The 140511-nt window shown below is 36.4% G+C and overlaps 16 protein-coding genes, 2 non-coding genes and 3 pseudogenes across 22 annotated transcripts in view; 4 read left to right on the top strand and 17 right to left on the bottom strand.

The window, feature by feature from the left end:
• Positions 1-531, bottom strand: part of LOC132171619 (ferritin-like catalase Nec2) — a 1682-nt gene extending 1151 nt beyond the window's left edge. Inside the window, exon 1 of the mRNA XM_059582989.2 lies at positions 221-531. Coding sequence (XP_059438972.1) covers positions 221-528 — 308 coding nt within the window. The 5' untranslated portion in view covers positions 529-531. The remainder of the gene's footprint in view (positions 1-220) is intronic.
• A 6238-nt stretch (positions 532-6769) lies between these two features.
• Positions 6770-9697, bottom strand: LOC132170622 (Amino acid dehydrogenase family protein). The gene is made up of 5 exons (XM_059581665.2): positions 9413-9697; positions 8885-9068; positions 8175-8332; positions 7798-8010; positions 6770-7172 (listed from the first exon to the last, which is right to left on the bottom strand). The coding sequence occupies exons 1-5, from the start codon at positions 9524-9526 to the stop codon at positions 6942-6944; spliced, it is 900 nt and encodes a 299-aa protein (XP_059437648.2). The 5' UTR covers positions 9527-9697; the 3' UTR covers positions 6770-6941.
• An 8095-nt stretch (positions 9698-17792) lies between these two features.
• On the bottom strand, positions 17793-19138 carry LOC132171885 (uncharacterized). Its single transcript, XM_059583297.2, has 3 exons — positions 19022-19138; positions 18813-18888; positions 17793-18692 (listed from the first exon to the last, which is right to left on the bottom strand). The coding sequence occupies exons 1-3, from the start codon at positions 19067-19069 to the stop codon at positions 17983-17985; spliced, it is 834 nt and encodes a 277-aa protein (XP_059439280.2). The 5' UTR covers positions 19070-19138; the 3' UTR covers positions 17793-17982.
• A 3722-nt stretch (positions 19139-22860) lies between these two features.
• ATCOAE (dephospho-CoA kinase family) lies at positions 22861-28427 on the bottom strand. Of its 3 annotated transcripts, none has more exons than XM_059584259.2 (5): positions 28334-28427; positions 27827-27979; positions 25363-25566; positions 24486-24631; positions 22861-23569 (listed from the first exon to the last, which is right to left on the bottom strand). In XM_059584259.2, exons 3-5 carry the CDS (start codon positions 25468-25470, stop codon positions 23110-23112), a joined length of 714 nt encoding a protein of 237 aa, XP_059440242.2. In that variant the 5' UTR covers positions 25471-25566; positions 27827-27979; positions 28334-28427; the 3' UTR covers positions 22861-23109. The 3 variants fall into 3 exon arrangements, with proteins under 3 accessions (XP_059440242.2, XP_059440241.2, XP_088375132.1); XM_059584258.2 differs by lacking the exon at positions 28334-28427 and adding an exon at positions 28062-28240; XM_088519006.1 differs by lacking the exon at positions 28334-28427 and having other exon boundaries at positions 27827-28001.
• A 375-nt stretch (positions 28428-28802) lies between these two features.
• TRNAG-CCC (transfer RNA glycine (anticodon CCC)) lies at positions 28803-28873 on the top strand. The gene has a single exon. It is a non-coding gene; the product is annotated as a tRNA-Gly (tRNA).
• Positions 28874-30171: 1298 nt separating this feature from the next.
• On the top strand, positions 30172-37744 carry LOC132170260 (pentatricopeptide repeat-containing protein At5g66520). Of its 3 annotated transcripts, none has more exons than XM_059581174.2 (4): positions 30172-30335; positions 30418-32100; positions 32218-32391; positions 37692-37744. In XM_059581174.2, the coding sequence occupies exon 2, from the start codon at positions 30653-30655 to the stop codon at positions 32027-32029; it is 1377 nt and encodes a 458-aa protein (XP_059437157.2). In that variant the 5' UTR covers positions 30172-30335; positions 30418-30652; the 3' UTR covers positions 32030-32100; positions 32218-32391; positions 37692-37744. The 3 variants fall into 3 exon arrangements, with proteins under 3 accessions (XP_059437157.2, XP_059437156.2, XP_088368610.1); XM_059581173.2 differs by having other exon boundaries at positions 30418-32114; XM_088512484.1 differs by having other exon boundaries at positions 30418-32391.
• Positions 32570-33764, bottom strand: LOC132170263 (glutathione S-transferase). The gene is made up of 3 exons (XM_059581176.2): positions 33477-33764; positions 33342-33390; positions 32570-33248 (listed from the first exon to the last, which is right to left on the bottom strand). The coding sequence occupies exons 1-3, from the start codon at positions 33624-33626 to the stop codon at positions 32803-32805; spliced, it is 645 nt and encodes a 214-aa protein (XP_059437159.2). The 5' UTR covers positions 33627-33764; the 3' UTR covers positions 32570-32802.
• On the bottom strand, positions 36946-37788 carry LOC148587955 (glutathione S-transferase-like). The gene is made up of 3 exons (XM_088512485.1): positions 37636-37788; positions 37497-37545; positions 36946-37409 (listed from the first exon to the last, which is right to left on the bottom strand). Exons 1-3 carry the CDS (start codon positions 37786-37788, stop codon positions 36946-36948), a joined length of 666 nt encoding a protein of 221 aa, XP_088368611.1.
• Positions 37789-46773: 8985 nt separating this feature from the next.
• Positions 46774-47247, top strand: LOC148587954 (pentatricopeptide repeat-containing protein At4g02750 pseudogene; annotated as a pseudogene).
• Positions 47248-66938: 19691 nt separating this feature from the next.
• On the bottom strand, positions 66939-68004 carry LOC148587953 (glutathione S-transferase-like). Its single transcript, XM_088516802.1, has 3 exons — positions 67821-68004; positions 67686-67734; positions 66939-67586 (listed from the first exon to the last, which is right to left on the bottom strand). Exons 1-3 carry the CDS (start codon positions 67968-67970, stop codon positions 67141-67143), a joined length of 645 nt encoding a protein of 214 aa, XP_088372928.1. The 5' UTR covers positions 67971-68004; the 3' UTR covers positions 66939-67140.
• A 3451-nt stretch (positions 68005-71455) lies between these two features.
• LOC132170261 (glutathione S-transferase APIC-like) lies at positions 71456-73556 on the bottom strand. Its single transcript, XM_088516969.1, has 4 exons — positions 73404-73556; positions 73265-73313; positions 72879-73177; positions 71456-71614 (listed from the first exon to the last, which is right to left on the bottom strand). Exons 1-4 carry the CDS (start codon positions 73554-73556, stop codon positions 71456-71458), a joined length of 660 nt encoding a protein of 219 aa, XP_088373095.1.
• An 8848-nt stretch (positions 73557-82404) lies between these two features.
• Positions 82405-86033, bottom strand: LOC132171737 (glutathione S-transferase-like). Its single transcript, XM_059583128.2, has 4 exons — positions 85852-86033; positions 83245-83387; positions 83108-83156; positions 82405-83023 (listed from the first exon to the last, which is right to left on the bottom strand). Exons 1-4 carry the CDS (start codon positions 86000-86002, stop codon positions 82575-82577), a joined length of 792 nt encoding a protein of 263 aa, XP_059439111.2. The 5' UTR covers positions 86003-86033; the 3' UTR covers positions 82405-82574.
• Positions 86034-93619: 7586 nt separating this feature from the next.
• On the top strand, positions 93620-95092 carry LOC132169121 (3-ketoacyl-CoA synthase 5 pseudogene; annotated as a pseudogene).
• Positions 95093-96701: 1609 nt separating this feature from the next.
• On the bottom strand, positions 96702-97760 carry LOC132172722 (glutathione S-transferase). Its single transcript, XM_059584278.2, has 3 exons — positions 97555-97760; positions 97415-97463; positions 96702-97320 (listed from the first exon to the last, which is right to left on the bottom strand). Exons 1-3 carry the CDS (start codon positions 97702-97704, stop codon positions 96866-96868), a joined length of 654 nt encoding a protein of 217 aa, XP_059440261.2. The 5' UTR covers positions 97705-97760; the 3' UTR covers positions 96702-96865.
• Positions 97761-101840: 4080 nt separating this feature from the next.
• Positions 101841-102918, bottom strand: LOC132172517 (glutathione S-transferase). Its single transcript, XM_059584030.2, has 3 exons — positions 102705-102918; positions 102532-102580; positions 101841-102396 (listed from the first exon to the last, which is right to left on the bottom strand). The coding sequence occupies exons 1-3, from the start codon at positions 102852-102854 to the stop codon at positions 101942-101944; spliced, it is 654 nt and encodes a 217-aa protein (XP_059440013.2). The 5' UTR covers positions 102855-102918; the 3' UTR covers positions 101841-101941.
• Positions 102919-109433: 6515 nt separating this feature from the next.
• On the bottom strand, positions 109434-110919 carry LOC132172378 (glutathione S-transferase-like; annotated as a pseudogene).
• Positions 110920-111994: 1075 nt separating this feature from the next.
• Positions 111995-113858, bottom strand: ATGSTF13 (Glutathione S-transferase family protein). Its single transcript, XM_059583864.2, has 3 exons — positions 113658-113858; positions 113471-113519; positions 111995-112542 (listed from the first exon to the last, which is right to left on the bottom strand). The coding sequence occupies exons 1-3, from the start codon at positions 113802-113804 to the stop codon at positions 112082-112084; spliced, it is 657 nt and encodes a 218-aa protein (XP_059439847.2). The 5' UTR covers positions 113805-113858; the 3' UTR covers positions 111995-112081.
• A 5366-nt stretch (positions 113859-119224) lies between these two features.
• ATATG18A (Transducin/WD40 repeat-like superfamily protein) lies at positions 119225-123138 on the bottom strand. Its single transcript, XM_059579815.2, has 4 exons — positions 122139-123138; positions 120490-120697; positions 119939-120065; positions 119225-119550 (listed from the first exon to the last, which is right to left on the bottom strand). The coding sequence occupies exons 1-4, from the start codon at positions 122976-122978 to the stop codon at positions 119460-119462; spliced, it is 1266 nt and encodes a 421-aa protein (XP_059435798.2). The 5' UTR covers positions 122979-123138; the 3' UTR covers positions 119225-119459.
• A 1214-nt stretch (positions 123139-124352) lies between these two features.
• LOC132168780 (autophagy-related protein 18a-like) lies at positions 124353-127058 on the bottom strand. Its single transcript, XM_059579814.2, has 4 exons — positions 126239-127058; positions 125220-125427; positions 124885-125011; positions 124353-124669 (listed from the first exon to the last, which is right to left on the bottom strand). Exons 1-4 carry the CDS (start codon positions 126941-126943, stop codon positions 124579-124581), a joined length of 1131 nt encoding a protein of 376 aa, XP_059435797.1. The 5' UTR covers positions 126944-127058; the 3' UTR covers positions 124353-124578.
• A 162-nt stretch (positions 127059-127220) lies between these two features.
• On the bottom strand, positions 127221-127292 carry TRNAD-GUC (transfer RNA aspartic acid (anticodon GUC)). Its single transcript has one exon. It is a non-coding gene; the product is annotated as a tRNA-Asp (tRNA).
• Positions 127293-130602: 3310 nt separating this feature from the next.
• Positions 130603-135348, bottom strand: LOC132171589 (kinetochore protein). Its single transcript, XM_088512394.1, is given in 15 exon segments — positions 130603-130818; positions 130892-130994; positions 131219-131337; positions 131950-132041; positions 132195-132292; positions 132425-132572; positions 132575-132776; positions 132863-133191; positions 133945-134155; positions 134324-134452; positions 134544-134593; positions 134671-134710; positions 135005-135051; positions 135137-135167; positions 135263-135348. Coding segments are annotated over 14 exon segments (1590 nt in total). The 5' UTR covers positions 135287-135348; the 3' UTR covers positions 130603-130818; positions 130892-130924.
• Positions 135349-140511: the final 5163 nt, after the last annotated feature.

Here is a 140511-nt window from a genome sequence, read left to right as displayed (position 1 = left end):
CTAATCATTTTATATATATATATATATATATATACATTTGGAATTTTTTGCTCAAATTGCTTCAGACAAAGTACAGGGCGAATCTGGGTGCTCGGGAAGTGAACCCCGTATGCACCTCGAGCATCGCATTCTCCTCTCTTATCTCTTGCCAGAATACAAGTAAGAATTCCAAAGAATCTCAACAAAAAATGGAGGTGATTATAAAGTAAATGAAAGTCACCTGATGTGACCAACTTCTTGATATCCGAATTCCTCAATGATCCGGCCAACTAGAGGGTCAAGATTGGCCTTCCTAGCACCGACGGGAGGTGGACCACCACGAGCAAAAGTTGGAGCGAAGCTGTCGAGCCCTTTACCAAGTGCACCACGCAAGAAAAACTCAGCTTCAAGGAATTCAAGGTTAAGAGCAAATTGAATCTGGTCAGTATCATTTGCTACAATTGGCCTACAGTAATTGACAGCACCAATCACTTGGCTAACTTCCAATGTAACAAGAAAGAGAACGATGGCGGAGAAAGCTTTGGCCATTGCTTCTTGCTAGCTTTGTACGTTGCATGACTGAGGCATTTCCAACTTATATAGACACAACTCTTGTAAGAGAGAATATACTCTGCCCAAACTTTATGCTCAATAGACCTCACATCCAATCTGACACGTGTCCATTACAATATTAATTAAATTATTAAATTATATTTATTTAACTATTTCATGTGTTAGTAGTTCTCTCTTATTACACATCAAATAGAGTGTTAAAATATTGAGTAATTTTAAATACTCATCTCTCATACCACTAGTTAATGTGGTAGTGCTCAGCCAATAGCCACAACAACCCAGTGTAGCATTACTCTAAAATATTAATTAAATTATTTAATTAACTCATTTTTCTTAGCTTAAATTTTATAAATTAATAGTGGTTTAACGATATGACATTGAAGCCTACAGCTGGCCTAGCTTAATTTGTTAAATCATCAACTACTTGCATATAAGTAGCTGTAAAAGTAGTTGTATCAACTTAATACCGAAAAATATCATGTGGCACAGATTTGTTATAATTGTACATATATTAATATGATAATGATATTACACTGAATTGTCAAAACACAACTTATGTAAGCAATCGTCTCAACCTATACGATCAACTTATCCATGAAAATTTTCCAACTTTCTAAGTTTAGGACATGGTCGATCATGATTGGATAAGCCTAATGTCGTGAAAATGTCCCACTAACAAACCATTCGATGTACAAATATATGATTGGAAATAAAAATAAATAAAAAGAGAGAGAGAGAGAGAGAGGGGACGGGGATAGCCTAGCTACATCTTTAATGTATTCAAGTACTATTGAATTAATGTGCTACAATAGTCTCTATAAATAGAGAACCTAACTAGGAGTAATGAATAAGAAACTGTAGACTAAATAAGATAAGAAGTATACTTCAAAAAAAATATTGACATAAAAAATAAAATAAAAATAAACATAAAAAGATAAGAAGTAAACCTTAAAAGAAAACTTAGTACTAGAGAATATAAGATAGGACACAAATTTCCTCTAAATTGGTTTGGAAGAAATTTCCTTCAACTTGTTCTAATAAGTGTCATGTGTCATCTACATGTTTGAATGAATTTCTCAAAAATCAATGTTTGGTTTTCTAGGTTAGTAGAATGACAAGAATTAGAATCCTCCCCAGTTCAAATCCAGTTAGTTATATTGAAAATGTATTTTTGTCCTATTCAAAAGTGAAAAGACAAAAATTCCCTACAAATATAACTAACTGGATATTCATCAGCTTATTTGAACTGGAAATGATCATGTTCTGAATGACAATAAATGACTCTGAAGAATATTAAAGAAAGGAAAATTTGTAAAATCAGTCTCTGCGGTTTACCTGATTTGCAATTAACTCCATGTGATATTAAAAAGAACTCACATGTCCTAAGGTATGCCAAAAAAATAATATAGTCCCTACAATCAAATTTTGTTCACTGACTTAACAAATTCTGATAGCGTGAAACGATAAAGCCAATAAAATTGTTATATTTATCCTATTTAAGTCAGTATCACACTAACCGACAAAATCTGTTAAATTAGTGAAAGGAATTTGACTGAATGGACTAAGTTTTTTTTTTTTTTGGCATACCTCAGGGATCTTTGAATTCATTTTGATATCACATGTAGCAAATTATAAATTATGTAAATCACAAGGACTAATTTTGCATTTTTTTTTTCCTTAAAGAAAACATGTGAAAGATGACACTTGACACTTTTTTTTTTTTTTTCCTAATTGAATAAGGAAATGGTTACAGGGAATGACCATTTCCACTTCTAATCTAAAAGGAAGAAGAAGTGGATGATCCTTAAAACAAAAAACGGGAGGGCTCCCCAACAATAGACTCAAAACAAACTAAAACAGTGCGAAAATAATTACAAAGGGTAAGAAATGGGTCAAAAAAGTAACTCGGTCCTCTCAAGGGGCCGCGCAAGGCAGTTACAGAAGCAAAAGGGGAACAAATTAAGGCAAGTCTATCTAAACCCCCACTTGAAAACAGCAACAACCACTAGGAAGAAGCTGAGGTGTTAGAAGCACTGTTCGAGTCCAAATCCAAAACTGTTGAAGAGAGAGGCACCAATACCAAATCAGTTATAAAATTCTCCACTAAATGTTCAAACCAATATAAATCAGGGAGACAATAACCCACAAAACGCAAAAACAAAAAAATACAAATAAAACTGCGAAAATACAACAAGAAAATAGTAGCAATAGCCGGGAAACAGAGTGGGCAGTCACTGGCCAGCGCGTCTGAAATTCACACGGCGGTGAATGAGATCCACTTTTCGGCCCGTGGTGGTCGAATCGGGCCGTAGAAGGCGGCGTTGGGAAGTTGAGAGGCCAGCAATCACGATGGACTGGCGGGTGTAGGGGGAAACTGACCGGAGAGAGTAGATCTAGTTTTGAAAAAACTAGATCTAAAAAACCAACAAGGTTTGTAGTGACGACGAGTCGCGTAGCACAGAGGTGGACGGACAGTAGCGGAATGAAGGTTGAGCAGAGAGAATGAAGGAGGCCGGAGCTCTTGGTCTGGTCGGAGAGCAGCACAAAAAAAAAAAAGGGGGGGGGAGGAGAATGGAGAAGGACTCCATATCTCCTCCCCGAAGAAACCTCACTAAGGAGGTGGCTACTCTCACCAGGGAGATGGAAGGAAAAACCTAGGTTTTAAGAATATAAATTATAGAGAAAGGCCTCTCTCACTTGACCCTTGGCACTTATTATAATAGGTTTGAGAAAATTTCCTCCAAATTGGTTCCTATAAAATATTCAACTATGAATTGATTCATAGTTGTGTATATGTCATAACCAGGCTCCGTTTATGAAATACTACGGCGCCCGTTCGAATCGAACATATCCCTGTCCGGACGGTCACTCACAAAAACCCTAAAACCCATAAATAAACATAGGGGTCCGGACAATCTCTAGACGAGTACTTCAGACGAGGCTCTCTGGTTGAGGTTCGTCTGTACGGTTGTAGACGAGGCTCCTGATCTGCGTCAAGAAATAAACCTTAAAAGAAAACTTAGTAATAGAGAATATAAAATAGGATACAAATTTCCTCTAAATTGGTTTAAAAGAAATTTCCTTCAACATGTTCTAATAAGTGACATGTGTCATCTAACATGGTTGAATGAATTTCTCAAAAATAAATGTTTGGTTTTCTAGGTTAGTAGAATGACAAGAATTAGGATCCTCCTCAGTTCAAATCCAGTTAGTTATATTTGAATGGTATTTTTGTCCCATTAAAAAGTGAAAAGACAATAATAGCCTTTAAATATAACTAACTGGATATTCATGAGTTCATTTGAATGGGAGAGGATCCTGTTCCGAATGACAATAAATGACTGTTAAGAATATTAAAGAAAAGAAAAATTACAAAATCAATCCTTGTGGTTTACCTAATTTGCAATTAACTTCATGCGATATTAAAATGAACTCACATGTCCCTAAGGTATGCCAAAAAAATAATCTAGTCCCTAGAGTCAAATTCCATTCACTAACTTAACAAATTCTGATAGTGTGAAATGTTAAAGTCAATAAAATTGTTATACTTGTCCTATTTAAGTCAATATCACACTAACCGACGGAATCTGTTAAATTAGTTAACGAAATTTGACTGTAGGGACTAAGTTTTTTTTTTTTTTTTTTGACATACCTCAAGAATCTTTGAATTCATTTTGATACCACATGTAGCTAATTGTAAATCAGGTAAATCAAGAGGGAAGTGTAGCACTTTTCTTATTATATTGAACTATATACACACACCCTAAATCACAAAAATCATGGTCAATTACAAATAGGAACCCAAGGATTAGCTAGAATATCTTTGAATTATTTCAAAGATAATACTAAATTAATTAAACATTTTGAATTTTTTTTGTCTTCAGCTAAAGTACACCAAGTAATGGGTTTTGGTTTAGATAGGTCGAAAGATGCTTTGCCTTGATTATCAGTCAATTTTATTGCTTTGAACCAATTCCGTACCCAAAGGCTAAAGCCTAAAGCTAAGAGCAAGGGCTCTCTTAGCTTTGATCCCCACTAGGTAGGAATTCTTTTGAACCGAAGCGGATTTGATTCCTCATGGTATGACTTAAGAGGATCTTAATTTATTTGGTTAGAAAAATGAAAGAAGCAGGGGTAGGTTGTCGTCTATGCACTACAAACAAGCTGGCAAAATAAGTACCTAGCAAATAAATAAGTACATGTTTATTCTATGCATGTAACTATTCTTTATGACGCATAAATGAATCTTATTATAAAAAAACATGCATAGAATAAATAGGTCGTAAACAGGTCATAACATGTACCTATTTTGCCAGCCCTTTGTCATACTTATAGGATCAAATCCCTTATAATTATTAAAATCATAATTGTTCATTTAAAAAAGGGAAAAGTTCACGTACTTTTTTTAAACTACCACCCAATTGATAATGTATTTTTCAAACTTTTAATTAGGACAATATCCTTTCCAAATTACAACAAATTGTCAATATTTCCCCAATAATGAAAATATCCTCAATAAAAATACTAAAAAATTATATTTAAAAAAAAAAAAAAAAACATAAAAACCAGGGTGGCCAAATTTATTTATTTTTTAATTAAAATTTTTTTTTCTTTTTTTTAGATTTTATAATGATATTTTTATAATCTTTTTGGTAGACTTAGGGGGACATTGACAATTTTTTGATAGTTTGGGGGAGACACTGTCCCAATTCAAAATTTGGAGAGTACATTGCCAATTCAGTGATAGTTTGAGGGAAGTATGTGAACTTTAAAAAATGGACAGAGTTTTCCTTCAAACTGGATTAGAAGAATTTCCTCCAAAATAATCTATAATAATGACATGTTAAGAAATACATGTCATTATTATAAATTAGGTTGGAGAAAATTCTTCAAACCTAATTTGGAGAAAAGCTGTGTCCTTAAAAAATAATAGTCAAGATTTGACCATTTCATTTATTTCAAAATTAATGAAATATTGAAAGAAATGACTTCTTCAACCAATCACTCAGAAAGGGCATATGGAACCCCCCCCCCCCCCCCCCCTTAAAAAATTTTAGAGTGATTGACCACCGCACAAAGTGGTCGGTCCCCCAAAAAGCCACCTCTTTAAAATGGTTAGCTAAAGAAACCCTTTACTACAAGTCTAATTATGTTAAAGTAGATGTGGCAAATCTTAATTGTTCATTTTAACTAAACGGTCATCTTTTTAATAATTACATACCTATGTAATTCTTAATAGTTGCAACAAATATTGACAACTTAGGCAGCCTCCATTCTCTTTCACATACAGGGCATGTTAGTACAAGTTATCCATCAAAATATCTCCCCACTCTAATAGGGTGAGGGGGATTAAACCACCACATAAGGATTAGTGGCAGAGCCATGATTTTCAAATTACAGAGGGTAAGATTTAAGGGTCTGTTTGAATTTGTAATTTTAAAAAGTATCATTAAAAAATAACGATTTTAAAACGTGTAATTTGAAAATATAATTTTTAAAAACATAGATATGTGTTTGATAAAAATTATGATTTGGCCTTTGAAATCGTAGCTTAGCTTTTAAAATAATTTGTTCTTAAAAATGCATCCCCATACATGCTATTTAAAAACCCAGTTTTTTTCTACATTTCTTAAATTACAATTTTTTTTTTTGAAACACACTTCCAAGCAATATGTTTTCTATAATTTGGGTGAAAATTGCATTATTTAGCTTGCAAAAAATCGTATGGTCAAATGCACTAAAAGATATATTGAATTAGAAGCTAGGATGCCCATTTTGTAGACAAATTTTAATACATTGAATTAGAAGAAATTACATAAAAACAAAACAAAACAAAAAAATACAAAGAAGCTATATGTTAATATTAAATAATCAACTTTGAAGACGCAAAAGGCTAGTCAAAGAAGGACAAAAACACGCCATAGTAAAAATCCAAGCCAGCTTTCACAAACTTTAATGAAAGGAGCAGTTTTTTATTGTTCAATTATATTTGCTTCTGAGCTTAACCAAACTTTCTAAATATCTCTCAAACTGAAACCCTAAAATGCCTGAACTTTGAAATTGTGAAACGTTGTTTGTTGATTGCCACCGCTGGTAATGTTTATACTAGGACATCTGATAAAATTTTATAGGGTGTAAGAAAAAATTTTGGGGGTTGAGAGCGGCCCAATAATGTCTATGCCCCCACTCGACCCCGTTCCCTCCGCCCCGATCAGGATTGCTGTTGAAATAGAGTTCCTTAATGACTAACATTCATACAAGCAGAAGCAAAATACAACAATATGATTGTAACAAGAAAAACAAAATATAGATCAAGTGATGAATAAAATGTCCTTCAAAACAGCATCTCATGAGCAGCATCTAATTTTGACGTGAATAAAGGCATGGCTTCAATGTTCCATCACACGCTTAGCACCATCCAAAGTATTCTTGAGTAGCATTGCAACAGTCATTGGGCCAACACCACCAGGAACAGGAGTTATCCATCCAGCTACCTTGCAGGCATCCTGGAAATCAACATCTCCAACTAGCCTATAACCTGACTTCTTACTCGGATCGTCAATAGCATTTGTCCCAACATCAATAACTGCAGCACCAGGTTTGATCCAACTACCCTTGATCTGAAATTAAGTAATTAAAACATATCCCCAGCAGGGCCAACAAGTAATTAGATCCTACAGAATGAACTGTTACAAATCAAAAACTGGGTTTGTTCCACAGGCAAATTGATTTTAATCCAATGAAGTAATTATATATGGCTTCTTACTTCTTACAACTAAGCTTGTTAAAATATAGATCACACAAATTTACCAACCAAGTAGAATTTTATATGCTATTGTCTTGTAACTTACAACTAATGCACAAAAGAAGGTCCCCATGAAGGAATTCCTATTTTTGTTTTCATTTCCTAGTGGCTAATCCTGATTTATTCTTTTTGATATTTTCTGATTTGTAACATCTGTAATCTGAGAAAACTCCAGTTGTGTTTCCTTTGACCAGTAGATGTTATCATTTTAAGATGTTTGAAGCACATGAACAAGCTTAAGTCTAGATATTCAATATTATGTTGGTACTCTGAGATTTATGACGGTGTCTACAGGGCTATTTCCTTGCCTTATGGCATATTTTACCAAGAACCAACCTGAAGCACTAGATATTCCAAGCAAAGCCATGGAGCAAACGCATAAATGAGATGATGTTATTTGTAAACGAAGAAAAACAAATCTATGAACTGTCTCTATTTACCATCATTGCCTGTCCTGCTGCGGCAATAATAATGTCCGCTTCACGAATGATACTTTCAGGGTCATGAGAATGTGAATGGACTATGGTAACGGTAGCATCTGCTTTCAGAAGCAGTAATGAAACTGGCAATCCAACTATGTTACTTCGGCCCACCACTACCGCTTTCTTTCCCTTAATAGTTATACCACTCCGTGACAGAAGTTCGACACATCCCTGCTCAGAAAATAAAACCACTACTTACAAGGTTGAGGATTTCTTCAGCTGACATTCATATGTATAATTTCTGAACAACAAGAGTTGCTTGTTTTGTAGAACACAGAGAAAAATATTAAGTTTGAAGTAAACATATCTGTAACTTCTCAAATTAAGTGCCTTGCCTTGGGGGTGCAAGGAAGGAACACAGGTTCTCTGCCTTTCATTGCGAGCTTGCCAATGTTCAGCGGATGAAAGCCATCTACATCCTTCTCAATGCTGATTTCAGTCAGAACTTTCTCTTCATTTATATGCTTTGGCAATGGGAGCTGCACCAATATGCCTGTCAATGTAAGAAACCAGGGTTTTAGGCTGATTACGCAGATTTTAAGAAGCAAAGGGCCCAAATACATAAAATTTGATTCTCACCTGGTTTCATAGTTGTTAGGTTGAAACAACTAATGCATTCTGATGTTTGTGGGAAAAAAGAACTAATCTAATGATAATTTAAAAGTCAAACGAGTTTTAGTAAATCTAGCTGGAACGCAAAGATAACGCCATTGATCATATTTTTAGTTCAAATACAGCAACTTCTTTTTAATGTATGTTACAAATTCATTCTCTGTGAGTGTTATAATAAAAACATAAAGCAGAGAAAACACAGGGGTTTCCTATCCTTGGTTTGCATATTCGTATGTTATCATCCGAAACGGTCCAAATCTAATCTCTCAGTCAAGTGCATTCTCCTCTGATTTAGCAATTCGCTAATTAACAGAAAACATAAATTTAAAATATGAACAAACCCATTAATAATCAACATAAACCCTCTCAAAACATAAAAATGATCTAGCATCAAATTCATGTATATATATATACACATTAAGAACTGACCAACCATGTACATCAGGATTTGTATTTAACTCGTGAACCTTGCTGACCACCTCAGCTTCAGACACTTGCTCCGGAAGGTCTATGTCAAAGGACTTGATCCCAACCTCGGCACATGCCTTTCTCTTCATACCCACATAGCTCTGAGAATCTTTCCTGTTGCCCACAATCACCACAGCCAGTCCCGGGACCTAAGTGAACCAAGCAAGAAATATATCACAATCCCAATTCACAATCTCTCTCATAAAACACTACATTACAATTTTACAAGAACATAAGTCCACTCTCTCTACTCTTACTCTCCCAATACATAGCTTATATATTGGGGGTTCTCAAAACCTTTTAGAAACTATAAAAGACAGCCCTTTTGGGTTCACAAATCAGTTGCTTTAGGGCCTAATTGGTTGACCCATAAATTCAAATGCACCATTATTATCTTCTGCATGATCTACCGCAATAATTCATCACTTCTAGCAGGAAAACAAGGCATCTCACACATAATTTTGATCAACGAAATACTGGGTTTGGTTTGTACCTTGTTGTATTTCTGGGAGAGATGGTGGACTTCGGAGGCGATTTCATTGCGGATGGTTTGGGCGATGGCTTTGCCATCGATTATGGTGGCCTTGTGCTCTGACGGTGACGCCATTTTGTCGAAGAGATCAGATGGGTGGAACTTGCTGGAGTGGTCTCTAATGAGTCTATGACTCTATGTGGTCTCTAACCATAGTGGATCACGATTCCGAGTTGGAAACTGAGACAGCCAACGACCGAACGGTTCAGGGGAGTGTGGTTTAGCGGACGGGTCGAACGGTCTCGGGCAAAATGAATGGACCGGCTCACCTCCGATTTATTTATTTTATTTTTATTTTTACATGTCTACGTAAAGAAAGGAGGTGAGAAATTCAAACTAGTGACCACCACTTCATAAAGCATTATTCATAGTTGATTGAATTATCCCTTAAAAGACGCTCACCTCCAATTTAACGGTACATATTGAAGACACATTTTTTACTCTCATTTTTACCTTCACTCTTACACTCTGCACCTTTTTTGTTTTTTTTTTGGCGTCATACTTGAAAAAGAAAAAAAAAAATTGAAATCAAAATTTAATATTTATTTATTCAAAATTTAATAATTTTTTAATACCACATTAAAAAAATGTGTACACGAGAGTATGGATAATATTTCTCTCTTTTATATATATATATATATATATATATATATATATATTTTAATCTCAAATCACCGTTACACAACCCCATCAAACCACATATGACTAACAAAGATCATTTTCATTTCAAATGAAACGAGTAGTATCCCTTTCATTATCAAAATGTAAAGTTAATACATTTAGAACATGTTTATATGTGCGTTTGAAAAGTCTAAAAGCGCGTTTAACACTTAAAAAGTCTGTTTGAATAAAAAAAATATTCATTTAGTAAAAAGAATTGAAAGAGTTCTTAAGGGTTCAAAAAGCCAAAAAAAATGATAAAAACGCATTTTTTGCAAAAACTTCATTTAAAAGCTCTATTTTTCCAACACAATTCCAAACATGCTCTTAATGGTAATCATGATGTATTATTTTAAATTTTTTTAAAGACGTACCAACATTAACAGTATATACTATTAGATGCAACAACTTTAAATCTTAATATGAGATACATAACTATATACTAGTTCATAAATGTTTAACAAGCTTTTTTTTTTTTTTTTTTTTCGACAATATTGTTTTATGTGAGATTGCATTCATCAAGTGGGCTTATGGTCGTACAACAACAACAAATACTAGGCCCTCCTTTTGTCGGCTGGTTGATATGAGCTTGAGGGGCCCTTTTAGCATCGGCCCTTCCTTGTTCTTGGACTCAGCTTGGGCCCTCCCTCCTCTTGGGTCCTAAAATATAGTGCTCAATCACCTCTTTTATAACATCAAAAATGTCTTCATCGCTTTAAATATCTTGAAATTTGGACTTGAGATCTATTTATTTCTTTTGATAATTCAATTCTTTTTTTCTTATATATATATATATATATATATATATATATATATCACTAGCTTGGTAATTCCAATTGTATTAGTTAAATTATTATTATTATTATCCGGGCGGGGGAGGGGGAAGAGGTTTGGGCAACTAATAAAAATTTTGCAAAACATGCAAATTTCAGAAATACATACCTTTATTTTCTCATATCCTGTAAATGAAATCCTAGCCAAATCATCCTCACACGTACGTACATGACACATACAAGAACATACATCTAAGCTTCTCTTCGATTTACAATACAACTTTCTTCATTGAATTTGATTAATACATATCAATTTCTTTTTATTTATTCCCGTAAATCGCCAACAAAGACCATGAAACCACCATCATACCTATTGTTGACATTTTCTCATATATTTTCGTTTCATTTTCTCAAGTGTGGCTCCAAGACCCCAAGAACATCATAGTTCTAATGGGGTCTTCTGCATGGTAGCTCCTCCTTCGTCTCTCAATTTCTTTCGAAATTGGAAGACTACAACCCTCCCAAACCCTATTCTCGGCCACGGCTATCCTAGCCACCTCATAAGCCTGCCGGAGCTTTTCTCCGACCGTTCTCTTTGAGTCTTGATTCAGAGAACCATCGCCGGAGATGTGTTGAGGTTTCATCCTTAACACTTCTTGTGTACTTGTCTTTTAGGCTAAGATATTAGAATTGGAGAGGGTGCTTGCGAGGCTATTTATAGAAATAATAAAAAGGAGCTCTTTAGTAGTGGGGTTGTATAGGCATGATGATGTGGCAAAATGACAGTGGGTGTTGGGGCCCACGTGTTCTGTTGAGATTGGTTTGATTCCTCTTTGTTGTGGATGACAGCTCAGCTAAATAGTTGATGCATTGAACCAAGTTGTGTAAACTATTCCCAGGTCTTGTCTTTTCATTATTATTTTTGGCCTCCATTTGTCCCTTTCCTTTTATATTTACTTTAAAAAAAAAAAAAAAAATTGTTTATATTTGTTCTATTCTTAATTATACTGCAAGTTCTAATTAGCTTTTGCAAATGGGCTTGGATTTTAATGAATTATGATAATAAATAATAAGGAAAATTTCATTGAAGACTTTCGAACTTCTACCATTTTTGAAATACCACTTAGAAACTTTAAAATTTTTCAATTTAGTCCTCTAAACTTTCATTTGCTCTCAATTTGAATATCTCCGTCAATTTTAGCCGTTAAAAATACAAAAAAAAAAAAAAAAACCAAAATATCCCTGACTTTTGTTTTTTTAAAAATAAAAAAACATTTTGAAAGTTGAAATTTTATACAAAAATCAGGGGTATAAACATCATGTAACGTTTAAAATTTGACGGAGGGGTCCAAATTGAGAGCAATTTAAAGTTCAGGAGACTAAATTAAGAGATTTTCAAGTTTAGGGGGGGGTATTTCAAAATGGGTGAAAGTTCAGGGGTCTTCAGTGAAGTTTTCCCTAATATCACGGTCCCTCATTGTGATCGTCCCTCATTGTGATCCAAATAAAAATCGATGGCTGCAAAATTTCAAACTGAATTCAAATTTCCCATGCCCAAAATTTGATGCAATTTTGTATTTTGCCTATTTCTGATTTCAGCCGAATATGTGTAGAAATTCCTCTGATGTGCTTGGAATAATTTTCTAAGATGCCCACTAAAATATTCGAATTTACTTTTAAGGCGACTCAGATTCGAAATATATCAACATGAGCAAAAAATGTCGACAACATTCACAAACATAGGCACATCACTTTTTATAATCCGTATAACACAAGATGCTGACAAGTGAGAACAAATTCGCACACGTGGATCAATCTAGCCAATGGGTTAAAGCCCATTGGGTCTGGATTTTGATCGTCTGTTGCGTGCAATTACTTGGACTAGGCCTACTGATGGGCCAGGCCTAGCACACAGTAAAGTCCTCTTCTAGGCCCGTTCATGTTCTTTACCGTTTGTTGTTGTCGTACGTTTAATCGTTCCTGTTGCTGCCACTCTAGCCCCCAACAGGAAAAAAAATCCTCTCAACTGTCCATTTCATTTGAAATAGAGAGGATTCCTGGCCTATTCCCCCAACAGGGCCAACATGCACCAAGGATGACGAGAATGATCCATAATTTTTTTTTTTAAAATCCATATAATAGTTAACCACAAGATTATCGTGTAGTTAATACAAAGATAAACCCAAGTAACAATATAAAGATCATGCATATTTACATATTGAAGTGATGTCATGGCACAATATGTGGGAAGACATGCTAATTAATTAGTATAGATTTATGGAATTTCAAAAAAATAAAATAAACACTTGCAGAAACTTTTGGTAAAAAAAAGCAAATCCATAAGTAAATTTCCTTTTGAAGAACTTAAAACCAATTTCTTCTTAATTTGGACTTCATTCTTTCTAATTTTGAAAGGAAAAAAACCCCAAAAGGTCTTCTACTTTAGAATCATTTGAGGACAGATATATATGGTAAATACTTCATTATTCTTTTCTTCTGTCTCCAAGATTTTTATTACAAACAACTTTCAGCACAAGTTTGGTGGCATTTGAGTGGAAACCCTAAAAGATCTTCCAAGCAAAATTCAGTGAGAGAACAAAATTTTATTGACATGGACACATGTGGATGGAGTATAAGGAAAGAGAATATGGATTATGTGGGGGGGTTTGCATACTTCTACTTGTATAGCAAGGGTTTGAGTCAATTGATGCACTTTATGGGCGGTGGTTCATTGAAGATCCATTGCTCAAGTTGTGCAAAAGTACTTGCTTGAGACCATCTATGACAAACCCCAATGGTCCCCCACTAATGGGACATGTCTTTTAACATCAAAACTTATAACCATGAATGAAACACAATGAGTTTGGTGCACTGATTAAGTGCTTATAATGCTAATAACTATCACCTCCTAAACTATAGCAAAATTTATCTACCAAGTGCGCCACCTTTTGCTCCTGATGTAAATGTTCTTCTTTCATTATCTTATCTTTAGTTTTCACCAACCACTATCATTATTACACAAAAGATATTGATGGTTTTTTTTCTCTCTCTCTCTCTCTCAAAGTAAGCATTAATTGGCCTTGGTGAAAAGATGTCACAAGAGGGAAACTTTTTCGTTCCAAAATGGACCGCATTGTACGTGGCGTCCCACATTGTTCGGCTATGGAGATGGAGATGAGCTTATATGTATATTAGCTTACACCCTTCATGACAATAATACGTTAAAAAGCCGTGATAATCATGATCACATCAAAACTCCGCAATTAAGCGAGCTTATGCGAGAGTAATACTATGATGGATGACTTCTTGGAAAATTTGGTTTGGAGGAGCCAAAAGCAGACAGTATTATATGTCATTGGGGTGGGACGATACAAATGGTATCAGAGTCATTGCCCAACATAAGATGGAGGAAGCTTGCATAAGCCCATGAAGATTGTTAGCGGGTACTCATTGGGAACCCAATAATGGGTTGATCCTATGAGGGTCGCCAGCAAGGACACTAAGTTCAAAGATGGGTTGATTGTGGCGTCAAACATCGCATAAGTATGGAGATGGAAATATGTTTATATGTATACTTACACATTTCATGACAAAAACATGTTTTTAAAGCTGCTCTGCAGGCTTATGCAATAGTAGTACCAAAGTAGGTGACATTCCGAAAAGTTTGGTTTGGGAGAGCAAAAAATAGATAATATTGTGTGTTATTGGAGTGGGGCATTACAATATTCCTTTCTGAAAGAGTTGAGGGACCTTCCAAAGTTCATACCTATTTCGGTTAATTAACATACAAACACATTAAGCAGCAACAACAGAGAATCACACTACATCTCATACAGCAACATCAACTGACAATCACGCTACATCTCATACAGCTGGTGAGACCAATCAATCCGCAAATCACGCAACAAATATTTGAAGCTATAATCAATTAGCGGATCATGACGTCAAGCTAATCAAAAGTTAGTCTGCCCAAGCTTTTGCTTGGCTCAACAAATAAGTGCAAGATTTCGGACTTTTCTGCAAGGTCTACAAGTGCCATTTTCAGATAGGATATTCTGGAACGAGATTGGCTAGCAAATTAAACAGGCTATTTGCATTGAGTGTGGATTTATAGAAAAAATTTAATGTAGTTATATCTTTAAAATGCGTAATTTTCATGGACGAATTATACCCACAAATATAAATTTATTATAATACTGACACATATAAAATATATTTCATTCATCGATGATGAGGCACTGATCTTTCAGTCTAACCATCACTATTGTTTTCCCCCCGAGTTGCAATTATAGTAAAGGCAATAAAAGGGTTTATGTGTGCCCTTACCGAGACAGTCTAGGAACCACATGCTAGGGTATATATCATTCTTTCTAGAAGCTAGCATTGACCAAAAAATCCCAGTAGAATGATCAGCAGCACCAAGAATTGTACATGAATAAATAAATAAATAAATAAGAATATCTATCACAATAATTTGATAGGCCACGGTCTTAGCAGATCATATGAGATGCATATTTTGCTTTTGGACTAAGATTCTCTTCTCAGTCGATCTTTTCATTATCATGAATACTACAACATATACCGTCCCAATTCGTTTCACCTGAATATCAAAAAAATATCCTAAGTTTTTGTACCCTTTTGACCAATTATTTTGCCAAATTAATAATCTCTCTCTCTCTCTCTCTCTCTCTATATATATATATATATATATATATGAAGTTAAGAAAAATAGCGCAAGAAGTAATGGTGTCAATAGTTGTGGTCTCAGGCTCATCTCAGCATTACGTTGGAGCCTAGCTACTGTCTTGTTTAGTTTGGTAACATTTTCTTTTGGTTATAATAGCTTGCAAGACGAAGCCATCTAATCCACTCAAAGCCAAGCCCTTCAATAATTTCTGAATGCTAACAACAAAGAAAAGTTGCACTCCAGGTGTACTGCAAAAGCAATGCTGCCTGTGTACTCATGATTAGCAAACATGAAGGACATCGCAGTCCGCATTTTTTATAATTTTTTTAAACCGGGATATCCGGAGCTTTATTTCGACTAAATTTTGGAGACACTGTACAAAACACTCCTTTTATCTGTCTAATCTTAAACCTCATATTTCACGAGGCACGGGAGGAGAATTTTGCATAATATTGGAACAACTTTTAATGAACAAAGATTGGAAGGACTTTGATGTAGAAAAAAGGTGGGTTTTTCTTTCACTAGATTCTATAAATCCAAACCCCATCAAGAGGGACCCAAGAAATCACATCATTCAACCTTTGCATCTAAAGGGCGTACGTGAGGGCATCTTTTAATTATTATGTTTCGGTGTTATAATTAATTACTTCAGATAAGTTAATCAATCTATGCTAATCTTGCACATACCCCTCAAATTAATGATTACAATATCTATAGCTAAAGCTATGTTCTATATAAAACAATCAAATTCTTGACCGTACGTGCTTGAATAAAAATCAATATATATATATATATATATATATATATATATATATATATATATATATATATATATAGAGCTTTCAAGAATTCGAAAAGGATTATCTATATATATATATATATGCTCGATCTTGGCTGCGTTCATGCAATCATGCACCCGTTTGTGAGCTTGGAAGTGGGTAATTTTTGAGGACACATAGGGTTTCTATTTTTGTTCAAGAATATATGACAGGATAAAGCATACCAAATGCTCTCTTTCATGGTAGAAAAGAGGTATAATCCATTGTGAATATTCTAATCCGGATAAAAAGTGAGAGGTTGAGGGTCGAAAGTCCGTTTGGTTCCATTAAAATGATTGAGATTCCAGGGCTCTTTTCTTGTTTGAAGCAGCTTCATTTTTACGTACGTAGTTGCTAAATTAAAGCTGCTTTCAACTTGCTGCATAGCTCTTAAAGAGATGTTGTATTGTTCGAACGGGTCGTATTTTGTGACTCATCACTATCCGCAAGAATCGAGTATCGGTTAAGTAAAGATTCGAATAGTTCATCTCATGATATATTAATCAAATGAGTTGACCATTCGAACTCACCTTCAACTAATTAATCTCAAAAACTTAATTTGGTAAAATGATAATTGATATCAGCAGGGCTTAAGAGACTAATTAAACTATATTAACATCGCTGAATGCAACTTCTCGCCCAACCCCATGCCACCAGATTTTCCACCAAAAAATTCGACCCAAGTATTTTTTTTTTTTTTTAAAAAAAAAAAAAAATAGAAAACTTAAATAAAAAAGTAAGCATTTCTCCCCGTGCATGATTGGTCCCCATACCCAGTACAGAGATTTAGTTAAAAGGGAAAGAAAAAGGCTAGACACAACCACCCCACAAGCTAGCGTAAGTTTCAATGCAGAGTAAGACACTATACTACTATATGTTTCTCACATTGAAAGCAAAAGACGCCCACAACCATCTTTTAGTTTGCTTTCTCACGGAGAATAGGAACCTAATTAGTTCTTATAAAGTGAATAGTTTATAAAAATATTTATAAGTACAAGAAGTTTACATTGCCGGGTCCTTTTAATTGCAAAATGGTATATTATTAGCACTTTTTCTCAAGAAAATGTCAATTTTAATGAAAAAAAAATGAGATATGGTAAAATCTAATAAAATCTCTACATTTTTCTCATCAAAATCTTAAGTAGCAAGTGTCATTTGCCATCAACTTGGACCATGTGCCCTTTTTTTCGACCATTATTATGCATATTGGTTAATATAATTGAGAGATGTACGTGATGGGATATTAAATATAGAAAGATTGGAAAGTAGAAACATAGGAGCTTGGCATTAATTTGACTGAGAGTTGTAATATGGCATTACTCTTTAGTCCTTTTCCTAAAGCTAGCCAGAGAGAAAAAGAGATTGTCATAAACAAAAAGATCTACTTTACACAACACAAGAAGTGGGAGGCCAAAAAGGAGATTTACATTAACCAAAGATTACAAACTAATTGGCTTGTTTAAGATAGCAGTTAATAAAGCTAAATAAAGACAATCCACTAAACGCCCTCCAACCCCTCTTTAACAACTCCTCCCTTATTTTCTTTACAAAATTTAATAAATTCGGCTCTCTCGATGATATCCATGATGATGATCACATGATTGAGCATCCACTTTCATCATCGTCTTCGTTGAAGGGATGATGATCGATCGGATGAGATGACGCCGCCGCCGGCGTCGGGTAGAACTCCGGGCGAGAGTACGTATTAGCGTGCATGGGAAGGACATAATATGAAGAAGTGCTAGTGGTAGGGTACGCCGTGTTGTAACTCATTCCGTATGGAGGAGGAGTGGGGTAATTGATCATTGGTGGTGGATATTGGTACACGTGCTGACGTGGAGGGCTGAGATTCATCGCCGCCATAGGTGGGGCCAGGTCATGGGGATCCCCCGGGATGAAATTTCCACCTGGTGCATCGCCGGGATGCTCACCGCCGGCATTGGTGGGATTGTCAGTTTGCGCTTTCTTCTTCTTCTTCTTCTTCTTCTTTTTCCCAGCTCCTTCTCCTCCTCCGCCATTAATTTCTCCACCACCCTCTTCATTTTCACCGTCCTCGTTATCCATCTCGCCGCCCTCACTGTCAGCAGTTTTTTGTTCGCCATCGCCGCCATCTTCTTCGATATTTTTCTGGTCCTTCGGTTTCTCGTTATTCTTCTGTTTCCCGGACTTCTTCTCCTTCTTCTCAGGCAAAAGCTCCGCGTGCTTTCCTGATCTCAGAAGCTTCTTGATAAGAGTATCTGCTTCCACGTTGCCGGTCACTGTCACCTTATGCTGCTGAGAATCCACCGTGGTCGTATAAACACCTAAAAAAACAATTGAAAAATGTCCATAAAGAGTGAGGAGAATCACACGTAACATTGAAAATTAACGATCTAGTCATCTTATAACAGATTACTAAACGTTCAGAGACGTTGAAAAAGCACCTTCGATGCCTTGAAGAACTTTCTTGACTTTCTTCTTGCAGCCTTCGCAGTGGATTGAGACTTTCAAGACCCATGTCTGTAGGATTATGGTGTGGAGAGGGAGTTAGAAATTAATGAACAAGTGAGAGAATTAAAGAAGAGAGAAAGAAGAAGAAGAAAAAAAAAAAACTTAGTAGAGTGCATAGGAAGAGTACAGTTTGCTTAATTACCTGGTATTTTAAGGTTTCTGGGGCTTCTTCAGGTGGCTTGGTTGCCATCTTTCAGAGAGAGAGAGAGAGGAAATGGGAAATGGGAGCTTTTGAGAGTGTGTGTGTGTGTGAGGAAGTGTTCAGGGGGAAAGAAATGGAGTAAGAAGGGGGTAAAATAGGTGGAGAAAAAGGAAAGGAGAGAAAAAAGCATTTGTGTGGACGCCACATCACCTCCACATCCAAGGGCCCACATGCTATGACACGTCGAATGGTAAAGTCAAGTGACCGAGTACGTGACAATCAAGTTGCTCCTAATGATCTTTCAGGAAAGGAAATTGCTGTTCTTAAAATAATTTACAAAGTTTCTATTCAAAGAAAAACAAAATTCCCACGAACTCTTAGTACACTTTTTATTATAATTTCTTTAACAATTTATATAAATTATTTAATAATTAAAGTTATACGTGTCACCTGAATTATATTATCATATTAATTCATAACTTATAATAAAAGTTATACAAAGCATGGACCCACCATCCTTTTTTGGGGCTGTTGATTACTTGATATCTAGAAGATTCTAACTACAAGTGAAGCTAATCCAGTTAATCCAGATTGTTTTGAAACAAAAACTGTTCAAATCATCCTTGCTTTTTTATGGTATGAGCCAAGAAGAACAAGAAGAAGAATACTTCTAGCATGTTCTACCGGCCATTAAACTGAATATTCTTTTTTCTCAAATCCCCATTTTTAGTAGAGAATTCATATTCTATCAGGACATAGTGTAAAATCTTTTATTACAGTTTTGAATAGAAATTTCACACATTAAGTAAGAATATTAAATACAATAGAAATGAAAATATTATATCTTTAATTTAAATTAATCTCATAGACTTTTTCATTCACTCGAATCTAATGCCCACCACCTACACCGAACCCCCTCATTCACTTCCGAGCCCCCAAAACTTGAGTTTCCAAAACCAACTAAAACAGTTACTCTAGTGGTTTTGTTAGTAGTTGTGTCAATGGGTATGAGGTATTTTTATTTTGTTAAGAGAAGAAAAATTATTTGGTATGAAGTGTTATATTATTTTTTGGTGTTTTAAGTTAAGTATCTATTTTCTATTGTAAGGTGCAAAACACTCCGTTTACACCACGACCTGATTGAAATTATTCTCTTTATATTATTATAAGTAAAATGTGATCTCGGGTCTTGGGTATGTGCCGAATGGAAATTCACAACACTAAATTGTTCAAAATTACTCAAATTGTTAAAAAATTAGACAGTTAATTGCTAGAGATCTCAAACCGTACGCATTTGATCCCTTTACAAAGATAATTGTTGGGTTTGCTTATAATGTTGGAGGCATGACAAAATTAGTTGAGCTTGAGTTAGTAGGATTGATGGAAACAATTGAATGCCAAGGCTCAATAGGATTGAAGAAGCAACCTATAATCCGACCCCTTTTTATGTTAAATTGAAGCTTTTATGCTCTATCTTTATACCAGCCATCCACCCAAAATTGAATTTTCAACTAGTTATACGTACCTACGCATATTTGAAAGGGATCAAATCATTAAAGTTTGTGCTATATATATAATCAAGAATCAAACCGGTTCTTCTGACATTATAAAATTGCCAACTTCTGCATTTATGATGTTTTCGGATATTTATTTATATAATTTTAATTTTATGTATGCTCTTTTTTCAACTTTTTCAACGTGGAATTTGAGCCTAAAATTGACATCAACAAGTAGTGCTCCATTATAACATGCAACATATTCCATCCACTAGTGATCACACTTTCAAACCCATAAATGAAAAGACCAAAATCATCATAAGTGAAAGTGGCCTACTCCATCCAACTCCCTCTATGAAAAATGATTACATTGTTTGATAAGCAGTGAGGTATATATATATTTAAAGCACTGTGAAATCTATGGTCCAGGTTTTATTTTGTTGCATCTAACGGTACGCATGATGTTGTGTCATTTGAAAATTTTAAACAAGGTGGTGACGTATATTATTAGGCTTGTGAAATATAATTCTCTCAATTTTACTTAAAATTATGTCTCCATACTAATATCCTATGTGCTTCTATGTTCAAAACATATGCGCGTATATATGTGTGCATTCTACAGACTCTACTACTAAGGAACACCACTATCTTTTAGACTCATTAATTATCATAGATAGCTCTCCTTTTTATCTTTATTGACTTGAGCGTCGGAGTTGTTCCGATCCTCCGACGCTGGAGGATTTCTAACATCTTCTACCTTTTTTGCAGATAAGCTTCTCTCTGACATATGATTTGAAGTCACTACGAATTTGCGATGATCCATACACCAACAATATATTCCCCAAGAGTAATATAATGCAGGGGCAATCAGCATTTCAAAGAAACAGCAACTTGTCGACTGACTAAACACGCGCATGGCAGAGAGCTTTATAAAAACAAAATGAAAAGGCAAGATATGCATAAGATGAAAGGGAACGTTTTCAAGCAAAGAGGCCAGAAGAGAACAAAAGGATTTAACACTAAACAATATCTTTAGCAGTTTTAGTGGAAAATTTAATTTTTATTGCAGATAACATTTTAAATCTTTGTCTACTTCCTGGCCAGGATCCAGTGTACATAAATTCCGTCTCAAATACAGCAGCCAACACTACAATATTGTGGCACTTATCTCTCACTTTGCATAAGCCAATTGTTTTTGCCTGCCTTTTTAGGACTAGGAGTGGCTTCTGACAACATTAGCCACTAATAATAGTTCTTGCTTTATGTTCTTTTACAAATAATGCATGTACAAGTAATGCTATACCGACTATTATATAACTGGAATGACGTCACAGTTAAAATTAATCATTGACTTTTCACTGTTATAACATCAAGTTGTATCACTATTTATTCACTAAAAAAAACTCATGAACAGGTATTGTCCTAAGGAGACTACAATTTTCACTACAAACAAATTTCTTTATAAACTGATATGACACTTCATAATTAGTGACTAATTTGTCAGTCATATATAATCCTAATCATTTCGCGAATTATGAACTCTTATATCCATTTTTTGAAATGACTATAATAAAAACTGTAGTACCTTGAGCATTTTCTTTATTAGATTAATATGAAAAAAAAAAAAGAAGTCATGAATAAAATTTAACGGCTGAGTGATGTTAATGGGGGTACACAACCACTTTGAGATGGTGAAGGGACAAACCGAGAGATTAAATGTAATAATCACAATGGGGTTTGGCCGATTGAAGCAGCAATCAAAGATAAAGGAGTAAATTTTCAAATGTATGAAAATTACAAAGTTCCTATATTCATGGAAAACGATTGCAGCGGAATGCCATCTCAGATTATTCCCAACAAAAGGATATCGTAGAGAATGTTATGGGATAAAATAATGTGATACGATAAATTGAGTACCCAATGAAATAATAAAAATGTTATGAGCCCAGCTTAGTGCTCAACTTGAAACCATGATCCGTTGCAGAGGCTAGTGCTCAACTTGAAACCATGATCTGTTGCAGAGGCCTATTGAAGGCAAAGATTAAAAAAAAAAAAAAAAAAAATAAGTCTTATCTGCATCTTGACCCAAGCAAATAGCCCCAACAATTGTTTTCATCAACTTAATGTTGAAAGGAAGCACAATCCCTTCCATCTGAAGATCTAAGAAAAGTAATGCTAGAAATTACACTATTATCCCATCATAATCACAGCCTACTAACATGATGGGATTAGCTACCGTTAAAAAATTGAAAAAAAAAAAAAAGTTCAAAGATTGATTAGTTCGGCCACGTCAAAAGAATATAATAAGTCAAAAGGGTATAATAGAAGTGTGCTTTCTAGATGATCAAAAAGCTCAGGAGATCTGGTAGAGAATATCCAAAAAATATTCAAAAATGAGTGAGTTTTCATTACAGTCCCAGTGAAACACAGAAGGAGGCCTTTTATTGATAGTCTTCCTTCCGAAGAACAGAACAAGATACTTTTTGCTTGTCAATACATGAAGAAAAAAAAAAAAAAAAAAACCCTCTAAAGCACAGATTGGTTTAAATGAAATACACTGGCAAATCTTAATCAAGTACAAGTTTGAGATAGTTATGATGGCTCAAAACCATTACCGCCGGAGATTTTTCGGCATATAAGAACGCCTATAATGACGGAGACAAGGGCCGACAATGCTCCCTGCCGGGAAAGCCCAAACTCAGTCCATGTCAGGGGCTTTGTGACCTCATATAATACCTTCCTAAACTGTTCATTCAAGTCCTCTAATGATCCTGTATTGTCAATCACTATGTCTGCCTTAGTCCTTTTTAAATCCAGAGACATCTGAGCATTTATCCTGCTTCCAGCATCCTCCTCGCTTGTTCTATCTCTTGCCATGAGTCGTCTAAGTTGTGTTTCAGGGTCAACCCATACAACAATAATGGGCTTCGTCCATTTCTCCATCTTGGCCTCGAACAACAAAGGGACATCAAGAACAATAACCTTAAACCCTTTCATCCATAACTTCACAATTTCCCAGAAGATACCAGAAGATATATACGAAGCCAATAGCCTTCAAGAAGAAGAACAGCCAAATTTCAGAACTGATTGATATGCAATTTCTGTGAAAGAGTAGTTCAATACAAATCTCCAATAATGCATAGTACCAAGAATATTGTGGCAAATTAAGGCAATGTAGATAATACTAATTGGCGTAATTTATCCATATATAAAGAGATTATACTCCTAAAACTTGACCTGCACAAATGAAAATCATAGCATGTAGAACTTCAAGGGTATCATTTCATGATTAAAATTAGCTTCCAATGGACCAAAAACAAAAATTAACACGTGACCTGCTTGGTAATCATGAAATCAACTTGCAATAACACGACTACTAAATTGTCTCCTTCAAGAAGTTAAGTGCAGGCTGATTTCAAATTAAGCCAGATAACCAATGTTTGCAAGATAACAACTTCCTATAATCTACATTTTGAGAAACAAATTTCACCCAGCAGATAATCAATTGAATGGTGTTAGTGTTGACCCAAATTGGAACTAAGTTTGATTTATTTGATGTCACATGAGGGAACTAGAGCAAAATAAGAACTGTATAAAGTTACAAAATATTATGCGGTTTATTTTTCAAAGCCAAAAATAAAAGCTCCTATAGAAATTCAATTAGAATATCATATTTCTTTTATTTCATTTGATAACATTACTTCATACTCTACCACACAGCCAGACAAGAAAGATACAACTAGCCATATATGATCCAGTCTAATAGAAACAATGTCATATAAATATATGATAAATTCATATCGAACTCCACACTTAGGATAAAGAAAATAAAAAGAAAGAAGACTAAAACAAAAAAAGGAAAAGGAAGTAGGCGCAAGCCATAACCTGAAAGCATTGAAGATGAAACAAAGAATGGGCGAATTTTTAATTTTCATTTAACTTTGAAGCACATGCTTAATTATCAGTACCGATTAAGAAGTTGGCGCTTTGCAGGATCAGAGAACACAATTTGGCCCAATCTAGGCCTATCGACTTCTCCATCAGCTTGTAAAATGTCCTCTCCAAATGCTGCAACAACCTTTTTCCAGCCACCAGTGCCTTTCTTTAACACATCCTGGAAACAAAATCCAGTATATTTTATATGCAAAAAGACCAGAAGCCACCAAAAAGCTTGAGACTTGCTAGCAACTTAAGGTGTAAAAACAAGAAACTGAAATTTTTTATCAAGCTTATCAACATGAAAAGACTAGACTCACTAGAACTGTATGGTCTTTTCAGTAAGACCATAATATAACATATTATAACTAGTGAGTTTGGACCTAATTACCTTATGTTAAGTGTGATATATTTCTAATACAGGACTTCATTTTTTTTTAACCCACACGTGCATACTCAACAGCTACTAAGATAAATCGTATTTGTCGATGGTTCACATACGATACAATATGGACACAAAGATACATTACTTCCCGATAGTTTGTTCAATTAATATATCAATAATACTTTCAAATGTATATCATGCTAAGTTGTGAGTTGAAAACATATATAACAAATGCTAAAAGGGGCAAGATATGGCTTCTCACATATTATGTAGCCAGTTTGGGAGATTTTTACTGCCAATCTAAATTACATCGGAATCATCAATTATGGAGATTTGTTCCAACTGATTGATCTGATTTTCACAATTGCTTCTATCATTTCTTTTTGTCTTTAAAAATTGTTAATGTGGTTGATTGCAAATAGAAAATTTACTATAAATGTCAAAATGGTTTCAGATCTAATGGCGAATTTGATGAGAGAGAGAGAGAGAGAGAGAGAGAGGCAGATGAAGAAAGAGGAACATACACGAGCGACGATGTCGGCATCGACAATGGGGATGCCATGGGACTTGAAGAGATTGGAGACAGTGCTCTTTCCCGAAGCGATTCCACCGGTTAGTCCAACGATTCTCATTCTTTTACCAAGCTGTGCTATGAGAGGGTTTCGGATTCTTCGTGTTATATAGCTCTATTGGGTCCAGTTTTTTAGTTACTCACTAGCAACAAGGACCTGCAAACAATTCTTAAGGTGCCCACAGTCATATATAATATATAAGAAGAATTATACACAAGGTGCCAATTTCACTTTTTAAACGCTGTGGAACCATTTCATCATAACAATTCTCACATATAACATTGATAAAAACCAATCCTTTCCATTACCAATTCTTGCCCATCACATAAATAAAATCAACACATAATTTCATAATGGCACCATTATGACATTAGCATCCCATTCATCACATTCTGCAAAAAAGGTAGCTTGACTCACCATTTTTAACATGGATCCATAAACATATTAGCACTCTTTTGAAAGTAAAGAATAATGAGATATATAAGTATATGAAAACACCCAAATAAAAATTTATTACCAACTTTCATTTTCTTTGATGAGCTTTTCTGTTTAAATTAATGGCACTCTTTCTGGTTTTTCCAGTAGCTCAGGTGGGTTGAGATAAGTAGATGCTTTGTCTCTATAGCAATTTGTCATTGTTATAGAGGCTCTGAGTAAAATGTTATTTGCCACTGTAGATGGGGGCTGTATAGGAACATTGATATGCTTCATATTTCCCAGCTTCTAATTGTGGCTGTCTCCTTGCCATTTGATGAGGCAAACCCAAAAATCTAAGCCATCTACGTGCCTCATTCTTATGCCTTGAAACAGTTTCTGATTTGAAAATTAACTTGAATAAGTCAAAATTGGTTCATGTGAGTAATGTCAATAATGTTGATAGCCTGGCCAGTAATTTGGGATACACAGTGTCTTCTTTGCCTTTGAAAGTATCTTGGCCTTCCGTTAGGAAATCCTTTTAAGGCCAAATATAATTGGAATTATGTTATTGAAAAGATCGAGCATCATTTAGCCAATTGAAAGAGGATGTACTTGTCTAAGGGTGGAAGAATTACCTTAATAAAGAGTACCCTAGTCAATTTTCCTACGTATTTCTTGTCTCTTTTTCTCTTCCAGCTAGTGTTGGCAATCGCATAGAAAAACAACATGCAAGAAAAAAGAAAATCCAGCAACTACAAGTCTTAATTTCAGCTTAAACTCTTCAAAATTTAAGAGTCCATTTATTCCAAGAGAGTTTACTTCCATCAAATTTTGATCAATAAAATATTCATGCAAATCTCTAATGAGCTTTTGCTAAATCTTTCAACTCCTAGCACAGTTCTAAAAATCCTAAACAGAATCACCACACAAGCTGTCATCGCAACTGTTTGTTCACCCTTGCAAAGGTTCCATGTTCACTTTGTACTAAATCCAACAGAACAATGCACTTGCAGCATCACATTCTATAATGCTAACAAGTTGTTTTGCACCCATTTAAGCAACCATATGTCTAAGTCAATGCAAGCTACTCTCTGAGAATTTTAACATAACTAATAGCAGACACCTAAAACACATTTCAATCTGTAAAAAGAACCTTGCCACAACTTTGGACGTTAACTCCCATGTTAGTATTTTTGTCGCTGTGAGAATTGTAACATAACTAATAGCAGACACCTAAAACACATTTCAATCCGTAAAAAGAACCTTGCCACAACTTTGGACGTTAACTCCCATGTTAGTATTTTTGTCGTAAAGCCATGAACAGAATCTAGTTACTACTAATAAAGTATGTGTTATCCCACAAAAGCAACTAACAAATATGACCAAATTAACAACGATTTTAACCCATTTGTGGCATGTCCAAAGATTTATATCATATACATAAAACACATTAAACTAGAAAAGGTTTATCCATTAAAGATTAGCATAACAAACATATACACATATGTAGTAACAACAACAAAAAATGATGGAATTCAGTAATGCCTAAAAGATATCAAAATCACAAATTTTTTATCTACCCAATACAACAGATCTGCCGTTAGTTATCACAAACCATATATAAATTTCATTGTTCATCATTTAATGCAAAAATCAGAAAGCAAGAACACACTCAAGAACCAAAGCAAAACATTTTACAAAAGAGAAAACATATTTTCAGGAAAAACAATATGCAAGATCAAAACTATCTTCCTCTTTTTTTCATATTATACCTGCCCACACCGAAGACACTCATGGCTCGCAATAGGGGGAGACAGAGTTTGGGAGGTGGTTACTAAACAAATGTACTAAACCTTCAAATAATCATCAGAACATCGATTACCCAATTCTTAACACTCTTCAAACTCCAAATTTGGATATATACAGGGAGAGAGACGGAAAGAGTGAGCCGAAGAGGGGAAAAATTTCCGAGTAGAGAGAGAGAGAGAGAGAAAATTACCGCAGTTGGTGACTCTTCTTGGGAGTTTGATTCGGCCAGCTACCGTACCGGAGACGAGAAGGGTTTCTTCTTCGTTTTTCAGAGGGGTGGGGGCGTCGAGTAAAGCTACGGAACAACAAAACTTCCGTAGCATATCCGTTTTTTCCTACGTGGCTGCAGTTAACAAACTGTGGTTAGGTTATTTAAAAAAATTCAAAGCAAAACAAAAAAGAAAAAGGAAAAACAAATGGAATACCCAAAGCACGCGCGTATCCCCTTTGTTCCCCAAACTCAAATTTCATCTCCTAAAAAAACTCAGATTTCATCTCACCCAAAACCATTTCATCTCCCCCCCATTTTCCCTAAAATTTTCTCACGCTCCACTCTCTTTCGGCGACACCCACTGAACGCCACCGCCTGCCACTTCCGCCCACCACCTCCACTGAACGATGGTTCAAAAAGTCTCTGTTCCAAGCTTTTTTTTTTTTTTTTTTCTCATCACTGAGGAAATTAAAGAGAAACCTATACTCGCCAAAATCCTTGCGGCGGTCCAGGAAACCCAAGAACCAGATGGTGTGGGAGTCATTCGGTGGGCGGAGGCGACCACGTGAAAAGAATCAGATCGGCCGTATGGTTGGAGTTCGGCCTTCGTCGTGGTGGGCGACGGCGCTTGGTGGTCTCAGGAGGAGAGGGGGGTGACCGCGTGTTTTTGAGGGAGAAGGGGAAAAAAAAAAAAAAAAAAAAAAAAAACCAATGAACTAGCTAAGGGTGGGCGTCGCCGGAAGCTGAAGGTTTGGCGGTGGGGAAGAGAGAACAACGTTTGTGGTTTTGGGGAAATGAAATTTGAGTTTTGGGGGGCTGAAGGGGATACTGTATCAACAATGGCACGCAGGCGGAGAAACATTATTAAAAACAAAAAAATAGAATAAAAATAAGTGGAAGAGAAAAAAGAAAAGATGGTAGAAAAAGAAATGAAACTTTCGCCGATTAAGGAGAAGCGCATCTAGTGTAGTGGTATCATAGTACCCTCCCACGGTACTGACCGGGGTTCGATTCCCCGGATGCGCATTATTTGTCTATTTTTCTTGTTTGAAAGATAAAAAGGAAAATGCCTTCGATTATAATTTGTTTTAATAAAATATTATTTTGGTAGTTGAGAAAATGTTCGAGACGAATAATGATTGTTTATTGTTTATAATTGGAAAAAAAAAAAAAAAATTACTTTATTTACATATATTTTATGAAATCAGAGCCAACTTTTGGTTGCATGTTATTACCCTTTTAATTAAACAGATTTAATTAAACAAAATATGACTTGACCTTGACCATTTAATTAAACAGATTTCATTTCTTAATTACAACTATTTAATTTTGTATTGAGTTTGTGTCAAGTTCATTAATCATGTCAAAAATTACCGGTTTTTGCAGACCCAATGAACAGTATAGCAAACAGAATTCTTCATCACTTGAGCAATTGCACTTCTCCCACTCACATTCACCAAATTCAGGCCCAACCCCCCACTTAAATATAAAATGTGTGTTTGGATAATTTTTTCTTTTTCTTTTTTTTGTTCGGTTACTTCAAATTTCCATTAGCACATAAACAGTAATAAACCACCCTATCTCTAAGCAATTTCCAAACTCTTTTCTTCCCTCAAAATATTCAGTCTCTCAGCACCAAAAATAAAGACAACCCAGAAGAAAAAAAAGCAAAATAATATCAAAAAAAAAAAAAAAAAGAGACTTCACCTCCAGACAGAAGTCTTTCCACGGCACCGAAGGCAAGATCTGCCTAATAGTGCTACCCCAAGCTGCAGTCTTGGACTTGGCAGAAGGGTTGTTGAACCACAGAAGGTCTGTCCAGCGGATGGGGCTGGTTCACCACCCCCACGATCGATTGCATCTACTCCTCGTCTCCCCCAACAATCTCTCCCTCATCTCCAGCTCCGCTAGCCGAAGAATATCAATGTGTTGATTTAAATTTGAGAAATGATTCACGATAATATTTTCTGAAAAATTATTCAAGTTAATATTCTTTTTATATCACCTTACAAATTAACTATTAAATTTGTAGATTTATTTGGACCCTACATAAATTTAATAAATTTTTTATTAAATTTGCAAGATGATATAAAAAATATAAAATAAAATATTAACGTAAATAATTTCTTCTAAATTTTTGGTACCAAAGTTTAAAACTCAGCAAATAGCACCAAAAAAAAAAAAAAAAAAAAATTGGTCACTTTAATTTTAAAATGGCCTAAAAATATTTTTAATCCTAAAGCAGGGCCCAAGCCCCATGCATTAATTATCGGGCTGGCCCATGTAATTTTCAGCCTCATACAACAAAAAGCCGCCTGAAAGGTTCTGTTGCCTCGTCTACGAAGATCCTCTCGCTCTCTCTCTCTCTGAGCGACAGTCCCAAATATTGTCTCCCCAAAACCAGAAATTCAAAGCTTTGTCTTCCTAGGAAGATAGTTCGAGCAATAATTCCCAGCGCTCCAATTTCTTCGATATCTACGGGCCTCAAGTAACCCTCCTTCTCTACTTTACTTTCGATTTTCTATTTATTTATTTCTTAAACATTTTTTTTTTGTCTTTGTTAATTCCAGCGCTTTCAATTTCTTTAATCTTGGCCACATATATCGCCCAAACAAGCAAATACTACTTTTCCTTTACTCTAAGGTAATCACTTTTGTGGCTATCTTCTCTTCAATTGTTTACATGTTTTTTCTCATTGACTATCAAGTTTAGAATACTTAATGAACACTATTGAACACAATGAATTTATGCGAGTTTGATTAATTTAATAGATGGTTATACACTTGGGGATGTTTTGCCAACCCAATGAACAATATTACAAACAGAATTCTCCATCTCTTGAGCAATTGCACTTCTGTCAGTCACATTCGCCAAATTCAGGCCCAACTAATCCTCCAAAACCTCCACTCAAACACCGCCATTGCCCACCAATTCATTGCTGCATCCCAATCATTAGGCCAGTTGGACTCCGTCGCGCAACTCTTTAGACCCCATGTTTTCGTTTTCAACACTCTGATCAGAGCCTTCTCTCACTCCCACATCCCTCACACCCCTCTTTCTATGTACGCCTGCATGCAAAGAAACTCCATTGCTCCTAATAACTACACCTTCCCTTTCCTCCTCAAGTCCTTGTCTGACTTCCGTGAGCTTAAACAAGGCCAATGCCTACATACCCATGTCATAAAATTGGGTCATCTTAATGATATTTATGTCCAAAATTCGTTGTTGGATATGTATGCGTCATGTGGGCATATGGGATTATGTCGGCGTGTGTTTGACGAAATGCCTCAAAGAGATGTTGTGTCGTGGACGGTTTTGATTATGGGGTATAAGAATGCTGGGGAGTATGACGATGCGTTGATTGTTTTTGAACAAATGCAATATGCGGGCGTGGTGCCGAATCATGTTACTATGGTCAATGCGTTAGCTGTGTGCGCAAATTTCGGGGCCCTTGAAATGGGTGTGTGGATTCATGATTTTATAAAGAGAAGTGGGTGGGGATTGGACGTGATTTTGGGGACTGCTTTGATTGACATGTATGGAAAATGTGGAAGAATTGAAGAGGGGTTGGGTGTTTTCAGAAGCATGAAGGAAAAGAATGTGTTTACATGGAATGCACTTATTAAAGGGCTAGCTCTTGCTAAGAGTGGGGAGGATGCCATTTGGTGGTTTAATAGAATGGAGCAGGAAGGATTCAAGGCTGATGAAGTGACTGTGATTGGGGTGCTTTGTGCTTGTAGTCACTCGGGGTTAGTAGATACTGGTCAGCGAATCTTTGGTTCCTTGATTGGTGGGAAGTATGGGTTTTCACCCAGTATCAAACATTATGCTTGTATGGTTGACCTTTATGCACGTGCTGGATGTCTTGAAGACGCTTTCAAATTAATCAGAGATATGCCTTTTGAGCCTACCAAAGCTATGTGGGGATCATTGCTTGCTGGTTCTAGAGATCAGGGGAATTTGGAATTCAGCGAGTTTGCAGCTTGGAAGCTTGTAGAACTGGAGCCGAAGAATAGTGCTTACTATGTTGTGCTGTCTAACCTGTATGCAGAGATGGGAAGATGGCACGATGTCGAGAAAGTGAGGATTATGATGAAAGAGAGAGGACTTAGGAAGGACTTGGGTTGCAGTTCTGTGGAACCTGAACCTCAGGAGCATGTTTATGAAATTTTAGCGCAATAAGTCACCTGCACGTAAGAGAGAATCTATAGAGTTTGTTCAATAGAGGTGCCTCCATAATTCTATTGGGCCCGGTAATTTTTGATATGTATGGACATGTTTGTTTTTGAACACTCTGACTTTGCACCATTATTTGTTTGCTAGATTAATCACATAATTAACCTGCATCTCTTACATAAATGGACCTACAGATGCTCTGCATAGCTGTCTGAAGGAAGCAATGGATGTATCTGCGAAGGATGGAATCCTCTGATGGTTGATCTGTCCAATTATTTGTTGTTGGTCAAAGCAATATTTAACGAGAACTCAGTGTGTCTGATTGAACCTCCTACAATCAACATTCTTATTTTGATTGCTGTTCACAGGTGAAAAGATACTCTTACTTATGAAACATGTTAATATTTTGGCAATAGAAACTTATGATTCTTTCTTAGCATTGTGTTGGAATTTCCTGACCACAGAGTAGATTGAAATTGTTCAAATTGTTTCCTCTGTTTTCACTTTTCTGTGAGTGAATGGGGGAAGTGGGCAATCATTTCCAAGTAGAGTAATCATTTAGAATTATGAAATAGTTCATAAACTTCATGCCTTCAACTCGAAGATTGAAGGCAAGACACCAGTACAACTCATTAAAGCAACGCAAAAATATCAGCTCCCACACTGGAAACGGGAGACTAACAGTAGACTCAAACTAGATGAGATTTAAATCTCAATTCTTATTGAACGTAAGTGACCAAAGAGAAGCCGGCCGGCCGGCCGGCAGCGGCTAGTACTCCTTAGTGCTTCTGCAGGGCAAGGACCTTGCACCAAGCTGGCCTTGCTGTGATATCAGCTGCCCAGGCACTGACATGGGGGCGTGAATCAAAGAGCTTTTTGGCTTCTGTGCCCAACAAGTATTGAACAGTGGGCAGGTGGTGCAAATCTGCCAAGGTGAAGCAGTCGCATGTCAAGTATTTTGAATGAGCCAGCCGACTCTCATAGATATCAAGAACCTTAGCCAGCTTTGCTTCGTTCTCCTCCACAACTGCCTTGTCGGTAACCATGCCAAACACTGGCTTCAATGCCAATTCCCAGGAAAGCTTTGAAGCTATCGGGTCGTATTGGTGAGCCTCCACCTCAATCGCCACCCCTATGATTGCTTTCTGCTTAGTGTCTCCGCATGCCAGATCAGTCCCCTTGTCAGCATACTGGTGGGAGATGTACTTAGTAATTGCCCTTGATTCTGCAATAGGATGAAAATCAGTAAACCACACTAAGCATATCACCCATTAAAGTAAAATTACTGTAGGCAGTTGCATATAAATATAGACATTACCAAAGAGCTTCAAATCTCCATCTTCAAAAGCTGGAATTTGACCGAATGGCTACATCAACAAGGATATTAATGTTAGGTCCAAATTAACATACAATTAAAGAAGTTTGAGTTACAAGAATGGTTTCTTGTTCTTACATTGAGAGACAGGAAGGGTTCTTTCTTATGTTCACCAGCTTTCATGTCTACAGGCACAAGCTCAAATTCAAGCTCTTTCTCATAAAGGGTAGCGAGAACCCGCTGTGTAGCTGTTGAGAGAGGGATTCCGTGGACTTTGATGGGTGCCATGATTGCAGATGGTGATGAGTAATTTAGAACAAACAAGAGATAGAGAAGCAAGAGGAAGATGGGTTATCAAAGTAGAGTTTATGCTGCTAGTTTTATAAGGGCAGGGGAGTGGACTGAGGTTCGGTCTCCTTTTCTAGAATGCTCTATTTGTAAAGCTGCAAGTCAAGTAAACGGGGAAATTCTTTTTCTAATCTCTCATAAAAAAAACAAATAAAAAAATGAAGAAGGTACGTGGCAGCTGATTACGTAGTCGATGACTCCTATAGTACTTTGCTTTTTTGCTCCTTTTTTTTTTTTTTTTTTAATTTATTTGTTGGTGGGATTCGGTTGTCGCCGCCCTCAGTGGCCGCCTAAATTGAAGTCAAGCCCGCCTTGGTAGACCCAATCACCGAACTCGCTCACTCAAGGGCGATGGTTTTCATTGCCATTGGTTGTTGCTGCGTGGCTTTAGCTGTTCATCTCTCCAATCGACTGCCCTTCAATTCTACAAAGGGGGGCTTACTCTTGAATTGAATAATTGAGCGTTTACATTCGACTCAAATAAATTCTTTACTAAAAAAAATATATTTATGGGCGGTCTCCCACTTAAATTAAACCAAATTTATGGGCGGTCTCCCACCATTCCTCTTTGTCTAAAGTCTAAAGAAATTAATTTAACATTTTTTTTATGGATAGAAAGGTATTCTTTTTTTGCATTTGTGGATAATCTAACAATTAAATTAGATTAGCCCATCCCTATCCAGCTGGTTAAAAATAATTTGGGTGTTTAGTAAATTTTTTAAACACTTTAAACATTTGTGGCTCCCACTATTACATTTCTTTAAACAAAAAAAAACAAAACAAAACAAAAAAACCATAAAACACCCTTTAAAAAAAAAAAGAAAAAAATCTTATATAAATGTTTCGAAAACATATGTTTATTCTTTATGGGTATTGAAGTTGACTTTGTTAGTTGCCCCTTCATAATTAGAAGTGGTTTTCTCCTCCCACCTCTAGTGTCCACGCATGTAGGGTTGGATCTACCTCCTCTACACCTCTTGTGGAGGCGGAAGCCCCGCAACAACGGGTCATCGAACCGAGTAGGAGAGAAACATGTGTTTGTATATAAGGTAATTGATGACAAAATTTAACTCCATCCGAAAAACAATGAATCTAATTTATCTGTGATTGTATGGATGGCGTAATTAAAAAAGAAAAATAAATTTTTGTTTTTGTTTTTTCAACCATGATTGGAAGCTATTTAAAAGAATTTTGGCATCTTTTGTTCATCATATGCCAATACTTGAGGTAATTGATGACAAAATTGATTATTATTATTATTATTATTATTATTTTCACTTAAAAATGAAGTAAGTTAATGCCTGCTAGTTTGACAAGTCAACTAAACTGTATAACTCTGTTTTTACCCGATCCCATGGATGCTTAGAATATTCTGCTTAATGGTGAAGAAAACTATATATCTCGAAAAATAAATATAAAAAATAAAAGAAGAAAACAATATAGAAGACAGGGAAGTTTTGTAACCATGCATTTGTAACGTCTAAATCGTCGGAAATTCCAATTGAGTGCATTAGAAGATGTGGGTCAGGGTCCAGACGAAAATACTTGCATTTGAAATTACTTTTCTTTTTTTTATTTGCAAGTGTTTCCTGTCTTCTTTCACCCTGTTTTCAGTGCGCATGAATCACATGGGGCGGTATAAATGGCTCAAAAATCTATAGATTTCTTTAAATTTAAATCTAAAAATAAAAATAAAAAATCCTCCTGACCTCTTTGTTGTCTCTCTGTCTGTGTGTGGCTCTCATGGCTGTTTTCTACATGGCCCTAGAAATTCTTGTGTGGCCCATTTGAATTGCCAGACACCAAAGCAACCCCCAAAATCAGCCCATGACAATTGACAACCCACGAAATCTTCTATGACACCATTTCAATATGAATGCAATATCCTGTTTGGAATTAGATTTGAAAAATAGAGCTTTTAAGTCAAAAAAAAAAAAAAAACTTTTGGATAAAAGCTTTATTTTTAAGTTTTTGCACTTTTGGCAATTTTTAGGCTTTTTGGATCATTAAAAGTGTTTTTAATTTTTTTATCAAACGAATACTTTTTTTTTTTTTTTTTTTTTTTCTTTTCAAATAGACTTTTTGAGTGTTAAAAGCACTTTTAGATTCCAAACAGGCCCAAAACTGTAAGAGAAACCCCAAAGATTCCAATTAAACCCACTTCATTAGATTCAACGACAATTGTTTAATAGGATTAGTGGGCTTTTCTTATAATATGCCAGTTTTAATGGGCCAATGATTCGCTAATTCCAGTGGGTTAATTAATTAGTTGTTGAATGGGTTTCTGATTGATTGTATAAATGGGGGAAGAAATTAAAGGAGGAGTAATTATTCTGATTTGTGAAAAGCTTGGTGAACCCTTTTTTTCTTTTATCACCAATTTCATCTTCCAATATTACTTTTAATTCTATTTTTCCAAATTCATCAAACAGTCATCCATTCTCATGCAGATGCTTAATTTGCATGGGCCGCATGGCTGTCCGAAGGAAGCAATGAATGTTAATTTGTGCTTTAAGGATGGAATTTTCTGATCCAATTACTTCTTGTTGATCAAAGCATTATTCAAAAGCAGTGTTTTTTCTTAGATTCTTTTTAATTTAGGAAAATAAATTACTTTTTGCTTCGAGTTGAAACAAGCTCTACAATAACTTCATTTATCATTGTTTCAAATAAATGCTTAAAAAAAAAAAGGGAAGAAATTTAAAAAAATAATAAAAAAGATAAAACTTTTTTATATTAAAATAATGTTAATAGAAGCAAAATGGCTACCTATAACACTAAGAGAGCTTGTTGCATGTGTTTTTTTTAGGAGTTTTCCCCCAAGTTGTTGCTAGTACTCTAACAAGAAGTACTCAAATGTGCTTGTGAATTTGAGCATTCTACCCAAAAGATTAAACTGATAGGAAGAGGTAAATCTAATTAAATATTTTAACATCCCCTCACGTGTGAATTCAAACTCCATTTTAATAGGTGATATCCAATACGTGAAATATTTAATTAAAATTAATAGTGAATTTGACAAAGTTAAAGTCAAAGTTTGAACTCAGGATCTTTGGTTCTGATACCATGTTAAATCACAACTTTCCTAAAAGTTTAAGCCGATAAAAAGAGGTAAATCTAATCATTCAATTATAATATGTTATTCATAAACTTGATGCCTGCAACTTGAAGATTGAGGGCAAGAAGCCGTGGCTAGACTCAAAGTACTCATGCTTATTGAACACAAATGACAACAGAGAAGCCGGCCACCCAGCTGCTACTACTCTTTACTCCTCAGTGCTTCTACATGGCAAAGGACCTTGCACCAAGCTGGCCTTGCTGTGATATCAGCAACCCAGGCTTTGACATGGAGGCGCGAATCAAAGAGCTTTTTGACTTCTGTGGCCAACAAGTATTGTATGGAGGGAAGGTGGTGCAGATCTGCCAAGCTGAAGCTCTCACCCGCCAAGTATTTTGACTGAGCCAGCCGACTCTCATAGATATCAAGAACCTTAGCCAGCTTTGCTTCGTTCTCCTCCACAACTGCCTTGTCGGGAGTACCCTTTCCAAACACTGGCTTCAATGACAACTCCCATGTAAGCTTTGAAGCTACCGACTCGAATTGGTGGGCCTCCACCTCCATCCACACCCCTATGATTGCTTTCTTCTTGTTGTCACCGAATGCCAGCCGGGTCCCCTTGCCGGTATACTCGTCGGCGATGTACTTATTAATTGCCCTTGATTCTGTACTTGGAATATTGAAATCAGTAAATATTCACACTAATCATAATTAGTATGTCGACCGTTGTTGCATATAAGTAAAAACTTTACCAAAGAGCTTTAAATCTCCATCTTCAAGAGTTGGAATTTCACCGAATGGCTGCATCAACAAGGATTTTTAATAAACATATTTAATGGATCCTAATTAAGAAGTTCAGTTACAAGAATAGTGGTTTGTTCATGTTCTTACATTGAGGCAATTAAGGAAGTGTGGTTTTTTATGTTCACCAGTTTTCAGGTCTACAGGCACAAGCTCAAATTCAAGCTCTTTCTCATAAAGGGTAGCTAGAACCCGCTGTGTAGCTGGTGAGCGAGGGATTCCGTGGACTTTGATGGCTGCCATGGTTGTTGCCGATAAATGGTGGTAAGTGATCGAGAACAAAGAAGAGACACAGAAAGATTCAGATTGGTATCAAATTAAGTAGAGTTCATAATTGTTGTTTGAAAGAATAGCATTTCTCATTTTTTAGAAAGTTAAAAGGTACGATGATTTGGTTATGTGGATCATGAATCTAAGGAGCATGTGGATGGATTATTAAGGATTTGGTTTAAGTACCGTAAAAAAATTAATTTATAATATATTTGTTGTTTCAACGGTTTACATTTTGTTTCAAGTTTTCTATGAAAAAAAAAAAGAGAATAAAATTAAAATCTAAACCATTAATAAAATTTAAACACTTAAGCCAAATCCGATTATTAAAGCATTAGCAACAACTTCCCTTAAATTTTACTTTGATATAGGGAACCAAATTATTTTCTTCTTTGCTATTCAGATAAACTATACAATAGATTCCCTTATCATTTTCTTATGCCATGTAAGTATTATTTAAATTAAATGATAGAGGAGAGAAATGAAGCAAAAAAAAAAAAAAAAAATGATTCATACCAATATTTTTTTAATCTCATTCCCATCTCATTCTACAAATTCAATAGGTCAACCATTAAATTTATGTGGGCCCACATAAATTCAATGGTGAATTCGTCGATTCACTATAAAAATAGTTAAAAGATGGTTGAAAATGAACGAATTCTATCATTTAAATATTCTTTCAAATAAATGTTAGATGAAATAGAGTGGAAAGATAAAACTTTTTCTTCATCCCAAAAAAAAAAAAAAACAGAGATAAAACTATTTTATATTAAAAGAATGTCAAGGGAAGTGTTCCCTTGGTTTAGAAAAGAATCAAACGAGTCTATAATCTATTTGATCAAGTGTTCTTTTAAGAGTTTTATTTATATTTAGAGAAAGAGAAAATGAGATTTATAAAAGCTACTACTAGTACTCTTAGTCCGTAAAATAAAATGGATAACAGGCTAATGTATGCAGACATGTTCTCATAACATACGTGAAGGGCACTTATGTTGTCATGGACAGTCCATGTTATAAATTTACAAGCATATATATATATATATATATATTAGGTCATAAAACTTTAAGGTGGTCTCTCATGTTACAAATGAGAGAAGGGGAGAGAGAGGCTGTAATGGAAATTCAATGCCAAAAATACTTCAATAACCCATTCCACAATTCCTTATTCATGATTTCGTTTTTCTCAACATGTAGTGCTTGACTTCTTGGGCATTGTTTAATTTTTAATGGAAAAAATAGACTGAAAATTATCTGATTTGTCACAGTGTAATACATGAATTAATGTCATAATGTTCACTCTCTTTAAAGAAAATAATAAATAACTAAATTTTCTCTAATGATTAATTACGTTGAAAAATAGACTAAAAAAATAGATTAAATATGCTGTCTACAAAGCAATAGAATATTCAATATATTGGAATGCTCTTAATTATATATATAATGAGGTGGAAAGATGAAAAGATTTAAAATGCTCAAAAGATAAAACTTATTCTGTAATTTTGCATTCCAAAAATGAGAATAATGATTTTTATTCAAATAAGTATTATTTAATTAGTATTTAAATAAATAAATAAATATCTCACTTAAATTTATCATCTTAAACTTCAAAATTTATCGAGCCATCCTACTATACAATGTGAGAAGATGCTTATTAATTCATACCTTTGGGTTTTCTGGTGTAATATAAATAGGCAGCTGCAGAAATGCCAACCAAAGCAAGAGCAACCGCTACATCCAGGAGGTGGTTATGGGGTATTTGCATGAGCTCAAACGGTAACTTAAACATTTTCCCAATCAACTTGAAATTAATGGATTTTCGTATGGGTGAATGGGTGAATGGGTATAATATATATATATATCTGTTTGAATCTTCCCATCTTTATATATATCCTTTACTTGATATTCTTTAAATTCTTTTCCCTCACCCTTTTTAATTGGATTCAAAGATTGTTTACCTCAAATACGGCATAAGGGAGCTAGGGAGGGAATGAAGTAACGGAGGGAATGAAGTAAGGGATCGATCATCGCAACAAAAAAAAAAAAAAAAGGCTTTATGGGACCACCAAATCAGAACATGACATATGGCATTATGCCACATCATGAAATTCAATTTATTTAAAAAGAGAAATGAAAAATCATTAACACGTACATATGTGTCTTTCGAGTTGTGGAAATAAATCTGTGCAACGGTCATAAAACAATTGAGAAAGGCAAATCCCTAACCATCAACGTTAACATTCCTTCTACATAAATAATTTTCATGTATGGAAGATCTTAACATTAATTTGCAACGGCTATGTAAACCATTTTTTATATATAAATACCCATCATGTAAATCGATTGAGATCAAGCAACACATACAAAATTTCTTCTCAGTTTAGTTTTATCATGGTATCAAAGCATAGTGTAGATTCTGAGAGAATGAAAAAACTTTGTTTCTACAATTGAAAAACAGTCTTTATATATATATATATTTTATGCTTGCTGCACTTTGTTTTTTTTGCAGTGTCTCGGCAATATCTTGCCCAATTACTTTGGGTGCTGGTCTTACCTGTTTTTTGCCGGTCAAAAGCTGTCCTCCGCCCATCATAGTGGTCCTCGTTGGCCAAAGGCCACCAATCCACTCCCCAAGGATTTTTTCTGCTTCAATCCTTGCTCAGAGGCCCTCCCCACTCCAACCCACGCTCAATCCGTGAATTATTGGTGTTGCAGCAGCCGGTCCTCACATTCCCGTCGCATACCCACGTCATAGCCACCGACCCTCGATCAATGTTTCTACTCCTGCTCTTTCTTGGCCTGTTCTGGTCTGACAACACTAGCTTCTGCCAGTTCCGATTCACCTCCGTCGCCCATCACGTCCTCTGATTTCTAAGCATTCTGTAATTGCACAAAGAAGAAGACCTCTTTTTGGCTTTTAGGTAAATCGTTCCTTATCCATTTCCTTTCTTTCTTTTTTTTAGTTTTATATTTCCTTTATTTTTTTATTTTTTATTTTTTGATTGGATCCCTAGCCCATAAGTGAAGCCCATTAAACCATTCATTTTTCTTTTGCACTAAACCTACACACCATACTAGTAGTTCACTCTTTTTTTATTTTTTATTTTTTTTTGTCCAAGCCCATTTTATCTACAAAAGCCCACAACCCAATCTGCCTCCCTGTTATACTACATGTAGTTTAGGCTGGTTACACATCACCCTAAGCTACAAGTAGTTTAGTGTCACAAAAAAAAAAAAAAAAAGAAAGATGAAAACCACCACTCCCACAGGCTCCACACCTCCTTCCCAAGATCCCAATCATCATCTATACCTCCATCATTCCGACCATCCGGGTGTGGTATTGGCCTCTCAATCTCTCAATGGAGAAATTATCAAACATGAAGCCGAGCAATCACAATGGCTCTTAGCGCTAAGAACAAACTCGGATTTATTGACGGGACCATCTCTCCACCAGCAACCTCCTCCAAAGATTTTTCGCAATGGAGCCGTTGCAACGATATGGTAAAATCTTGGTTATTAAATTATATTTCTAATGACATTTGCACCAATGTTATTTATTGTAACCATGCGAGGGACATCTGGTTGGATCTTAAAGAGCGATTTTCTCAAGTGAATGGTCCTCGCATGTTTCAACTAGAGCAAGATATCAACACCCTCGTTCAAGGCACCATGCCTATTGCCACATACTTCACAAAACTAAAAGGGTTATGAGATGAACTATCCTCAATTCAACCCAGTGCCCCTTGCACCTGTGGCGCACTAAAAGAGGGTCTCCAACTTCAACAATGTCAGCGTACCATAAAGTTCCTCATGGGTCTCAATGAGTTATATGCAGCTGTTCAGGGACATATTCTCTTAATAGAACCATTGCCTTGAGTCAATCGTGCATATGCCTTGGTCCTTCAAGAAGAACGCCAACGCAACATTACCACCCCACCCACCATTGAAGGCATTGCCTTAGCTGCAAAAGCTACTATACCACTATGGAAGGACAATCGATCTGGCTTTCAGAAGAAGGAAAGACCAAAATGCACTTATTATAGTCGTGATGGTCATACTACTGAGCGGTGCTACCAACTTCATGGATTTCCTCCTACTTGTCGCAAGATTGACTCTAGCTCAAGCTCCAGTCCTAAGCCCCGTGCTCATCAGGTTTCCACTACCAGCAGCCTCCCTTTTACACCTGATCAATGTCAACAACTACTTGCAATTTTGAATAATGTTACTCCACAACAGTTCATGGCCCACCAAGCAGGTAGTACCGAACCATCTCTCTCAAGTACGTCTTCTGTCTTATGTGATGATTCATTACGGATTCTTGACAGTGGTGCTACTGATCATATGGTCTATTCTCCCACTGCCTTGACCCAATCCTATCCTGTTCATGGTCGTACTGTCCAATTACCTAATGGCTCATATGCCTCCGTAACACACATTGGATCTGTGACATTTTCTTCATCACTTGTTCTTCATAATGTTCTTTGTGTTCCTACTTTTCACTTTAACCTCATTTATGTGCGTACACTATGTCGCACATTGCATTGTCTCATTATTTTTTCTTCTGCTTTTTGTCTCATCCAGGACCTTCGCTCGACGAAGATGACTGATTTGGGCACTGAGCAAGATAGTCTATATTACTTCACCAACACGAGACTCGCAAGGTGTCAGGTGGCAAAGTCAACCCCAAAGCTTTGGCATCGCCGATTAGGTCACCTCTCCAATAAAGTTTTGTCTTTTCTTTCCAATAATGTATCTGAAATTTGTAGTTCAAATTCAGAACAGTGTCTTGTTTGTCCTTTAGCAAAACAAACTCGTATTCCATTTTCAACAAGTCAAATTTCCTCTACCACACATTTTGCATTAATACACGTTGATATTTGGGGTGGTTACCGTACTCCTTCCATTAATGGGGCATATTATTTTCTGACTATTGTTGATGACTACACCCGATGTACATAGGTCTATTTGATGCAACATAAATCTGCCATCAAAATAATTCGTAGTGACAATGGTCCTGAATTCACTATTCCATCATTTTATTCCGCCAAAGGCATCATCCATCAAACTAGTTGTGTCTCTAATCCACAACAAAATGGTGTTGTTGAACATAAGCATCGTCACCTCCTCAATATGTCTCGAGCCTTACTCTTTCAAGCCCACTTGCCCATACGTTTTTGGGGAGACACTATCTTAACCGCTACCTATTTGATCAATAGAACTCCTACTCCCCTCCTATCAGGCAAAACTCCATATGAGAAGTTATACAACTCGAAACCTCAATACAACCACTTAGGAGTTTTCGGTTGTTTGTGCTTTGCTTGCACTCATTCTCAAAATCCATCCAAATTTGACCCTCATGCTATACGACGTGTCTTCCTAGGTTACCCTTATACTCAAAAGGGATATCGTCTATATAATTTTGATAACCACAAAACCTTTATCTCTCGTGATGTCTTTTTGTATGAAGATCATTTCCCCTTTGCCCAAACCACCCCTAAACAATCTTCGCAAGTCTTACCTATTCCTTTTGACCTCCCTGATGATGTCCTTACCCCCTTGTCACCTGTCGTTGAAGCTTTGGTTGTCCCTTCTGCCACTCAGACTACCTCTTTCCCACCTCCTGTCACTCGATGATCTACTCAGTCGACCTAGCCACCTGCATACTTGCGTGATTTTCATCTTGCACATGCTTTACCATCTCGTACCACTCAATCATCTGAATTAGCGTTGGTGCGTTCCTCAGGTACCCCTTACTCTCTTGACGCATTTTTATCTTATGCTTGTCTCTCTAACCACCATCATGCCTTTAGTGCTGCTATTTCTCTTGCACAAGAGCCAAAGTCTTTCTTGCAGGTCATGCAGGATTCCAAGTGGGGAGATGCAATGCGTGCTGAGGTAGATGCTCTAGAGTCGACTCAGACGTGGACTCTAATCCATCTTCCTCTCGGACAGAAACCCATTGGCTGCAAATGGGTTTACAAAATAAAATATCACCCAGATGGTTCTGTGGAACGATATAAAGCTCGCTTAGTGGCTAAAGGTTACAACCAACAAGCTGGCATTGATTATACGGAGACTTTTGCTCCTGTTGCTAAGATGGTCACTGTCCGCTCTTTCCTTGCCCTTGTTGCCTCCTGCGGTTGGCACTTGCATCAACTTGACGTCAACAACGCCTTCCTTCATGGTGACCTTAACGAAGAAGTCTACATGCACCTTCCTCTGGTTTCGGACGAAAGGGGGAGACTAGAGTTTGCAAACTCAACAAATCCCTATATTGGCTTAAATAAGCTTCAAGACAATGGTATGCAAAACTTTCTTCCATTCTCATTAGTGCAGGATATAAACAATACAAGGCAGACTACTCACTATTCGTCCGATCCCACAAAGGTAACTTCACAGCCATTGTTGTATATGTAGACGACATTATATTTGCAGGCAACAACTTAGAGCAGATTCAGAAACTTAAGAAACATTTGGGTGACCATTTCAAACTCAAAGATTTGGGCAACCTAAAGTATTTTCTGGGTATTAAATAGCTCGTTCAAAGAAAGGCATCTTTCTATCACAAAGAAAGTATGCTCTTGGAATACTTGAAGATACCAGCTTTCTTAGTGCCAAGCCTAGCAAATTTCCCATGGAGCAAAATTTAACACTCAGTAAACATGATGGAGACCTCATTGTTGATCCCTCAACATATCGTCGACTAGTTGGTAAGTTGATTTATTTAACCATTACGAGACCAGATTTGGCTTATGCAGTGTAGGTGTTGAGTCAGTTTATGGACAAACCACGCACATCCCATTTAGATGCAGCACACAGAGTGTTACGCTATATCAAGCAGTCTCCAAGATACGGAATTCTCTTATCAGCCACAAGCAACATTCAATTACACGCATTTTGTGATGCAGATTGGGCACGATGCAGAGACACTCGAAGATCAATCACTGGATATTGTATATTCCTTGGAAGCTCACCAATATCTTGGAAAACAAAAAAGCAAACAACAATATCTCGTTCTTTAGCTGAAGTAGAATACAGAGCTATGGCCTCAACCTGCTGTGAAATTACTTGGTTGAAACAACTGTTGGCGGACCTCTATATCTCATATTCACAACCAGCAAAATTGTATTGTGACAACAAGGCGGCCATCCACATCACCTCGAATCCTGTCTATCATAAGAGAACAAAGCATATAGAGATTGATTGCCACCTCATTCGAGAAAAGCTGCAAGATGGCATAATTCAAACTTTTCACATACCTACCACTCAACAACCTGCTAATCTATTTATTAAGGCGCTAGGTACAACAAAATTCCATTACCTACTTGGCAAGTTGGGTGTCATGAATATCCACTCCAACTTGAGGGGGAGTGTTGAGGAAATAAATCTGTGCAACGGTCATAAAACAATTGAGAAAGACAAATTCCCAACCAGCAACATTAACATTCATTCTATATAAATAATTTCCATGTATAGAAGATCTTAACATTAATTTGCAACGGCTATGTAAACCATTTTTTATGTATAAATACCCATCATGTAAATTGATTGAGATTAAGCAATATATACAAAATTTCTTCTCAGTTTAGTTTTTATCATTTTGATTACAACAATTTAAAAAAAGGCAACATCTCTCGGCCTTTCTCCGAACCATCCCCACTGCAGCTCCTTTTCAAACCAAAGTTTTTTTAAGAATGAGTTGGTATTTTTTAGGTTTTCTTAAAATCGAATTTTCTCTCTTTTACTTTCCAAAAAAATTTGTAAAAAAATTGTAGAGAATCACCACCCTTAGGTGCCAAATTAGCACCCCCAAAACTCATAAGGGTGGCATTGCCACCCCAAAAAACTCTTGTGGTAGCTCGGCCACTTCTATGAGCTTCAGAGGTGGCTGATTCATCCACAAACACTACTATGTCATCTCTAAGTGTGGCTCGACGATCATTCATTCTTTTCGAAAAAAATAAAATAATTGAATTTTATATTTTAATTCATTATAAATTATTATTTAGTTTTTAGTTTTTATACTTTTGTATTTTTGATTTTTCCGTCCTTTAACAAGATTTAATGTCTCAAGACGGCATATTCCGTATGATTAAGTTGAGATTAACGGATTCCTTAACAGGTTTTTTTTATTTTTTTTTATTTTTTATTTTTATTTTATTTTTTTAACACATTGATTTTGCACCATTAATTGTTCGCTAGATTAATCACATAATTAATCTGCAGCTTCTTACATAAATGGCTAATATTTAAGAGCTTTAGCACCAATTTCCCTTAAAGTTAGGAAACTAAATTACTTTTTACTTAATTTTAAAATAAACTTTACAATAGTTTCTTTTATCCATTTTTTATATCATTTAAATATTCTTTTAAAAAAATGTTAAAACAAAGACGAATGAAAAAAAGAGAAAAAAACTTTTCTATATCCTTAAAACAATGTACATTAAGTGAAGCAAAAGTGCTACCTTATATTAAGGTAGCACTTTTGCCACGGTTGGTGTTCTCCTGATCTAAGGAACATTAAAAAGAATCAAATTTGTTGCTAATGTCTAACGAGAGCTCAACGTACTTGCCTACACTACAAAAAAAAAAAAAAAAAAGTTTTAGTGATATGGTTATTTGGAGCGTTTTTGGCCAAAAAAAAAAAAAAAAAACACCTCAATTGATTTAGAAACGCTCATGAATAGAAGCACTTAATTGGCGCACGCCTCAAATAATAGCGACTGGAATTCAATTTAGATATATATACTGTCACCATTTTAATTTTGATTGCACTTCACAGGGAAAATTGAAAGATACTCTCAACTTATGTAACATGTTATATATATATATATATATATATATATATATATATATATATATATATATATATATATATATATATATATATATATATCTTGGCAATAGAGACTTATGATTCACTCATACGTACGTACATAGGATTATTGTATTGGAAATATAATGGAGCAGGAAGGATTCAAGGCTGATGAAGTGACTGTGATTGGGGTGCTTTGTGCTTGTAGTCACTCGGGGTTAGTAGATACTGGTCAGCGAATCTTTGGTTCCTTGATTGGTGGGAAGTATGGGTTTTCACCCAGTATCAAACATTATGCTTGTATGGTTGACCTTTATGCACGTGCTGGATGTCTTGAAGACGCTTTCAAATTAATAAGAGAGATGCCTTTTGAGCCTACCAAAGCTATGTGGGGATCATTGCTTGCTAGTTCTAGAGATCAGGGGAATTTGGAATTCAGAAAGTTTGCAGCTTGGAAGCTTGTAGAACCGGAGCCGAAGAATAGTGCTTACTATGTTGTGCTGTCCAACCTGTATGCAGAGATGGGAAGATGGCATGATGTCGCGAAAGGGAGGATTATGATGAAAGAGAGAGGACTTAGGAAGGACTTGGGTTGCAGTTTTGTGGAACTTGAACCTTAGGAGCATGTTTATGAAATTTTAGCGCAATAAGTCACCTGCATGTAAGAGAGAATCCATAGAGTTTGTTCAATAGAGGTGCCTCCATAATTCCATTGGGCCAGGTAATTTTTGATACTGTTAAAAAAAATTAATATGCACAGCAGAATAGAACAGTGTACCTTATTTGCACTGCAATCAAATTCTCCAATGAATTTCTTCCTTTTCCCAGTGATGGAATACGCTACCAGAAATTACTAGAGCAATATTTACAAAATCCACAGTCTAAGAGCACCAATGAAAATATATTGAAAGAGAGAATTGTTTTATGTTTTTCCTCCTTTTTTTTCATACGTCCGTCTCTCAAACTATTCTATAGGAGAGTATTTATACTATCACTCATTTAAAATGAAGATAGCAGTTTTTTATTTTTAGAATAATTGATAATGTCAGTTTCCTACTTACAAGCCAAGTGTTGTGTCACTTGGCTTTGTACACGTAGAGACGTGCCTTTTGTGGACGTCTATCTTATTTTCAACATCTCCCACTCACACACAATGGGCACGACCCGGTCATGCATCTCTCAATGTATTTTTCATTATTCATACTTGCAAATAGATTGTGCGACCACCGAGTACACTTGCATAAGAAGGTTGTGAGCACTATACCAAATCTTTATCAACAAGACCAGCATAGCAACATCCTTAAAAATAAAAAATAAAAATGTCTCGTTATGCCCTAGACTCATTCGAACACATCATATCAAACATCTCTAATCCCTCTTGAGTTAACTCAGAACAATGCTTGACCTACCCATAAAATACCATAATGTATTCATGATTATGTCGTTATTTATCATATAGCGCCTTAACCTGTCGACAGTGAATACACTCAGAAATGTGTTATCGAATAGTCTTCCCTTCGCACTCATGCCACTCAACTTTGGTCCAATCGCTTTCCCAGTTATGTCCCTTTAGACTGCATCAATCATAGTCATAGGCAGCATACTAGAGTAGCAGACATAAAGACCTCCGTCTTATGACATAGTCAAAAAAGTCAACAAGGGCACAAAAAATATATGTAGTCATTGAAAAATGACTTATGGAACTCACATGGTGAGGAAATAAGGATTGATTCACTCACCTTCTGTAGCACCCCAGATTTTTAAAGTCTTATTTTAGAGATATTAAATTTATGCTATGATTATATTAATATTCATATTAGGCAATGATATAAATTCTTGGGAAATTTTTGAGAGTGGTAATTAGAGAATGGTAATTGGTGAAATAATAGGATAGTAAATGGTAGGTATAAGGATGGTAGAATAAGAAGGTAGAATAGTATAGGTAGAATAGTATAGGGTTGGTAGAATAGTATAGGGTTGGTGAAATAGTATAGGGTTGGTGAAATAGTAAAATGAGGGTATAATTGTAAATTGAAGGTAGAATAGTGTTTGATTTTCTCTTATAAATAGAGCTCTTCTCCTTCACAATTTTCACCACTCATCTCCTCTCCCATCTCTTGCATATATTCTTCCTTCTTCCGCTTTTTACTCGGTCTTTCTTCTTTCTAAGAGTGTTTACTCAGAACAGAGAGAGAAAGGGCGAGACCAAGCGCTACAAGAAAGAAAGAACACAAGAGATAGCGGACTTTAGAAATTAGTTTCAAAAGATATACTAGTGGTGTTAGTCATATTGGAGCAACTAGATTCCTTCATACCACTTTTAGCTTCAGTCTAGAGGTAAGTAAATTCACTACCCCTTCTAAAATTACTTCATGTCATGCTATTTATTCATTCTTTAGTAAATTGTAAATGATTATTTTATTTACGTATTATGAAGTTATGTTGCATGCATGAAGGATTTCTAAAAGAATTATCTAGAAAGTTTCTATTTATTTAAACGCTTTCTAAGTACAACAAGTTTATATTTGAAAAGGTTTCCATTTTGAGAAAAGAAAGTTGAGAAATGATGATGATTATAAGAAAGAAAAAAGATGATAAACCCTCCTACATGTTGCCCTAAGATGCATCAAAAGAAGTACAAAGAAAAGTACAAGAGATGAGATAAATATTTATGAAATAAGGGCACATGTATGGAGGAGAGTATTTTTGGCCCCAAGATAAGTAAAAATGAGAGTTCGGTACCGATACTCGGATGGAGGCGAAACCACTGAAGGAGGCTATGCCAGAAGGTGGTATTCCATCAACTAGACCGTTGAGTGCACCAAGAAAGAGTTAGTTGACGGTCGGGCATGGCTGAGGCCACAGTTCAGTGCCATGGTCACAGGACCCGCAACCCTCGTGCACAGGGGTAATAGTGTACATGGGCCCTATTATGAGAAAATGATACTATATTTTCAACGATGATATGCTATGATGATTTACAGAGATGATTTATAATGATGATTTATAATGATGTATCATGATGATGATTTATAAAGATGATTTACAACGATGATCTATTACAAGATGTAATAGTATGTATATGTTACGGGGGATGCAACCGTACATACATATATTATTATGGCTAGAAGTATATTTATATCCATTCATGTAATCCACTGTAAGTATTCTTACTTACTGAGTATGATATTGATATCCAATAATACGGATTTTTGTGGTTTTATAACTTGTCTAGCATTTTGCTATATATGATTCAACAATGATTTATATTGTCGGAAATCAATTGACTCACTACTTCACAGTTTTTTTGTAGTGCTTGCAGGAATGGAAAATCAAGGTAATTATGCAGTTGTGATTAGAGATTCATATTGAGATGTACAGAGATTCCAAGTTGGTTAAGTTTTGTCTAGAGTTTAGACTGTCGGATAGATTTGTATAAATGCCTTGTACGACATAGCTTTGGGTATTTTTGTATAAAGAAAAGTATTTTAACAGTATTTTTTTTGTATTGATAATTACAGTTTTTCCGCTATATGAGATTATTTCAGCGTAACATTCGTGTTTATCTACAAGATAAAAGAAGAGAAATATCGGGATGTTACAAATGGTATCAAAGCATTACCCAGCCTGAGATGATGGGAGTGTGCACAAGCTTATGAGGGTCGCTAGTGGACACACGTTGGTGTTGCCAAAAGTGGGTTATATTATAATGGTGTCAGTTAAGACACAATGAAATGTATAAGGGCCAAAAGTTAAGGGCCGAGAATGAAGAAATTCCCTGAGGATTGCCAACGGTGACACTGGTGCCCAAGAAGAGTGCTTGTAGAGTTTCACATCGCCCGGGTATGGAATATGTTATGATATTTATTTATGAACAGATTGAATTTAAAAAATTTTATAGTAACTTGAGTAAGTTATGGTTCAAGTATGATTTGTTTTTAATTTGGGTTGCTCAATTTGAAGATAGGTGGTAATTTATGGGCTTTAATTTCGAGGACGAAATTCTATTAAGGAGGGAAGATTGTAGCACCCCAGATTTTTAAAGTCTTATTTTAGAGATATTAAATTTATGCTATGATTATATTAATATTCATATTAGGCAATGATATAAATTCTTGGGAAATTTTTGAGAGTGGTAATTAGAGAATGGTAATTGGTGAAATAATAGGATAGTAAATGGTAGGTATAAGGATGGTAGAATAAGAAGGTAGAATAGTATAGGTAGAATAGTATAGGGTTGGTAGAATAGTATAGGGTTGGTGAAATAGTAAAATGAGGGTATAATTGTAAATTGAAGGTAGAATAGTGTTTGATTTTCTCCTATAAATAGAGCTCTTCTCCTTCACAATTTTCACCACTCATCTCCTCTCCCATCTCTTGCATATATTCTTCCTTCTTCCGCTTTTTACTCGGTCTTTCTTCTTTCTAAGAGTGTTTACTCAGAACAGAGAGAGAAAGGGCGAGACCAAGCGCTACAAGAAAGAAAGAACACAAGAGAAACCGAGAGTGAGATGGGAAATTTAAGACAGAGAGCTGAAGAGGAAGAAAGAGAGTTTAGGCGAGAGAGAGAGAGAGAGAAAGTCAGTGAAGGGATTGTTATGGGTATGGACCAACTGCAGCAGAACGGGTTTCAAGTAATTACCTTTGATGATCCATTCATGTAATCCACTGTAAGTATTCTTACTTACTGAGTATGATATTGATATCCAATAATACGGATTTTTGTGGTTTTATAACTTGTCTAGCATTTTGCTATATATGATTCAACAATGATTTATATTGTCGGAAATCAATTGACTCACTACTTCACAGTTTTTTTGTAGTGCTTGCAGGAATGGAAAATCAAGGTAATTATGCAGTTGTGATTAGAGATTCATATTGAGATGTACAGAGATTCCAGGTTGGTTAAGTTTTGTCTAGAGTTTAGACTGTCGGATAGATTTGTATAAATGCCTTGTACGACATAGCTTTGGGTATTTTTGTATAAAGAAAAGTATTTTAATAGTATTTTTTTTGTATTGATAATTACAGTTTTTCCGCTATATGAGATTATTTCAGCGTAACATTCGTGTTTATCTACAAGATAAAAGAAGAGAAATATCGGGATGTTACACCTTCTCAATTTGGTCGTATGAGCACATGTAGTATGAAATACATGTTACAGTTAAGTTCTCTTAAAATATATATATATATATTCAGCTCTGATACCAAGGAGGGGGAGGGGTGGAAGCGCAGTATGCATATAGATGCAGGGGATGAGGGGAGGTGATAATAGATGCAGAAAATAAGCAGTTGTAAATCAAAGCAATAGAACCGTCCAAGATGGCGGTATGACAATTGTATAATCAAAATAAACAACTGAAATTAAAAGCAGTTGATAAAACTTAAACTCAGAAAACAGATAATCGTTATAGATTATATGATAAAACCTTTACAGGAGTAAGCGTTAGAACTTACTGAAGTAATGGATAACAAAGAAGAAGAAGAAGAATCAGAAGGGCTAGAGAGTTTCTGGTGAGGGTAGAGTCACTCAAAAAACTTCCTTTACAATGGGAGAGGGGAGCCCGTTATATAGGCTGAGCAAAAGCAAATACAGTAAATTACAATCATGAGCCGCGTTCATGCGGTCAAAAGCAAACAGTAAAAGTAAACAGTAAAGGCACGTCTGGCGCCAGTCTGAACAGTGAAAGCAACAATCTGAAACAGTAGTTGTCGGCACTGTAGTGTCGGCAGACAAATCTTGAACAGTGATCCTGCGCGTGTCGTCCGGACATGAACAGTAATCCGTCTAAGATCAAGAAGAACTAAAGTCTTTGAAACCAGTCGTCATGAGTTGGCTTCTGTTCAACTGGACAAATCTGGCCGTTATGGAGCCAGTTCTTGTGAAAACCTGAGAAAACTAGCCATCTGAGAGGCTAGATAAAGCTTGAAAAATGAGGGCCGTTAGGGACCCAATCAATCACATGTCTTCAACCCCTGGATAGGGATAGTAGTCCTGTGAGTCTTCAAAATAAGGTGGAACCTGGATGGGTTTCTCAACGGATGGTTTAGACGTCTCGTCTTCATCATCGTCTAAGTTTTCCAGGGCAGCAAGCAGGGCTTCAACTATTTCTTTCTTCTTGGAAGAATTCTTCTTTGAAGAACTTGAAGAAGCCGAATGGGAGGAAACAGGGGAGCTTTCCTTTTCTCGTTTTGGAGAGGAGAAAGCACTGGGGGGAATCAACAAATTGGACAAAGCAGACGCCTTTGGGGCAGGAAGGGCCTTGGGGGCGTGAGCCATGTTTTTAACAGCAAGGACAATGGAATCGTTTAGTGAGCATTTATCCCACCATTTGATATACCAGTGTCTTTGAATTTTGTCCTCTGAGACACTGAAGTAATGGATAAGAAATTGATAAAAGCAAAACATTGTAATGAGGGGATACCATAGGAAATTGATAAAAGTAATGGCTGGTTTTTCAAAACCTTTTAACATGAGTTTCTTAAGTTTTTTAAGATACTCTTCTTTTAACTCAGGATTATCAATTTTTGAAATCAAAGTTAAAAGTAAATCTTCTTGTTCTTCTGATTTGGACATCATTGAACAAGTTTTTGTGTTGCAGCAAGAACCGGCACAGTTCTCAAATTTATAACAATTTTCATAAACAGTAGCTGTATCTATATCACAACTTGTTTCAGGATGCCTCCAAAGCCAATATCCTTACTGAAGTAATGGATAAGAAAGAAGAAGAAGAAGAATCAGAAGGGCTAGAGAGTTTCTGGTGAGGGTAGAGTCACTCAAAAAACTTCCTTCTTACAATGGGAGAGGGGAGCCCGTTATATAGGCTGAGCAAAAGCAAATACAGTAAATTACAATCATGAGCCGCGTTCACCCCTCCCCCTCCTTGGTATCAGAGCCGTGAGAGTTGTCGGTCTCTTTGCTGCCTTGATTATACATCTTCTCTCTTTCTCCCCCCCTGAGTGCATAGTCTTTCTCCCCTCCTTTTTATTTACCCCCTGTTAACCTTTCTCTGTGTCGAGATCCTAGTCTGCTTTAGGCTCCTCCACCCCGTCGGTACAGTTTCAAGTGACCACCCCGTCACCTCAGTTTGTGAACCTGTAAGTCCCGTTGAAAGCCCAGGAGAGGCGTGTTAGGGCATTAAGTAGGTGCTGAGGGCTAGGCCAAGGGTATGCGTCACCTGTACGGCAGGCCAAGGGTATGCGTTGAGAGTAGAGTTGTCTAGGAAGAACCCTACATGCAGAGACTGTTTACACAGTGAGTGAGTACCTAGGATGAGATCCTTTAAGACTTCACCCAGTGAGTGATTTTGAGTTTAGTTTGTGTGTCATAATGTGGAGATCTAATTCTTCTGTTAGCTCTAATTCCAGTTTGCCACCGGACGTGGTTAACTATGAAAATATTTTGGTTGATGGTGATAATGATTTCAGTAAGTGGAACATTCCCAAGCTGGACGCTAGGGATGTCTACAATACTACTTGGTTTCAGTCTTCTTTTAAGATTCAATATTCTGTCAAAACTGTTGAACAGACCTTTTTCTGTCTCTGGTAATAATCAGACTATTACCTTGTTCAGCAAGCGTTTTGTTAATGATGCTCTTGCTAAAAAATACAGATTTTTGCATATTGGTTCTGTCCAAGTTGCAGTCAAATCATTGACTCGACTCGGTATTAATGCTTTTGTTTTGCTTTGTTTGCGTGATGCTCGTTTTCTTGATTTTAAAACCAGCATTATCGGCTTGATTCAGTCATCATTATTTGGTGGCCCAGTCCACTTTGATGTTTTTCCAAATATGTCTCTGAGTTTAACCGATGTTCATATTCTGAAAGCACTAACGCTGAATATTCTCACATCTGGTTATAATATGGAAGAAGGTAGCCATCCTGTTGCTATCATCTACCGTATTTATTATAAGTTGATGAAAACAAATCTTGATCCACGTGCTGTGATTAAGAATACTGGCGAATCAACACTGTTGATTCAGAGTTCTACTCAGAATGCTCATATTAAAACTCCGAGAATGATTCGGTGGGCTGAGATTGAACTCCCCAACGAATGGCTCTTGGAAGGTGTTACAAAACCTTCTCGAGTAGTTAACGATGCCTCTAATCTTGATTACATCCAACAGTATATGGATGGATCTGTTAAGATCAATTTTGCTGATTTGGGATATTCAAACAGAATTGAACGTCCCCTGTTGATTAACGAACGAAGGAATTCTTTTGCTGGTTCAACAACCTCAGAAGGACTCCGTCGTAGAGATAAAGATGTCGACGAATCCCTTAACGATTCTCCTCATCTTCATCCCACAGTTAATCCTGGTTTGAAACTCAAAGGAATTTCTACCGATTCCCAAGTTTCATCTGCTTTTTATTCTACGAAAAATCATCCCCTAACGGATGACGATCGTGGATCTCTTTCTCCCTCTGCTTCTGATTTTGTTGCTCCTATTCCCTCGAGTTTTCCCCATCAGTGTAATGTTATCACTGCTCATATCAGAGATTTCTTCTCTGTCATTGATTGGTCTGCTTTAAACAAAGATTTTTCTTCAAAAGAAAATCGTGAGTTGCGGCATGCTTACCGTGCCAAATATTCTCAAAAGGAACGAGATCGTATCAAGGTCAAGTGGGCCGAAGCTATGATCGAGTCCCAAACTCACATTTTGTTTTTTGATTTTCTCCAAAAACATTTTCCGGACGAAAATGATTTGAACGTTGTCAAAAAGAAGTTTGTCAAAGAGGATAAATCTGTCATCAGATCTTCCCATCCTCCTACTGAAAACACTCTTCTTGATGTCAACAACATGGTTGTTAAATGTTCCCCTTTTAAAACTCATGATAAGGACCCTATCACTAACGATAGGAGAATCATTGAGCAAAACAATTTTGTTTCCCAATCTCTCCATATCATAGGACAACAGTTAGATTGGATTGAAGAAAAACTTCCCTTTTCTTCCTCTGATTTGAAGTTATCCTCTGTTCCCCCAAAGGTTGAAAAACCATTGATTTCTCTCCCTGATTTAAAGAAATCTCCTGGTTTAAAAACCACTTCTCAGAAGAACACTGAGAAAGTGAACAAATTGCTTGCAGAACTGACTGAGTTAAAGACGACTCGAGCCAGTACCTCTGGTCAGAATTTTGCCATGGAAAAAGCTTTTTCATCTGATTCTGAATCCTCTGCTGATTCCACTGATTCTGACATCAAAGTTCTTGAACAAAACTTTGGCAAGATTGAAATGGAGCCAAAACTCCAAAGGATCTTTGACGGATCTAGAACTTTCAATCAGACAAAGAATTTTTATCCAAAACCTACCCCTCCTGATTTACAATTTGAGGAAAGGTTTTTGCAAACTCAATTTTCTGTTTCTGCTGATAAGCTGTATGAATGGAACATTGATGGCTTGTCTGAGCAAGAACTGCTCAACAAGATGAATCATATGGCCATGGTTGCTAATGCCTACATCACAAACCACAGTAAAAGTCAAACTGATATTGTGGATTTACTTGCTACTGGTTTTTCTGGAAATCTTCGAAATTGGTGGGATAATTATCTCACTGAAGAAAGAAGAAACCAGGTCAGGAAAGCAGTAAAGTGTGATGAAGATGGTATACCCATTTTCAATGAGGACGTTGGTATGGGTGAACCCGATGGTGTTAACACCTTGATTTATACAATTATCAAGAATTTTGTTGGAACTCCTTCCAACATTACTTCTCGTATTTCTGATTATTTGAACAATCTTCGATGCCCTACTATGTCTGATTATAGATGGTATCAAGATGTTTTTCTTTCCCGTGTTATGATGAGGTCTGATAGCCAAAAACCTTATTGGAAAGAAAAGTTTATTGATGGATTGCCTTCATTATTTGCTCACAAGGTTAAAGATGAATTGATCAGTACTGACACTGGTCTTATTGATTTTGAAAGATTAACATATGGAGATTTATTCTCCACAGTGAAAAAACTTGGTATTAAGATGTGCATCGATCAAAAGATGATCCGACAGCAGCTTAAGAACGCCAAGAAAGCTAAATATGAAATGGGAAATTTCTGCGAACAATTCGGGTTGCCTCCTATTGCTCCTTCAAAGAAGCATAAGAAGAAAACCAGAAACGATTTCGTGAAATCCTCCCCTCCATATTACAACAGATCCAAGACAAGAAAATTTAACAAACCTAAATTTTCTAAAACTCCCAAACGGAGTAAAAGCTCTAAATTTGAAAAATATTTTTCAAAAGATAAATGTTTCAATTGTGGAGAAGCAGGACACTATGCTGACAAGTGCCCTAAACCTCCCAAAAAGATTAAACAAGAGATTAATGCTTTAAACATCAAGGACGATGAAAAGCAAAAGATCTTCCGAATTTTCCAAAACAATGGTTTTTCTGATTATTCTTCAAATGATGATCTTCCATCCTCTTCGGATTCTGATTATCATTCTGATTCTTCTGTTTATGAAAATTGTTATAAATTTGAGAACTGTGCCGATTCTTGCTGCAACACAAAAACTTGTTCAATGATGTCCAAATTAGAAGAACAAGAAGATTTGCTTTTAACTTTGATTTCAAAAATTGATAATCCTGAGTTAAAAGAAGAGTATCTTAAAAAACTTAAGAAACTCATGTTAAAAGGTTTTGAAAAACCAGCTACTTCCAAGATCTCTCTTGAAGACACTTTGAAACGTTTTTCAAATCCGAAAAACAAAGTGCTTACTGTCTCAGATTTGCAGCTTGAGATCAGTAAAATCAAGAAAGATATTGTGAATTTGCAAACTGACTTGCAAATTGTTAAAGCTGAGAACAAAGAGTTGCAACAGCAGCTCCTGCTGGTAAATCTTAACAAATGTTTTCCAGAAAGTGCTTCCAGTAACGAAGACACTAAAAATTCTGAGCATGATGATGAGGCTGAATCCACCCATAAACCTCTCTCTAATGAGGTTAAGGTTGTCAGTATGATTAGCAAAATTGTTCCTCCCAAATGGTATTCAAAAGTTCATATCCGCATTTCTGATGAATATGCTTTTGATGTTATTGCTTTAATTGATTCTGGTTCTGACTTGAATTGCATTCAAGAAGATTTTGTTCCCAAAAAATATTTTCAACCTTCCACTCAAAGATTAAATTCTGCTAGTGGAAACAAGTTGCATATCAAGTATGAACTCAGTAACGTTCATGTTTGTCAAAATGATGTTCATTTTCATACTACAGTTGTTCTTGTTAAAAATATGAAAGAAAAAGTAATTCTTGGCATGCCTTTTCTTTCTTTGATTTATCCATTTTCTGTTGATGAAATTGGTGTTTCAACTGTCAAATTTGGGTCTAATATTCAGTTCCAATTTGTCTCAAAATTTGAGATTGATATTAATAGGTTGGTTAATAGGTTTTCAGGATTAGAGTCTGATGAGTACCCCACTCCCATTAGGACTTTATCTTGTTTAAACACTCCCCCTAACGGCCGTGTTTTACCTACTGTTCATACCTATACCCAGCATATGGCGCATATTATTATAACTGTTTTACTTTGCATCAAAATAATTTTGTGATATTTTAAAGATTTTTGCATCTTTATTCCTGATTTCTTTCCTTTTGAAATTTTGCAGTGCCACCATGGCAAGCAAAAAAGATAAAGAGAAAGTAGCTTCCAAGGCTCTGACTATCAAGTCAGAGTCTTCCATTGTTCCTACTGCTTCCCCATTGCCATTTTCATCTGTTGCCCTAACCAACAGATTTACTCCTTTTAATCCTGGTTCCCAGGTTTCCTACTCCAGCACTCTTGCTGCTCCCTATGATCCCTTTGCGGATCCTTCCCAGAAACCCTCCATCAAGTACGACCGGACGTCGTCAGAATACATGACCCTTCCCTACTCCCAAAATTTATTTTTTGTTGAGTTAAATCGGGTTTCCTCTTCCCTCACCCCCGGAGATATTGCCGTCTCCTATTTTCCTCCAAACTTTCATTGGATCCCTGAGCATCCTTCGAAAAATTTGGCTTATTATTCTGCTATCCTGAAACAAACAGGTTCTGTTTTCTTCAAGGCCATCCCCGATAAGATTAACCCCCAGAAAACAGTTTACCACAGTGTTTATTTCAAGAAAGTTATTTTGTTAAAAGAATGGGGTAATCACCCTTCTGCTTCCAGGTCCCTTAACAGGTTCAACATCCCCTGTAATTATTATGATTACGTGGATGCCTTTTTTAAATTTCTGCTTCATCAAACCTCGAAATTTGAACATTCTTGGTTTGTCAGTTTTGATAAAGATTTCTATGGTATCCTTCCTCTCTGGTTCTCCAGGTGGTGGAACCAATTTGGTTGCCTCCTTGATATTCTCCCCCTCCAACTTGTTGATGCCTTTCAAACTTTCAAAGGTCATTACAAGGTTGATTCCTATGGAGCAAAGTTTTCCACTATGCTTCATTTTGTTAAAAAATTCAAGATTCCTTAGATTCTGAGATGGCAATATCACCTCTCAGAGGACAAAATTCAAAGACATTGGTATATCAAATGGTGGGATAAATGCTCACAAAATGATTCCATTGTCCTTGCTGTTAAAAACTTGGCTCACGCTCCCAAGGCCCTTCCTGCCCCAAAGGCGTCTGCCCTGTCCAATTTGTTGATTCCCCCTAGTGTTTTCTCATCTCCAAAACGAGAAAAAGAAAATTCCCCTGCTTCCTCCCATTCGGCTTCTTCAAGTTCTTCAAAGAAGAATTCTTCCAAGAAGAAAGAAATAGTTGAAGCCCTGCTTGCTGCCCTGGAAAACTTAGACGATGATGAAGACGAGACGTCTAAACCATCCGCTGAGAAACCCATCCAGGTTCCACCTTATTTTGAAGACTCACAGGACTACTATCCCTATCCAAGGGTTGAAGACTTGTGATTGATTGGATCCCTAACGGCCCTCATTTTTCAAGCTTTATCTAGCCTCTCAGATGGCTAGTTTTCTCAGGTTTTCACAAGAACTGGCTCCATAACGGCCAGATTTGTCCAGTTCAACAGAAGCCAACTCATGACGACTGGTTTCAAAGACTTTAGTTCTTCTTGATCTTAGACGGATTACTGTTCATGTCCGGACGACACGCGCAGGATCACTGTTCAAGGTTTGTCTGCCGACACTACAGTGCCGACAGCTACTGTTTCAGATTGATGCTTTCACTGTTCAGACTGGCGCCAGACGTGCCTTTACTGTTTACTTTTACTGTTTGCTTTTGACCGCATGAACGCGGCTCATGATTGTAATTTACTGTATTTGCTTTTGCTCAGCCTATATAACGGGCTCCCCTCTCCCATTGTAAGAAGGAAGTTTTTTGAGTGACTCTACCCTCACCAGAAACTCTCTAGCCCTTCTGATTCTTCTTCTTCTTCTTTCTTATCCATTACTTCAGTAAGTTCTAACGCTTACTCCTGTAAAGGTTTTATCATATAATCTATAACGATTATCTGTTTTCTGATTCCAACTTATCAACTGTTTTTTATTTCAGTTGTTTATTTTTTATTATACAATTGTCATACCGCCATCTTGGACGGTTCTATTGCTTTGATTTACAACTGCTTATTTTCTGCATCTATTATCACCTCCCCTCATCCCCTGCATCTATATGCATACTGCGCTTCCACCCCTCCCCCTCCTTGGGGGAGGGGTAAGCTCAATAAACTGTACAAATCTTATTCTAGTCGCTATACAAGTGCCTTACCCGAGCCCTTCATTTGCTCATCATCTTAGGCGCCAAATTAAGGTCTCACATCCGGCTAATCATTGGTTACATGAATTGTGGGCTATTCATGCATGGTCTAAACAACACTATAGACCTCATCTTAGCACCAATTAAGGCAACATTTGTTTGTATCAACTACCTTTACTTGCTACACAAGTATCAAAGGGCACAATGTCTCATCTCAACTCGCTACCCAAGCGTTAGAGGCGATTGCTCATGTGAGTGAGCCAATCTAAACCTATTGACATACTTTTCATACCATGGAACCAATCACTTGGTAAGTGTGTGTATAAATAATATGCCATATGATAATTAAAAAAAAAAAAAAACAAATAATGAATAACATCATATGCATTAATAAATAAATATCCCAAAAGAGTACAACAATCGTCAACTGAATAACAAATGAGTACATTCTACGCAGTCCCAAACTCCTAACATGAGTCTGAAAAGCATCTCTAGCGATAGGCTTTGTCAAGGGATCTGCTATCATTTGACTAGTAGAAATGTGTTTCAGGACGACCTCTTTTTGCGCAATCATATCTCTAATGTAGTGATATCTTATATCGATGTGTTTGGTCTTCCCATGATACATGGGGTCCTTAGCATAAGCAAGAGCTGTTGTACTATCACAATGAATTGTCACAGGATTTGGAGCATCTGCGACAATCTCAAGATGCTGAAGGAATCTCCTCAACCAAACAGCTTCTTGAACCGCAGTAGGACAAGCTACATACTCGGCTTCCATAGTCGATAACGCTATACAGGGTTGTTTCTTGCTACTCCAAGTAATGGCACCATTATTAAGCAAGAAAGCACATCCAGAAGTTGATTTGCGCTCATGTAGGTCACTACCCCAGTCGGCGTCACTATATCTGACAAGACGCAAATTCGAACCCTGATAGCAAAGTACATAATATGCGGTTCCTTTGAGGTATGTTAATATCCTCTTGACTGCTTTCCAATGGATCTGTCCGGGGTTAGATTGGAAACTACTAACCAAGCCAACTGCATAGCATATGTCCGGCCGAGTACACATCATAGCATACATCAGGCTACCTATGGCATTAGCATAAGGAACACGGGTCATCTTTTCTTTCTCATATTGAGTCTTAGGACACATCTCTTGGCACAAGCTTTCGCCTTTAGCAATAGGATTGTCAATGGGTTTACAATCATACATCTGAAAGCGTTTAAGAGCCTTCTTTATATAGGTTTGTTGCGACAACCTAGAAGTTTCTTTGATCGATCCCGAAAAATCGTAACTCCCAGAATGTATTCTGCCTCACCCATGTCCTTCATCTCAAAGTTGGAGGACAGCCACCCTTTAGTGGCGACTATCATATCCTTGTCATTTCCGGCCAACAATCTATCATCAACATACAATGACAAAATGGTGAAACTCCCCTTGGACCGTTTGACATAAACACAGTGGTCTTCTTTGATCATCGTAAACCCATTCAAAAGAATAGCTCGATGAAATCTTAGATACCACTGTCTAGATGATTGCTTTAGGCCATAGATGGACCATTTTAGCTTGCATACTTTGCGCTCTTGTCCATTGGCCACAAAACCAATTGGTTGATCCATATAGATCTCCTCATCTAGTTCTCCATTGAGAAAAGCTGTTTTAACGTCCATTTGATAGAGTTCCAAATTCATAGAAGCAACTATGGCCAGAATCAGATGAATAGAGGCAAACCTTACTACTGGTGAAAAGGTTTCCTCATAATCTATACCCTCTTGTTGGGTATAACCTTTTGCCACAAGGCGAACTTTGTACCTTTCTATTGAACCGTTCGCCCTGCATTTGACCTTAAGAACCCATTTATTCCCAATAGTCTTTCGCCCTGGCGGTAGGTTTACCAAATCCCAGACTTGGTTAGTCTTCATTGACTCAATCTCATCATTCATTGCTTTAATCCACTCATCTTTTGCAGAAGATGAGAGAGCCTCTTGAACTGTCCTAGGCTCATCATCATCATGTGGAGCAATCATGAAAGCTTCCCTTTCAATCTCGAAACGACGACGGGGAAGATTTCCATGTTTGCTCTTACACGGTTGAGGTTGTTGTGAATCTTCCACTAGTGGTATGCTCCCACTAGGCGGCAAGTCGCTCCCACTATCCCTAGGAGTTTGAGGAATTTCTTCCTCATTCTCAACTAGGCAACTTAGAGCGCCTTCCTCTTGATCCAAAGTCTCATAAAGCTCTAAATTTCTTTCAACCTCACCTCTGGTTGGAAACTCATCTTCGATGAAATCCACATCTCGTGACTCTATCTCAGTCACCCTTCCTTCGGTTTGTTCTCCTATCAACACGTAGCCCTTAGAATGCTCTAAGTATCTCAAAAAGATACATTTTTTTTCCTCTAGGGCCTAATTTCCCATACTTATGAGAAGTGTGATGAACAAATCCCGCTGAGCCCCATGGCCGCAAGTAACTCAAATTGGGTTTCTTGCCAGTCCATAACTCATAAGGAGTAGAAGGTACTAATTTGGAGGGCACTCGGTTAAGAATGTAGGCAGTAGTCAAAAATGCATCCCTCCAATATGATATTGGTAAGTTTGCCTGCGCCATCATTGATCTAACCATCTCTAGTAGAGTTCGATTTCTCCTTTCTGCCACGCCATTTTGCTGCGGCGTACTTGGCATCGTAAGTTGCCTTTTGATTCCCTTTTCATCACAAAGCCTTCTAAATTGCTCAGAAAGATATTCGGGTCCACGATCAGTTCTTAGAGTTTTAATACTCTTGTCTAATTGATTCTCAACCATATTCATATTTCGTCTAAAACAATCCAATGCTTCAGATTTATGGGAAATCAAATAAACATGACCGTATCGCGAAAAATCATCTATAAATGTGATGAAATAGAACCCCCCATGTCTTGCCCTTACATTCATTAGGCCACAGATGTCTGAATGGATTAATTGCAATGGAGAAGATGCCCTAGTGGCCCAAATGGTTTTCTAATTGACTTTCCCATAAGACAATGTTCACATGTGGACATGGACACTTTAGCGAGATTGCCTAATAGGTTTTCTCTAGCTAATCTAGTCATCCTTTCTTGTCCAATATGGCCAAGCCTAGCATGCCATCTAATTGAATCAACATTATCAGAATAAGTCAATAATGCAAATGATTTATCATAACTAGAATAATCCAAATCCAATATTAAAAAACCATCTGAAATAAAACCACATTCATAATATGTTGTTCCCAAATATATGTAAACACCATTGTTAAATACAAACCGAAAACCAAATTTAAGCAATGTAACTACAGAAAGCAAGTTTCGTCGAAACTCTGGAGCGTATAACACATCATGGAGTAATAGAGTGCGTCCACCTCGCAAGTCCAGCTTGTAGGTACCAATACCAAGTACCTCCACGCTAACTCCATTCCCCACTTTTATATCTCGACTCCCAACAGGAATTCGACGGTACTCCATAAATCCGACCCGATCTCGAGCTACATGTTCGGTTGCTGCCGAATCTACAGTCCACATATGAGAGGAATGAGCAACCAAAACATGGCTAGATACATAAACATAGTGAGAAAAGTTAGAGAGTAGCTTCTTCGGCTCAGTGCACTCACGAGCCAAGTGGCCTTCCTTTCCGCAGTTAAAGCAAAGCAGCTTAGACTTGTCTTTTTTACCAGCGCGTTTACCTCTCTTGCGCTTGTAAGTCTTTGCCTTCTTGGGCCCTGGTCCAGTAGCTCCATGTTTGTCATTGTTCTTGCGCTTAGGCCTATACGCCCTGCGCGAACTTGACTCAGCCAAATATGCAGAAATATTAGGCTTAGCAGCCTCTAGGCGCTCAGCTTCAAGTTCCAATTGACGCAAAACATCATCAAAAGTCTTAATGTTCTCATTGTGTGTCAAATTTTGGCTCATAGCTTCCCAAGAACTTGGTAGTGAACGAATCACCGCTTGGACCTGCTGCTCATCAGTAAGTTGGTTTCCAACTGCTTTGAGCTCGCGGATCATGGATGATATCACCCTGAGATGCAGCTTCATTGTATGATCTGAGGGCATCTTGTAGGAGTCAAATCTCATGGTCAATCCGTGCAGTCTAGTGGTAGAAGTGCCACCATACTTTATCTTCAGTGCTTCCCACATATCTTGAGCTGTTGGATATACCTCGAACTCACCAATTAGATCATTGTGCATGCTGCTTAACATAGTAAAGCGCGCAGATTGATCCTTTTTGTGCCAATTTTCAAAAGCAGCAAAATCTCTTATGTTTTGTTCGGTATCCCCTTGCATTGGCTCAGTCAGTGAATGGGACAAGGTCTCCAAGACCTCTTGTTCATTTAAAACATATCGAATCTTTCGATGCCATATGTCATAATTTTTCCCATCCAATTTTTCCCCTTTATTCAAATCAACAACAATACTTTTTGAAGCCATATTACTACAAAGAAATTGCGCAAAGGGATATTATACACACATAAAAAATTTGCAGCAATAATCTAAGTTAAATAAAATAATTATTAACACGTCGCGAGATCGAAAAATCGCTAAGCTTCATAATCATCTCCCGCGCCACAAGTGTCATAAATATTAATATTTAACTTAATTTTCGCACAAAATTATGTATGGGAGGAAAAATAAATTTAACTCAACCATAACTCCCACTATTTAAATTAATTCTAGGAAACAAAAATAAATATCATGCCAAGAATAAATTCAATGTCATCATTTTAGGGGCTACACATGCTCTTAAAAAATAATCTCAACAAATTTTAAAAGAGTAAGCATGCGTTACATTTCTCCAAAGAAATAGTTATGGATTTTGATTTACAATCCTTATATAAAAATAAATCCATAAAAATTACTACAACCCCTAACAATTTTACATGCATGCCAATATTAAACATACTATACAAAAAATATTTAACATGCAATCTCTTCAACAAATGAATTATCATTCATTTTATGCATATGGGTTATTGTATTATAAATAACAAAGGGAACTCCATCACTTAAAGGATTCCAGCAGCCCGGTGGTTATAGTGTTTACCACGCTTACTTGGGTTCAAACCCTCCTGCCTATATCTTTTACTAAAGGCACACGTGGACTGCATGATTTCAGTAAAAAAATTTACCAAAAATCTGCAGGCGAGGGGAATCGAAACGGGGCCACGGTAATTATAGAAGCACCTCTTGACCATTAGGCCAAATCAGATTCTTGAGAAGGTGCAACGGTTCAAGTATAAAAACGGTTATTTGAACAAGGCCTTCTTCTACCTCCGAACACCCGATTGTCGCCCTTATTTCCAGACTCGCCTTGAAACTTAAATCCTTCAGATCTCCCTCATTATAGATCCGTTTTTCGCATTCCATATGTCAAATTAAACCTTATGACAAGTATAATCTAACTATATGAAAAATTAACGCATTTGATGATAAACAATTATCAGAAAAATGAAAAAAAAAAGTTTCATGTTCTTCAACTAAGAATGTTATATCTCTCAACATACATGTCCAGTCATCACCAAATTTTGTAGGCATATTCATATGAATGTTCTCTACAACATGTATAAATTTGGTGGTCTAATTCATTCATTTTCGAAATTTGCCATTAAATGCCATATATTAACGAAAATGGTATATGAATCAGAAACTTGGTTTCATTGCAATTTCTCATGTATAGAAAAAACATTTACGCAAGCATACATACAATGAGAAACACTCAACCTGGCTCTGATACCAATGTTAAAAAAAATTAATATGCACAGCAGAATAGAACAATGTACCTTATTTGCACTGCAATCAGATTCTCCAATGAATTTCTTCCTTTTCCCAGTGATAGAATATACTACCAGAAATTACTGGAGTAATATTTACAAAATCCACAGCCTAAGCCTAAGAGCACCAATGAAAATATATTGAAAAAGAGAATTGTTTTATGTTTTTTTTTTTTTTTTTTTTTTTTTTTTTCATACGTCCGTCTCTCAAACTATTCTATTGGAGAGTATTTATACTATCACTTATTTAAAATAAAGATAGCAGTTTTTTATTTTTCGAATACTGATAATATCAGTTTCCTACTTACAAGCCAAGTGTTGTGTCACTTGGCTTTGTACACGTAGAGACTTGCCTTTTGTGGACGTCTATCTTATTTTCAATAGATACGTATGGACATGTTTGTTTTTGAACACTCTGACTTTGCACCATTATTTGTTTGCTAGATTAATCACATAATTAATCTGCATCTCTTACATAAATGGACCTACAGATGCTCTGCATAGCTGTCTGAAGGAAGCAATGGATGTATCTGCGAAGGATGGAATCCTCTGATGGTTGATCTGTCCAATTATTTGTTGTTGGTCAAAGCAATATTTAACGAGAACTCAGTGTGTCTGATTGAACCTTCTACAATCAACGTTCTAATTTTGATTGCTGTTCACAGGTAAAAAGATGCTCTTACTTATGAAACATGTTAATATTTTGGCAATAGAAACTTATGATTCTTTCTTAGCATTGTGTTGGAATTTCCTGACCGCAGAGTAGATTGAAATTGTTCAAATTGTTTCCTCTGTTTTCACTTCTCTGTGAGTGAATGGGGGAAGTGGGCAATCATTTCCAAGTAGAGTAATCATTTAGAATTATGAAATAGTTCATAAACTTCATGCCTTCAACTCGAAGATTGAAGGCAAGACACCAGTACAGCTTATTAAAGCAACGCAAAATATCAGCTTCCACACTGGACACGGGAGACTAACAGTAGACTCAAACTGGATGAGATTAAAACTCAATTCTTATTGAACGTAAGTGACCGGCAGGCAGCGGCTAGTACTCCTTAGTGGTTCTGCAGGGCAAGGACCTTGCACCAAGCTGGCCGTGCCGTGATATCAGCTGCCCAGGCACTGACATGGGGGCGTGAATCAAAGAGCTTTTTGGCTTCTGTGCCCAACAAGCATTGAACAGTGGGCAGGTGGTGCAAATCTGCCAAGGTGAAGCAGTCACATGTCAAGTATTTTGAATGAGCCAGCCGACCCTCATAAATATCAAGAACCTTAGCCAGCTTAGCTTCGTTCTCCTCCACAACTGCCTTGTCGGTAACCATGCCAAACACTGGCTTCAATGCCAATTCCCAGGAAAGCTTTGAAGCTATCGGGTCGTATTGGTGAGCCTCCACCTCAATCGCCACCCCTATGATTGCTTTCAGTTTAGTGTCTCCGCATGCCAGATCGGTCCCCTTGTCAGCATACTGGTGGGCGATGTACTTAGTAATTGCCCTTGATTCTGCAATAGGATGAAAATCAGTAAACCACACTAAGCATATCACCCATTAAAGTAAAAGCACTATCGGCAGTTGCACTTGCATATAAATATAGACTTTACCAAAGAGCTTCAAATCTCCATCTTCAAAAGCTGGAATTTGACCGAATGGCTGCATCAACAAGGAAACTAATGTTAGGTCCAAATTAATATACAATTAAAGAAGTTTGAGTTACAAGAATGGTTTCTTGTTCTTACATTGAGAGACAGGAAGGGTTCTTTCTTATGTTCACCAGCTTTCATGTCTACAGGCACAAGCTCAAATTCAAGCTCTTTCTCATAAAGGGTAGCTAGAACCCGCTGTGTAGCTGGTGAGAGAGGGAGTCCATGGACTTTGATGGGTGCCATGATTGCAGATGGTGCTGAGTAATTTAGAACAAACAAGAGATAGAAAAGGAAGAGGAAGATGGGTTATCAAAGTAGAGTTCATGCTGCTAGTTTTATAATGGTAGGGGAGTGGGCTGAGGTTCAGTCTCCTTTTCTAGAATGCTCTATTTCAAAAGCTGCAAGTCAAGTAAACGGGGAAATTATTTTTCTAATCTCTCATTTGAAGTCTAAAGAAATTAATTTAACATTTTTTTAAAAAAAAATTGTTATGGATGGAAAGGCATTCTTTTTTGCATTTGTGGATAATCTAACAATTAAATTAGATTAGCCCATCCCTATCCAGCTGATTAAAAATAATTTGGGTGTTTGGTAAATTTTTTAAACACTTTAAACATATGTGGGGCTCGCACTATTACATTTTAAAAAAACAAAAAACCATAAAACACCCTTTAAAAAAAATCATATATAAATGTTTTGAAAACATATGTTTATTCTTTATGGGTATTGAAGTTTAGTTGCCCCTTCATGATCAGAAGTGGGTTTCTCCTCCCACCTCTAGTGTCCACCCATGTAGGGTTGGATCTACCTGTTAGTTGCCCCTTCATAATCAGAAGTAGGTTTCTCCTCCCACCTCTAGTGTCCACCCATGTAGGGTTGGATCTACCTCCTCTACACCTCTTGTGGAGGCGGAAGCCCCACAAGAGCGGGTCATTGAACTGAGTAGGAGAGAAACATGTGTTTGTATATAAGGTATATAGGATAATTGATGACAAAATTTAATCCCATCCAAAAAACAATGAATCTAATTTATCTGTAATTGTATGGATGGCGTAATTAAAAAAGAAAAATAAAGATTTTTTTTTTTTTAAAAAAAAAAAAAAGTAAGATTCGAGGATTTCATTAATAAAAAAGCTTCTTGCTCGGTAAGTATAATATCTTAAGGGAAAATTACAGTTTACTCCCTAAAGTTGACAGCGTTTTTCAATTCGAACATCAAAGTTTTAATTTTTGCAATTCACTCCCACAAAGTTTCAATATTTTTTCAACTCGACCAATATTATCCCAAAATTCTCATATTCCCCTGATTTTATTTATTTATTTTTTTTATGAAAAAAAAAAAAAAAAACAAATTTGGAGGTGCAAAAATGGCCAGATGGCCAAAGGGGTGGCTAGGACCATCCCGAATTTTTTTTTTTTTTTTTTTTAATTTTTTATAAAAAAAAAAAAGAAAATAAAAAAGAGGGGCAATATGGAAAGTTTTGGATACAATTAGTCAAATTGCAAAAATTTGGAACTTTGGGAGGATGAATTGCAAAAATTGAAACTTTAGTGTTCAAATTGAAAAACGCTATCAACTTTAGGGGGGTAAACTGTAATTTTTCCATATCTTAAATAAAACATAAATATTTTTCCACCCAAATTTAAGCTCGAGATTCAAATATAGCCATCTTTGCAGGATTATTTTTTTATTTTTATTTTTTCAATTGAATAAGGGAAGAAAGGCTACAGGGACACAGCAACCATAACCTTCTTTGGAAGATTATGAGTATTTATGACACACCAACCATCATTGAAAAAAAAAAAAAATCAATAACCATCATTGGAAGCTACTTAAAAGAATTTTGGCATAATTTGTTCATCAGATGCCAATACTTGAGGTAATTGATGACAAAATTGATTTTTTTTTTTTCAAAATTGATGACATAATTTGTTCGTCGGAAATTCCAAATTGAATGCATTAGAAGATGTGGGTCAGGGTCCAGATGAAAATACTTTTTTTTTTTTTATCAAGAGTTTCCTGTCTTCTTTCACCCTGTTTTCAGTGCGCATGAATCACATGGGGCGGTGTAAATGGCTCAAAAATCTATAGATTTCTTTAAATTTAAATCTAAAAATAAAAATAAAAAATCCTCCTGACCTCTTTGTTGTCTCTCTGTCTGTGTGTGGCTCTCATGGCTGTTTTATTCATGGCCCTAGAAATTCTTGTGTGGCCCATTTGAATTGCCAGACACCAAAGCAACCCCCAAAATCAGCCCATGACAATTGACAACCCACGAAATCTTCTATGACACCATTTCAATATGAATGCAATATCCTGTTTGGAATTAGATTTGAAAAATAGAGCTTTTAAGTCAAAAAAAACTTTTGGATAAAAGCTTTATTTTTAAGTTTTTGCACTTTTGGTAATTTTTAGGCTTTTTGGATCGTTAAAAGTGCTTTTAATTTTTTTACCAAACGAATACTTTTTTTTTTTTTTTTTTAAATAGACTTTTTGAGTGTTAAAAGCACTTTTAGATCCCAAACAGGCCCAAAACTGAAAGAGAAACCCCAAAGATTCCAATTAAACCCACTTCATTAGATTCAACGACAATTGTTTAATAGGATTAGTGGGCTTTTCTTATAATATGCCAGTTTTAATGGGCCAATGATTCGCTAATTCCAGTGGGTTAATTAATTAGTTGTTGAATGGGTTTCTGATTGATTGTATAAATGGGGGAAGAAAAGGAGGAGTAATTATTCTGATTTGTGAAAAGCTTAGTGAACCCTTTTTTTCTTTTATCACCAATTTCATCTTCCAATATTCCTTTTAATTCCATTTTTCCAAATTCATCAAACAATCATCCATTCTCATGCAGATGCTTAATTTGCATGGGCCGCATGGCTGTCCGAAGGAAGCAATGAATGTTAATTTGTGCTTTAAGGATGGAATTTTCTGATCCAATTACTTCTTGTTGATCAAAGCATTATTCAAAAGCAGTGTTTTTTCTTAGATTCTTTTTAATTTAGGAAAATAAATTACTTTTTGCTTCGAGTTGAAACAAGCTCTACAATAACTTCATTTATCATTTTTCTATACTTAAACGTTCTTTCAAATAAATGCTAAAAAATTAAAAATTAAAAAGGAAGAAATTAAAAAATAAAAAATAAAAATGATAAAGCTTTTTATATTAAAATAATGTTAATAGAAGCAAAAGGGCTACCTATAACACTTAGAGAGTTTGTTGCATGTGTTTTTTTTAGGAGTTTTCCTTCAAGTTGTTGCTAGTACTCTAACAAGAAGTACTCAAATGTGTTTGTGAATTTGAGCATTCTACCCAAAAGATTAAACTGATAGGAAGAGGTAAATCTAATTAAATATTTTAACATCCCCTCACGTGTGGATTCAAATTCCATTTTAATAGGTGATATCCAATACGTAAAATATTTAATTGAAATTAATAGTGAATTTGGCAAAATCAAGTTCGAACTCATGATCTTTGGCTTTGATACCATGTTAAATCACAACTTTTCCTAAAAGTTTAAACGGATAGAAAGAGGTAAATCTAATCATTCAATCAATACTTTAATGTATAATATGTTATTCATAAACTTGATGCCTACAACTTGAAGATTGAGGGCAAGAAGCCGTGGCTAGACTCAAATTAAGTACTCGTGCTTATTGAACACAAATGACAACAGAGAAGCAGGCTGGTGGCCGGCCGGCAGCTGCTACTACTCTTTACTCCTCAGTGCTTGCTTCTACATGCATGGCAAAGGACCTTGCACCAAGCTGGCCTTGCTGTGATATCAGCAACCCAGGCTTTGACATGGAGGCGTGAATCAAAGAGCTTTTTGACTTCTGTGGCCAACAAGTATTGTATGGAGGGAAGGTGGTGCAGATAGGGCTGAAATAGCGGTTGCGGTTAGCGGTTAGTGGCTAAAACCGCTAACCGCAACCGCCTAGGCGGTTAGTAAAAATTACTAACCGCCTCCGCTAACCGGATAGCGGTTAACCGCCCGGTTAGCGGTTAACCGCTTTGTGATAACCGCTTTTTCCTAACCGTTTTTTTGGGCTTTTTTTGAGGCTTTTTTTTTGACTGGTTTTGCGCCAATTTTTGCCCGGTTTTGAGCTCACTTTAATCATTTTTTTTTGCTCATTTTGAACTTTTTTGTTTTTGTTTTTTTCTTTCTTTTTTTTTTCCCTTTTCCTGGCCATTTTAGCATTAAAAATTGCTATATACCAAAATTTTGTTGGCCACCTTCTACAAATATACACATCATACAATATAATGATAAAATTACAACAAAATCATTACTTCACTTGTAGTCTTATACACAACATACACAACACTTGAAACTCTCATAATCCCAAAATTCTGATACATATAATGTTGCTTGCAAATTGTAATAAACAAACTTTGGATTAACACAGAAGAAAAAAAAAAAAAAAAAAAAAAAAAGAAAAAAAAAAGTACAATGTTTGGCCGAAACCCTAGCTACTTGGGCCTAATCCTCTAATAATCTTGTGTAAAACTGTAAATGGTGTAAAAATCAAAATCAAGTTAATAACTTACCTTGCTTGGCGCCGAGAGACGGCGAGTTGAGAGAGGGAGCGACGGAGACGGCGAGTTGAGAGAGAGAGCGACGGAGAGTTGGAGACAGCGAGTTGAGAGAGAGAGAGCGAGAGAGCGACGAGAGACGGAGACGGAGTTGTGAGAGAGGCTGGCTTGAGATGAGAGGAGGCAGAGACGATCGCAGATGCAGGGAGGGAGAAGGAGCTTCAGATTTTAGGGTTAGAAACTTAGAATATATAGAAGTGCAAAACGACGTCGTTTTGCACTTCTATATAATAAAAAATTAATTAAAAAAAACATTAAAACCGACTTTAAGGGGAATCGAACCCCGGTACTTTCGTTGGCAAACTCGCATATGTACCACTACGCTGCAACGCCTCATTGCGATTTACTATATGAAATATATATATATAATATAAATATATATTATATTTAAAAGAAGCGGTTAACGGTTAGCGGTTAGCGGGTTTCCAAAACCCACTAACCGCCTAGGCGGTTAGCGGTTTTTACTAACCGCTTTCAAAGCGGTTAGACGGTTAACGGTTAGCGGTTGCGGTTAAGCGGTTTTAAATTTCAGCCCTAGGTGCAGATCTGCCAAGCTGAAGCTCTCACCCGCCAAGTATTTTGACTGAGCCAGCCGACTCTCATAGATATCAAGAACCTTAGCCAGCTTTGCTTCGTTCTCCTCCACAACTGCCTTGTCGGGAGTACCCTTTCCAAACACTGGCTTCAATGCCAACTCCCATGTAAGCTTTGAAGCTGCCGACTCGAATTGGTGGGCCTCCACCTCCATCCACACCCCTATGATTGCTTTCTTCTTGTTGTCACCGAATGCCAGCCGGGTCCCCTTGCCGGCATACTCGTCGGCGATGTACTTATTAATTGCCCTTGATTCTGTACTTGGAATATTGAAATCAGTAAATATTCACACTAATCATAATTAGTATGTCGACCGTTGTTGCATATAAGTAAAAACTTTACCAAAGAGCTTTAAATCTCCATCTTCAAGAGTTGGAATTTCACCAAATGGCTGCATCAACAAGGATTTTTAATAAACATATTTAATGGATCCTAATTAAGAAGTTCAGTTACAAGAATAATGGTTCGTTCATGTTCTTACATTGAGGCAATTAAGGAAGTGTGGTTTTTTATGTTCACCAGTTTTCATGTCTACAGGCACAAGCTCAAATTCAAGCTCTTTCTCATAAAGGGTAGCTAGAACCCGCTGTGTAGCTGGTGAGCGAGGGATTCCGTGGACTTTGATGGCTGCCATGGTTGTTGCCGATAAATGGTGGTAAGTGATCGAGAACAAAGAAGAGACACAGAAAGATTCAGATTGGTATCAAATTAAGTAGAGTTCATAATTGTTGTTTGAAAGAATAGCATTTCTCATTTTTTAGAAAGTTAAAAGGTACGATGATTTGGTTATGTGGATCATGAATCTAAGGAGCATGTGGATGGATTATTAAGGATTTGGTTTAAGTACCGTAAAAAAAATTAATTTATAATATATTTGTTGTTTCAACGGTTTACATTTTGTTTCAAGTTTTCTATGAAAAAAAAGAGAATAAAATTAAAATTTAAACACTTAAGCTAAATCCGATTATTAAAGCATTAGCAACAACTTCCCTTAAATTTTACTTTGATATAGGGAACCAAATTATTTTCTTCTTTGCTATTCAGATAAACTATACAATAGATTCTCTTAATTATCATTTTCTTATGCCATGTAAGTATTATTTAAATTAAATGACAGAGGAGAGAAATAAAATAAAAAGGAGAAATAATTCACGTCAATATTTGTGTAATCTTCTTCCCATCTCATTTTACAAATTCAATAGATTAACCATTAGATTTATATGGGCTCACATAAATTCAATAGTAAATTCAGCAATTCACTATAAAAATAGTTAAAAGATGGGTGAAAAATGAACGAATTCTATCATTTAAATATTCTTTCAAATAAATGTTAGATGAAAGAGAGTGGAAAGATAAAACTTTTTCTTCATTAAAAAAAAAAAAAAAAAAAAAAAAAAAACTATTTTTATATTAAAAGAATGTCAAAGGAAGTGTTCCCTTGGTTTAGAAAGGAATCAGATTAAACGAGTCTATTTCAAGTGATCTTTTAAGAGTTTTATTTAGAGAAAGAGAAAATGAGATTTAGAAAATTTACTGCTAGTACTCTTAGTCCGTAAAATAAAATGGATAACAGGCTGGTGTATGCAGACATGTTCTCATAACATACGTGAAGGGCACTTATGTCGTCAGACTCATGGAGAGTCCATGTTATAAATTTACAAGCACACACACACTTGACTTCTTGGCCATTGTTTTAATTTTTAATCGAGAAAATAGACTGAAAATCTGATTTGTCACAGTGTAATACATGAATTAATGTCATAATGTTCACTCTCTTTAAAAAAAATAATAAATAACTAAATTTGCTCTAATGATCATTAATTAAGTTGAAAAATATACTAACAAAATAGATTAAATATGCTGTCTACAAAGCTATAGAATATTCAATATATTGGAATGCTCTTAATTATATAATGAGGTGGAAAGATGGAAAGATTTAAAATGCTCAAAAGATAAAAACTTCTTCGGTAATTTTGCATTCCAAAAGTGAGAATAATGATTTTTATTCAAATAAGTATTATTTAATTAGTATTTAAATAAATAAAAAAATATCTCACTTAAATTTATCATCTTAAACTTCAAAATTTATCAAGCCGCGATCGTACCATACAAATGTGAGGAGATGCTTATTAATTCATACCTTTGGGTTTTCTGGTGTAACATAAATAGGCAGCTGCAGAAATGCCAACCAAAGCAAGAGCAACGGCTACATCCAGGAGGTGGTTATGGGGTATTTGCATGAGCTCAAACGGTAACTTAAACATTTTCCCAATCAACTTGAAATTAATGGATTTTCGTATGGGTGAATGGGTAGTAGATATATCTTTGAATCTTCCCATCTTTATATATATCCTTTACTTGATATTCTTTAAATTCTTTTTCCTCACCCTTTTTAATTGGATTCAAAGATTGTTTACCTCAAACACGGCATAAGGGAGCTAGGGAGGGAATGAAGTAACGGAGGGAATGACGTAAGGGATCGATCATCGCAACAAAAAAAGGGCTTTATGAGACCACCAAATCAGAACATGACATATGGCATTAACACTTAGATGTGTGTCTTTTTTTTTTTTTTTGAAGTGATGTGTCTTTGGATTACAACAATTTAAAAAGAGGCAACATCTCTCGGCCTTTCTCCGAACCATCCCCACCGCAGCTTCTTTTCAAACCAAAGTTTTTTAAGAATGAAGGATGGTTTTTAGGTTTTCTTAAAATCAAATTTTCTCTCTTTGACTTTCCATAAAAAAATTTTAAAAAAAATTGTAGAGGTGGTTCAATCACCACCACTAGGTGCCAAATCAGCACCCCCAAAACTCATAAGGTGGCGCTGCCACCCCAAAAAACTCTTGGGGTAGCTCGGCCACCTCTATGAGCTTCGAAGGTGGTTGATTCATCCACAAACACTACTATCACTACAAAAAAATTATTATTTTCTGACGTGGCAAACAGTACATGATTTTTGTTACGTCACCATTTTCTGACATAGCAAAAAATAGCACGTCAAAAAATGTCAAAAAAAAAAGGGCGGGATTTTGAATTTTTTCCCTTTTCTTGTTTCCCCTCAACTTTTTTTCTCTTCTTATTCTTTCCCTCTTCATTTATTTCCCCACACTCTCTCTCTCCTCTCTCAATCTCCCTTCTCTACATAGCAGCTCCCTCTAGTGGAAGAAGAAAAAGAAAAGATGAAGAGAAAAAATTGAGAAGCAGCAGATCGAAGAAAGCAGAAGAAGAAGAAGAAGAAAAAGAAAAAGAAAGGGAGAAGAGAAGAAGAAGAGAAGCAGAAGAATAAAAAATAAAATAAAAATAAAAATAAAAAAGGAGAAGAGAAGAAGTCGAAGAGAAGATAAGAAGATTTTTTGGGTTTTTGAAGATTTTTTGTGTTTGACGTTTGGGTTTTTGATTTTTCAGATTGATTTTTTGATTTGAATTTTTGATTTTTTTAAGATTTTTTCGGTTTGGGTTTGGGTTTTTGAAAATGGAGATCGGAAAGAAGAGAGAGAAAAAGAAAATTGAGAAAAGAAGAGAGGTGCCGTGCAGAGAAACGAAAAAATTTTCTCTGCACCGTACTCGAGTGGTGCAGAGAAACTGCACGGCAGCTCCCAATTAAATTAAATTAATTGAAAAATAATATTCCAAAAAAAATTTTAAAAAAAATTTAATTAATTTTTAAATTTTCTGACGTGTCAATTTTGACATGTCAAGAAATTTCTGACGTGTTATATTTTAATACGTCAGAAAATTTTGACGTGTTAAACAGTAATACGTCAGAAAATAATAATAATAATAATAATAATAATAATAATTTACTGACTCCTATGTCACGTCAAAAAACTCCAGTGAGAATTTTTTTTTTTTTTTGGTAGTATATGTCATCTCTAAGGGTGGCTCGACGATCATTCATTCTTTTCAAAAAAGAAAAATTTAATTGAATTCTATATTTTAATTTATTGTTAATTATTATTTAGTTTTTAGTTTTTATACTTTCGTATTTTTTATTTTTCCGTCCTTAAACAAGAATTAATGTCTCAAAACAGCATATTCCGTACGATTAACGGATTCCTTAACTGGTTTTTTTTTTAACACATTGACTTTGCACCATTAATTGTTCGCTAGATTAATCACATAATTAATCTGCAGCTTCTTACATAAATGGCTAATATTTAAGAGCTTTAGCACCAATTTTCCTTAAAGTTAGGAAACTAAGGCTCCGTTTACTTCGACGTAAAATGATTTCTAGAAAATATTTTCCGCATTTTACGATGTTTACTACGCCGTAAAATGGTGGTCAAACCGAAAATGATTTCGGTTTGACCAAAAAACCTTTACATTTTTAGGAAAAATGGTTTACACTTTTTAAATTCGTAAACCATTTTCCCTGCCCAATCAAAAAAATCCCGACACTCTCCTGATTACAAAAAAAACCAAACACCCCCCCCCCCCCCGACTCCTCACCTTCGCGCACTCTCCTTCACCTTCACCTTCACCTTCTCCTTCACGCACAGCTGCTGATTCTCCTTCCCCTGCACCGCTCATCTCTCTCTCGGCCGAGCTTCACTCTTCAAGCCCGACGCAGGTACTCTCATCTTTCTCTTTCTTTGTTGAACCGTATCAGATTTGCGATTTAGGTTTTGGGTCTAGGGTGTGGATTTTGGAAAATGAGAACTTCTATGATCTTTGTTGTTATGGGTTGTTTTTGATTGTTGATTCTTGGAAGTTCTGATTTTGAGATGAACCTCAACCGAATGGGTTTTTATTTCCTTCTGATTTTCTGTGGCTCTTGGCTCTTGGCTTGATTCTCGTGTACAAGAAATTTTTAGATCCTCTGTTCTCTTTTCCCTCAAGGCCTACTTTTCTTCTTGTTGTTGTTTCGAGTTATGCTTTGTTTGGCTGCCGAGAAAAGACTCGGATTCCGGTCTTTTATGGTCTTTCCGGTATACGAGCTTGTGAAATGAATGATTTTTCTTTTTCCTTGGCCTTCCCGGAAACCAGAGAGAGTGTTAGAATTGATTAACTAGAATATGTACTTTTAACTAGAAAATTGCATGCCCAAATAACAGCAGTAAAGAGAAGAATCTGGATTGACCCATAATAACAGCAGTACTGTTGTATGAGAAATATTCACATCCTTGTGGTGATCAATTAAGTCTTGGTCTCCCCCACCTTCCACTTGTATTACCTTATCACTTCTCTAGCATGGAATGAGCTGAAATTCTAGTCTTCGATGGATCTATTTCACCATCCCCCATAATATTCTATTGTATATACTACACCACTCAACATAAAACATATGTATGTACAGCACTTTCGGCCTACAAAATCTGATTTTTTACTAAAAATGGCTTCCAACTCCCACTTTGGGAGAAAAAAGAGAAAGAAAACTGCAAATTTTCGTCACATGGGGAAATGAAGTCAGCCTGAGAGTGTTATTAATACTCTACTAGTGCAACACATCATCCTGCCACTTAGAACAGTTCTAATTTTCAACGACATGGGGTGGGCTGAGTTCTTCCCCCATTAACAGAATGTGGACTTGTACCAAACTCAGCAGATAGAGACTCCCCTAGTGGCTCTGCCACTCTTCACAAAAGTTAATTAATTGGGAAATAGTTAAGACAGATTCCCTTCCCTCCTCGTGCCCACAATTATGGGATTCTGTTCTCTTTTTTGATAGATGGGTGGCATTGTAAATGCTTTAATATGATGAATTTGTTTTTATTCATTTGTTATTTTGTGTAGAAATATTTCTACAAATGGGCCACATAACCTTGCTGCATCTGCCTAGGGATATCTTTTCTAGCATGATATTTGGAATATTTCGAAGTTTACCCTTTTATTACTCTAGGAAGAGATGAGATCGGTAACTGGGAATTCACTGGAATTGAATCTTTTATTCTATGCCAGAGTGAGGTAATTTTGATGGAAACGAGATCTGTGTTGTTTGTGGGTTGCACTTTTTCTGTTTGATGAATTGCTTGAGGGAATGTAAGTTAAGCATCAGATAGAGGTAGAGTGGTAAGGCAGAATATTTTGGATTGTTTTAAGTTAATTCCATAGACATTTCTCATTATTCCTTCATTCCCCTTTATGCAAATGGATTGTTGGAAAGAGGTTATCTTTTTCTATTACAATTGTTGATAAGGGGATCGACCAAGGTATACTGTTGGGACTGCCACCAACTGTGGTTAGTGTCTTGGCAGCTACTTGTATTAGCAGGAAATTTCCTTGTGCTGTTGGAGTAATATATGCATGATTATATATGGCCTGATAGAATCCTTCAACATTTGTGCTTAAAGGGCTTAACAAGAGAACCACATCAGAGAAACTTCAGGAAGCTTTCTCAGACTTTAGAGGTCGATTATTATTTTGCACTTCTTGTTTTTACATTAGTATAGTCGGTGTATGGCATATCAAAGTGTTTGAGGATTGAATTTGTCAGGGAGGATTGATAATTGGCACACACCAGGAAATTGGATTTCATTGACATTACTTTTTGTCATGTTATCCTTGGATGAATTGGAAACAATGCATATATGATTTATTGCTTATTGCTTATTTTTATGTTTCAACAAGGTGGAAGGGTACGATGAGTTTATGCTTGCAACTGCATTCGACCATTTGAATGGAGATGAGAAGCTTGCAAGAGGATTTCTAGTAAAGAATGCTAAACTTAGAAAGTTTTGGTTGGACAACTTCTTCAAAAACCATGGAAATTAGAATTTGTGTATTATCGATATATAGTAAGATACTAATGAACTTGGATGGTAGTTCTTTGGCCAAAATATTGTAATATTTATGGTTAAATTTTAGAATTCATGGTTTTTTCTTTTTCTTTTTCTTTTTTTTTTGTTTTTTCAAGCAAGATGAAAGTAACGTACTTGCCCTTTCATATATATCAATCTTCCTAGATGTGGAATATTCGTAATATTGATGTATGGACATTTTTAGATACAGTACTTTCAAAACACTTTTTCTATTTTTTTTTTCTGAAAAAATAGAAAATCAAAAAATATTCTCAGATAGGTTGATTGTTTTTGTCGAATTTTAACAATCAAACATAAATTATTTTATATTAATATTTTTATATTTTGAATAAAAATTATATTTATAGGTTAGTATAAAATATTTAAAAATAAATAAAAAAAATTGATTTTCAGTACAGTTGAATAGCTAATATAAAAATTAATAGTTTTTTATATTAATAGTTTTTTAAAAAATATTTTAAAAAATTAAAAAAATTAAAAATTGTTTTTGAAAATATTTTAAAAAAAAATTGATTTTCCGTGCGCGAAGTAAACACCGTAAAATGTTTTCGGTGGAAAATATTTTCAGGAAAAATGACTTCCCTGAAAATATTTTCCGACGGAAACCATTTTACGTCGAAGTAAACGGAGCCTAAGTTACTTTTTACTTAATTTTAAAATAAACTCCACAATAGTTTCTTTTATTCATTTCTTATATCATTTAAATATTTTTTTAAAAAAATGTTAAAACAAAGAAGAATGAAAAAAAGAGAAAAAAAAACTTTTCTATATCCTTAAAACAATCACTACAAAAAAAAAGGGGTTTTCTGACGTGTGCTACAGTGTAATTTTTTTGCCACCTCAGCAATTTTCTGTCGTGTTATATATAAAACGTCAGAAAAATTTTTCCTGACGTGTGAATAGGAACACGTCAGAATTTTCTGACGTGTCTGTTCAGACACGTCAGAAAATTCTGACGTTTTAAATGTTGGAGCGTCAGAAAAATATTACAAATTTGAAAAATTTAAAAATGATATAATTTCTGACGTTGCAAAATTTGCCACGTCAGAAAATTTCTGACAATTTTCTGACGTGGCAAACTGCCACGTCAGAATTTTCTGACGTGGTGGTCTGCCACGTCAGAATGCTATATATATATATATATATATATATATATATAATCAGATATGTATATTTATAAATATAAACTAATATATATATATATATATATATATATTTTTTTATATTTATTTTCTGACGTGCCAGGTGTCGCACGTCAGAAAATTTCTTATATATATTTATATATATAAAATATAAAATTATATGTATATATATATAATTTTCTGACGTGCCAGGTGTCGCACGTCAGAAAATTTCTGACGTGCGACACCTGGCACGTCAGGAAATTACCTCGATTGGCCCCCTTTGGGCGGGATTTTGAACTTCTTTCCCTCTTTTTATTTCCCCCCTCAACTTTTTCCCACTTATTATTTTTTACCTCTTCATTTTTTTTTCCCAGCACATTCGATCTCTCTCCTGTCTCAATCTCCCTGCAGCACATTTTTTTTTCCCAGCTGCTTCTCTGCAGTCTGCACGGCACCTCTGGAGGATGAAGAGAAACAAAAGGTGAAGGGGAAAAATTGAGAAGCATGCAGCAGATCGAAGAAAAAGAAAAGGAGAAGAGAAGAAAAAGAAAAAAAAAAGAAAAAAAAAAAAGGAGAAGAGAAGAAGAAGAAGAAGAAGAAGAGGAGAAGATCGATTTTGAAGATTTTCTGAGTTTTTCAGATTGATTTTTTGAAGAGAGAGAGAGAAAAATGAGAGCTGGAGAAAATTTTCTCCAGCTCTCACCATGGTGCAGTGGTGCAGATCTGCACGTACGGCAGCGTGAGGGAGCTGCCGTGCGTGCAGAGGAATTCAAAAGAAAAAAAAATAATAATTTAATTAATTAATAATTAAAAATTCCAGGAAAAAATTAAAAAAAAAAAGTATTTAATTTTTATTTAATTTTTTAATTTTCTGACGTGTGTCAGAACTACCACGTCAGAAAATTTTCTGACGTGGCAGAAATGACACGTCATAAAATTTTCTGACGTGTTACCCACTCACACGTCAGGAAATTTTTTGACGTGGCATTTTTGACACGTCAGAAAATTTCTGACGTGTCGAAAATGCAACGTCAGAAAAAATTTACTGACGTGTTAGTGGGTAACACGTCAGAATTTTCTGACGTGTTGCCTAGTCACACGTTAGGAAATTTTTTTTCCTGACACCTACGTTTCTGACACTCGACACGCGTCAGAAACGACCCGTCAGAAAAATTTTCTGACGTGTCGGACACTAGAACACGTCAGGAAACTCATGTCAGGAAAAAATGGTTTTTTTGTAGTGAATGTGCATTAAGTGATGCAATAGTGCTACCTTATACCAAGGTAGCACTTTCGCCTAGGTTAGTGTTCTCTTGATCTAAGGAACATCAAAAAGAATCAAATTTGTTGCTAATATCTAACGGGAGCTCAACGTGCCTACACTACAAAAAAAAAGTTTTAGTGACATGGTTATTTGGGCTGTTTTTTGTCCAAAAAAAAAAAACACTACAATTGATTTAGAAATGCTTATGAATAGAAGCACTAATTAATTGGCGCACGCCTCAAATAATAGCAACTGGAATTCAATTTAGATATATATACTATCACCATTTTAATTTTGATTGCACTTCACAGGGAAAATTAAAAGATACTCTCAACTTATGTAACATGATATATATATATATATCTTGGCAATAGACTTATGATTCACTCATACGTACGTACATAGGATTATTGTATTGGAAATAATTCATAAACACAAATGACAACAGATAAGCCGGCTGGCTGGGCGGCCGGCAGCAGCTACTACTCCTTACTCCTCCTCGATCAGTGCTTCTGCAGGGCAAGCACCTTGCACCAAGCTGGCCTTGCTGTGATATCAGCAACCCAGGCATTGACATGGGGGCGTGAATCAAAGAGCTTTTTGACTTGTGTGGCCAACAAGTATTGTATGGTGGGCAGGTGGTGAAGATCTGCCAAGCTGAAGCTCTCACCCGCCAAGTATTTTGACTGAGCCAGCCGACTCTCATAGATATCAAGAACCTTAGCCAGCTTTGCTTCGTTCTCCTCCACAACTGCCTTGTCGAGAATAACCTTTCCAAACACTGGCTTCAATGCCAACTCCCAAGTAAGCTTTGAAGCTGCCGGGTCGAATTGGTGGGCCTCCACCTCCATCCACACCCCTATGATTGCTTTCTGCTTCATGTCTCCGCTTTCCAGACGGGTCCCCTTGTCAGCATGCTTGTGGGAAATGTACTTATTAATTGCCCTTGATTCTGCACTAGGATGAAAGTCAGTAAATCACACTAAGCATATATATCACCCATTGAAGTATTAATTAAAATGCATATAAACTTTACCAAAGAGCTTCAAATCTCTATCTTCAAAAGCAGGAATTTGACCGAATGGCTGCGTCAACAAGGAAATTAATGTTAGGTCCAAATTAACATACAATTAAAGAAGTAATTGAGTTACAAGAATGGTTTGTTGTTCTTACATTGAGGGAGAGGAAGGGTTTTTTTTTATGTTCACGAGCTTCCATGTCTACAGGAACAAGCTCAAATTCAAGCTCTTTCTCATAAAGGGTAGCTAGAACCCGCTGTGTAGCTGTTGAGAGAAGGACTCCGTGGACTTTGATGGCTGCCATGCACCCATGATTGCGGATGGTGATGATGAGTGATCAAGAACAAATTAAGACGAGATAGAGCAAGAGGAAAATTATCATTAAATTTGGACGTATTAATTAATATTTATTGTGGGATAGTTTTAACTATGACTAATTCAAAGATCGGCCATTATACTGCCATATATTAGCATTGTGATATAAAATTATAATTTTTAATATTATTTTTTTTTCTTCTTAAGAGCTAAATTTATGCCACATCAATATAATGTGAGATTTGGAACATGAACTTAATTAAGGAGCATGTGGATTAATTGATTACTAAGAAATGGGCTTATGTGCTATAAAAGATTTACAATATATGTAGTTTTTAAAACCATTTAGATTTTGTCTTTATTTTTTCATAAAAAATAGAGAAAGTGAAATGAAATCATTGAAAAAATTACAGTAAATTACAATACGTAGTTTGACGTGTCAATATAACTACTTGCAAATTTTATACTATTTACTATTTAGTCCATAAAATGAAGGGCACTTATATATATATATATATATATATATATATATATATATATATATATGTTGTTGTGCAATCCATATTATTAATTTACAAAGCATATATTGGAATGGGTCCTAAAGCTTTCAAGTGGTCTCTCATGTTACAAATAAGAGAAGGAGAGAGAGGTTGTAACTTTTAAGTTATCTTACCTATAAGCATGTCGAATCTTCCATTAGGTGATCAATTAGACGATATTTACGTACGTAAGACTTCCAGTAAATAATTAAATTTGCCTTTAATTAGTAACACTTAATGATTAATTATCAAGTTGAAAATAGACAAAGAGAAATGACAACTAACAGCTGGAAGATGCAAGTAAAAGTGACAAACTATAGATAGATTGAATACGTTGCCAAAGGCCCAACAAAGTCATATAATATTGAAATGCTCTTCATTATTGAAGTCGAAAGATGGAAATGATTAAAAGCTCAAAAGACAGAAGATGGAAATTAAGTCTGTAAAGTCTTGAAGAGGACCATATGTCATTAAAAAAAAAAATGCTCAAAATAATTAAATATATAGCTTATAAAATTTTATTGGCAAAACTTGTTACAATTGCTTCTATATAAAGAACTTTTATCAAAATTAAAAGGGCAAAATGTAAATTCAGTCCATGTGATTTACCCAATTTTTAATTAACTTTCTGTGGTATCAAAATAAATTCAAATTAATGTCCTAAGGTATGTTAAAAAAATAACTTAGTACTGAAGTTGCTGAGAAGAGCATACGATCAGGCCGTGACAGAGGACTGGCCGTTGGAGGCATTAAGGCCCGCATACGAAACAGGGAAAAACAAGAATAGAAAAAACCTAAAAAACAAAAAAATGACGCACAAATTTACAACCAGCAACACGGAATGCTATATCTGAAATTGGCGTTGAAAACCTGAGCAGTCATGTAAGTGACTTGAGCGACCCAAGAGTCCTAAGTAGTGATGGTAGAGGTGGTGGTTTTCCCACCCGCCATCGGATACTTGGAGTTAATATCCATGCCAGGCCAACCAGATTAGTGATGGTTATGTCACTTCATTTGGCCGAAACGGTGGCGCCGAACCACCACTTCTTTCTGATTTATTTATTTTTAGTTATTATATATTTCATATATTTTTATTATGGGTGCAAGTTTGATAATCTCATTTGTGCTGTTGTGGCAGACTAACAAAATCTGTCAAGACTTTCAATGGATGTTTGATAATAGTAACTTATTTGTTATTTTTGTAAGAGCTCTCAGAATATTTTTATACCAGACAAACCTTTTTGCAATTAAATGAGTGTAATCACAATGATTGACTTTGAGTTTTTCCCTTGATAAAATCCAACAAGACCAACAATGTCACAAGAAAGATTAAGGGTTCATTTGGATTTGTGATTTCAAAGCATAAGATTTAAAAATAACAATTTTAACATATACGATTTAAAAACGTGATTTCTTTAAAAAAAAAAAAAAAATAGTTAAGTGTCCGGTAAAATTGCAGTTTAACCTTTAAAAAACGTGTGTTTTAAAAACACATCTCCTTGACTACAATTTGAAAACACAGATTTTTCTACGTTTGCAAATTTAAAAAACACACATCTAAACGATACATTTTCAGTGATTTGGTTAAAATCACACATATGGTTAACAAAATCGTAATGTCAAACACACTCCCAAGTAAATTAGGCCATATTATCAATTGACAAAGAGATACTAGAAAAACTTGAATATAGAAACCTAATTAGTAATTTTACATTCTAAAAAGTGAGAAAAATGAATTTTAAATAAACAAAAATGTAATGTAAAAAGTTTAAATAATTATAATTATTTAATTAATATAACTTTTATTGCCTTAAACTTGAACATCTATCAAAACGAACCTGCTATGTGTCCATGTATAATAATGCATGCATGCCCATATACAAATGTGAGAAGATGCTTAGTCATACCTTTGGGTTTGCTGGTGCAATATATATAGGCAGCAGAAATGGCAACCAAAGCAAGAGCAACGGCTGCCCCCAGCAGCTGGTTATTGGGTAGTATTTGCATGAGCTCCGTTTTGAGAGACTCAAAGGTCACCTCGAACGGCAACTTCAACATTTTCCCAATCAACTTGAAATTAATGGATTACAATGTCATATGGGTGGGTATTAAATAACCCGGCCTCTTTCCATCTTATGCTTTACTTGATTTTCTCATTCTTGTCCCTCACCCTTTATGGGATTCAAAGATTGGAATGAAGTAAGGGATATAAAAGAAGGCTTTATAATTACTCTTTCCATCTTATGATGCTTTACTTGATCTTCTCATTCTTGTCCCTCACCCTTTATGGATTCAAAGATTGTTTACCAAGGTGATCATAAGGGAGGAATGAAGTAAGGGATCATCAAAAAAAGGCTTTATGGGAGTGTATATAAATAAATCAATCATAGCCAATCAGAACATGACATATGGCATTATGCCACATCAAAAATATCCAATTCATTTAAAAATGACAGATCACTAACATGTAAATATTCCATAGGAATAACTATTTCTTAAAATGAGGAATAACTATTGTTCTAAAAAACAGAGAACTAATTCCTTTTCTATGGGAATAAACCCATGACTTAACCCTCAACGTACAATAAACAGATAAAAAACCCACAACCTCTCTCAACCTATGTATTTCTCTCTTCAGCGTCTTTTTCGATTAGAAATAGACATTTCTATTGAAAAACACATAACTTATCCTCTTTCTCAAGATCTTTCAATTATTAATTAAATCATCACTTATTTCAAAATCTTAAGCTTTATAAGAAAAGGTAAATTTAATTATTTAATCAATACTTTAATACTCTTATTTACGTGTGGGCTCAAATTCTAACTCTATTTTAATAAGTGAGACTCAACACGTAGAATATTTTAACTGAATTGGGGGAATAAATTATGAAGTCAGAATTAGAACTCATAACCTTTGGCTATGATACAATGTTAAATTACCACTTATTTCAAGATTAAGCTTTATATGAGATGATAAATTTAATCATTTAATCAATATTTTAACACCCACCACATCAAGAAGTTCATGAAAACATCCTCCAAAGTTGAGGTTGAGAATTGAGTTGTATAAAATAGAACTAAACAATAATCATGCAATATGCAGCTAGGTAGGTTAATTGCTAGAGTTTTTGTAACACTTTATTAATTAACACCAATAATCCAATATTAGCAATAATATTAATAGCATATTCATGAATTGAATCCATGTAATTTAGGCTAATCTATGCTCTAGAGTCGGATGTTACACACAATGACCATCAAATGTAATCCTTACGTACTCATAATAAATAATATAAGTATTTAAGAATTAAAACCCCACAACTTGTATCATTTCATCACATATGAATGATAAAAAATTATATATTTTTATAACCCTAATTAAGCTCAAGCTTATCATCATCTACATAAACATATGGAGGGCAATGACATTTTTAAAATGGAAGAAATTAGTAGACCTACGTACCTAACCAAATAACTTCGGAGATCATCTAACATTCAACTGCATGTGATAGAGAAGTATATATTCATCAAATAGTGAGCCATATTAAACGATTAATAAGTTGTGCATTAATATAGGCCCATGGTGCGTGCCGACATAAATCATAATATTGAGTGATATACAAAGAGGATTAGAGTCTTTTAAAGTTTTTCTTGAGTCCTTCCATACAATTTACTTGTTCAAAAGGCCCATCCTTCTCATATGTGACCAACAACATGCAGGTATTAATTAGCACACAGAATTCCCCCACCAGCATTAAAGAATTTCTGCACAACACATCAAACCTCATAATTGCCATAAAGTCTTTGTCTTAATTAATATCGACTTACCAAAATTAATAACCCCTCAATTAATCCAATCAACCATTGTTGGATCGGCACTGTTTGACCTACCTCCATCATTGTCGTCTTCGATGTCATGGGCCTCCTTAAATACTACTGCTTCTGGGATCAAAGACGACGACCATAACTCAATTAACTGCTACCCTATCTCTCCTTAACTCTTCTTCAAATTTGGCATTCAACAAACCAGCTTTATTTCAAAACTTTTCTCCCTAACTCAATAACCCTTTTGATAACTATTTTTTTAAAAAAAAAATTAAAAATTGAAAAATAGTTATCGGGAAGAATTTTTATTGCTCTTGATTTGAAGGGAAAAGAGAGTGAGAAATTCTAAACAATAATGTTAGAATATATGAAAAATATATAATATTTTTTATACATTCCATAATTATGCTGATATTAAATATTCTCTATTTGTGGGTTGATTGTAATCAAATCAAGGAGATTTGATTACAATAATTGTATTTAGCCATTACCCTATAAATAGGGACCTTTGTCTTCTAGACAAATCAAGTTAATGAGCACAATGTAATCCTAAGGGGTATTCTAAGTGATGGACATAAGTGTCTAACACCGAACCACCTGTAAAGTTCTTTATGTTTATTCTCTCTATTGCTTCCGCTCAATATTCCGCATAATCATTATTTTAACATGGTATCAGAGCCACTTTCTTGTGGCCTTCAACGTCATTGACATTTTTGGGTGTTCTATCTAACAATATCATTGTTCCGCTACATCCACCTGCCACGCTCCTTCATGCGTCACCACGCGCGCCATGCGCCGGTCAAATTCGGTGCGCCGATCAGAGAACCGCCCAAGTGGGCTCATTTTTCTTTTTTTATTTTTGGCTCGTCATCTGTCCCTTTTGAAGTTTGGCTCATTGTTAGTCCTGGCCCGTTGTTGGCCCCTTTTGAAGTTTGGCTCATTGTCAGCCTTGGCCCGTTGTCGACCCCTTTTTGGATTTTAGCCCGTCGTGGGCCCCTTTTGAAGTTTGGCTCATTATCAGCCCTATTTTGGAGTTTTGGCTCATTGTCGGCCCTTTTGCATCTGCATTCACCAGCTACCTGCCGACGTCCCTGGCTGCCCCACCAACCTCTATCTCTTTCGGTAGTCACCACCATTTCTGGATTGTTCTCGGCCTCCGCCATCGCCGTCATTATTGTTTCTGATTTAAACTCAAGGTTCCAGAATATTCCACCTTGAGTTTGAGGGGGATGTTAGAATATATGAAAAATATATAATATTTTATGTATATTCCATAATTATGCTGATATCAAATATTCTCTATTTATAGGTTGATTGTAATCAAATCAATGGGATTTGATTACAATAATTGCATTTAGACATTACCTTATAAATAGGGACCTTTGTCTTGTAGACAAATCAAGTTAATAAACATAATGTAACCCTAAGGGATATTTCAAGTGGTAGACATAGGTGTCTAACATCGAACTACCTGTAAAGTTCTTTGTGTTCATTTTCTCTCTTACTTCCACTCAATATTCCACATAATCATTATTTTAACAAACAAAAAATAAAAAATGGGTGGGCTCTCCAACAATATACCGAAAACGAAAATAATAATGTGAAGTTTCAAACAAACGGTAAGAAATTGGACAAATAAGTATCTCCGTCCTCTCAACATAGCCATATATAGTAATAACAAAAGCAAAAAAAAAAAAAAAAAGACTAAGACGAATTATCTTAACCTTCACTTACACTACAAAAATTCAATTTTTTGGTAACGGACCGTTAGTAACGTGTCAAGGCTGTTAACACGTTACTAACGGTTAGTAACGTGTCATTGGTAACGTGTCCGGGGCGTAAACAAATTGTCCGTAACTACTAGGGATTTAGTAACGTGTCAATTTCTGACACGTCACCATTTAGTAATATGTCAGAAATTGACACATTACTAAACTTTTAGTAATGTGTCAATTTCTGACACGTCACCATTTAGTAATATGTCAGAAATTGACACGTTACTAAAGTCTAAAAAATTATTAAAAAAAAAAATTCTTGACAAAAATTTGAAATTTTTTGTTTTCAAATATTTTTTCCGGAATTTTTTTTTTTCAAATAATATTATGGAAACTGATTTTCAAAAATCCAAACCCAACATAGTTGATATCATGGAATCTGATTTTTTTTTTTTCAATAATATCATGGAATCAGATTTAATAAATCATCAAATAATATCATAGAACTCATAATGCCTTAAATCAGTTTCAGCAACACGACGAAGCATAACACTATGAATCAGTTTCAACAACATATACAAACATTTGCAACTTTCCTCTGGAACCCGAGCTCCATTTAGGCCTGATATTCAACTATCTCCTTTTCAGCCTCTTCTTTGTCTTGTTTCACTAGCCATTTTTTATAACAATAAAAAGACAAGCTATATATATTAAACCCCAATATATTAATGCAAAACACAAGCTATATATATATAAGGAGATGGACGGACCTGCCGGAGAGAGAGAGAAAGAGTACGTACTGTGAGAGGCTAGCGCCGGAGAGGAAATTCCCTCTTCTTCGAAGAAGAGGGAATTTCCTCTCCGGCGCTAGCCTCTCACAGTACGTATTCGATGAAGAGAAAGGAAAAGATAGAGAGAAAAAAGAGAAGAAGGCCTCTGTGGGGGAGGTAGAAAAAAATAGGAGGAAAGAAAGAAAGGGGGGGAAAAAAAAATTGGAAACCAGCTAGTCGCAGGTACCCAAATAATATCATAGAAAATTCTTTTTTGTGACGTATGGTTTTGACACGTTATCAATTGGTAACGTGTGGAGTTTTACACGTTACTAAATATAAACTGCCACGTTACTAAATAGTAACGTGGCAAATATTAATTAATAGTATACATGTCACTAATACTCTCTCTTTTTTTTTTCTTTTTTTTTTTGTAGTGATAATTAGAAACAACAACCACGGAGGCTTTGATCCTATTATTAATCAAACTTTCATTGCTCTTATTCCTAAGAAAAAGAAACCTACTAGTGTTGTGGATTTTAGGCCTATTAGTTTATGCAATGTCTTGTATAAATTAATTGCTAAGGTCCTTGCTAATAGGCTTAAAAAGGTGCTACCTCATATTATATCTCCTTGTCAGAGTGCTTTTGTCCCAGGTAGATTGATAACCGACAATGTTCTGGTAGCTTTTGAAGCCCTGCACACTATGAATGCAAGGAAGAAGGGGAGGGAGGGATTCATGGCGCTCAAGCTCGATATGAGCAAAGCATATGACAGAGTAGAGTGGGAGTTTCTGGAGAAGATAATGCTTAAAATGGGATTTCATCCAAAATGGACCCACCGGATTATGACTTGTGTTAGAACAGTTTCATATTCTGTTTTAATTAACGGGCAACCCTATGGCAATATTACCCCATCTAGGGGCCTACGACAAGGTGATCCTATCTCTCCCTACCTTTTTATATTATGTGCTGAGGGCCTAAGCCATATGTTAGGGAAAGCTGAATTGAAAAGAGACATTACGGGATTGTCAATCACTAGGGGTGGGGTGCACCTCAATCACTTATTCTTTGCAGACGATAGTTTGCTGTTTTGTAAAGCAAATGTGCAAGAATGGGAAAAGATGCAAGGGATCCTTGAAGGCTATGAAAAAGCATCGGGGCAACGTCTTAATCGACAAAAGACCTCATTATTTTTTAGTAAAAACACTACAGCTGAGATAAGGAGACAAATTCTCTCTTTGGCAGGAGTTGGTTCCACGGATAGCTATGAAAAGTATTTGGGACTCCCGGCTTTCATTGGAAGATCACGATTGAAGTCATTTAATAGCATTCAAGGCCGTATTTGGAATAGGATGACAGGGTGGAAAGAGAAGTTTTTGACGCCTGCAGGGAAGGAAGTATTGCTTAAGGCGGTGATTCAAGCTATCTCGACCTATACAATGAGTGTATTTCAACTCCCTAAGTCTTTATGTAAGCGGATTAATTCAATGATGCTACGTTTTTGGTGGGGACATAAAGACAACTTTTCCAAGATTGCTTGGATGGGTTGGGATATATTGGCTTCGGATAAGAGGAATGGTGGATTGGGGTATAGGGAACTGGAATGTTTCAATCGAGCTTTGTTAGCAAAACAAGGATGGCGGCTTATAAAGAATCCAAATTCCTTGGTTGCAAAAGTGATGAGGGATAAATATTTTCCAGGTGGGAATTTTCTAGAGGCTCGGTTGGGACACAATCCATCATATGCTTGGCGGAGCATATGGCATGCGAAGGAGTTAATCCAAGCTGGGATGGTATGGAGAGTGGGAAATGGGCAAACTATTAGAATCTGGCAAGATAATTGGCTACCTTCCTCTATTACGCATAAGGTCCAATCTCCCCAGAATTTCCTCCCCAGTGATGCAAGGGTATGTGAGTTATTTGATGAGCAAACTCTTTGGTGGAATATTCCCTTAATCCAAGAGATCTTTATGGAAGATGAGGTGGAAAAGATCTGCAGTTTAGCGATTTATCCAGGCTCTCAGTGTGACACATTAGTTTGGGGAGGCACTAAAGATGGAATTTTTTCTGTCCGTAGTGCTTATCATCTAGAAAAAACTCTTGTCGGCATGGAGAGAGGCACTTCATCTACGGTGTTCAGTGAAGGAGATCTCTGGAGTGGGGTATGGAATCTAAGGGGGCCAAAAGTGGTGCAATTCTTCATCTGGAAAGCTTGTCATAACATACTCCCTACAAAAGGAAATTTGTTTAGACGACATATTGTTGGGGATGGATTATGTCCTATTTGTGGGAGAGAAGAAGAAACACCGGTGCACATCCTTTGGAGTTGCCCCTCAGCAAGAGATGTGTGGCTGGAAAGCTCAAGAAAAATTCAGAAATGTAATAGTGAGGCTGCTGATTTTAAAACGTTGGTTAAAAAGCTAATGGGAATGCTCGAGAAAGCTGAGCTGCAACTGTTCGCAGTAGTGGCGAGGCAGATTTGGTTCCGACGGAATAGGGTGGTTCATGGTGAAGCTTTGTCCACCCCTTCCATGGTTCTTCGTCAAGCAAGGGAACAGATAGAGTTCTATGAAGCGGCTGGGTCCCAAGGAGTAATGGAAGCTGCACCAGTACAATTACCTGCTCAAAATCCTGTGTTAATGTGGAAGGCTCCTGCGGAGGGCTATATCAAGCTTAACTGGGATGCTGCTGTGGAACAGGAGACAAAGAGAGTGGGTCTGGGCGTAGTGGCGAGGAATCATAGGGGCGAAGTGCTAGCGATGTATTGTGACACGAAGGCGTTTATACAAGATCCTACTACGGCGGAGGCCTTGGCAGCAAGTCGAGCAGTGATGGTGGCAAGCAATCTGGATTGGCACAAGATTATTCTTGAAGGGGATGCTTTGGAGATTGTGCAGCATCTTAGCAGGAGCGGGCCTTGGATGGGAAGTTTCGGATTGGTAATGGAGGCTACGAAGACCCATCTGTTGCAGTTCCAAGATTGGAAAGTTGAACACATCCCCCGCTGTGTCAATGAGGTGGCTGATAGTTTGGCAAAATTGGCTTTACATTTGTCATCTGAAAAACTGTGGGTGGCAGATTTTCCTTCTAGTGTTTTACCACGTGTTAGTGCTGAGCAAAGCACTTATCAATAAATTATCTTCAGATTTCAAAAAAAAAAAAAAAAAAAACAACCACGGAGGCTCAAGGGAGAGAAGGTTTCCATAACCTTCTTTCGACTTAATTATTACTTTATGTCTAGTCTCACCTGCCCACCGCCCAAGAAATTCCTACTAATTAACATGCATTCTTCATTGATATATATATATATATATCCTTCTATTCTAGTTCCTCCGTCTCCATCTCTTCTCTCCCTTTTACGTAATGGAGTCTTTGTCTAAACTCAGCCATAGCCCTCTGCTCGACACCACCCTCTCAAAGCATCTTCGTTCAACTTTCATGGAGCTTGTAAGATTTTCCACTCTCATACTCGTAATAATATCAATCGAAGCATCCTGCATTTTACAAAAACGGAAACCTATTATCCATTATTTCCTCTTCCTCTCTTCTTTCATCCTCATCATCTTTCTCATCCTCAAACACTTGCTGATCTCAAAAGCTCCGCCAGTTTATCTGGTTGACTTTTCTTGTCTTAAGCCGCCAAGCTTATGCAGAGTCCCCTTCTCCACCTTCATTGAAAACACATCCATGATTGAATCCTACAATGCCGACAGCATCTCTTTCATGGCTAAAGTCCTCACTTCTTCAGGACTAAGTGAAGAAACATATTTGCCACCTCCTTTACACTACATTCCACCAAAAACCCAACAACAAGAATCTATCAAAGAAGCACATATGATGCTTTTCCCAGTCATGGAAGACCTCCTCTCCAAAACCAGACTCTCTCCTCTTGACATAGATATTCTTATCGTAAACTGTAGTGGATTTTGCCCCTCTCCTTCACTCTCTTCCATTATCATAAACAAATACTCTTTGAGAAGTGATATTAAAAGCTATAACCTCTCCGGCATGGGTTGCAGCGCCAGCCTTATCGGCATTCATTTGGCTCAAAATCTTCTCAAAATACACACAAACTCTCATGCTGTTGTTCTCAGCACTGAAATCTTGTCATCCGGTTGGTATTCCGGCAACGAGCACCCCAAGTTGCTCATCAACTGCCTCTTCAGAATGGGAAGTGCCGCCATTTTGCTTTCCAATAGAAAAGAAGCAAACAAGTGTTCAAAGTACAAACTTTTTCGTTCGCTGAGGACCCAAAGAGCCTTTGATGACAAGGCTTATCTTTCAGCATTTCGAGAGGAGGATTCCAAGGGAAACCTTGGGGTTACATTCACGCGAGATTTGCTACAGTTTGTTGGAGAAACTCTCAGATCGAATGTCACTGTTCTTGTTCCCTCAATCTTCCCCTTGTCGAAGAAAGTTTGGCTCACAGTTTCAGTTGTACGGAAAAAACTCATTGACAAATCTAGTGAAGTGTACGTGCCAAATTTCAAGAGTGTGATGAACCATTTTTGCTTGCCAACTTCAGGGAGACAAGTGATAAGAGAGATATGAAAAGGGTTAATGCTTGGAGACAGAGAGATGGAGCCGGCATTGATGACAATGCATAGGTTTGGGAACCAGTCTTCTTCTTCCTTGTGGTATGAGTTAGCTTACTTGGAAGCCAGGGAAAGAGTGGAGAAGGGCGACAAGGTTTGACAACTAGGACTAGGGACTGGGCTCGAGTGCATTAGTGTCGTTTGGGAGTGTATAAGGCCCATCAATGAGGAGTCCAAGAGAGGCCCATGGGCCGATTGCATTGATCGGTATCCAATTGTGGCCGTTGATCAAGGGATTTAATCAGCTGATACATACACAATCTCAAAATTGGAACAAAGATCATCTCCAGTTCATTTGAACGGGATAATATTCGGTTAGTTATATTATAGGGGTATTTTTGTCTTTTTAATTTTTGATGGGACAAAAATATCCTTCCAATATAACTAATTGACTATTATCGAATTCATTCGGAAATGATCCTAATTCCTCAAAATTGGCATTTCATTTATAGATTTGACCATTGTTTGAAGTTTTCAATTTCATGGGGATCATCAAAAGAGTTGTTTGGACTTGTATCAATAATTAGTGAATTCTGTCTACCACATGATGAAATGAATTAAGCAGTGCCTAATTATCTCATTTTTAAAGAGTGTTCGAAGTCCAACGTCTAATGAATTATGTCTACAGGAAGAAGAATGGTGCAGAGCCAAATGGTGTGGTGTGCAAAGATGTTAATGGGCAACCATTTCGGAATTTTCTTTGGTCATTTTATTGTTATTGGTTTATATACGATGTATATGTATGTTGGCAATCACTTACGGGTTTGCTTTCTGTTTCATAAGAACCAGAGTAAGTGAATGTCACTTGGCAAAATAGTTTCGTGTCAACCTGATTGACCCACAAATTTGTTTATGTCAACTCAAATACGATACGTTTATATAAATGTGTCGAACACCCGAACCAAAATACAACACGGTTTCTTAACGGGTGGTAACACAACATGTGTAACCCGTTAGATATACGTGTCGTTTTGGGTTAACACGAGCAGGGGCAGAACTAGAACTTTTAATTTGGGGGCAAAACTTTACAAAAAATATTATTTGGAGGTGCAAAAGTTAATTTTTAAAGGTTTATTTTATAAAAAATACATATATTTTTTAAAAAAATTATTTTTTGGGGACCACCTATATTTTTTTTTAAAAAAAAAAATTATTATTTTTTTGGGGATCACCGGCCTTATGCCGTGGGTGGTTCCTGAAGAAATTTGTGGGCCTAACTTATCTCATAAAACCGGTTCTATAAGAGAGGGTTGCACATTCTTTATAAATATCCTCAAAATCTTGTCCACATACAATGTGAGATTATTCCTCAACGCCCTCCCTCACGTGCAGACTAGTATTTTTTCTGGTCTTTGTTACGGGGTTAGTAGTGTGGGCCCCATTCGTCTTGTGATAGGCTCTAATACCATGAAGAAATTCGTTGGCTTAACTCACCTCATAAAACAGGTTCGATAAGAGAGGGTTGTCCATTCTTTATAAATATGCTCAAGACCTTGTCCACATACAATGTAGGATTATTCATCAATAGTTCCGCCCCTGCCTGTGAAACAAATTTAATTTAGATGACAAGACGTTTCGACCGACATGACCCGGCACAACCCGATATGGTAATGAAGTCATTTTAATTTTTATAGCCTAACCAAAATCCCAACAACCAAATAGCAATGTGACAGTTTTTAATTGAAAAATAATAATGTTTGGGAGAATTGATAGAAAGCCTCCAAATCAACAAATTAAAAGCTAATTCATGGATCTATCACCTATACGCTATTTTTTTTTTAATTACTTTCCCAAAATAAGTAGAAGTAAAAGAGAATTGAAGAAAAGAAATATCCCAGACCATAATGGAGGATATTACAAGCAGCACTTCCATCTATTATTCTTAATCCATAAAAATAGACTCATGAGCATGGTATATATATATATATATATAGACCATGCATTAACCCTTTACATCGGATGATTAATTATTTTAAGCCAGCGGGATTCACATTAAACATATATAAGAGCCTAGCTAGGCTTGTGCCTTACGCTTCATCTCAAGCACCTTTCCCCATGCAGGTCGAGCCAGGATCTGAGAGCACCATGCTTTCACATGAGGTCGCGATTCAATGAGCTTCTTGGCTGTCGTTCCCACAAGGCTCTGCAAATTCGGGAGGTGAAGCATATCAGCAATGGTGTATCTATCAGATCCCAAATACTTTGATTTTGCTAGCCTGGCTTCATACACATCAAGAACATTGCCTAACTCGGCTTCAGCCTCAGCCACCACACCTTGGTCTGGAGCCAAGCCATTATTCGGCTTAATCACCATCTCATTAATTAGTTTCAATGCTGGTGGCTCAAACTGGTGACCCTCAACATCAATCCAATTGGCTACTACCGCCTGCTTCCTGTCGTCCCAAAAGATAAGCTCTTCTCCTTTCTTGCCGTACTCAAAGCTCATGCTTCTAATTATTGCTCTTGATTCTGTAATTAGTTGGTTGCATTAATTCTAGTTAGCCAAATGTAGCAAAGTGAGCATATATATATATATATATATATATATATATATCTTGCTTACCAAATTGCTTGATTCCACCGTCCTCGTATACTGGAACTTGACCAATTGGCTACAAAATAGAAAGTGTACACGATTAATTATCATTAATTTGCTGAATAATATTGGGGAGAGTGCAAATTAAGCACGGGGCACCAACTTACATTCATAAAAACAAAGGGTTTCTTTTTGTGCTCTCCAGCATCGAGATTGACTGGAACAAGCTCAACATCAAGATCATGTTCAAAGAGGCATGCCAAAACCTTCAATGTGGCCGGCGAGTTGAGGGTGCCATAGACTTTCCGGACTGCCATATATATATGTTGGTGAATGGTGATCACCTTACAGAGCTGTTAACTGATATACTCACAGCCGGTGTGGATGAAGAAATATATATATAGCAACATGTCATTTTCCTATATATATATATATATATCCTAGGACAGAAATAAGTTAATCAAGTGGCCGGGACACTCAAAAAAATAACCATGCATGATTGCGATTGGACATTATATTACTTAAAAAATGATATTTGGGAATGTTAGATACATTGACGATTGGCTGGTGGCAATCAACCGGATGACAATAGATCTGATCTTCCAAGCAGGATGTTAGATTGACCACATGCACGTCCAACCAACCTAGGCCAGCAACTGCCATTTTCCTTCTTTTTTTTTTTTTTTTTTCTTTTGTTTCTTTATCTTTTTTTTTTTTTAATGAGAGTTTGAATCCGTACGTTCACTTCTGCCACCACATACGTCCCCTTTAGATCGATGGGCAATATCCCCACGCCCAAGCTACCCAAGCTGCCTTCAGCCACTCTTTCTGTCGGTGCATGAGGTTCACGTGCCGCCCTTCTCTGGAGGCCGGTATCTAGTTCAAGATCTTTATGCAAAGAGCTCATCCTCACCTACTTCTTTAATAGAGCTTGAATAATTTTTTCTTTCATCCAAATTTAAGTTTTATATATCTCATGAATGATTGGAAGAAACTCACCCATCCATGTATTATATTAATGTATACCGTTCATCAGGGAACACTAGAATTTACGAAGATTTTTGGTATTCCTATCCACCATTTCAATTTAAAATTTGGATAATTAAAATCTACTTAAATATAGATGTATTAGCTTATCTATTCTCAATCGATCTTAATTAATATTGAGCTACAGATTTCTCCAAATTGGGAGAAGCTTACCCTAGCCTCAAAGGTTTTTTATTCATTTTTCTTTCTCTCTTTTCTTTTTTTTTTTTTTTAATAAAAGTTTTCTCTCTTGAATAAATATAAATAAAAATACTAATATTTAAATAGTATACAATTAAAAACTCTTAGATAAAATAGAAAAATAACTTAATTACCCTATATTTAAATAGAAATATTTTAGGAAACTCCATACCGGCCAGCATTCTAAGACTAATTTATTTATTTATTTATTTATTTTTATGAATAAGGAATTTCATTCAAAAACAATCAATTCAAACTACAAAGATATTTCAATTACAAGCCTTTTCAAAAGGCCAAAAGCTTAGCCACACAGGGCTTCAAGCGTACTCCAAGCAAGCCAAATGAATAGAACATACAATTTGGCAAACCAGCATTACCAAAAGAAATCCAAAGCAGGACTGTTCTACAAAGAAACAACAAACAGAAACCAAACCTGCAAAAAACCAACCACGCAGGTTCTAAACCCAAATAACAAAACAAAACAACTGTAGAGACACTACTCAACACCATTAGCAACACTAAAAAAACCTCTCCAAAAAAGAGATCAGCCTTCAAGAAGAAGAGCAAGGTAGAAATAGAATATCAAGCTTGCACAGAAACTATAAGAGCAAGTCAGCAGGCAGATTCCACAAAGAAGTTAAACCCAGGTTCTCTCTAGTCTTAAGACTAATTATTAATATTAATTGCTTGCTTACATGCAGCTTATTATATCATGTGGAGAAAAGAGGGCAGGCCCAAACAAGAGAGCTGTCGTGAACACGTGCATGGGGACAATGTGGTCGGTAATTTTGACTATCCATCGTTATACCTCCCAGCTTATCCGAGAGGTCACATTGGGAATTGATATGGACTTGTCGATCAATATCAATTGATAACCTTCCAAACAAATTAAAAGTCTATATATCTGTAAGTCCTATTCATGGTGGCCTAGTTGAATTGAGAAAAGCTGTAGAATTTATTCGAGAAACTGACACCCAACTACAGAACATACTGACAAATTGATTTTTCTTTATTCGCCTGTAATTTTTTTTTTCCTAGATTTGTGGAAGAGTTATAAGTTTTTGTGCGTAATTGTAGATTTAGCTTTTCACAACGCTACTTTAATATCAGATCTCAACTACTTTTCTACCCTGACAAATAGAGAAGGCACGTGGAGGTTATATATATAGTCTTTTTTTTTTTTCTTTTTTTTTTTTGGTGTAAACGCCTCCTAAAGGGTGACGCTTGAACCGTGCATGTCACCTTTTAAAAGATGATGCTTGGCCCAAAGACACACCATTTAGTGTCGTTTTCACGGTTTTCACGGTGGAAACGACTCTATTTTTGAATTCAGACCCTATATTTAGAGTTTTTTATTAAGAGTCATTATTCAAACGTCACTAAATTAATAGTAACATTTTTTTTTAGCTTAAAGCGTTTTCTCTCACTATTTGTGTATTTTTTTTGTAGTGTTTCAGCGCTTTTGTAATCATTCTCTTAAATTTTAAAAATTCTCAATTTAGTCCTTTTCAACTTTAAATAGTTTGTAATGTAATTCCTACCATTAGGGTTTAGGATTAAATCAAATAGAATATAGTAAAATGTTCATTATACCCCTATATTTATAATTATTTAATTTTAAATAATAAAAAATTCTATAAAGCAAAAAACATAGAACGCAGCAATTTTTTATTTTTTTTTTTAACAGTAGTATTTTGGCATCATATGTTGATTTAGTAGCAAATCTTGACCGATGGATAATAATGCAAACTTTTTAAAACTTGATACACTAAATTAAGATTTTTTTTTGAAGTTTAGGAGGATGATTACAAAACTACTGAAAATTCATGAGAATTAAGTACTCAAGTTTTCCCTTTTAAATTTTGCTTCATGAATAATATTATCACTACTTGGAAATTTTATACCATTTAGTCCATAAAAAGGATAGAAAGAAAATCAGCAAGTGTGTTTTCTTTCTTCTATATATAAATTTATAACATTGGAATCGACGACAACGTAAGTGCCCTTCACGTTATGGCAGGGAACATGTCTGCATATAGACACGTGCTATCCATCCATAAGTAGACATGTCTGCATATAGGGAACATGTCTGCACATATATATATATATATATGCACGAGGAAGGGTACTTATGGATAGCACGTGTCTATATGCAGACATGTTCCTTGCCCATAACGTGAAGGGCACTTACGTTGTCGTCGATTCCAATGTTATAAATTTACGAAGCATATATATTAGGTCATAAGCTTTAAGTTAATCTCTTCATGCAAGAGTGGAAAAAAAGTTTTTTAATAGGAAACTTTCTTTTTAACTGTCTTAATAATATATCTCATTTTTGTTTCAAAATGGTAACTCAATTGGTTAAAAACCATGCCTTATGAAGCGAGTGTTACTAGTTTAAATCTCTCTCTCCCTTTTCCTCCCCTTGTACTGGTTAGGATCTGTTTTGGAGCGCGTTTTTTAAAAAATAATTTATGTTTTTAAACTAAATCGCACTTTTAGAGTGTTTGAGATTACGATTTTAAAAACGCAAATTTTAAAATCGTGAAAAAAATCTGCGATTTCTATAAGCTAACTAGAATATGCTTATTTGAAAAAGTGCGAATTTAAACCAAAATCACAATTTCGCTTAAAAAAAAATTTGGGGCAATATTTATCTATTTGGTCATGAAACCGCAATTATATGTTAATGTTATCCAAATACTCAATTGATAAAAAAGTACTTCTTAATATGTTTTACCAAATACCTGTACGATTTTAAAAAGTAGCGATTTTAAAAACGCAAACTTTAAAAACGTAATTTTTAAAATCGCATTTATTGAAATTGCACTTCCAAACGGACCATAATTTACCAGTTATCCCAAAAGCTTAAGCTGATAGGAAGAGGTAAATTTAATCACTTAACCATTACTTTAACACTCCACCTCACGTATGAGCTCAAAACCATTACTTTAGCACTTCACCTCACATATGAGGTTAAACTCCCTTCTAATAGGTGAGACCCAACTCGTAGAATATTTAATTTAAATATGAATAAATGGTAATTTAACATTACTAACATGTAAAAAAAAAAAAAAGTAACATTTTTAATGAGTGCAATTTTTCAAGCCGTTTTATATAATAAACGGCCTAAAATTACATCATTTGAAAATCTATAATTTTTTAAAAATTGTAGAAAATCTTATCTGCAAATATTAGGTTCTATTGCAAAGAGAGTTGCTTTTTTATTATTATTAAGCATGCTTCCTCACGCGTGGCTTCCACCTCACATGGTACAATTCTTAATCACAAGTTATTTTCCTTATTAATCCAACAACTAATTTCCATCTACACCTTATTTTTCTCAACCATGTCCACCACCTTGGTCCAAGCAGGGCGAGCCAGGATGGTCCTGCACCATGCACTAACCTTGGGCCGCTCTTCAAACAGCCGCTTCACCGGCGTGCGCATCAGGTGGTGCAGGTGAGGGAGGTGAGTTAGATCAGCAGAGGTGAACTTATCACCCCCCAAGTACTTGCAGTTTGTTAGCCGCTCTTCATACACGTCCAAAAGCTTGCCCAGCTTCGCCTCCTCCTCTGCCACAACTTCTTTGTCGGTCAGCCGCCCCTTTTTCGGCTTCTCCACGAGTTCCTCCCTGAGTTTTGCAGATGGGCCGCTTAAATGGTAGTCCTCGATATCGATCCAGGAAGAAGCTATTCCCTGTAGCTTTGGCACAACGTAAACCTGCTCTTTTTCAGGTTTTGCGTAACAATGTGATATGAACCTCATCGCGGCCCTTGATTCTGGAATCAACCATGAATTAGAATATATTTATAGGTAAATCCACCGTTAAATTTTTGTAAGACCCACACGAATGCTCACAAATTCAATAATAGAGCGGTTGAAAGAATAATGTGTAACATATGACAGTTGCTTACCAAATAGAGTCAATTTGTCGTCCTGGTAGACTGGAACATGACCAAAGGGCTATAACCAAGCAAGGATATGGTAAAAAAGATAAAATAAATAAATGAGTAAAACAAGGGAGAATTAATATTAATGTAAATACACTATTGTTTGGGGAAATAAGATATGAGAGTTTAGAGATTACACTTAAAGAGAGGAAATAATCAGTTTTGTGCTCTCCGGTGTCGAGGTTAATTGGTATGAACTCCAAATCAAGCTCATGTTCAAAGATGGAAGCGAGGGCTCGTAATGTGTCGAGAGAATCAAGTGTCCCGTAAAGTTTCTTAATAGCCATGAAGGGTTTTTTAAGGGGGAGAAGAGATTAAAAGATCGATCACAGAATGTGGGTATTTATAAAAAAAAAAATTCTTTTCCTGAAAGACTTGAGAGAAATTTGTGTTTTGAACATTACTGATCAATGCTTTTATCCTAAAAAGGAAACTGATGATCAGCATCCAAGAATTGAACGGCTGATACCACATGCATTCATCACCTAACGCCTAAAGGTAGTTTTTGCAGGTTGGTTTGAAAGGTAGATGCCAAAGTGCTTGGCTTGCATATATATATAGAAGCTTCTAAGAGAGTTTATAAATCAAGCTAGGAAGAAGCTAAAAATTAACAGAAGTTCAATTAAATTATTATATAACGTTTGTGTATATATATTGAGTGAATTTAATGAAACTTGTATATTAGGCCAATGTCGGAGGATGACCCAACCCATGACTTTGTACGTAGTTGAATGATTGAGAGCAACAAATATGAATATGAGCTACTTTTATTATTTTCCGCATTTTATTTCTATTGTTTTTTTTTTTCCTTTTTTTGGACTTTATGTCGTTAAATCACATAGTTTCAACAAAACTAAAACTAAAATATTTAACTTTGGATTTTTCTGGCCGTTTGGTGGTGTTCTTGATGAGCTTATTGAAAAACCTAATTGAGTCCAATTTACAGTACCTATTATAATTGAATAGATGTTAACTCACTAAATAATGTGCGGAATTAGATCTGATCTAACACAGAATAATCAACCAAATACAAACATGCAATGAATCTTAAAGAACACAGATATTTGGTTACGAAGAGGAAATCATTTAGAGAACTCTCTAAGGCCCCGTTTACTTCGACGTAAAATGGTTTCCTTCATAAAATATTTTCAGGAAAGCCATTTTCCCCAAAAATATTTTTCATCGAAAACATTTTACGGCGTTTACCTTGCACATGGAAAATAATTTTTTTTTAATATCTTTTTTTTATATATTTTTTTTCTAATAAGGTCCCCGCCGGGACCTGCACGGGACTTCTTCGAGACTCCGCAGGGACCTGCCCGGAACCCCGCCGGAACTTAATCGGGACTTGTCCGGGACCTCGCTGGGACCTACCTGAGACTTGACCGAGACCCGCCCAGGACCTACCCGAGACTTGCCCGGGACCCGCCCTGGACCTGACCGGGACCCCGGCAGGACTTGCCTAGGACCCCGGCAGGACCCGCCCGGGACTTGACCGGGACCCGCCTAGGACTTGACCGGGACCCGCCCAAGACCCCGCCAGGACCCATCTAGGACTTGACCAGGACTTGACCGGGACTTGCTCGGGACCTTCCCGGGACTTGACCGGGACCCTGCTGGGACTTGACTAGGACCCGCCCGAGACCCCGTCGGGACTTGACCAAGACCCGCCCAGGACTTACTCGGGACCTGCCCGGGACCTCACTGGGTCCCGGTCAGGTCCCAGGCAAGTCCTAGTTAGGTCCCGGGCAAGTCCCGGGTGGGTCCTCGGAAGGTCCCGGGCCGCTCCCAGTCAAGTCCTGGGCGAGTTCCGGTCAAGTACCGGTCAGGTCCTGGGCGGGTCCTAGTCAAGTCCCGGACGAGTCCCAGTCAAGTCCCGGGCGGGTCCCGCTAGGGTCCCAGGCAGGTCCTGGTCAAGTCCCGGGTGGGTCTCTCGCCCGGTCAAGTCCCGGTCAGGTCCTGGGCGGGTCCCAGTCAAGTCCCGGGTGGGTCTCGGTTAGATCCAATGCGGGTCTCGGGCAGGTCTCGGTCAAGTCCAGGGCAGGTGCTGGTTAGGTCCAGTGCGAGTCCCAGGCAAGTCCCGGGCAGGTCCCGGGCGGGTCCCGGTCAAATCCCGGGCGGGTCCCGGTCAAATCCCGGGCGGGTCCCGGGTGGGTCCCAGTTAGGTCCCGGTTAGGTCCCGGGCAAGTCTCGAGCAGGTCCCAAACGGGCCCCGGTCAAGTCCCAGTCAAGTCCCGGGCTGGTTCTGGGCAGGTCCTAGGTGGGTCCCGGTCTAGTCCCGGGTGGGTCCCCGGCAGGTCCTAGGCAGGTCTCGGTCAAGTTCCGACGAGGTTCTGGGTGGGTCTTGGCAAGGTCCATTGATTTAAGAATGAGATGCTCATAGTCGAAAAATGATTTACTGTTTTCAAAATCGTAAACTATTTTTCGAAAATTAAAGAAGAATTTTCGGTCAAAAGGAAAATATGTTCCATTGACCACTATTTTACGTCGAAGTAAACACCGTAAAATACAGGAATCATTTTCTGAAAATCATTTTACGTCGAAGTAAACGGAGCCTAAATGTAAAACTTCTGGAGGGTAGCCAAACCCAAGAAATCACTTTACTATAAAAAAAACAAAAATTTACATAATGTCAAACTTACAAAACCGTTGCACATGACAATCCAGTGTACTAAACAAACGACCCACTTGTCTGTTACCGCAGTAGTTATTCTAGAACCTCTAGGATGTTTCTTCTATGTGATCTCCTTCACCATAACTCTGATTGGCTTCATGTGTTGATCATAAACCGGTTGATGAAATTTTCCACCATTACTCTAAGAGAAATAAGCCACTCCAATTTGATATCTCTATCACTCGATCTTAACTCACAGTATTGGCTCTCTTAATACATACATTATAGTGTGCATATATACCAGATGGTATAAATAGAAATTCGCACAACAATAAAAGCAGTTGTGTCCGAACACGGCTAGGATTACGTATGTGTAAACCTTCAACGTCCAGACATGACATCCCAATGTCCGGACATGCCAAGTGTTTCCGGACAGGTTAAGTATGTGTCCGGACACAGCTAAGGTTACGTATGTGTAAACCCTCAACGTCCAGACATGACATCCTAGTGTCCGGACATGCCAAGTAATTGAACTCTCTGTAATTCAAGTCTAGACATGTTCCCAATGTGTTCGAACAGGTCTTGTAAAATTAACCCTTTGGAATTTCTGTTCGGACATGACTTCGGGTTGTCCAAACATGTCTTCATAAATGAGCTCTTTGAAGTTTTTATCTGGACACAACTTCTGGCTATCCAGACATGACTTTAGGGGTGGGTATTGAGGGAATCAATGACAGAAGGGGGTTTTTCGCCTACCATCCCGACTTTGTCGATAAAGTCGGTAATTTCACCAACTTCATCCCAACCAAGTTTATTTCAACAATTACTGTCACCGATTATTCAGTGACGGTAATGGTCGGTAACATGTTAGAAAGAGAGCTCCGGTTAGAGAGAGAGAGTGCTTCGTGGGGTGGTGAGGTCCAGTTGGTCTATTCTTCGTCGCTACTTTGCGGGCTGACAAATCGCAAAAACTAAAATGTTGGTTCTTCAAGAACCGTTCTGTGTTTCTTCATATTGCAAACAAGGACCTGCAAGAATCGTTTTTGCTTGGAAAGAGCAAATGAGAGAGAGAAAAAAGAAAGATAAGACGTGCCCAATAAAAAGTGTGCAGCAGGTTTAGCACTCCAACCAATAACCATAATAAAAAATAAAAAAATAAATTAAAAAAAAAATGTGCATAATAAACAAATATTTAAATAAAATATAAAAGAAATATAAAACATGTGCTCATGAAAAAAATGTTCAAGGTTTACATTGCACTCCAACCAAACCAATGCATAATAAACAAATATTTGAATAAAAAACAAAATATCCACAAGTATCACCCAGAAGATATGGCTTAAAAGATTGCCTGCAAACTAAGTTGTGTATAAAAGAAAAAAAAAAAAAAAAAAATGCTCGTTGGTTGCATATTAACTAGAAAACTTGTTACATTTTGCAACAAAGTGCTTTTCTCTCCCACACTCTCACACGCACGTACGGAGGCACCCATATTCTCTCACTAGAACAGAACCAGAGCTTGGAACCAAATTCAGCTTGGCCTTTTCTCTCTCTCACTCTCACTTATGGCCTTCTATCTGAACAGAGGAAGTGGGTTTGGGTAAAAAAGGGTCCTCTTGTATGGCGTTGGAGAAGAGCAAGATAAAGGGGATGGTGGGTCGATTGGGTCTTCCTGTCTTGACTGGGATTTGATTTGATGCATTTTTTTTTTCTCTTCGATCGGTTTTGTTGATTTCTTCTTTTGCATTTCTTTTTGTTGTTGGGATTTGATTTGATTGACTTTAGTTTTGGTTTTGGGCGTACGTATGTTTTGAGTGAAGGAATTGAATTGGGTATTTGGGTTTTGCATATTTTTCTATTGTAAATGTTGGTGTAAACGAACTAGTTTGGTGGTGGGGATGGAGAAGCTGTTGCAGCGGCGGAGTCGATTTTAAAAAACTACAATAGTAGCGGTTCGGTTCGGTTCGAAAACCGATTTCAAAAATATCATCTCGCCTACCAATCGACTTGATGTCGGTAGGGAGATTTCTTGCCGTATACCAGCCGCCGGTTTGGATGAAATTAGATATAGGGTAAAATTTCTTTTTAATTAGATAAAATAGGGTTTGGATGAAAATAAACCACACTTAGAATAAAATTTTGATGAAAAACCATGCAATAATATCTAATTAAATAGTTGGATACTAGAGAATAGTTGAAACTTTGATGAAAATTTAAATTAGTTGTTATTGCTAGGGTTTTTTGTAACACTTTGAGCATATTTGAGATTGCGTTGGGAAGTAAAACTATTAAAGTCAAAAAGTGTATTTTAAAAAAAGCTTCAATTTTAAGTTTTTTTCAAAAGTGCGCTTTGACAATTAATTTTTAAAGTAAAAAAGTCAAAGAAATACTTTTAAAATTTTTTACCAATAGAAATGCTAAACATGTCAGCTTTTGTTTGACACAGCTTTCTAAGCATTAAAAGTACTTTTTACCCTCCCTAGCGCGGAATAGGATCTTCATCCAGTTCATGGTTAGGATTTATTCTTAAAAATCCTAAAGCCATAAATAGGACACATGTCCACTAACTAAAAATAATAATAAAATATTATTTTAAATTTAAATAAAAATAATAAAATATTAAGGGGTGGCCGGACCACCCCAGTTTGGGGCTGGGGTGCCCGAAGCCACCCCATGGCCCTTGGGGGTGGCCGGACCACTCCAAGGGCCATGGGGGTGGCTTTGGCCACCCCATACTGGCCATCTGGGGTGGCCGAAGCCACCCCCAAGCCCAACGGGGGTGGTCCGACCACCCCCAAGGGCCAAACAAATTATTATCTTTTTTTTAGATTTGGCCATTGGGGGTGGTCCGACCACCCCCGGACCACCCCAAGGACCAAACGAATTTTTTTTTTTTTTTTTTTTTTTTAGATTTGGCCCTTGGGGTGGCCGGACCACCCCCAAGGGCCATGGGGTGGCTTCGACCACCCCAGACCGGCGATCTAGGGTGACCGAAGCCAAACCAGCCCTAAACTGGGGTGGTTCGGCCACTCCTTAATATTTTATTATTTATTTTTATTTAAATATAAAATAATATTTTATTATTATTTTTAGTTAGTGGTCATGTATCTTATTTGTGACTTTAGGATTTCTAAGAATAAATTCTAGCCATGAACTGGAGATGATCATATTCCCCCCTGGTGCAATCTCAAACATGTTCTTTATTAATACTAACATTAGTAATAATATTAATAGCATATTTATGAAGTTGATCCATGCATGTAATTTAGGTTAATCTACAGAGTCTCCTCAAATGTAAAATCCCTACTCATAATAAATATAAGTGATTTAAAGTTAAAACCCCACAACTTGTATGATTTCATCCCATATGCATGATAAAATAAATAAATTTAAAATTTAAAATTTAAAATTTAAAATTGGATAAAGTTTTCCTCTAAACTGGTTCCTTCAACCTAGTTTATAAAAGTGACATGTGTGCCTTAAACATGTGAGATACACATGTTTTTTTAATAGCAGAGACAAAGTTGAAATAAATTTTATTAAAAACTCATATGGATCTCACATGTTACTAAAAAAAAGAGACACATGTCATTTTTATAGAATAAGTTGAAGGAAATTCTTTCAACTCAGTTTGAAAGAAAACTTTGTCCTTTAAATTTTTTTTAAAAAAAAAATTAAAAAGATTAACACTAAGCTCAAGTCAAGCTTATCATCTACATATATAAACATATGCAAGGCAATGACATTTTTAAAATGGAAGAAATTAGTAGACCTACCTAACCAAATATTTTCGGAGATTATCTAACATTCAATTGATTCATCAAATAGTGAGCCATATTTATTGCTTTTGTCCAACAATATCGATTTAAATAGTTGGATACTAGAGAATGGTTGAACTTTTTATAAAAATGACGTCTTCTCCATGTGTGAGAAATGCAAGTTTTTTTTTAATTACAATGATAACGCTGGAATAAATTTTATTTAGAAAGCATGTGTTGTTCATATACTATTTAAAAAATATATATTTCTCACATGAAAAAGTGACATGTGTTGGAAAAAATTCTTCCAATTCAATTTGAAGAAAAACTCTTCCCTCACAAGTTTCTAACTAATTTCTATCCTTCCAAAAATAAATAGAAGTAGCGAAAGAAATATATATCTCAGACCATAATGGAGAGTGTTACAAGCAACACTTGCATCAATTATTCTTAGTCCATATATATATATATATATATATATATATAGACTGAGCCTAGGCTCGTGCCTTATGCTTCATCTCAAGCACCTTGACCCATGCAGGCCGAGCCAGGATCTGAGAGCACCATGATTTCACATGAGGTCTCGATTCAATGAGCTTCTTGGCTGTCGTTCCCACAAGGCTCTGCAAATTCGGGAGGTGAAGCATATCAGCAATGGTGTATCTATCAGATCCCAAATACTTGGATTTTGCTAGCCGAGCTTCATACACATCAAGAACATTGCCTAACTCGGCTTCAGCCTCAGCCACCACACCTTGGTCTGGAGCCAAGCCATTCTTCGGCTTAATCACCATCTCATGAATTAGTTTCAATGCTGCTGGCTCAAACTGGTGACCCTCAACGTCTATCCAATTGCCTACTACCGCCTGCTTCTTGGCGTCCAGTGGATAATCTCTTCTCCTTTCTTGCCATACTCAAAGCTCGTGCATCTTATTATTGCTCTTGATTCTATAATTAATCGGTTGCATTAATTGTAGTTAGCCGAAGTAATTAATGTAGCAAACTGAGCATATAAGGATCTCTTTGCAATTTCAAAAAAATTGTAGGTTCTCAAATTACGAAATTTAGGCCGTTTTCAAGCATCGAAGACTTGAAAAATGTCACTTATAAAAAAAGTTGCATGTTATCCCGACAACCAAATAGGTTTGTTTTTCACTTTCGTAAAAACGCTTTTTAAAAAAAAAAAAATTCAAAATACAGTTTTTTGCACAAAAATTTTTTACAACATAAAGAGCAAGAATTTAATGAAAATATATTCAACTCTCAACAAAAAAATGCCATCTTTTCAATATGTGGCATTTTCCAAGCGGTTTTTGATGTAAAAAGAGAAGGCCTAAATTCCGTAATTTGAAAAAATTGTAGAGGATTATGATGAAATCAGGGTATGCATGGCTTACCGAATTGCTTGATGCCACGGTCCTCGTATACGGGAACCTGACCAAATGGCTACAAAATAGATGAACTCTACAAGCTATGCCATTGAGATGCCTTTATATACTTTTCTTGCTTCTTGGAAGAGAAACTATATAACCCTAGCTTAATTAACCAAATACGCATGCCCATTGCCATTAGAAAGTTTACATGGCATCACATGCATGTGTATGCAATGACATGATAAAAACCAATCAACAAGAATGTTAATAGTGATATTACTTGCTTGCTCAAAACTGAAGGCATGGAAACATAATTATCATTGCTGAATTATGGAGAAAGTAGTGCAAATTAAGCCCGGGACATGCACTAATTAACTTACATTCATAGAAAGAAAAGATTTCTTTTTGTGCTCTCCGGCATCCATATTGACTGGAACAAACTCAAAATCAAGATCATGCTCAAAGAGGCATGCCAGAACCTTCAATGTGGCCGGCGAGTTGAGGCTGCCGTAGACTTTCCGGTTTGCCATATACTTTGGCTGATCACCCTTATACAAGAGGAAAGGATTCAAGAAAGGAGGGATAGCAAGGAGATATATTATTTCTAAAAACCTTATATAGCTAATTAAGAAGAAATGTATATTCCTACAGAAACCGATGTACAATAGATCGGGCATTTGATTATATAAATAAAACTACAAACTTTGAATGCTAGATAGCGCGTGAGGATTAGCTGGGGGTGGAGTTGTTAGATAGGGATTAATTAAGTTCTATAGTAGTTGCTCTATCTAACACTCACGTTTTATTTTTGTAATTAAAAAAAGTTAATTTCTAAAAGAAAGAACCCCACAGGGCCGGACACAACGACAATAAAATACCAAAGCATGACCAAGCAAACATGAATGATTTGGCCGGGTATGTTATTGTTTTGTTTGGGTACGTAGAGTACTTTCTGCTTTCTTTCTTTCTTTTTCTACGCAAGACAATTTACTTTCTGCTTAACTCATTTATCGTTATGTTGTTTGTTGCATTGGCCCTAGCCCCTAGGGCCCTAGTATTTTCCATCAAGAACGCTGGGTCAGGTTCTTAGAAGCCTAGTGTTCAATTGACATTAAATCAAAGAATAAAAGGTATTAACTGTTTATGACCCGTGAATATTGTAGATTCAAAGTGGGTCATGCTTCAAACACCGCTTTGCATTGCCATTTCTTAAACGACGTTTAAATATAGAAAAATATATATCAAACTCTAGAAATGACATCACATATAGTAGGGTCTTACCGTATTATCATAGAAATGGCGTCATTTTAGTGTTTTTTTTTTTTTTTTTTGTAATTTCATTTTATTTTTTTTAATCTTTTTCCTTTTAAAAAATTAAAAAGCAGTGAGCGGTGATTATTAAATAACTGCTAGCCCTAGCCGCTAGTTAACCGCCTAAGTGATTAGTGGAGGCAATTAACCGATTTTACTAATTAATCGCTTAGGCGATTGCGGTTAGCGGTTTTAGTCAATAACCACTAACCTGTAACCGCATTTTAATGCCAATGTCACTTTTACTTAAATGAACTAAGAATCTAAATCGTCATTTGCAACGATACTAATAAAGTTGTAATCAGGAATATTATAGGATTCATCCCAAATAAAAGAGAATTTTTATAATTCAAACAAATAACAACCAGACAATAATAATTTTTATAATTCAAACAGATAACAAGCAGCACAAAATAAGTTTTTCCAAGATGTTGGAAATAGAAACCCTAAAAACTTTATCATTTCTTCTCACCAAAAGTCATACCCTCAGCCACTTTCTTGAAAGCAGACCTAGAAGAAATGTCCTCCCACCATGCCTTAACATGGGGACGATCATTGACCAGAGAAGCCCATGGAGTCTTCATGAAATAAAAAATGTAAGGAAAGTTGTGGAGATCAGCCAGGCTAAAGAAATCACCAGCCAGGTACTTGGTGCTGCTCAGCTTGGACTCATAAACATCAAGCACTTTTCCAAGCTTTTCCAAGTTGGTGTCAATGGCTGCCTGGTCGGGTGTGTTCCCAAGCAGAGGAGCCACCAAAGATTGGTAGACAATGGGAGAGATTGCAGGCTGAAAATTCTGGGATTCTACCTCTATCCACACCTTCACTAATGCCGCTTCTTTTGGGTTTTGGTGCCTTATCAGATCAGGGCCAGTTTCCTTGAATTTCTCTGCTACATATGATGTAATTGCCCTGGATTCTGTGTTATAATTAAAATGAAATTATGCACTATATTAATTAAGGTTTTTTTTTTTTTTTACTAAGGACAAGATTTGAACCTGAAACCTATAACATTAATCTGACAGCTCCACATCCCATTGAGAAAACCAAAAAATACTTGTGGGGAAAAAGTCAAAGAATTCAGATCTTGTTTTATTACTTTGGGTTCTCTTTTAAGTTTCAACTTATTTTCAAATATCTTAATTATGTGATTAAAGTTCTGTCGGTCTAATGATCTCTAGCTAGCTCTACCCGAATGTGTCTTGGAGACGCAAAGAAGGCAAGCCTCTCATTTGAAAAAAATTAAAATTAAAATTAAAAATAAAAACAAGAAGCTTACAGCAATCACGATTTAGAGAGTAAATCCACTAATAATAAAAATATTATTTCTTCATAAATTAGGAAAAAAGTTATTATCTATAGAAAATGTAAAAATACCTTCTTTTTTTTTTCTTTCTTTCTTTTTTTTAAGGGGAAATGCTAAGTCTTGGTGTTCTCCTCTTAGTCCTAAGTTAATATTATTTTGTAAATAGAAATAAGAGTAATTTTTCTTTTTTCTTTTTTTATAAAATAATATTCACTTAAGACTAAAAGAACAATAGAAGAACACCAAGGCAGAATCTAGCATTTCTCTTTTTTTTTCAGAAAAAAAAAAAAAAAAAAAAAAAAAAAAAAAAAAAAACCTTTATTTTTCAACATTTCCTCAAAATGCAGTCTCTAAAAAAACTCGGCAACTGAACCCTTTGAAATCACCGGCCGTTAAATTCAATGAGACAAAAGCATAAGAAGTGCACAATATTCCGAGCTCAAACGTTAACACAACTTTTGACATTGCTAGAACCTTAGACAGTCGTAAATGTGAGAGGAAAAAGAAAAAAAAAACAAAAAAAGATGAGGTGAAAACTTACCGAAAATAGTGAAATCACCATCTTCTAGCACAGGAATCAGGCCGAAGGGCTGCAAAAAAAATTTGAAAAAGAAAAAGAAAAAGAAAGAAACCATTAATATATATTAACCAATTGGAAAACACAATGTAGAGGAGAAAAATGAGTGCAAAGGAGTAAGATCGAAAAGAGTAGATAGATATGTATATACATTCTTAGCGAGAAAAGAAGGCTGCCTGTTTTCTCCGCCGAAAAGGTTAACCGGAACCAGCTCAAAATCTACACCTTTCTCGTGGAGGCACACCAACGCGCGAGTGGTGTTTGTGGACACGGGAATTCCATAAAGCTTGAGACCCATTTTCTTATCACAAAACACAAAGTATATCCAAGATTCAAGAGAGATCGAGATGTATGAAATATATATAGAGGAAGCTCTTTTTATATATATATATAACTATTTTTACTTTTATATCATGTATCATACTTTTTAAATTGACAAAAAGTTATTACCATTGAGGGGGTTGCTCAATAGCCTAAGAAAATTTTTAAGTAATTAGGTATGTATTAGAGTATAAGTTTGAATATCTGCAATAGAGAATCCTCACATATACATGGCTATAGTATTAACTGCCTTCAATTCTTATTAATGTTCTAGAGAGGCTAATTAAGTCAGATTATGATTTAATCAAACTTGAAAAAACACCTGCAATTCTTACAGTCTAAGCTCAAAACTTACATGCTACATTCAAGGATGGAGGCAGAATTGATTGCATTGTTGATCAATTAATTATGAAATCATGCGAATCCTATTAATACGATTAATTTGTACATAGGAAAAATAAACCCTGCAGGTTAATTAGAATATTTTATTGGGGTATTGACTTGGTCTCTTCAAAATTTCACACCATCTCTATTCATAGAATCACATTCATTTTACGGTGAATAATTCTTTTTCTTTCGCGGTAAAAGCAGAAAAATGTACTACTTTTCATCTTCTTTACAAAGCGACAATTGCTTCTCTCTCTTTTTTTTTTTTAATTTAATTTAATTTGGATCCTTCAGAGCTTCACATGGTTGAATGCAAGACCCTATGCTACATAGACTACAGAAAAATGTCCTTACTACTATACTACCTACTTCTTTATATATATATATATATATATATATATGAAAAAAGTGGCCATCCGACCCTCACTAGATGAGGGGAGGATGCCCCTCCTATGAGCGAAAAATGTCCTCTCTATGGGGAATTAGAGATGGTGTATATCTGATAATTATTTGGAGGGTAAATTTACACTAACTTATTTTAAAATGGAAGGAAAACCTAAGATTTAATTGTTGAAAACTAAAGAAATAAATTGAAATTACATGAAAATCTAGGGGGTAAGTTTGATTTTGTTAGATAAATAAAATAACTTGGATTGGCGCGGTAATCAATAAATAGTATATATATATATATATGAAGTGATGTCAGAATTACGTGAGATTGCATTGGCTGAAGTGCCGAAACAGTCGCGGAAACTTGTTGCCCAGGACAAGTCAGAAATGATTCAGTCAAACCACATATTTTAGTGCACTCGATTTAAAATATATATCTTCTGATGTGTTCTCAATTTCTAACATTGATTTCCAATGACATGCACTAACTTAACCCACTGTTTTATGGGTTATTTTTTCCTTATTTACTTTTTTGTTTTTAAATGTTGTTTACGACTTAACCCAGATTGTTTGGGCTTCATACTTTTTGTCTGTGTTCAAAATTCATTTTTGGTTGTTCTTTCTCTTTTTAGTTTGTTTCCTTTGAAGCCGAACTAGATCAAAGTTGTTATTTTTTAGTTGGTTCGGTTTCTTTGAAAGCTAAACTAGATCTAAGTTTATAAGGGTTTATTTCTTTTACTTCGGATTGTTTTATCCATCTTAGTGGGTTGCCATTTTTATAGGCTGCATTCCCAAGTTACTTTTCATCTTAGGAATATTTATTCCTTCTACTTGCTGTTTTTCTAGTTTATCACAATCCTACGCTGCATCAGTTGGTATCAGAGCCCAAGTTACTTTCCATAAATGGGAAGGGGCAACCATATGGCAAACATGAACAAAGTGCACATGCACACAGAGACAACACGTAAGGAACAACTGGCGATTCATTTGCGGCACATGGAGGAGAGGTTTGGTGGTGTAGCCATGCAAAAGAGGAAGCGTGAGTGCACCCAACACGGGGTCCTTACCAATCACTTAGCCAACATGGATAGTTCGAGCGTTCATCGTCGTCAACCAAAACCGCGATACGCAAGGGCGGAAAACAAATTTATCGCAGAATGTTAGCAACACATGGAGGAGCAAGTCAGGACTATGAGGGATCAAATCGAAACCCTCACTACCCGATTATCCGACATGGGTGGTCACAATGAGAATGGATCCGGAAACCCTTTTGCGGAGCGCCGAACGCACGGAAGTCAGCACCATGCACAAGCTCATGCCAATAGGTGGGAGAACGGGTTCAAACTCAATATTTCAGAATTCCAAGAGAATCTACAACCCAAAGAATTTATGGATTGGATGTTGAATGTTAAAGAGGTTCTTGAATTCAAAGAGGTGCCCGATGAACGACAAGTCTCTTTGATGGTAAACACATTCCGGGGAAAAGTTACTGCGTGGTGGCAACAACTGAAGCAAACTAGGGTGCAACAAGGCAAATTGAAAATCAATAGTTGGGAGAAACTATTGAAATATATGCGAGTCGCTTTCTTACTCCATAGTTATACCATAGGCCGAAAATCATAGAATTGGAGACAATGGTCTATAGCCGTAACAAAGAAAATAGAAAAGTCCTACAAAAAAGAGGTGTCTAGGGAGGCGGCAAAGGTCAAGCATCAATCGATGTCCCGATACATTGAAGGTACTTGCCGGCAATTTTAAACTACATGCACCATGGGAGGGCAATGGGGCCAAGCTTGTCATCGATCCAAGGAGTGTATGAATGTAGTTTTGGAAGAAGCAGTTCGGAAGCTAGGGCTCGAGACCAAGAGGCATCCTACTCCCTATCAATTGGAGTGGCTCACGAAAGGAAACGAGGTAAGGGTATCTAAACATTGCCAAGTGTCTTTTTCTATTGGAGCTAAATGTGTCGATCATGTGTGGTGTGACGTAGTCGACATGGCTACATGTCACCTATTATTAGGCAAGCCGTGGCAAGATGATAAAGCTGCTATCCATGATGAAACAAAGAACACGTACAGCTTCATGGTTGGTAAAATCAGATTGACGTTGCTACCTAGCCAAGGGGCGGAGCCAAAACCTTTACAAGGGGATGATCAATCCTTTGTAGCAAAGCGGAAGTTGACGGGTACAGGAAGTAGCAATAAGGGGGTTATACCGGAACCGGTAAAGGAGGTGTTGGAGGAATTTGTCGACGTGTTCTCAACTAAATTATCAAAAGAGATGCCCCCATTGTGAGGCATTCAACCTCAACTTGATTTGGTGTCGGGGTCTAACCTTCCTAATCATCCGCATTACAACAAGAGCTCTAAAGAGCATGACGAATTGAGACGACAAGTGGAAGAGATACATCTTTCAAAGTGTATTGCAATTTTTCACGAAGAAGAGGAACCCTTGAAAGAGGTAAATCTTTCGGATAGTTTTGCAATTTTTTATGACAATTCTACACACCATATGCTTGATAATAGCCCCGAGGATAAAGCCTTTGATTTGAGTGTTGCGCCAATTAATTATGTTGATTTCATCGGGGTAGATGCCATTTTGTCAAATTCTTCTAACCAAATTTGTGATGAGATCTATATGGCAAAGACGGCTTTTCTATCAAAGAGTGAATGGGTCTGTGTGAGTACTTTGGGAATTCTCATAGCATGTGGAAAGGGCAAGGCACGAGAAAAGCATGGCGAGTCTACACGGCGAGGTGAGGTGCAGGGCCATCAACATAATCGTCGCAATCTGCTGATGATTAGGGCCATCACATATATTACGGGGTGTGGCATTGTGGTGATTTTGAGGAGATGAGAATGGAATGAGTTGACGGGGCATCCGAAAGACCGTGGAAAGAACCGGCCGAATTCGATGACGAATTCTCTCCAACCTGGGGAGAATGATGTAGATTAAGGAACCTAAAAAGGAAGTTTCTGGAAGTTGTGTCCGGACACGGGTCCAGCCTGTCCGAACACACCCCAAATATTAAAGTGTCTGGAAGTCGTGTTCGGACACGGGTTTAGCCTGTCCGGATACGCCTCTATGTTATCTTATTTTTACGCATGTTTTGTTTACGTGTCCAAAGACAGGGTATATCCTGTCCGGACACCATTCATAGATTTACAATTCCGACTCTAATTCGTAGTTTAATTAGGTTTAAGAGTCTTGAGGTTATAAATACATTCTTATAGCCTCCAGAAACGCAATTTATGATTATGATTTAGTTTTCTTCGATAAGAATATTTAGAGTTGAGTTTATTTATGATTTTTCTTTAAACCCGAGATAGCATCTATTGTTTATAGAAGATTCCTTTGATTTTGTTGATAGTCTCACAATTTTAAGAATATTTATCCCTTCTACTTGCTGTTTTTCTGATTTATTACAATCCTACGCAGCATCAGTTTCTCACCACATTGCTGCCTGGAAATCAAACACGGACTACATGAATGATTGGTTCCCCAACCCCACCCCACCCCCCCCGGCGAGCACCTAGGGGATATCTCAAAGCAAATTTTGATGTGGTTACTAGACCTCAGTTTGCAGTTGCTGCTGCAATTCTTAAAGACTACCATGATGAAATCCTTGCCGCTTGCTCCCTAAGGCTCCCCCACATGGACGCAAAGCAAGGTGAAGCCAAAGCCGCTCTCCTAACAGTGCAACTTTCCTCAAATTTTGGTTTTTCCCCCTCATCCTTGAAGGTGATTCTTTGGTCACCATTCTTGCCATCAACTCTCCCCACCTTGCCACTAAATGGGCCTCTGCCCAAGCTTCTGCCGACATCAACCAGCAGTTCCATCTCTTCCCCAATTGGATTGCCTTAAAGTCATCCTGATGTGCTAATTTTTGTGCACACCATACCACTAAAGGGCCTCTTCGAACCAAATGTTTGGAAGCATTCACAATCATTCTCCCATTTTATATTCTTTACGTTTTAGGAACGGGAAAAACCCTCCATTGTAACCCATTTTCATTATATTGAATTAAAATAAAAAAATAAATAAAAAACTACCCCCAAGGCTTCTATTATCTCTTACCCATTAAGCTTCAAACCAAAACGGTTTAGGCAGATTCCTATAATTCGCTCCTACATTCAGAACTATAGGAGAGTAGGGTGTAGTGACATTTCATAACTAGGTGTTCAAGTGTTTCAGGCTTTTAGTAGGATAGGTCCTATTCATCATTTGGATCTAACAGGGGAGATGCTTCAAGCTATTTCCCAAATGAGAAATGTTGTGCTAAAGATCCAAACAATTTCATCCTCAACAATATTTTACAGAAGATGAATGTTGAGGATAAAATCAACCGTATCTCCATCAAAATGCAGATGTTTATCCATATCCTGCCCAATCCATTTCCCATCAAGTGTGTCCCCATCATTGACAATGTAACAGCTTCCGCTATCAATTAAACTTAAATAATAGAGCCAAGAAATATAAATTTCAAATTTTCTTGCAGCCTAATGATGATAATATCCATAGTTTTTCTCTGACCAATAATTATTTGAATATGAAATGTCGAACCTGCACTAATTGGTTAAGCCTGGCAAATAAATCTGATAAGTGAATATTCTCAAATGCTATTCAAGGATCATAATATATTTTTCAAGCAGACCACTTGCATTTACAAACTTGCTATGAACAGATTGAGACAGATGTTGCAGTCATTTTTCCCTTAATTTTGGAAGACCAGTAAGGCATGATTTACACTCATATATATATATATATATACAGCATGATTACCAATATCCTAAATCAGGGAGAAATAAGTAAAAGAATATTTATTATATGTAGCCAAGATACATATCATACACTATCAGAAAGCTTCTTCTGGCTTCAGAAAGTTGTGATATTCCAGCTGTGTCATCTCTCCTCCATTCGATGAGTCAAATTCACATCGATAGAAGCTGCATATTCATTTAGTTACATATAAATAATTCCAAGTGTCAGACATTTAAACTTAACTATATGAACTATTAATTTGTTTGGGGCCAAAGGAACCATGGTTCCACAGCTAATTCCAGCAATCTTCTCCAGAAGAATCTTCAAGGTGATTCTAAATAAATATCTAATTCCAGCTATTTTATGTGCAGCTCATAAGATGAATCCTTTTGTCAAGAGCTGACCAGGATAGTGCCTAACAGTAAGTGAAGTAGTAATTACTAAGCCAGCCGCCAAGAGACTCTAGTTCAGAAAAAATGGTTTTTCCTTTTCAAAGACCCCTAAAAGATAGTCTGTATCCTATATTATAAATGGCTATTAAAGGAATCAGTGCTTTATTGAGATAACTCTTACCTTCCATCCATGCCAAGAATTACCACTGTATTCTTTTGGTGACCAAAAGCAACAATGTAATGAGAACCCTCAGGCAAGCGAAACTGGGCAACTGACCAGTTTGAACTAAAATACTTGGGCAACACTCCTGCAAGTGATAAGCCAATTTAGACCCAGAGGCCAGAAAGAGGCAAGCACACTTTGTCAGAGTAGCAAACAAAGAAGAAATTTATCCTTAATTCTATCCCTTACAAACCACAGCAACTTCATTCTATCCCTCAATTTACATTTTTTTTTTGAAAGGAATCCCTCAATTTACATTAAGAACATGTTTGGGTACACATGAAAATACAAGCCTCCCGTTTTTTTACATGGCATTTCCGATTATGAAGTTTCTTGAATGTCATGGGCAAGAAAATACAATATCAACCATTTGAGGGCTCAAATTTGTTAATTATATCAGTTCCTTCAAAGGCCAACAACATAAAACAAATTATTTATATCATCATGGACATTCCCAAACATAATCTCACTTAGCAGCAAATTATGACAAGGAGATAAGTACATTTTACCTTTAATGAAAGAGAGAGATGAGCTTGATTGTGTAACAGCAAGATTAGAATCAGGTGCATATCGCGACTTGTCAGTCCCTGGCAATCCATTATTAAGCTTAAGGTTGAAAATGTGGACAGTTCCCTTGTCGCTTGAGACTGCTAACCACTGGGTAGTTGAAGAGAATGCCAAACTGTAGATTTCCGCTCTGTCAGCACCCCTCCTTACCTGCATTCAGTATCCAGTTAATTTTAAAATATATATATATATATAACATTTTGAATGCACAACTATACATCAGCATCATATGAAAAAGATTAGAATGCAAATCATAAATTTTTAACATGTCACAGGTAACAAAGTAATATTGAACCCAATATACAACATAGTTTCCTAATGCAAGATGTGTCCTAAGAACAAAATTATGCAACAGAAATGTCCAAACTTCTAAGCCACAATGACTAGGAATTCTGTAAAGTCATTGTGGCTTTACAGAATTCCTAGCTAACCAATCACAGCTAACCATCCACTCCAAATCCCCAACATACCCCATCTTCTCTTGCACCATATCCCACACAGCCCCTCCTCTCCAACACCTCCTACTGGGGTTCCAAGAACAGCAGCACCAGTGGAGTCTACTCAATGCTTCAACCACAAGAAGATGGTGGTGATGACCTACTGCAAGCACGAGCATGGCCTGATCATAATTAAGGCATCTAGCAGTTTCCAACTGTTTCAGGCCACTTTCCACTTGGTTCCCTATTTTAGTGAAAATATATATATATATATATATATATATTTTATTTGGCACCGGGTATCCGGAGCTTCGCTCCGACTAATCCCGGGGGTGCACAGGCCCTCGGCAAGGAGTTTTGCAACAAAAAAAAAAAATTATACCAACTAAATATCCAAAAACATTTTCACATTATTTTCAGGGTCATTACCAAAAAATAATAATGATTTTACCGAAAAATATTTTTGACCAAAAAATATGTTTCCTCAGAAAATATTTCACATAGAAACAAATGCAGCCTTAAAAGAGACAATAAGGATTTATTGACAGTTAAGAAAAAGAACATTCTAGATCATGGTTACACTGGCAGCATATAGACGACGGCAACATACATGATAACATCACTCCTGCCGTTGCATTTATTTTGAGGTTTTAAGATTCTTGAAATCCAAAAGCATACACAATAAACTTAAATATACTTATCAGAACCTACACAAGCAAAAACTTAGCCTTACCTATCATCTCTAATGGACTAATGAACACAAAAGAACATTCAAAACGGAAAGTAATTAGTCTTTATTCAATTAATTCAAATGCCAACTTCAAATAATTCGAGCTCATTGTCAGGATTCGATTCCTTACTAGCCTTCTTTTTTTTTTTTTCTTTTTTTTTTGATGAATTTTACTAGCCTTCAATAGTAGCCCTAGCAACTAACTCTAAGCTCAACTGCATACATTGCCCTGCATAACATAATTACATCTTACGAAATGCAATAAGCCAATCTCTCCAATCACAGAAAGTGCCTAATTAAGGAATTTCCTTTCCAAGAGCATATACAATTTCATGAATTACACAATTAGCACCACAATAGCTTCAAATTTCAGGGGATATGTAGCTCAATTGCATAAAGGTTCATTATAAAACTAATCACATACCTCTTGAAGCAGTGTTCCATCAACGGTATTGAAGATCCGGACCAAAGTCCCCTTAGAGCTCGCCGTGGCGAGCAGCTGGCCGTCCGGGGTGAGCGCAAAGCATGCGATCCTCGAGTCGTGCGCCATGATAAACTTGGTCCTCTTCGATGCGTAGTGCTCGACCCGAACCTGGCCCTTCTGCAACCCCGGGCAGACCAGGACCAGCGACGCGGCCGACTGCGAGACCGCGCAGAGGCCCTTAGGGTTCGCGATGGTCTCTATCTGGTGGAGCAGCTTCAGGTCCGCGAAGTTGTACACGTACACCTTCTGCTCCAAAACGACGACGATCCGGTCGCGGCGGAGCCGCACGGAACGGACCTCGGACCGGAACGAGAGCTCGCCGATGCACCGGCCCTGGTGGTCGTCCCAGATCATGACTTTGTTGGGCGGGTACTGCGGGTGGGGCCCGCCGCCGACGAGGGCCAGGATGTTGCACCGGAAGAGCATCTCGACGGCGGATATTCCTCCGTCGGCGAACTCCCGCCGGAAGATCTCGCGGAACGGGTCGCAGTTGAAGATGCGGAAGCCATGGTCCGTGCCCACTGCGAAGCACCCGTGGTCCTGGTTGAACGACAGGTGAAGCAGCGTCCCCGGATCGGACGGCGTCGTCTGAAGCGGCTTCTGGACGCTAGGGTTAGGGTTTTGGTCGTGGTCGTGGAACTCAATTGGATGGTGAGACATGGAGGATTCGGAGTCTGAGTCTAGCGGAAAAGACTGGTCCGCCTGAGAGACGAAAGTAGGGTTAGGGTTTGAATTGGGGTTGGGCCAGGGAGGGGAAGAGAAGGCAGAGACCGTCGCCATAGGAGATCGGGGCGTGGATGCAATTTCGGACAATCCTAGGGGTGACTCGGAAGTGTACTCGCTTTCGTCCTAAGAACGACGATATGTGTAAATTACCTATTCATCCTTGTAAACGAAGTGTGTGTAATAAACGACGGACGAAGTCTTTTCCGATCGGAGTAATTTTTCCCACTTTTAATTTATTGAAATCTAAATTTATAATATGTGATTTTTTATTTTTTATTTTTTATTTTTATATATTCTTACATTTCTTTTGTAAAAACTTAAATAACACCAACAGTCTCCCAGCTCTGTGATTCATTCAATTATTCATTGATTAGACGACACGTATCGTGCTGAGGAAGCGTAACGAAAACAACGGCTCCTCTATTTCACGCATTACTGGCTTGCTGCTCTGTTGGGCCGGGCTTCCTTATCATTCATTGTTCAACATGTACATATATTGACGGTACCATATTGTCGTGCACTCAAGGAGGCACTATTATGATCATGCTTAAGTAAAATAGTTATGATTGTTCTTTTTATTTTACCCTTTTAATTAGAAAGAAAATGTATATTGACGGAAATAATGTAATTTTGTATTATAATATATAATTGTCATACAATTTGATAATGTTGCAATAAAAAAATAATTTTTAAATTAACACTAATAAAAAATATTTACTTTTAATGATATAACAGTTATATAATTAAACAATCTACTTGTTGAGAACGTTGTCAACTCTAGTAGCAACTCGATTCCAAAGCCTACTAAGAGTAAAAACGGATGAATGGTGACGGACCGCGAAGTAGAGGGTGATGGTCGTATCATCAAATTGAGAGTAGTTGAGTATAAAATTAACCGTTTTTATCGTATGTTGGCCCCTACTTTTATAGAAGCTGTGAGTGAATGAGTCATTGTGGGACATGTATCATCTGTGGGAGTGGTTTTAACCGAATATTATCATAATCTTGGAGATTGGATAGAATATATCATGCATCTGGATGTATCTGGACTCAGATGCATCTGGACTCCTTTTGCTGAATGTATCTGGACTCCTTTTGAGAGATCCAGTTTTGAGTTGTTGAGTGATAAATAAGCTCCCTTGATTATTGGGCTAGGATAACACGGTACATAACTGCATGATATAGAGCGAACAAAGGGATGACTAGGCGACCGCACCAAGATTGCAAGGGCTTGGGCTTAATGACTTGGTGACTTAGTGAGTTGAGGGCCTTTTATTTGGAGTGGGCTCCTTAATTGGGCCTTGAGAGATATTTTGTATCAAAACTAACATTACTCAATTGAGTATCGACTAGATATACCAGATGCATCTGCAATTCAAGAATATCATTATATATTTTTCAAGCATGCCCATTTGCTATGAACAGATAGAGAAAAATATTAGAGCCAATATTTCCTTTATTTTTGGGAAGGCCAGTAGCAGACTGTACACATTTTTACAACATGATTATCAACATCCCAAAAAAGGGGAAGAAACAGCAAGAAAATATTATATAAAGCCAAAAATATTTACCTCATGATTCCCATATCCCAAATCACGAAAAGAAAAAAAGTAGAAGAATGTCACATATACTAAGAAATATTTTATACTCAGCATCAAAAGGCTTCTTCCGGCTTCAGAAAGTTTTGATATTGCAGCTGTGTCATCTCTCCTCCATTTGTTGGGTCAAATTGACATCGATAGAAGCTACACACATGTAATTAATTACACAATAAAAAATATTTAGCCATCTTCTCAACAAGAATCATGGAGACATTTCAAAGAAATATGAATTCACAACAAAATGTATTTTGGAAGTGCATTTTCAAAGAACCCTGAAATGCTAGTCGGTGTGCCATACATGAAGATTATATATGGCCTGAATAATCACTGTATTACCACTGTATTTACATTGCTCTTACCTTCCATCCATGCCAAGTATTACCACCGTATCCTTTTGATGACCAAAAGCAACAATGTAGTGAGAACCCTCAGGCAGGCGAAACTGGGCAAATGACCACTCTGAGCTAAAGTACTTGGGCAAAACTCCTGCAAGTGCAAAAAGAGAAGAAATTTATGCTTATTGCCATTGTCTAAATCCTCAACTTTGTGAGCATATTAGTTTCTTCAAAGCCAACACAAAAGAAACCATCGTGGACATTCCCAAACATAACCTCTGTTCCAAACGGTAAAATACTAATGTTCAAAGTAATAACAGCAAAGTATAAGGGAAAAAAAAAAAAATTATGCTTTTCACCTTTAACAAGAGAGCGAAATGATCTTGATTGTGTAACTGCAAGATTAGAATCAGATGCACACAGTGAATTGCTATTCCCTGGCGTTTTAGTATTATCATTAAGGTCGAAAACATGGACAGTCCCCTTGTCACTTGAGACAGCTAACCACTGGCCAGTTGAAGAGAATGCCAAACTGTGGATGTCTGCTCTATCTGCACCCCTCCTTAACTGCATTTGATATCCAATTCATTGATGGAATAGAAATAAACATTGCATAGGTAAACAGGTAATACAGATGCCAACATACAACGTAGTAATTCTCATGCAAGATGTATCTTAGGTAGTTATCTCAATCAACTAAGAACCAAATCATACAACAGAGGAGAGAGTCCAAACTAATAAGCCTCCAGTAGTCGAGGAACTTAGAAAGTCACATTTGTCTCGTTTGGGAGCGCGTTATTAAAAAATAGAGCATAGGAAACCAGGTAATACAGATCACAACTATTTTAAAGGTCAAATGACGATCTTAAAAGGCAAAATGATGATTTTACCAAAAGCACACACGTTTTGAAAATGCAAAACCAAACCGACCCTAAGAAGGGGAGCTATTAATCTAAGTTTCTGTTTTATTTCTTCAAAACATTCCTTTCAATGAAATTTCAACACAAGCATCTGAAGACACTATGCTTGCATAGTCTCGGAAAGAAATCGTAAGACGACAAGTTAACCTTCACCCATTACTTCAAATAAACTAATAAACAAAAAACGACATTCAAAACGGAATGTAATTATCATATTATATTATTATTCCATTACTTCAAAGAATTTGAGCACTCGGATGGTATCTCAATCCAAATTTCACAATTTCTCAATAAAACAACAATAATTTGGGGTTTCGAGTCGAATGGGAAGCCTTTCTCACCCCTATCAACTAACCCTAAACTCAACTTCATAACATGAAAGCAAACACAATTAGCACAACCAAACACAAAAACATAAGCATGAAACTTCACGATTGCATAAAGCCAGAGTCACATACCTCGCGAAGCAGTGATCCATCGACAGTATTGAAAACTCGGACCAGAGTCCCCCTACAGCTCGCCGTCGCGAGAAACCGGCCGTCCGGGTTAAGCGCAAAGCACGCGATCTTCGAGTCGTGCGCCATGATGAACTTGGTCCTTTTCGCCGCGAAGTGGTCGACCCGAACCTCGCCCTTATGCAACCCGAGGGAGACCATGACCAGCGACCCGGCCGACTGCGAGACCGCGCAGAGGCCCTTAGGGTTCGAGGTGGTCTCTAACTGGTGGAGCAGCTTCAGGTCCGAGAGGTTGTACGTGTACACCTTGTGCTCCAAAACGATGACGACCCGGTCTCGGTGGAACAGGACGGACCGGACCTCGGTCCGGAACGAGAGCTCACCTATCCACCGGCCCTGGTGGTCGTCCCACAGCATGACCTTGTTGGGCGGGTAGTTCGGGTGGGGCCCGCCGCCGACGATGGCCATGATCGTATACCGGAAGTGCATATCTACGGCGGAGATTCCCCCGAAGTCGGCTTCTCGGCGGACTATCTCGCGGAACGGGTCGCAGCTGAAGATCCGGAAGCCGCGGTCCATACCCGCCGCGAAGCACCCGCTGTCGCCGAAGAACGACAGGTGGAGCACCGCCGACGGGTCATTCGGCGCCGGGATGTTGGGTTTAGGGTTTTGGCCGCTGCCATGGGGTTCGATTGGTTGCAGAGGCATGGGAGAATTGGAGTCAAGAGTCGGAGACGAGAGGGATTTAAGGTTAAGTTTTGAGCACACACTCTCCCACTTACATCTTTTAATTAATCTTTGATTGCGAAGTTGACGCTCATCGGAAGTCTTTTTGTTCGAGGTGTACAAAAAAATAGGAAATCTACCTGACATGCCAGATTGCATATTTATTGGCCAATTACTTAGGGTAAACGACATGGCGTTTTGTCGTACCCAGACACAAAACTTTTTACAGCTGAATATTGAGAAAAAAAAAAAGGGCTGACGCCGTTGCCGGGGATCGAACCCGGGTCACCCGCGTGACAGGCGGGAATACTTACCACTATACTACAACGACTTGATGGTCTTTCTCCACAATAAATAATAAAAATAATTGTAAATATCCGTTTTTAGACTACGCCGACACAAATGACTAAAAGGAACCTCTTGTTTTTTGTGCGTAAGATATTCTTTACATTATTCGTAGTAAAATATATCCAAAAAAATAATAATAATAACTTCAATAAAGTGGTAGTATAAATTGAGTGTTTTACATCCTCCAATAAAAAACAAACACTTTACCTTGAAAGTTGAAACACCGAAAAGTGATATAACTATTTACACCAAATAACTTTACTTTATTTTGACAAAACCAACGGAGTTACCATCCTTGTTAGTTTTGGAGACTGCTCAGAGGTAGGTGGGGCCCTAGGGAGTTTGGTGATTGGTGTTGGATTAGAATAAATGAAAAAATCGGTGAGATTGATTTGAATTATAAATACAATATTTTTATCTTTATTGTATTTTATGTTTTTATGTGATGTGTCAAATTTTTATTAAATATTTTAAAATAGGTTTTTACATCACATCAGGATAGAAATGACTCCAAAACAAGTATTTGTATTTTAAGACATGGGTGGGCCACCCCGTGCTATGTGAGAATCTATTCCTAGCTAGGATTTAGCTTGCCTCCGGTGCTTCATTAACAGGAGATTTCTTACTCCCCTCCTAAATAAACGGTCAAGATTAAAAATTTATAATTAATTTTTTGTTGAACAAAGGATTCTCTACATTTTCATTTGAAATGAATGACTCGGATTTAAAGTTGATATATTATATCATACTATTTATTTTAAAAAAACAAACTTGTCATCATAGACATCATTAATACATCAACTTTTTTTTTCACCTTTCCCGTCTCTCCGCCTATAAAACAAAAACCAACTTTATTCTACCAAAACATGGGGGACCGGCGCATGAAGAATTTCTCTCTCCACCAAACCATGGGTTCTCAATAGAAGATAATGCAGTGAGAGAGGCTTATGTTCATCCTCATGGTAGAGCATTTTTGGGTGAGTTTTCTTCGGATTCGAAGTGTTTTAAGTAATTTTCTTTTCTTTTTTTTGTAAGCAACTAACATAAAAAAATCACTTAAAATACATCGCGGGTGAGGAGATTAGTATTACTCATATGCTCAAGGCTGGTCCAAAGGCTAGGCGACATAGGCCGTCGCCTAGGGCCCCAGCAAAAGTTTTAATAAGGCCCAAAAAAAAAAATTTGGTAAACTTTTTTTTAATAACGCAAAAAAAAAAATTTCATAAAAATTTAAAGCCTCTAATAATGGTAAATAAGTAATAAGGACCAGAATAAAATAATAATAATAATAATTCAAAAGAAAAGAAAAAAAAAATCTCTAACCAACATCTCTGTCTGTTAGATGGAATTTGGAGAATGAAATATTATTAAAAAACCTATCACAAACATCTATTGTCTCTGAGTGATGGAATTTTACATTAAAAGAGGAATCAAATAGTATTGTTTATTCTCAAAGTGGAATGTAGGCCGTCTTTTGTCTCTTTGTTGTTGGAATTTCACATAAGAATGAGAACCTTCACTCGTATCTATTATCTAGCTTGCAATTTTTCTGACTCTCTCGAAGATCAAGAACCCTTCATGCTAATTTTCCAAAACAAGAAATTTCCAAGAACTCTGTAGTCTCTCTCTCTGATTTATTGTTCTATTTTATTTTATTATAGTCAAAAGATTATTTTTTATATAAAATGTGTTTGTTTAATTTGTAAATATTTTTAATCAAACATGTCTACTAGTTGAAAATATGCATATGGATAAAAATAAAAATAAAAATAAATAAATAAATAAAAAAAAAAAAAAAAAAAAAGTAGATAAACTAATTGAATCTCAAAGAGGAGCTCTAAATAAATTTGTTATTAGAAATAAACAAAATATAGAGGATAATTTAGGTGAAAAACTCGTAAATGAACAAGAAATTCATTAAAAAGAATTAGAAGATAATGACAATTCTATTGATGTATCTAACTCTATTGTTACAAATATTTATGACCCAGGCCAATGAAAAAATATTGATGCAAAAAAATGAACCAATTGACATATTAAATTATATAAAAAAGACTTGATTCTTTCCCAAAGAGAGATTATATGGATTAGCAAGATTATCAATTGAAAAAATGATGTTAGAAAATCTTGATTATAAAAACTTAATCAGTAATTTTGCATCTCAAAAAGCGAGAAGGATGATTTTTAAATAAAATATAATAATAATATTAAAAAATATATTTTTTTATTTTATTTTTTATTTTTTTACTTAAAAAAAATAATATCCAATTTCAAAGTTTTGCCTAAAGCCCCAAAATACATTGGGCCAGCCTTGCATCCGCTTGATACCCAAGGCAAGCCAAACCCATAATTGATCGATGAATAGTAGCTAGCCCCTATTCTACAACACAAGAAAGAAAGTCGACTGTTAGGAATCCTACCATTTTTGGAAAATAAAACTGGATTCCAAGAGGTAATTAATACACCAACACATACAAGCCATGCATATGGAGGAAGAAATAATTAAGAACTGTCAAGATAGACCTCATTTGTAGTATCGACTCTAATATCAAAAGTAACTCTCTCTTACTACTTAAATATATTTTTCATCAAAGTAGCTGCTTAAAATATTTAAGGAAAAATTATATTTAATCTTTAGGTTTTCATTTTATTTGGATTTAGTCCTTAAGTCCTTAGGTTTTATCCAAATTTAAAATAAGTTTATATATCACTTTACACTCAAAATTAACAATTTGTTATCTGCCATATATATCTCATAGGATACATCAACCTCCATTTTCACACCCCAATGCAATGACACGTCAATGGAACTGACGTCTTTCATTACAATGGGTTTGCTTTTAAGTTTTCAAATTTTGTGTTTCTCTCAGTTCTACATGCAATGATATTTTGGGGATTTTTTTTTTAAAAAAAATATATATGAATGACTTAACAGTTGTTGACATGGCATTGCATTAGAGTGTTTATGATGTGTCAAAATGAGACTTGTGGCAGATGACAAACTATTAGCTTTGATGATTAACTGACATAGGGACATATTTTAAAATTGGACAAAACCTAAGAACTATACTTTAAATTAAAAAATTAAGGACTAAATTCAAATCAAATGAAACTTATGGATTGTTACCAAAAAAAAAAAAAAAACTTATGGACTAGATATGATTTTTCCCAAATATTTATTGTCGAATCAATTGGTCCATACTTGTTCCAGCCCCAAATAAGTGGAAACTCGAAGGTAGACGTTTTGCATCTCTTCCTTCCAGGTCTTGTCAACCAAACAGACACAAAGATACTATCTAAAGTATATATGTAAGTTTCTTCCTTCTGTACTCATAGAATGGTCATTAGTGGGTACAATTTGGAGAGGATTCAAGCATCATATCAGGGAAAAAGAGGAGAAAAAAAAAATTGAAAAAAGAAAAGAAAAGAAAGGAAAAGGTAGGGGATCACAGATGTAATGTTTTGTCCAATCATGTCTTTGTCTTTGCCGAGTGAAACACAGTTTGAGGCTGCACATAGAGAACTGTGTGATTCTAGATGAAACTGAACTTAACACATGACATTTAGGATGCAAACAGGTACCTCTACTTCCTTGCATGCTTGTGCCTGAGCTGGTCAAATTAAAATTTGGGAAAAATATGTGGACAGAAGAATGCTCTCATCATTTCCCACTTGAACCTCCTTCCTGGCCAAAAAGAGTTTGCCATTAAACTTCATTTCATCCTTTAAAAAAGAACAGCAGAAGAACCTTGGACTAAACTGCTTGATGACAAATTTTCAACACAGACTATAGTAGTGCAGTAGGAAAAAGGACTTCCCTTTTAAATTAATTATACAAACAATAATTTTCTTTTAATTAAAACTTGAAAGAGTAGACCAGTGAAAACGTCAAAATTTTACCGTCCATACCATGGGGGATGAATACAAATCAAGTTCCCAACGTCAAGGTCAACATCGCTGCTAACTCTTGGACTGAAAATAATTGTTCTTTTCCTTCCTCCCTCTACCATTATTTGGGGGCTCCCTGACTGCATGAGGCTCTCAAAAGCAGGTATGCAATGTCAATCATAATTTGAGAGTGTTTCTTTTCTTTTCTTTTTTTCTATTTAAGAAACTTAAAAAGACATGTAATCAGAAACATGCAGCTGGAAGCACAAGTCAAAGAGCTATCTTTTTTTTTTTTTTTGTTCATTTGGTGTTTTGGGGTGGGGGAGGAAAGGGCAACTGCAATATGATAGCCCAAAGCAAGTATCGTATTCCTAAATCACATCTATGGGCAGTGCTGAGTAACCCTCTTCATTACATTGTATTAACGAATGTAGACTTCAAGAGTATGCTAGAGAAAAATGTTGGCTTTAAAGCTATGAAGTCTCACTTCCCATGTGACCAAGGAAAACTCTATTCCGCTAAAGATAAGATCCAGATCTAAAAGCAATCTGTAAATAAGTAATCGGGTTGTAGTCTCTCAATGAAATCAAATGTTCTAATTTCGAAAATTACTTGTAATTAAGAAAGAAACAAGGACTTTTTCAATTATTATCTTGGACTAAAGTAGTAGCTAAGTAATTGGATGAGCAAGTTTTTGTAACCAAAAAAAAAAAAAAGTCCACATTAAACTTGTTATCAAGTTTACACATCACCTCCATGTTCTGGCCAAAAGAGCATTGACAAACTGTCAGCTTTGCATCCAAGTATCTAGTCAGGATTTTTACAACAATGCAACTTGTTTCATCTGAGGAGGTATCAAACAATAGAAAGTGTCATGCAATGGGTAAATCACAAGCACAAACTTGTCATATGTTGATATCCCTTGTTTGTGCATATAGTTTCCATAAGTCAACATGCTTTTTAGAGGAGGTAATAGAAAAATGGTCACAGGCCTTACCATTTGCATTAGATCCAGTCTCCAACTTCCTCAAAAAATCCATATCTCTTTCTTTTTCAGTCTGCATGAGCTGCTGCAACTTCCCAAATAATCCAATGCTGCAGAATTTGGCAGCACACACTCAGTTTAGAATTACTCATTTCAAATTCACATCTACAAACATCTACAGCATGTAAAATTGCACGTAATATGGTGAGATGTGATACTCCAAATCTTTTCGTATTATTTACCCTGATGGTTTAGGCACTGCAACAATGGCCACTTCATTATTGAGAAAGGTAGCACCTACAGCTTCTTGAAACCGATCTGCCATGGTTTGCCCTTTCATTTCTGGGATAGTAACCTTTAGTTTTTGATCTTTGGCCTGCTTTAACATCTAAGTATACATACTCTATATGGTATCAACAAGAAGGAAAATAAGGGAGGGGTAAGGGGCTTAAACATAACAGATACCTCATCCTCACTAGATGATCCACTACCCATGGATTCAGGGGAGTCCTCACTTTCAACAGTTCTATCTCCTAGGGAAGAGACACTTCTCTTTGCAACAATCTGCCCCCTTTTACTTCTTGTTCTACTACACTGCAGCAAATGCCAGATCAAACTGGGAATATATAGCAATTGGAGGGGGAAAAAAAACAAATTCTGGGTCCAAGAAGACAGCAGACCATTTTAGAGACTCCTTTCGGCAGACTAGCCCTATCCTGAAGGCCATCTAAAAGCTCTGCCATGGATCGCTCAACGCATCCATACCCAAGAGCTCCTACTTCAGCAAGCACAATCTCAGACTGAATTTCATTTTCTTCCTGACAATCTTCAAGAACCTTGGCAATTGAATGTTCTTCAGATCTAGGCTTGATGGGGTCCAATCGTTTGGGTGTTTCATGATCCTTGAATGATACATCATTTTCATTCTTAGAGATAGAAGGACAACACGGTCCTTCCTTATGCGACTGGAAACTGAATGGAAATTTTTGCTTAGCCTTGCATCTAGCACCTGCAATAGTTGATTCTCAAGCTTACCGCACATAACCAGGTTCTCATAAATATGAGAATGTTAAGAAATGCCATGTGAAGCTGTATCACATCTCAGGTCTGATAGACAGTTGATCTCCAAAATATGAACTCCAGCAGCACAACTAATTACTGAACAGTAGTCAACCCATTAACAAATGCGATTGTTGCCTTATGTACAAAATGTACTTCCAGTTTATAAGCATGTGCATGGACGTCTATTTTAGCTCTTGATATTACTGATTTTAAAACATTGATTTACTGAGCCTTTCCATAAGGCCTGGACTGTGGAGCACATGTGATGTTAAACCCCATTGTACCCTGTGAAAAGTAATTACACAACGGGCATAATAGCTTCCTTTTTCTTTTGTCTTTTCAATTTCCATTTTATTTCGATGGCAAATACTTTAAGGACAAGCACCTACTCTTAATAAATTGGGACAGTATAGGCGCTGACTACACTGACTGATCAGTTCTGCAAAATTAACTTACATGGACAGAGCATGAGTTTAGAAGATACCAAAAATGAAAAAACACTATATAACAACCTGCATTTAAACTATTTTAAAGACTAATACCAAAAGGCATACATAAAGTAAAGAAAAAAATACTTCCATGTTAATCCCCCAGGGTTTGATATGCACCAGGAAACTCTATGCAAAGATAAATAGATAATGTATACACATGAATATGGCAATCATTAGTGTCAAGCAATCATAAAAGAATGAAGAAACACCTTTAAAAGATTTGTTTGCTATGAAGGGGGCAGAATGGGATGATGAACACGGAGGATTCTTGTTCAAATGTATCAGTTCATCAACTTCTTTACTCACAGCGAACCATGTTTGTGGCCCATCTTGCTTCCCACTTCTAAAGCTCTGAAGACAATCTTTGTGGAATTTTTTAGTGCCAGAGGTAGCAGAAAATGTCGAGGGCACATTGTTTTCCTTTCCAAACAGATTACAAAGAACGTTACTGTCTTGCCACAACGACAAAAGAGATTGAAATAGAACCCACACATTCACGACAAAAATCTAAAATAAGCAGGGGCAACCGGATAATTGCCATGAAAACACACGAGCAAAAGGCCATATCTTAATCATACTTCGTTGTACCTCATCATCAGAGATTATTTCCTCATCCAGGTTGCACGTGAATGCCTTCCTCGGGGAGCATGTGAAGTCACCCTCATTATGGAATTCGGGCATTTCAACATCGTCTTCAAGCGAGACATTTGTTTCCTTCTGATTAAACAATATTATTACACAAAACCTTTCTGTTATACCAAGTGGCTACAAAGAGGATCTATAACACAAATTTTTTAATAATACATGCCTCTTTAGATAAATTGCTAGTTTTTCCTTCACAATCCCATTCAAGGGTACCTGCATTAGACACAATAAGCTGACTATTCAAACGCCTATATGACGATTATCAATTAAATTTATCAAAAATATGATACCTCTAAGCATCTCCAGCCTTGATGGAAGTTGCAATTCTTCCTATCAAAGTATAAAACTACAATTACAATTGAATCATAGGAAACAAAAGATATAACTGCAACATCAAGTGTAAAACTAATCATTGGCTCGAAACTCTGGTTCAGGGAACAAATATAAAATACCCAAAAAGTCAGTTCAGTTTCACTTAAAAAAAAAAAAAAAAACTTCTCAATTCAATTTGGAAACCACGTCCAAACAGGCTCTAAGTAAAACCTCAAACTGTACATATAAATATAATGCGTGTTCACATATATATCTACATAATGGAAGATTATTAGTAAGGAGGATCGCTACCTTTTTATCACAGCGATTGGGCAAATTAGAATCGAAATCTTCCTCATCTGCCAGATTCAAAGAAAATGCAAATATTATACAGAGACACACATGTATATAGTGAAAATGCAGATATGGAATAGTAGAGATTACCGGAAATGCTCAGGTCAGAGTCTGGAGTTTCCTGATTGAGACGGGAAAGAAAAGCAAAGGCGATTAGCTTATTGAAAATCAAGCAAAATTAGAGAGTAAACAGAGTTTTCAGGAGAAGCATTTTACCCGGAAAACGTTTTGCCGCCACATCTGGCTTCTCCGTCTCGCCGTGTAGCTTCAGGTTTTACTTGCAGTGTGGTTCGCTCACTCTAAATTTTATTTCCTCTTTCTTCTTTACGAGTAGGGCAAAAACGACACTTGTTAATAATCACCTAAAAAAAAAAAAAAAAAAAAATTCAAAAGTTACACGTGGAATACAAGCTATGTAAAAGTCTGGTTTTTTACGTCATAGCGACTTTTAAAATTATCATTAGATTTGAGGTGAATTATTTATTGAATTTTAATCTAATTATTATTTTAAGCGCCTATTTAGGATTATATTTGAGAGACTTAAAAGTACTTTTAACACTCAAAAAGTCTGTTTGAATAAAAAAATATTCATTTGGTAAAGAAATTAAAAGCACTTTTAAATGTCTAAAAAATCTAAAAATAGCTTAAAAACACTTTTAGCAAAAACTTAAAAATGAAGCTTTTACTCAAAAGCTTAAAAATGAAGTTTTTGCTCAAAAGCTCTTTTTGACTTAAAAACTCTATTTCTCAGATGCAATCTCAAACAGACTCTAAGACTCACATCAAGAAGTATCATATATATATATATATATATATATATATATATATATAGGAGTGAGAGTGTGTGTAGCACTACTCCTTAGGATAAGTAATGTCACATATCTGTCATGTCACATAAATATCTCACAAAACTAATATGGTAAGGTCTAGTAGTCATTAAATTTTTTTTATTTTATTTTTTTAACAAGGGATAGTAGACCTTATCACGTTATCTTTATAGAATATTTTGTGAGACATTTGTCTGGTATGTAACATTATTCTTTTAGCATTACTATTTTCTTCCTTATTAGAGCATTAGCCGTTGAATTCCTGTATGTCATTCACTTCCTTATGTTTAAGAAAAATTAAAAATAAATAAATAAATAAAAATACAAAAACCTACTCACATCAGATTTTTTACATTTAACCAACCCCAATGTTGCTACAAGGTTTCCCAATATGTAGGGAAGTAAAAGTGACTCCATATACATTATTTTAATATAAACATCTCTCTTTCCTTTCTCTCCTCTCATAATTTTGTCTTTAATTGGAGATTGTGTTGGGATTTTATGAAAAAAGTGAGGGTAGATAGGGAACTTGTATTTTATAAAAAAAATAATATTTTAATGGTATAAGGAAAGGTATGAGAAGCTATTCTGAAATATATTTTCATAGGAAAATAAAAAGTAGTTTTGTGCCCTAAACTTAGAGAAAAAAAAAAAAAAAAAACTGTTGGTAATGCTCTAAACTAGTCTACGGAGGAATTTCATAAAGTTATACTTAATATGAAAAACCATAGTGTGCAAAGCCACAATTGAGAGATCCCAAAATGGAAAGGACCACTTGCCAGTGTGATTAAGGTGAATTGTGATTAAGAATAGACAAATAATAGTAATAAAAAAAGATGATAGGGGTGGTGCGACTGCAAGAGACCACGAAAAGACCACAAAGGGAAGGTGCTAGCATATATGTGCTCCTCAAAGCCTTATATTTATGACCCGATAGTAGCTGAAGCTTTTCTTATATTGGAAAGTTGAGGAATTTAGTAAGAGCTTGGGGTTTTAAAATGTTATCGTGGAAGGAGATGCAATAGAATAGTGCATGTGCTACAAAAGGAAGGACAATGTCCATTCATGGTTTGTGAGGCACATAAAAAGTAGGAATGTGCTAGTAATTATGGTTGTGATTATTTCCTCTTAACCGCAACCATCTTAAGTGATTATCACTTTCAAGTAACCGCATCCACCCGGTTATGTCTGGTGAGCGATTAACTGCTAACCAATAGTTATGACGGTTATTGAAGATCAAACCGCAACCGCAAATTTAAGTATTTCTAGTGTTTAGGCCTTTTTGGGGGCTTCTTTTAGAATGCTTTAGGCCCATTACTTGACAGACACAAAAAAAAAAAAAAGAAGATATTTTTAAATCGTACGTTTTGAAATTTCAAGTCAAAACAAACCCTAAACACATTCAATTTTTGGTAAATTAGTAGAAGTCACTAGTCGGTATTCCTCTTAGCAATAATTATCTGTAATATGGATGAGCAAGTAGCAATGCTCATCAGACAACAATCAAAATCCACACATTGCAAATTTCAAACAAACAAGTGAACCATAAAAGTGTGTTTTACCTTCCATGAAAGAGGAACACATGCATGAACAATTGTGGCGGCAAGGCAGGCAAAATTGACCCCATAGTATATAGCTAAAAAGGCGTTGAGATAGAGAGGGCCTACCAGATCAATGTCGTTTTGCTATATTATTATTTTAATTAATTAATTAATTTTATATATATATGTGTGTGTGTGTGTTATAGAGGAAATAGTTCATACATTAAAATGAAATATATTAATTTGATATTGTATGTTATTTACCTTGTATAAGAGTGATTGAGCCATCAAACTTGATTACAATCACTCTTATACAAGGTAAATAACATACAATATCAATTTAATATATTTCATTTCTGTTAATGATATAAATCATTTGGAATAAAATGTTGATTTATACAAGGTAAATAACATACAATATCAATTTAATATATTTCATTTCTGTTAATGATATAAATCCTTTGGAATAAATGTTGATTTTGTATTTCCTAAATCAACCCTTTTAATGTAGGAAATATATTCTCTAACAATATAAATATAAATGATTAGTGGTTATTAATTGCCTCTGCCCACATTGAAAGGGTTGATTTAGGAAATACGAAATCAACATTTATTCCAAAAGATTTAAATCTACACTATGAGTGTTTTCTAGCTACCAAAAATGCTATGCAATGGGATTAATTCTATGATGGCCAAGTTTTGCTGGGGGCATAAGGAGAATGACAATAAAAGTGGCTTAGATGAGTTGGGAGAATTTGGGGAAAGCTAAGGAGGTAGGAGGAATGGGCTTTCGGGACTTAGAATGCTTCAATACTGCTTTGCTTGCAAAACAAGGGTGGGGACTAATTCAAAATCCAGACTCACTTGTTGCAAAAATCCTAAAAGAGAAATATCATCCCAATGGTACGTTCCTAGACTCACCGTTAAGCAAAAGACCCTCTTATGTGTGGTGGAGTATTTGGAATGCGAAATTGTTGCTTAACGAAGGGTTGGTGTGGAGGGTGGGGAACGAGAGGAATATAAAAATCTGGGGTGATAAGTGGTTGTCATCCTGGACGACATATGCTATTCAAAGTCCAGTCCATAGGTTGGACTCTAAAGCTAAAGTCTATGATTTAATTGATTAGGATATGCAATGGTGGAACATCCCTCTCATCCGAGAGATATTTATGGACAAGGAGGTTGAAATGATATGTAGCATGGCTATTTGTCCACGTACGCAACAAGACCAAGTAGTGTGGGTGGAAAATAAGAATGGTATTTTCTCGGTGCGTAGTGCATACCACCTGGCTAAGGAATTAAGAGCTAGAGAAGCAAGCGGATGCTCCATGGTTGACTACTTAACACCTATATGGAAGCAAATATGGCGGATTCAAGGATTGAGGGTGGTTAAACTGTTTTTGTGGCAAGCATGCAACAATATTCTTCCAACAAAGGAGAATCTTTTCAAAAGGAAAATAACAAGTGACCCGTTGTGCCCAGTGTGCCGATTGGAGGTGGAGACGGCGGGTCATGCACTATGGAGTTGCCCGGCAGCACAAGATGTTTGGCTGGAGTGTAATGCAAGTATTCAGAAAAGCTATAGTGAAGAGGACGATTTTAGCAATATTTTGTTGAAGTTGTTCGATAGGTTGGAGGTGACTGATTTCGATATGGTAGCTTGCATAGCCCAGCAAATATGGTTGAGATGCAACAAAATGGTGTTTGAAGGAGAGTTTACCCACCCGAAGAAAGTCTTCCAAATAGCTGGTGATCAATTGGAATTCCATCTACAAGTGACGTAAGGGGCAAAGGCTGAGAAAATGATGAGTAGTCATCAAGGTATAGAGAAGTGGAAACCACCACCTAGAGGGATGCTGAAAGTCAACTGGGACGCGGCTATTGATAAATAAAAAAAGATGATGGGCGTCGAAGTTGTGGTTCGGGATTACTCAGGTGGTGTGGTAGCCACACAGTGTACGACGAGACCTTATATCTGTGACCTAGTGGTTGCGGAAGCAATGGCAGTGTGGACAGCTGCGGCTTTGATAGGACAGCTAGGAATCAAGGATCCCATTCTTTAGGGGGGTTCTCTCGAGGTGGTGTGGGCAATCAAAAAAGAGGAGAGAAGGTGGACCAGGTATGGGCTTATTTTGGAAGAAACCAAGGAGTTGCTCCTTGGGTGTCATTCGTGGGAGATTCGCCATGTTCGACAAACTGCCAATGAAGTGGCACATAGGGTAGCAACAATGGCAATTTCTCTTAATATAAGTCAGCTTTGGTTAACAACGACTCCCCCCCTGCATTAAGGATATTGTAATAACCGAATCAGTTTTTCTTGATTAATGAAATCTTTCAGTTTCCCGTAAAAAAAAATTGCCTCCACCCACGACTATCCCTAAAATTGCTAACCGTACCGTCCTATGCAGATAGTTTTGCCAATCGCCCACCAAAGCAATTATGTCGTTAGCGTTTATTAGCAGTTAATAATTGCTCTACTTGTACACTCTTAATTAATAAAAAGGGAAGCCAATTTTGCTGCTCACCATCTAACCAAAGCATCCATTAATCAATCATTGGAACAAGTTTGGATAGAAGACTAACTTATATATATCATGATATTGTAATTGCTGAGCAATTTGCTCTCGTGTGAGTTTATAATATACCATGGTTTTCCCTAAAAAAGAAAAGAAAAAGTGCACACATATTTTTTTTTCGTTTCAAAGGCCAAATGTTACACTTTCCCAAATAAAAACAAAAATGGGTAACTTCACTTTATACTCTTGAATTATCATGCCATTTGACAAGCCCCCCGAACTTCAAAATTTCTCAATTTGAACCCCTGAACTTTTAATTGTAGTCAATTTACCCATCTCCATCAATTTTTGCCGTTATAACCCATAAAAAGACAAAATTACCCTTTAATTCTCTTTTTATTGAAAAAAATTGAAAAAAAAAAATTGAAAATAAGGGTCACAAAGTGCCCAACCGTGGGTAAGTCATTGTCTAAATTTTAACGTTTAAAATATGGCAGAGGAGTTCAAATTAATTGCAATTGAAAGTTCATGGGTTCAAATTGAGAGGTTTTGAAGTTTGGGAGGCTTGTCAAATAGCGTGG

Source organism: Corylus avellana, chromosome 1 (genome assembly GCF_965113065.1).
Source record: "Corylus avellana chromosome 1, dhCorAvel1.hap1.2, whole genome shotgun sequence".
NCBI classification, from domain to species: Eukaryota; Viridiplantae; Streptophyta; class Magnoliopsida; order Fagales; family Betulaceae; genus Corylus; species Corylus avellana.
This window is presented reverse-complemented; position numbering and strand designations above follow the sequence as displayed.

Bases quoted from the DNA above. Each gene is read 5' to 3' on its own strand.
- LOC132170622 (XM_059581665.2), bottom strand. From the start codon at position 9,526: ATGGCGTCACCGTCAGAGCACAAGGCCACCATAATCGATGGCAAAGCC. The intron at 8,011-8,174 runs GCAAGGCACTTA...TTTTCTGAGCAG, and splicing joins TCCTTCCTTGCACCCCCAAG to GGATGTGTCGAACTTCTGTC. The intron at 7,173-7,797 runs GTAAATAGAGAC...ACTTAATTTCAG, and splicing joins CAGCAGGACAGGCAATGATG to ATCAAGGGTAGTTGGATCAA.
- LOC132171885 (XM_059583297.2), bottom strand. From the start codon at position 19,069: ATGGCAACCAAGCCACCTGAAGAAGCCCCAGAAACCTTAAAATACCAG. The intron at 18,889-19,021 runs GTAATTAAGCAA...ATAATCCTACAG, and splicing joins CAGAAACCTTAAAATACCAG to ACATGGGTCTTGAAAGTCTC. The intron at 18,693-18,812 runs GTGCTTTTTCAA...TTGTTTTTTTAG, and splicing joins AGTTCTTCAAGGCATCGAAG to GTGTTTATACGACCACGGTG.
- ATCOAE (XM_059584259.2), bottom strand. From the start codon at position 25,470: ATGAGAATCGTTGGACTAACCGGTGGAATCGCTTCGGGAAAGAGCACT. The intron at 24,632-25,362 runs GTATGTTCCTCT...TTTTGTTTCCAG, and splicing joins ATGCCGACATCGTCGCTCGT to GATGTGTTAAAGAAAGGCAC. The intron at 23,570-24,485 runs GTACTGATAATT...TTCTTCTTGAAG, and splicing joins AAGCGCCAACTTCTTAATCG to GCTATTGGCTTCGTATATAT.
- LOC132170260 (XM_059581174.2), top strand. From the start codon at position 30,653: ATGAACAATATTACAAACAGAATTCTCCATCTCTTGAGCAATTGCACT.
- LOC132170263 (XM_059581176.2), bottom strand. From the start codon at position 33,626: ATGGCACCCATCAAAGTCCACGGAATCCCTCTCTCAACAGCTACACAG. The intron at 33,391-33,476 runs GTAAGAACAAGA...TTGTTGATGTAG, and splicing joins AACCCTTCCTGTCTCTCAAT to CCATTCGGTCAAATTCCAGC. The intron at 33,249-33,341 runs GTAATGTCTATA...ATCCTATTGCAG, and splicing joins TGGAGATTTGAAGCTCTTTG to AATCAAGGGCAATTACTAAG.
- LOC148587955 (XM_088512485.1), bottom strand. From the start codon at position 37,788: ATGGCAGCCATCAAAGTCCACGGAATCCCTCGCTCACCAGCTACACAG. The intron at 37,546-37,635 runs GTAAGAACATGA...TTGTTGATGCAG, and splicing joins ACTTCCTTAATTGCCTCAAT to CCATTCGGTGAAATTCCAAC. The intron at 37,410-37,496 runs GTAAAGTTTTTA...TTCCAAGTACAG, and splicing joins TGGAGATTTAAAGCTCTTTG to AATCAAGGGCAATTAATAAG.
- LOC148587953 (XM_088516802.1), bottom strand. From the start codon at position 67,970: ATGGCACCCATCAAAGTCCATGGACTCCCTCTCTCACCAGCTACACAG. The intron at 67,735-67,820 runs GTAAGAACAAGA...TTGTTGATGCAG, and splicing joins AACCCTTCCTGTCTCTCAAT to CCATTCGGTCAAATTCCAGC. The intron at 67,587-67,685 runs GTAAAGTCTATA...ATCCTATTGCAG, and splicing joins TGGAGATTTGAAGCTCTTTG to AATCAAGGGCAATTACTAAG.
- LOC132170261 (XM_088516969.1), bottom strand. From the start codon at position 73,556: ATGGCAGCCATCAAAGTCCACGGAATCCCTCGCTCACCAGCTACACAG. The intron at 73,178-73,264 runs GTAAAGTTTTTA...TTCCAAGTACAG, and splicing joins TGGAGATTTAAAGCTCTTTG to AATCAAGGGCAATTAATAAG. The intron at 71,615-72,878 runs GCAGATCTGCAC...CCGCTATTTCAG, and splicing joins CGGGTGAGAGCTTCAGCTTG to CCCTATCTGCACCACCTTCC.
- LOC132171737 (XM_059583128.2), bottom strand. From the start codon at position 86,002: ATGTTGAAGTTGCCGTTCGAGGTGACCTTTGAGTCTCTCAAAACGGAG. The intron at 83,157-83,244 runs GTAAGAACAACA...TTGTTGACGCAG, and splicing joins AACCCTTCCTCTCCCTCAAT to CCATTCGGTCAAATTCCTGC. The intron at 83,024-83,107 runs GTAAAGTTTATA...ATCCTAGTGCAG, and splicing joins TAGAGATTTGAAGCTCTTTG to AATCAAGGGCAATTAATAAG.
- LOC132172722 (XM_059584278.2), bottom strand. From the start codon at position 97,704: ATGGCAGTCCGGAAAGTCTATGGCACCCTCAACTCGCCGGCCACATTG. The intron at 97,464-97,554 runs GTAAGTTGGTGC...TCTATTTTGTAG, and splicing joins AACCCTTTGTTTTTATGAAT to CCAATTGGTCAAGTTCCAGT. The intron at 97,321-97,414 runs GTAAGCAAGATA...AACTAATTACAG, and splicing joins CGGTGGAATCAAGCAATTTG to AATCAAGAGCAATAATTAGA.
- LOC132172517 (XM_059584030.2), bottom strand. From the start codon at position 102,854: ATGGCTATTAAGAAACTTTACGGGACACTTGATTCTCTCGACACATTA. The intron at 102,581-102,704 runs GTAATCTCTAAA...GCTTGGTTATAG, and splicing joins ATTATTTCCTCTCTTTAAGT to CCCTTTGGTCATGTTCCAGT. The intron at 102,397-102,531 runs GTAAGCAACTGT...GGTTGATTCCAG, and splicing joins CGACAAATTGACTCTATTTG to AATCAAGGGCCGCGATGAGG.
- ATGSTF13 (XM_059583864.2), bottom strand. From the start codon at position 113,804: ATGGGTCTCAAGCTTTATGGAATTCCCGTGTCCACAAACACCACTCGC. The intron at 113,520-113,657 runs GTATATACATAT...TTTTTTTTGCAG, and splicing joins CTTCTTTTCTCGCTAAGAAT to CCCTTCGGCCTGATTCCTGT. The intron at 112,543-113,470 runs GTAAGTTTTCAC...ATTATAACACAG, and splicing joins TGGTGATTTCACTATTTTCG to AATCCAGGGCAATTACATCA.
- ATATG18A (XM_059579815.2), bottom strand. From the start codon at position 122,978: ATGGCGACGGTCTCTGCCTTCTCTTCCCCTCCCTGGCCCAACCCCAAT. The intron at 120,698-122,138 runs GTATGTGATTAG...TACTGAATGCAG, and splicing joins ATGGAACACTGCTTCAAGAG to GTAAGGAGGGGTGCTGACAG. The intron at 120,066-120,489 runs GTAAAATGTACT...TATCACTTGCAG, and splicing joins ATCTCTCTCTTTCATTAAAG to GAGTGTTGCCCAAGTATTTT.
- LOC132168780 (XM_059579814.2), bottom strand. From the start codon at position 126,943: ATGCCTCTGCAACCAATCGAACCCCATGGCAGCGGCCAAAACCCTAAA. The intron at 125,428-126,238 runs GTATGTGACTCT...TATCAAATGCAG, and splicing joins ATGGATCACTGCTTCGCGAG to TTAAGGAGGGGTGCAGATAG. The intron at 124,670-124,884 runs GTAAGAGCAATG...ACATGTGTGTAG, and splicing joins ATACTTGGCATGGATGGAAG to CTTCTATCGATGTCAATTTG.